This window comes from Pseudorca crassidens, chromosome 16 (genome assembly GCF_039906515.1).
Source record: "Pseudorca crassidens isolate mPseCra1 chromosome 16, mPseCra1.hap1, whole genome shotgun sequence".
In the NCBI taxonomy this organism is placed as follows: domain Eukaryota; kingdom Metazoa; phylum Chordata; class Mammalia; order Artiodactyla; family Delphinidae; genus Pseudorca; species Pseudorca crassidens.
In genome coordinates, this window is record NC_090311.1 from 38,872,024 (window position 1) to 39,016,202 (window position 144,179).

At 38.3% G+C, this 144,179-nt stretch overlaps 1 protein-coding gene across 2 annotated transcripts; it reads right to left on the bottom strand.

Moving 5' to 3' along the window:
* Positions 1–16,529: 16,529 nt before the first annotated feature.
* A1CF (APOBEC1 complementation factor) lies at positions 16,530–92,838 on the bottom strand. Of its 2 annotated transcripts, none has more exons than XM_067710142.1 (12): positions 92,751–92,838; positions 67,223–67,366; positions 50,010–50,144; positions 48,037–48,167; positions 42,896–43,134; positions 36,422–36,586; positions 33,271–33,368; positions 28,564–28,837; positions 26,408–26,589; positions 22,553–22,689; positions 21,688–21,839; positions 16,530–18,667 (listed from the first exon to the last, which is right to left on the bottom strand). In XM_067710142.1, exons 2-12 carry the CDS (start codon positions 67,319–67,321, stop codon positions 18,516–18,518), a joined length of 1,764 nt encoding a protein of 587 aa, XP_067566243.1. In that variant the 5' UTR covers positions 67,322–67,366; positions 92,751–92,838; the 3' UTR covers positions 16,530–18,515. The 2 variants fall into 2 exon arrangements, with proteins under 2 accessions (XP_067566243.1, XP_067566242.1); XM_067710141.1 differs by having other exon boundaries at positions 26,408–26,613.
* Between the last annotated feature and the right edge of the window lie 51,341 nt (positions 92,839–144,179).

A 144,179-nucleotide genomic window follows, 5' to 3' on the forward strand; every position in this document is an offset into this window, starting at 1 on the left:
ATTTATTTTTTAACATCTTTATTGGAGTATAATTGCTTTACAATGGTGTGTTAGTTTCTGCTTTATAACAAGGTGAATCAGTTATACATATACATACATATACATACATATACATATGTTCCCATATCTCTTCCCTCTTGCCTCCCTCCCACCCTCCCTATCCCACCCCTCTAGGTGGTCACAGAGCACCGAGCTGATCTCCCCGTGCTCCGCGGCTGTTTCCCACTAGCTATCTATTTTACATTTGGTAGTGTATATATGTCCATGCCACTCTCTCACTTCGTCCCAGCTTACCCTTCCCCCTCCCTGTGTCCTCAAGTCCATTCTCTAGTAGGTCTGCATCTTTATTCCTGTCCTGCCCCTAGGTTCTTCAGAACCACTTTTTTTTTTTAGATTCCATATATATGTGTTAGCATACGGTATTTGTTTTTCTCTTTCTGACTTGCTTCACTCTGTATAAGAGACTCTGTGTCCATCCACCTCACTACAAATAACTCAATTTTGTTTCTTTTTATGGCTGAGTAATATTCCATTGTATATATGTGCCACATCTTCTTTATCCATTCATCTGTCGATGGACACTTAGGTTGCTTCCATGTCCTGGCTATTGTAAATAGAGCTGCAATGAACCCTGTGGTACATGACTCTTTTTGAATTATGGTTTTCTCTGGGTATATGCCCAGTAGTGGGATTGCTGGGTAATATGGTTGTTCTATTTTTAGTTTTTTAAGGAAACTCCATACTTGAACTGTTTTCTTAACTTCAACTAAGATCAGCTTAATTATCTGCAAAATGGAAATAGCGAGTATCTCATAGAGTGGTTGTAATATATAAATGAAATAATTTAAAACAATTTAGCAAATAATCTCAGTAAAGGAGATGCTCCAGAAATGCTAGTTCCCCTACATTTGATAACAAATGTGGCAAAATCGTGGCTAACTGAAATCTAGCTTTCCAGAAATCTCCTTTAACCACATCCTTTCATCTGCATTTCATAGAAGAAAAGCTGGTATATGTTATAAATATTAGTTTATAAACTTCAAGCCCAACTTTATACATTCTAAGCTTGTGTAATTATCAAGAGAAAGAGGAGAGAGAAAGAGAGAGAGAGAATTTTTGTTTACCATGGAATCTTTAGCACTTAGAACCATCTGGCACATGGTGGGTACTCAGTAATGTTTGTTGAATGAATGAGGACCCAGAAATCCTCAAAGAGCATTATTTGTTAGGAGTTCAATGATGCCGTAAGTCAGCAAAGCAGACAAACTCATTTTACAGAGGTCTTCAATGAAAACTGTAGCAAGTAAAACACTTACTGGAGATTTCTCTGAGTTTCTCTGCAATGCTTAGTTTAATTCAGCAACTTACAAGTATTCAAAACTTCATCAGTATTTCTTGTTTGATTACTACGTGCAAAACAGAGCAAGATATATAGTCCCTTTACTCAAGGAACTCTGATAGAGCATGGGAAGAACGATTGAAATGTCAGGCATAGTTGAGAGAATGAACGAGTATGAACTAAAATTGCAGTTGTGATGCAGTAGAAGAAGGAATTCATTCTCAGTGAGGGGCACAGGGAGTTCTTTGAAGGGGAGATTTTATTGTATTTGAGTCAAACCCTAAAGTGGGAGTTAATTTGTGACAAGTGGGCATGACTAAAATGGTAAAGAAGACTAGAAGGGATGTGAATATGGGGGAGAAATTCCAGGCAGAAGACAAGGCATGGCTGGTAAAGAAGCAGAGAAAACTTTTCCTGGGGATTTTCAAGAGGTACGTCCCAGAGAAGATGCAGTGTGTGAGAAAAGTAAACAGAGAGGATAGGTGATACCTCTTACCAAGATTACTGTAGACTTTATATTTGAATGCCCTTCAAAGTCACTTGGGAAATATAAAGAATGAAATTCCTTATCAGCTCCTTCTTGAATGTGACTCTGCTCAGACTGAACTGAAAGAGACTAGATTTTATCAGGGCAAAACAGGCAAAGGGTATTAAAAATAGTTCTTATCTGGGAATGATGCCCCCATATTTGTAGCCTAAACCAAAGACTAATGGTAGAAGAATTTCTGACCAGACAGGAGATGTCATCTAACTACTCCTATAGACTGCTCTCAAGGGTTTAGAATGTGGCAAACCAAAGCCAGTCTTCAAGATAAGCTATTTAACTGCAGAGAAAATGTTCACTCTCATTATTTTGGAGGTTAAATCTTTCTAAATTAGATTACATATTTTCTTACTCGATTAAACGTAAGACTCTAAGAATAATTTAATTGCTTTAATGACTCAGAGTCATCATTATGGACATCAGTTATTATGCCAGTTTGTATAGAGTGAGACCTTGGGAGCTTAAAATGTGTCAAGACTTTTTGCCCCTGTATTCATGGTACTACCTACACATTCAAGTTTTAAAAAATTATTATTAGTGTTCTTTTCTCTCCTTTCTGCTGCCAACTCTTGGTATGAAGCAGTCTGTAAGTTCATTTCTAATCTTCCAGTGGTCAGAGTGGGGGCTTTTCTCTGAAGTAAAGCAAAGGGTCTTTGTATTTCAGAGGCCCTGGTGGAGGTAAAAGATGTTTCTGTTATGGGCAATTTATAATGGAAAAATTAATTGGTGGATCCTCTGCAAGACTGGGGTTTCAGCCTCAGCCCTTTCCCTAGTTGCTAGTTAACTTTTTGGCATCACTTAACCTTCCCCAGGCTAACTTCCACATTAAAAATAGAAATTTGGAAACATGTTCTCTACAGTCCCAGAATGATGTATGCAGCGTGGATTCAGGAGTCAGACTGTATTTACAGTTTCTTACTTGCAAGCTTGGCAAGTTGCTTGGACAAGTTAGTTCATCTCTATGCCTCCTTCTGTTTCTCATTTTGGTGGATAATAATACTGGTGTCACTGTGGAGTGTGGGTAGGATAAATGGGGAAAGTTCCTCTCACAGTGCCTACAACCCAGGGGAGAATACTTGTTAGTTCCAGTTCCCTTTCTTCAGTTGAAATCTTTTTCAGCAAGATTAAGTGCCTAAGAGGTCAGAATTCCCCAGGCTATTAAAGTCTCTAAGTGTCATTAGCCAAATAAGCCACTGGATGTCACACTTGATCTAAGCTACCACATGTACCTTGTCCAGTGTACTTTGGCTTGGGCAGTCTTGTGTTTTCAGAGCTGGAGTGGACCTTAGTGATCGTTGACTCAGAGTTGGAGCCAGAGTTTGAAAACTGCAGGCCACAGCCAAATTTGTTTTGCACATGTTTTATTTTTTCAGTTTTAATGGAACTTGAATGCACTCAGGTAGACGGTACCCTGTCCTATCCTGTAGAGCCCTACTTGGGACCTTCACTCATTGGGGTTATTCACCTGGTTCCTCAAGGCAATGGAGTGGGGAGCACCTGATCTCATTTTATAGAAGAGGAGACTGACCACCCAGACGCCTTACATGGTTTGACCAATGACATAGTGTAAGTTGGTGGTAAATCTGGGACTAGAACTCAGGCCACTTGACTCCCCCATTGGTGCCTGGCATTGAGCCAGGTACCCTAGAGTTACATCAAGATTATGCACCTTTAGGAAATTTCTACTATGCAGAAGCAAATGAGAGGGATCAGTATCTGACTCTAGCTCTCTCCTCTGTTCAATCACAAGCCTCAGAATATTTTGACTTTCACAGTAGCACTAGATTGGGTGTTTTATCTCATGAATGTTTTTTCTCATGAACTTGGTTGGGGGGTGGGACTGTGTTTGGACATTGGAACATGTTTCCCAAAGCACTTAACAGAGACACATTAGGCTAACAATAAAGTCCACAACCTCTAACAGGAAATCAGTAAGACAAGCCAAGGGTCATGATTTATCCCAGCTCTTATCAGAAAAAACAAGCCAAGAGAGCTCACCCTGAGTACTAATAAGTTATAATGTAACCGTACACAACCACACAGGAGTTTAAATTTTCATAACTACCAGGAGGAGGATATAGGCTAATATTGCTCACACTCTACCCACCACCTTTGGAAAAACCAGGTCAGAGAGGGTAATTATCTCTCCAATTTAGATTTTCCAGGTTGTGTTCTCATTAGAACAGCAGAAAGTTATTTCTGGGTCTGTGTCAGCAGAATTGCAGACCTGTAGGAGCTACCAAGATAAGAGTAAATCAGGTTTCCATTGAAAACATTTGACTGCCTAGGGCACTTGTTCTGAGATCCTGCACGGTTTGGGGAGGGTGTGGTCCCTTCCCAGGGGACTGGAAGTGTGGCGTGTGAAGCATGCCTATCTCTTTAGTTGATAAGGATTTTGAAGCTTCTTAAGGAAGCTCACTGCCGTCTCTTGAAAGTCTATTTTGAAGAACCCTGATGTCAATGATCAAAAATGGCAGCACAGCCTGTTATAAGTGGACCAAATGTTAAAGAGCATCAAATCCAACCATTTTCACATCACACAATCAGGAATGGGGGCCCAGAAGTGATAGAGTACCTATTGATGGGTACACAGCCATTTAGCTGAGCCAATACTTTTGTCCTTTCTTTTTTCTTCTGGCAACACTTTCTTGTACCCAGATCCTCAGAATCCTCGTCCCTTGATTTCTCTAATTACCCTGCTGCTTTTACTATTTCATACCCATTTTTCAATACTGAGGTTTTGTCGACACATAGTAAACTACACATAATAAAATTATACAATTTGATACACGTGGACATGTATATACTCACAAAGCCATCATTGCAGTCTAGAGGATAAACGTATCCATCACGCTCCCAAGTGTCCAACTGCTGCTTGGTAATCCATCCCTCCCACTCCACTCCACCCCACCACGCCCCACTCCGGTCCCCCAGGCAACCAATGATCTGCCTTCTCTCACTGTAGAAGAGTTTGCATATTCTGGAATTTTATATAAATGAATCTCTTTTGTCTGAGTTCTTTCACTTAGCATACTTACTTGGAGCTTCAATCACGTTGTAGCATGTATCAATTGTTCATTCTATTTATCACTGAGCAACATTCCTTGTATGAGTGTACCACAATTTGTTTATCCGTTCATTCATCTGTTGATGGACGTTTGGGCTTTTTCCAGTTGTTGACTGTTACAAATAAAGCCTCTATGAACATTCATGAACAAGTCTTCGTGTACATATTTGGATCAAGACTTAGGAAAAGAATGGCTAGATCATATAATAGGTATGTGTTTAACTTTTTAAAATGCAGCTTTACTGAGTTACATTTGATATATAATACACAGTACATATTTAAATTACACAATTTGATAAGTTTTGACACATTTATATGCCTGTGAAAACATCACCATATTCATAATAGTAAATACATTCATCACTCAGAAATGTTTCCTCAGAATCATTTGCCATCACCCTGCCCTTCTCAGCCTCAAGCCCAGGCAACCACTGTTTTTTCTCACTATAGTTCATGCTTTCTAGTATTTTAGAAAATGGAGTAATACAGTATGTGCTATTTGATGTTTGTTTTCTTTCACCCAGCATAGTTATTTTAAAATTCATCCGTGTAGCAATGTGTCAATACTTCGTTCCCTTTTCTTAATGAGTAGTATTCCATTATGTGGATGGATTTTTGGCTATTACAGATAAAGCTGGTAGAAACAGTCATGTATAAGTTTCTGTATACAAATATGCTTTCATTTATCTTGGGCTAGATCATATAGTACCTGTACATTTAACTTTCTAAGGCACGACCAAACTGTTTTCCACAGTGATTGTATCATTTTACCTTCCCAACAGCAGTGTATAAGAGTTCTAGTTCTGGGCTTCCCTGGTGGCGCAGTGGTTGAGAGTCCGCCTGCCAATGCAGGGGACGCGGGTTCGTGCCTCGGTCCGGGAAGATCCCACATGCCGCGGAGCGGCTGGGCCCGTGAGCCATGGCCACTGAGCCTGCGCGTAAAAAAAAAAGAGTTCTAGTTCTTCCACATCCTTGCCAACACTTGGTATGGTCTGTCTCCTGAAGTTTTGGCTACTCTAATACATTTATAGAGACGTTTTCTAGGGTGTTAATTTTCATTTCCCTTAGGACTAATGATGTTGAACATCTTTTTATGTACTTATTTGCCGCTTCACCAAAGTGTCCATTCATATCTTTTGCCCATTTTTGATTGGGTTGTTTTGTTTTCTTAGTGTTAAGTTTTGAGAGTTCTTTACATAGTCTGGATACATGTCTTTATAAAATACTTGCTTTGCAAAGATTTTCTCCTAGTCTGTGGCTTGTTTCATTCTCTATTGAATGCCAGAAGTTTTACATTTTGATGAAGTTCAATTTATGAGTTTGTTCTCATATAAAACTATGCTTTTGGTATTATAGCTAAATAACCTTTGCCTATCTTAGGGTCACAAGATTTTTCTCTTATTTTTTTCTTCTAGAAGTTTTATTGTTTTAGGTTTTACATTTTATTCTATGATCAATATTGAGTTAGTTGTTATGTAGAGTGTGAGGTATGGATCAAAATTTATTGTTTTACATATAAATATCCATTGTTCCATCACCATTTGTTGAAAAGATTGTCCTTTTTCACTGACTTTGAACTGCTGTCAAAAATCAGTTATATATATGTGTGTATACACATACAACCACACATATATATGTATATATGACTCTCTTTTTGGACTCGGTTTTGCTCCATTGATCTATTTCTCTATTTTGACACCAATACCACAGTGTCTGGGATACTTTAGCTTTATAAAAAATCTAGAACTCAGGTAGTATAAAACCTCAAACTTTGTTCTTTTCAAAGTTGTGTTACCATATTCTATATGTATTTCTATATAAATTTTTGAATCATCTTGTCAGTGTCTAAATAAGTCTGCTAGTCTGCTGGGTTTGGGATTGCATTGAAACTATAGATCAGTTTGGGGAGAATTGACATTTTTAACAGTATTGAATCTTCTGACCCATGAACATGGTGTATCTATCCGTTTATTTAGACTTTCTTTAATTTATCTTTAATTACCTTCTCTAATCTCAGAAGCGTTTTGTAGTTTTCATTGTATAGGCATCACATCTTTTGTCAAATTTAAATCTATGCATTTCACATTTTTTGATGGTGTTGCAAATTGTATTGCCTTTTAAATTTCAATTTTGGATTGTTTGTTGCTAGTGCATAGGAATATAGTTGATTTTTGTATATTGATCTTATATCCTGCAAGCTTGCTAAACTCAATTATTAGTTCTATTAGCTTTTTTGTAGAGTCCTTCACATTTTCTATGTAGGCTATCATGTTGTCTCTGAATAAAGACAGTGTTACTTCTTTCTTTTCAATCTAGATTTTTAAAATTTCTTTTTCTTATTTTATTGTACTGGCAAGAACCTCCAGCACAGTGCTGAATAGAAGTGGTAGAATTGGACACCCAGGTCTTGTATGTTATCTCAGGGAGAAAGCCTAGAGTTTTTCACCATTACTATAATTTTAGATATAGATTTTTTTTTGTAGATGCTCTTCATCAATTTAAGGAAGTTCCCTTTAATTCTTAGTGGGCTGAGAATTGTTATGATTATAAGGTTTTCTTTTAAACTTTCTTTGCCTTATTTATTGGGGTAAAGCTGGCCTCATAGAATAAGCGTGGAAATATCCCTTCCTTTTCAATTTTCTGGAATAATTTGTATAAATTATTGTAAATTAAAATATTGTAAATAGAACTGTTATTATTTCTTCCTTTATGTCTGGTAGAATTCTACAGTGAAGCCATCTGGACATGCAGTTTTCTTTGTGTGCAAGTTTTTATCTACAAGTTCAATTTTTTAAAGCTATTGGACTATTCCAGTTATCTGTTTCTTCTTGATTAAGCTTTGGTAGCTTTTTTGATTCTTACCATGTCAGGCATTATGATGAGTCCTCCTATGTACATGATCTCAATTCTCATAGCAGCCCTATAAGGGAGATGTTACAATTTCTCCCTAATGAATGAGGAAACAGAATCAGGTAGGTTAAGTTATTTTCTCATTCCCAACCATAAGTAGTGGCAGGGCAGACTTCGCTCTGACTGGCTACAAAGCTTGTGCTTTTAGCCACTCTGCAAGGCAGCATGGAGTTAAAAAGAACAATTGGAACTATGCTGAGGTTGACCTCGAATGATGGAGTAGCAGGTCTCAGTCCACAGACACAAGCACTAAAGGAAAAAAAAATCACTTTATTTTTCTATAACTCAACTTGAATTTTGACTGACTCCCGTTTTGTGGGGTGGGTTAAAACAAAAGCTTGCCAAGGCTCATCCTCCCATTCCTGAGATTGTGTTACGATCTTTGGTGTCCTTCATAGTAGTAGGAATGGAGGATCTGGTCCTCATTACTGGGGCACAGAGATACCTTCTGAGAAGGCCAATGTGTCTGTTGCTTTAGCCCCTCTGATTTCCTTTGAGAAGTCCCAGCTTTGCTTGGGGCATCGGTGTGTATTCAAGCCTGCCTGAACTTGTTCTGCAGCCATTCTTTTCTAAGATCTTATTACCTTCTGGTGGGTGCTGCTTGGATGCAGAATCCAAATTCCCTATATTCTTGGCTTTTCAGGCCTCACTATTCTCTCTCTCCCCATCCCCATTCTGTTTTGGAGATGAGGGCACACGTCATTCCTCTTCCTTCTCTATGATACTCTCTCTATACTATGAATCACTATCTCCGACTTTTTCACTTCCTGTAAATTCTTTGAATTGATAAATCTTTCGGAAAACCACTGTCAGAAAGCCTTGCGTGGAATCTCTGGTTGATGTTTGGCCAGATACCTTTACTGAAGCAATGATAGACAGATGGATCTTCTGAGAAAGGGGGATAAAGTGAGAGTAGAATTTAAGTTAATGTCTTCCTTTTCTTTGTCTTTCCCTTCCTCTCTTTCTCTACCCTTCCCTTCCCTTCTTCCTTTCTTCTTTCCTCCATCCTTCACTCTTTCCCTTCATCCATCCCTCCCTTCCTTTCTTCTTTCCACTCAGCCAACATTTTTGAGCACTTCCAATCAGGTATCTCCAACCTCCTTAGCTTTAATCCTCCCTAGTATTGGGCATATGCTCCTGCATACGGACAACAGCAAAGTTATTCATAAATTTAAAAATTGAGTTTATTTCTCTGATTTTGCATAACAGCTTCAATGACTCTCAAATAAGCACATTTGCATTCACTATAACTTTATAACTTTTCACTGTTTCATTAATTATCTACTGTTTCACAACAAATTGTCCTAGAACTTAGCAACTTAACACGTTTTACCTCCTGTGGAACAGGAATCAAGATGCAGTTTAGATGGGTTCTCTGCTTCGGAATCTCTCATAATCTGCCATTAACTCTGTTAGCCTGGACTGCAGTTCTATTGAGGAGGAATCTGCTTCTGAGCCCAGTCATGTGGCTCTTGGCCTGACTTAGTTACTCACAGGCTGTTCCTTACCATATGGCCCTCTCCATAGCACAGCTCACAACGTGGCAGCTGGCTTCATGAGAGTGAACAAGCAAGATGAGCTAGCAAGATCCCAGCAAGATGGAAATCCTAATCTTTTACAACCTTATCTCAGAAGTGATAACCCATATTCTGTCCATTAGAAGTGAGCCACTTGGTCCACACTGAACTCAAGGAGAGGGATTATTTAATGGTGGGAATACCAGGAGGTTTCAGTGGAACCATACGTACCACAACTATACTTTCAATGGGTGACAACACTTTAAGAAATTCTGAGGTAAATCGACAGTTTCTTTTACTTGGTGAAGGGGAGGGAGGCAAGGGTCCTAGGCATCTAGCATGTGCCAAGCCCAGTGCTGAATGATCTCAAGTGCTTACTTATTTAACTCTCACATATTTCCTGTGATGTAGGTGTTTGTGGCAGACTCTGCTAGCTTTCCCTCAATATTCATTCTTCCATAGTAAAATAATTTTTGATGGTTGCCCAGATCAAGACTACATTTCCCATTCTTCTTTTGCAGCTAGGCCTAAGTTCTGGCCAATGGGATGGAAGCCATAGTGTTGTGTGGCAGCTTCCAGTAAATTTCCTTTAGGGAAAGCTAGTACGTGTCTTTTCCTCTTCTTCTTTGTCCTGCCTCTATCCTCCTATGTAGAATGTAGGTGCCATCATTTTAGATCATGAGATTGAGATCATGCAGGTAAAGCAGCAGAAGAGACTCTCTGTTCATGATATTGTGAAACACAATACCAGCATTGTACTGCATTTTGGGACTTTGGGTGAGGAGAAATAAATTGCTATATTATTTAAACCACTGCCATTTTGGACTGTCACTGGCAGCCAAACCTAATCCTAGCTAATTCAGAATTTGGTACCTAGAAGTGGGATGCTACCTGTAACAGAAGGTATTCTGTTAATACCATCAAAATGTGTGGTATTGGCTTAGTGCAGGGTTGGCAAACTTTTTGTAAAGGACCAGATGGCAAAGTCTTTAGTCTTTATATGCCATCTATGGACATTGTCACAAATTCTTCCTTTTTTTCAAAACAACTTTATAAAATGTAAAAAACATCTTAGCTCAGTCCTATAAAAATACTACAACCATCCTTAGCTCAAGGGCCAACAAAACACAGGCAGCTGGATTTGGTCCTCCAGGGATGGTTTACTGACCTCTGCTCCCGTCCATTAAGGGATCAGCAGATACCCCCAGGGTAAATGTTGACTTCACAGCCCACTTGCCTTTCTGGAGTCATGTTTTCTCATTATTTTTTTGTTTCTTAGTATTCCTCTTGTTTTCTTTATTGATTGGAAAATAATGCACTCAATCATTAAAAGTTACATTTGTTCTCAGAAGATGCACCAGAGGGAAATTTTATAAAAGATGTGAATGTAAAGGAGTCACCAAAGGGACACTGCAATTATGGATCCTTAATATTTAGGTATTTACTCAAAAAGAGCAAAACTTTAGTTTTCAGGAAAGAAAAAATGAATCAGCAACACATGTTGATACTTTTAAAAACTTTATAATGGTGCTTGAAAATTCAGTTAAAATCATTTTACCATCCTGGAATTACACTAGTCATCACAATATTGCATTATTTCTCATTTCATGTGATTTATGATTCTACAGTGCCCATTATCTTCCAAACCAATGATTATTTTCCCAATGAATGAATGTTGTAATTTTACTCAGTATATATAGATAGATCACAGAGTTTTATAAAACATTGTACTCAAAGTACAAAAATAAGTGCTTTATGCATACTCTTTAATACTGTTTTTGTTTCTTGGTACCTCAGCTAACTAACTTCACATAAATAATGTCAATAATAACAAAAAGGAAAAGAAGAGATTGTTTAACATCTAGAAACTAGAGATACATTTTGCTGACAGCATGCTTTTCATTAAGAGAAGAGATAATAATATCTGGCTATATTGCAGTCAGAAAAGTAGAAAAAAGAACTCATGAAGAAATAGGGATAAAAATGCCAATAATTACATCACATATTTGAACCAGTGATAATGACAGATTGATTTAATAGACTTATCTGCAGCCTGTGAGCCCAAAAATCCCTTATAAATTATTGTAGAAAATGCCAAGTTTCAAAATAAATTTACATTTGAAAATAGGTATACTTCATTGTAAATCATTTACTGCCAAAAATATAGGTATAGATAAGGCTTTTTATGCAGAGTTTTTAATTTTATAAATACAGGTATATTTAGAAAATAGAAGTTGTTAATAACCAAACTGTTTTCAAGTAAATAAAAAGCATGAGTCCCTGCTCATTAACATCATAAATCAGTATGTGAATTTGTCAACTCCATGTTTTAAAGCTCCTTCTGGGTCTCTAACTAAACTTTTTTCTTCTTTTTACATTTTTGCATAGTCTTTTATATTTCTTCTGGGGAAAATATTTGAAAACTCATTTTACTTAAGTAGCAATAATGATAGATCAAGAGTTACATTCGTCTTTAAAAAGGCTTACTACACGAACCTAGTGTTTGGCAGGGATAGTGGAAACAAGGTTTAGAACAGAGTCGATTTATTTTGGGGATTCTGACTAAGTGACAAAACTTACCAGATGACACACTTAAATACGTGCAATTATGTTCAGTTTTAAAAACTGCAGAATGGATCACTAGACTGTGTACCCCACTGAGGGAAGAAATTTTTTAAAATAGATTTGTGTTCACAGTTTCTGGCATAAGAGTAGGTGCATAGTAAACACAGACTGATCATACATTCTATGAAGAATAGTTTTGTGGGTTAATAGCAATAGAGACTGTAAACTTTGTTTAATTCTCAATATTAGTAAAGAGAATAAAGGAAGAGTGAAAAGGAATTCCTGTTAAAAAGGAAACTATCTGTTAACATTATTTTCCATTAAAAATAATAAATTCTTTATATGGGATTATATGATGATTTGGGGTGAAGGATAGTTGATGAGCAAACATAATGGTGAAGTTAAATAGAAGGGAGTCAGTGTTTGAGCAAATCTGGAAAACACAGAAGGAGGGAAAAAGACATCATGCCTCTTAATATGAAGATTTACACAGGAAGTCCTTTCTGGTTTGAGGTGTAGGTAGCTTGGTTCCAGGAAGAAAGAACCCAGCAAATGCTCTAAGACCCTACTAATGCCCTCTTGACCTTGACAGGCTAAGCACATGCCCCCAAGAGCTATCTTTCATCTTTTCTTCTGCACCATGTGGCCAAGTGGCTGCTAGCTCTGTCAACAAAAGGCAGAACTCAGGACCCAGAGCCCAGGGGCAGTGGGAAGAAAACTAGGACCAGCAAGGGGCAGTAGAGGGTCAGCTAGATGGGGAGTGGATTGAAGAGTGGAGGAGAAGATGTTGCCTTCCTCTGTGTTCACCATGATCCTACCCCAGTCAGAAAGAAGTGGCAGGGCCTTTTAGTTTAAGCTGTGTCTGCTCTAGAGAGGATAAAGCCAATTCTACAACAATAAAAAAAACAAAAAGAGCCATAAAAATGGGGTCACTGGATAATCTGTTGTCTAAACTGAGACAAATTTGAGAGTAAGGGGGACAGTTGTTCATTTTAATTGTTGATTGTTAATATTTATAGTGGGACAACAGACATAAGCCTGCACTGTCCTGGCAAACCAGGATGTATTGTCACTCCAGAGAGATGGTGTTAAACCATGAGTGGGGTGGATGCTCTTCTGTCTTCAAGAAATTCCTGCTGGCAGCTAACTTTCTTTAAAGACCTGTTTCTTGGTATCTCTCCTCCCCTTAGACAAAGTACCATATGTGAAGAGAGAATGGGCTATATTCTTTTTCTTGATTTCCCTCTCAAAATAGGAGAAACGTCCACAAGGGAGAGGTGATGCAGAAGAGTTCTATATTTTATTCCAGGCACTTTTGAATGAATGGAGGCTCTGGTTTCCTAATTACTTTTTACTTCTAGATTGGTTATGAACTTCTCTTCACTATTAGCTAAACTATAAGGTGTTCTTTTATCTTTCCTACAAAACTGAGGGTAACTGGGGATGCATAAAGTCTGCCGTTTCCCATAAATGAGTCTGTGTGTTCAAGGTATACATTGCTGTCCCTATTGAATTTGTTCATTCTATACTCTGTATCAACATTGTAAGAAAAAGCTGGCTTTTAAAATGTTGGACATTTTGGGGGCAACAGAATATTCTGTACCCATTTTTTATTGAGTAAAAAAAAATTTTTTTTAATGTTTTACTCCATAAGTAAAGAGATAGGTATGGAGGTCAGAAAAAAATCTTATTTTCCTAATAGTTTCACTAATTATAGCAGGACTTGCTTTGCTTTGTTCTAACGTTGGCAAACACAAACCTACAGTTTATGGATACTTTACACTTTCTATGAATATGTTCTCATTAAACTGAGAGCATTTTCAAGATGTCACTAGAATGAAGTGAAATTTCAACATCAGATTTGACAATCAATTTGACAAAACCCAGTATATAACCGTTGCCTGTCAGGTAGGAATGTCTGTTGCCTAGTTTCTCTTTCAATAAGTATTTTAAGATTCCTAAATTATGCTATTAGTATTTTCTCTTAAAAGTGTTTATCATAAACTTCACTTATGGTGTCATATTTGAAACTTAGTTTTGTCTTTAGCAGATGTCTCTACAATATATAAAAATATATCTATAAAATATAAAAACCTAATTCTTAACCTAATTCTCTAGGTTAAGTTGTAGCTATGTTTTCACCCCCTGGAAACTTCTATATGAGTGCACGGGGGGAATACATGATCATGGCCTTGTGTGAATATTGGGCACCTTGTTCCCTTTTAGTTGTAAGTTACTTTCAGGAAATCTGGGACAGGGCTGGAGTTGCACAACAATAATAAACTTTATCAAACTTTGTAGCTTTGAATACAAGACAGTTTACTGAAAATCCTAACTTTCTTTATTGACCCTTATTCTGCCAAGGCACCCTGGAAAGTTTCCCTATCCCCATGAATTCAAATTGTGACCCAGCTGCCCAAGAAAGAACGATAAGATAGTCATTTAAAAATATAGCGAAAATTAACATAAATTAAAAATTATATTGAAGCAATATTTCTGAAAAGCTAATCTGTGTGATTGGAAGAATGTTTTTTTAAAAAAACTTTTATGTAAGACTAAAATTTCCTGCATAGCTATTAGCAATACATAGCTATAATTTAATTTCCATCCATCATTGGAAAGTTAAACACCTGTGGTTTGGAAATACGTTCTCATTTGTTAGATATTTTTTGAAATACGTTCTCGTTTGTTAGATATTTTTTGAAGTCAGTGTTTTCGTAACACGAGGTAGCTTTCTAGCAGCATTTTGGGTGCTGTCACCCGAATATCGTGTGGTTTGGCGTGATACCAGGTTTGGGTGGGGATGGATGGGTGTGGATAGTCATCTAGGAAAATTATGTTTTGTGGCAGTTAAAGGCAGTTCTAGCTAAATTAATGGGGTGGGAGAGGAGTATAGCAATTTAAGAAGAGGAAGCATTTTTATAGATAAGAAATTGATATCTAATCTCACTGCTGTTTCATTTCCTCCTAAGTAACATAGGGCTGATTTTAATTCTCATTAAGCTATTAATTACCCAAATTTAGAAACCCAATCCTAATTTACTAGATGTTTCTAATTATTGGTTTGGGTATTTTGTTGTTGTCACTTAGTGGGTTGACTCATTTTAATTTTGTTTCTATGAAGATTTTCTTCTATTAAGCATTAAAGTAAGAAATAGAAAAAGAGATATTGGTACACAAGATATGATAGGTATTAAATAAATGCTAATTGGGCTTCCCTGGTGGCGCAGTGGTTGGGGGTCCGCCTGCCGATGCAGGGGACGCGGGTTCGTGCCCCGGTCCGGGAGGATCCCGCGTGCCGCGGAGCGGCTGGGCCCGTGGGCCATGGCCGCTGGGCCTGCGCGTCCGGAGCCTGTGCTCCGCAACGGGAGAGGCCGCAACGGTGAGAGGCCCGCGTACCGCAAAAAAAAAAAAAAAAAAGTGTTAATTTCTGAAGTTCAAAACTATAAACATAATGCAAAATAAACCTTTGGTTCTACACTTGATTTTTTTAAAAATCCCAATTTTTAAAGTTTCAAACTCATCATAACAGGAGTTGCTCTACATTACTTAATTTGGGCAAAGGCAATGCAAACATATGGCATGGCGAACACATTGATACTTTCTATGATTTATGTTCTAAATGGAATTCTCTAGATTTTACTAGAGTAAAGTAAGATTTCAGCAAAAAATAAAATCACATCTACTCACTTGAATAAAACTAGTTCTCAGGAAGTAAATGTTATGAATACTTGTGACTATTTTCCTTGAGCAAGTAATGAGATGATATTCCAGTGGTAATTTTCTTGATACTTTGCTATTATTGTATATTTATGTCTCTGCTCTTAATCTTTTTAAAAAGTGATTATGATTTCATCTGGAATAATGATTTTTTCTCATAAAATGATTCCTGTATTAACTAATTGTTCATTTTGATTAAATTTAAAACTTCTCTGTATCATACCTTCTTTTTTGCATATACTAGATATGCAGAGTGCCTTTTTATGTTTATTTTCAAAGATTTTAAAGAACATTAAAACTTTTGTTCTTGGAATTTGGAATGCTTCTTTGGGCTGATTAGCAATTTGCCTGCCCCCACTGTAATTACTCTCCTTGAGTATGAAAGCAGATCTGTGGAGGACTGTAAATTTGGACCTAAGAATTGCTTAAGGAGGAATGTTTCACTTTCTCATACTTAGAATTAGTTTGGCCCAGGAGTTAGTTTGAAGCCAGTATGAATTATATTCACATTCATACTTTTCATGAGATGAACATATGTAAAAATATCTGGCTATCTATTTTAACTTAGACAATTTTTCTTGCATTTTTCTATTTAATAAAAGTGAAATAAAAAAGTATTAAAATACCAGCTTACCCTTTCCCCTCCCCATATCCTCAAGTTCATTCTCTAGTAGAGAGAGTGGCATGGCCATATATATACTACCAAATGTAAAATAGATAGCTAGTGGGAAGCAGCCGCATAGCACAGGGAGATCAGCTCTGTGCTTTGTGACCATCTAGAGGGGTGGGAGGGAGGAAGACGCAAGAGGGAAGAGATATGGGGATATATGTATATGTATAACTGATTCACTTTGTTATAAAGCAGAAACTAACACACCATTGTAAAGCAATTATACTCCAATAAAGACGTTAAAAATAAAAAGTATTAAAATAGAGTGGAAATACAAAGAATACAGCAGTTCCCAAACTTAGTTGTACACTTGAATCAGCTAAGATCTTTAAAAACAATCAAACAAACAAACTGATGTCCGGCTCAGATCCCAAGACATTCTGATGTAGCTGGTATGAGGTGTGACCTTGGCATTGGCAGTTTGAAAAGCTCTCCAGGTATTTCTAATGTGCAGTCAAGTCTGGGAAACACTGTCCTCGGAAATATGAAAAGCAAAACAAAGCTGAAAGCATGAGGCCTTTCAGAGTTTCAGCTGTAGCCTTGAGGCCTTTGATATCAGATTGGAGTTAGTAGAACAGAAAGGTTACAAGGACTCTTAATTGTTGTTGGAATTTACCTGATTTCCATTGGAATCTGGCCTGATTTGGGGGTCACAGAATTCCATTCAAGAGTTGACAGATTTTTCTATGCTTTGGTGTTTATGTCTTCCCTTTAGTCTTGCAGAATTTTACAAAAGCCAAGGGAAATGGAAATCTAGTACTGTATGTCTTAAACCACTAATGAGACTGGAGTGGTAGTAATAGGTATTTTGTGTTTGGACTTTGATTATTTCTGTTTTGAACAAAAAGCCATCATTTATAAGTATGGAAAGAAAGCAGTGCCTTCTCCCCAGTTTTTGTAGCACACTCACCTCAGATGTTCTAGGGAAGAGACCCAAAACTCTAGGAGATTTTGATAAATAACACCCTTGCTGAATATCTGAAAAATTGGCTTCTAATAATAATCAGTGATGGATATAAAGTTCTCCTGTGATAACTTCAAAACCAAAGGACTCAGATATGGTAAAGCTGTCTGATACTTATTGAAAGTAAAAGGAAGAGAAGGCGGATTTCTCGTCAGATTTAGTATAAGTGGGTTAGATAGTCCAAGGCTGAACCCAGGTTAATAACTGTCTCTGAATGCTGGATGGTGGGCTGGGTGCTACAAAAACATCATAGAAACGAGAGTAAATCTTCACTCCTCCCTTTGAAATGACTTTTCATCCAATTTGCTGAATAGCAAAAAGTATCATAAATGATATGCTGTAGATTTGATTTATTTTTTTTATGATATTGGAGATGAGCAAAATGAGATTGAGATGAAAATAAATCAATATGGACAAGTCAAAATGTTTAAAATGAGAAAAAGTCATTTCAAGTTGGCATGACTATTATGGTGTGGGCATCCTTAGGAAGCGTAGGAGTTCTAGGGGAAAAAGAGGTGTGGGCTAATGAGTTTAAAAAACGGTGGGCCTGGATTTGTCTTAACAATAGCTGTAACATAGCACATCAATTTCCTAGTCCCCAGGGGCTGCAGGGGATGAGAAGATCCTGACCTATGACAAATTGACTGGATGGAATTTTCAGACTGAAATGATGCTGACTCCATTAAACCTTGGATAATCTCTCACGAAGTCCAGGCTGTGAATATGCCTCATGCAGTGGGCAATGGGAAATGTGCTTTGAAAAGCATCTCCTACTGTCCCTCAGCCTTTTGTGTCTTTGTGTATTACAAAAGCAGCTGTAAGCCAGGGGTTAAGACTCTGGAATTACTTGGCCCCCTTGGTTGTTACTGGTTGTCCAGGTCTGCTTAGCCCCTGAAATCTTGCTGGCTAAAAGATCTCTCTCCACTCTGTCAGGGTTTGTAAACACACTCCCCAGACACTCAGGAACCTTGGAAGAACAACTTTGGGGGGCAACTGCTCTTTAGCTTCCTGTTAGATAAATGGCTCCTTAACATTGGATTTCATTAGAAATAAAGTTCTCATATCATGATTCTACAGTTAGTATCAATGTAAGCTGTACAGTCTCAGGAAAGGCATCACTCTGGGACAAGTATTACGTGTGATCATTAGGGGACCGAGTTAGAGGTGTATTTCTTCTAGATTGAGTTTTGTGTGTTTTATTCTTAAAAGAAAGATGTCTTCAGAAGGTTCCATAGCCATCCCCTTGGGCAGTCACTGCAAAAGTGGGGTAGACCTCATACGTTGCATACGCTGCTAAGTCTTGTCCCAGGGTCACCGCTTGCTTGAGCTGGGCTGCAGACACAGATGCAGCTGCGTTAGGGACAGCATAGCCTGGAGGAGAAGGCAGAGAAAACTTCATGAAAGGGATTCGGATTTGCTTCCTTTTGGCTTACGGTCTTTATGAAAGATGAAAATTTAACGTATTGCTTAAAGCCAAAAGTTAACGTGTACATTTTAAAAGGTGCCCTCAGGGGATGTAATATCTGGACTCATTGATTAGGGAAGAGTCTTCCTCAGAGTGGGGTCGACCATTTATATCAGAATCGTTTCACTCTTAGAAAACTGGCAACATGGGGGATAGACCCCAAGAAACAGAAACTTGACAGAATGCGGAGCTGATTAAAGTTTGATGTCCAGAACTTTTTCAGAGGGTCTCAGAACTTGTAAAGGAGGGGAGGCAGTTGATGGGTTGGCAAGGAGATCGGGGTGGGCCCTGTGGGTCTGGTTCTGCTGCATCCCCACCCTCACCTAAATAGAATATTAAAAACCATTGCCTTTACCCAGGGAGGTTTGTAGGGACTGGGTAGACCAATAGGAGAAGTAGTTAAAGTTTTAGCATATTTCTATATAGCACCATAAAAGCACATACCTAGGGTGTCCACATTTTGGTCTAAATGGATAGGACAAACAATACCTCACCCCACCATCGAGCTGTGTTTGATGTATGCAGAGGTCTTAGTGCTCGTCCTTACTGTCAGAGAACTAAGGGGCTTGAGTGATAAGGACATACTCATGTGCTTTTGTATTGCTATCATGTCTAGCTGATTAATACTTTTGAAGAAAAGAGCATAATAGCTATTATCTAAAAGCAGTATTTCCCTGTTAATGTCTTAGACCCAAATCTGGTTATTTCTGAGATGATCCCCAAATTGTGAAAGAGGATGAGAAAAAGGGAAAAAGTATGCTTAAGCAGCAAATGGGGACCTGATTTTAAAAAAGAAAAGAAAAGAAAGAAAGCGCATTTGGTTTATGTGTTGTGGAAGTCCGCCTAAACCCAGGCACATTGATTTCTTTCTGGTGGCTTCTCAGGAAGTGGTAGTGGGAAGCTGGCTGGACTATTTGTAAAAAATTTGAATCCCCTCCTTGGCTCGTGCACTTTGGGCAGTAATGCTGACTAACGTGCTAGTGAAGTTTGGTACATTTTCCAAGGATATGAGAAATATGTTAACAATTACTTTCATAATTTTGGAAACAGTATTTCTAAAGTAAGTAAGTAAAATATACGTGTATGTGCGTGTGTAGCGTAGGTTTTACCTTTAGGGATTTTGAAAAGCAAATTGAATTTTCTTTTTCAATTTGGCTAATTTCTAAAGTACCAGAGCATTTGTGTTTTAAATAGATTCTTCCCTTGGAGCCTATTATTCTTTACTTGACTCCATAGCAAGTTATAAAAAATCTTCTCAAATTCTTAGGCATTCCCAAGGCAATTCTCATGCTCTAAATAATTTTTTATTTCTTGTAGGAGCAAATAAAAGTGAGGATAAGATAAAATATTTTTGTGCAAAGAGCAAATCCTTTCCAATGTAAAAGCAAACTTTAAAATTCTCCTGGCAGTGGCTCATTTATTTTTATAGTACATTAATTTGGTGTCTTTGGGGTACAGCTTTCTGCAAGACAGGGCCTTAACTTTCTGCAAGAACTGAGAAGCCTGGCACAAGACACCCCGTTTCATGGAAAGCAAGCACGGCGCTGATGGCTGCAGCACAGCCCAGGAGGGACCTGGCCCTCGGCAGTTGTTGCCTTGATAACCTCGAAGGGGTACATCACACATCTTCTCCACGTTCTAAGAGCAAAGCTGGAATTGAGGTCACATTTGTGTGGGAAGCATGATTAGTTTCGGCTTCACTTGCCAGGATGGAGGCCACATTTGCAAGTTTTGAGAAATAAAAGGAAATGAGAGCCAGCTCAGGTGTTATGGATGTGACATATATAGCAGTTCTCATACCTACACAGGACCGATATATGAATTAATCAATTGATAAGAATGTCTTATTTCTAGGTCTAGTCAGAACTCTCTGATTTGGGCTTATGGGAGGAGGTATGCCAACACAATGACAAGTCAGAATGACAGATTTCTTCGAAAGAACCTAAACTTTTATTACCAAGAAAGAATGGAGTTGCTCAAACTAACTGCTGAGGGAAAAATTTCCAAAAGAAATTTCTTGTCTGGTCCTCTTTAATCTGTAGAGGATTCATTTTTAATTAGTAGCATTTGTTGTAGGTACATAATAAATGGGGAAAAGTCTTTTAAATGTGACCCTGAAGGCATGTTGATCTACAGACAGACTTTAAGTAATCAGCATATGCCCCAGACCTAAATTATAGAACAGATAAAATGAGCCTGATTAGCCACTTATTGAAATGGTCTCTTTTTCATTTTCTCCATCTCTCTCTCTCTCTCTCTTTCTCTCTCTCTCTCTCTCTCTCACACACACACACACACACACATACAGTTTTTGTCTTAAAATAATTTTTAAAAATCCGATCTACACGTTTCTTTTAGAAAGCAAAGCAATACAAGTAGAATTGAGTAGAACTGAAGATTAGAATTGGGGAGGGAGTCCATGGATTGCTTAAAAGCTGATTGGCCTTGGCCAAATGACTTAATCTTTCTCTTGGTGGTACTTGGTTTCTTCAGCTGTACAGTGTGCGTGATGATAGAACCTGTCTCTTGTGGTGTCACGAGCATTGCTGAGATAAGTCAGTGCCTGGCACATAGTAAGAGTTCAAATAAACATCATCCACGAATGTAGTAGTAGTAGGATGTAGTAGTTCTAAACTCTCTTACTAAAAGTAAAAACCCAAACAAACTAGACGCAGAGAGATTGATTCATTTAAGGTCACACAGCTGCTTATAGCTGACCTGAGACTAGACCCTCCTCTGCTGCCCAGCTCAATTCTCTTGCCTTGTTAATGGCTCGCTCATCGGGCAAATTCTTTTTGGTCACAGATGGTGTAAATCAGATTTATTGTAGTTGAAGTTCACAGATAACTCTGTGAGTCCATGGTCCCAAAGAGGGTCTCCCAAACACTCTCTGCAGGGTGCCATTTCTGGCATTATTTTTCCATACCTGGAAATGCGGTAGCAGAAGCGGCAGCAGCAGCTGCGGTCTGGGCATCGGCTCCATCGGTGGGGATGCCCAGGGTCTGCAGGGTGTACTCGGCTGCATATGTCTTTGCTTCATCCACATAGGCACTTAGCTTCGGGGGTGTGAAAGGGTGGCTGGAAAGCAAAGTCAGTCAGGGTGTGCATTTTAAACTTATGTAGCTGAGACAGGTGAAAACCTAAGGCGCTGTTCACTTTTTTGATCGGATAATGGAATTTTGCGTGGGGACCTAGCACTCTCTGCTTTTAAAGCTTCCAGATATACATACATGTTGGAGCATTTGTGAATGGACCTAGAACATCGGTGGACGATGACATTCCTGGAGCGTACTTGCAACTCGTTGTAAGTTCTTTCTAATGTATGTGTGAAACAGGATGGTTCCTAAAACATGTAGAAATGCAGGCTCAAGGTAAAATTGAGAAGGTGATAACCACTAATAGAGAGGTTATAGCTTTGGTTCAAAACTTAAATGGCAGGGCATGGTGTTATTAGGTATAAAAGGGCAGTTTCGTATGGTTCAACCCAAATACTACACAGATAAAAGGGTGGGCTATAGTTTTCACTTCTATTACACTTAACATCTGCAGTTTTCCATTGGTTGGTGAGAGTACACAGTCTTCATTGTCTATATGAAATTTAGGGGCTTTGAGTTGCTAGTCTCATGGCTGTCACATATATCCCAAATACACATCTCAACGTTTGCACTGAATGAAAAATGAGTAGGTTGTAGACTTGAATATTTATCTTATTTAGATAGTGATAAAATACACTTAATTCACAAGACTCATTCTAAAATCGAAATGATTAGGAATTTGGAGAAGTTACACACATGACAGGATTCTGGCTGGACAGGGCAGGAATAGTTATTTTGTATAAGAAGAGTTGTCTTTGATCTTGTCCAATGGCAGAGTGCAGCTGATATACAGGTTGTCCCCAGTTATTTTTCTGACAAACTTCTTCTAATATCTACAAGAGCAAAAAAAAAAAAAACAACAAAAAAGTGACTTCCCTTCCAAATATCACATTTGCATTATTTCTCTAACTTTCAGGTTTTTAAACTTGAATCTTCAGAGTTTAAGCAAATATAAGAAGAGATAAAATGCCACATGGTTTAATGACTCATAAAATTTAAGATGAACTCAATTTGAACTCCATTTAAAATGTTGTGTCTATTAATTCAGGAAAATCATTTTCACACCATTTATTCTAATACACTTTTAGTTTAGTCCATTAGCTCTAACTTTTTACCAGTAGTTTAATGTACAATTTGTTTGGTATATTTATTCCGTTTTTTAAAAAATTGATATTCCAGGGCTTCCCTGGTGGCGCAGTGGTTGGGAGTCCGGCTGCCGATGCGGGGGATGCGGGTTCGTGCCCCGGTCTGGTAGGATCCCGCGTGCTGCGGAGCGGCTGGGCCCCTGGGCCGTGGCTCCTGGGCCTGCGCGTCCGGAGCCTGCGCGCCGGGCCACGGCGGTGGGGGGCCCGCGTACCGCAAAAAAAAAAAAAAAAAAAATTGATATTTTAGCACTGTGTAGCTGGATTTACTCATTATTACCCTGAATCCTTCTGTTTATAATGGTTTAGAGAAAATAACCTAAGGATTTATTCCTATTTCATGTCATTTGTCATACGGTTTTAACTTTACATTTTCATAAAAAGAGAGTTAAAAAGTTTAATGGGTTAGTATTTATTGATGAACATTAATAGAGGGGTGTTGAGAGGCTTCCCTGGTGGCGCAGTGGTTGAGAGTTCGCCTGCCGATGCAGAAGACACGGGTTCGTGCCCCGGTCCGGGAAGATCCCACATGCCACGGAGCGGCTGGGCCCGTGAGCCATGGCCGCTGAGCCTGCGCGTCCGGAGCCTGTGCTCCGCAATGGGAGAGGCCACAACAGTGAGAGGCCCGCGTACCGCAAAAAAAAAAAAAAAATAGAGGGGTGTTGATAGTTGCAATGTCTTTGTTTGGCAAAACACCACTTCTGGCTATTTTTATGATCTGATTTTTGGAATCTTCCTTCATGCTTCTTTCTTCTGTCATTACTCCAAACCAAACCTTGCCTGAAGGCACATATTTTCTTCATGCCGAAGCCATTTCTGGTGGCCCACAAGCCCTGATGCTCCCATTGGTCAGCAGATCCAGTAAACTGTGCAAAACAGGGCGTAAGTCCTAAAAAATAACTCTTGGGACAGAACAGTTCCCAGGTTGAGTCTGTGGAATTTCTTATCTCATTTGCTCTAATGCTTATCCAGCTGTAATAGCATGACATTTTCCAGTTTATTGAATTTATAGATTGCTCCTATCTCCTCTATTAACTGTTGCTTCTTAATACTCTTAGTTTTGTAGCATCTCTTGTCATCTACAAACTGTTCTCTAAGGTTTCTGGGCAATAGTCAGTTACTTGAGCGGGCTGATATTCTGCCTGCTCGTTTGTGCCCATTGTGCAAACACATGTAAAGGATTCCAGCTCTAACTTCTGACTCTGCAGGGCAGCCTCCTCTTCTTGTTGGAAGTTCATAACTCCACCATGGAGTTGTCCAGGCTCCATCTATGCTGGTTGGGGGTGGCATGGCCCTTGATTTCTAAGATGCAGCTGCAGAAATTCAGAGACAAATTAATTAAGAAAAACTTTCATTAGTTGATAGAGATAGTTACTCATATGTTACTGTATATATTTTTTTGGTACATTTATTTTATTTATTTATTTATTTTTGCCCACGTTGGGTCTTTGTTGCTGCGCGCGTGCTTTCTCTAGTTGTGGTGAGCGAGAGCTACCCTTTTTTTTTTTTTTTTTTTTGTGGTATGAGGGCCTCTCACTGTTGTGGCCTCTCCCGTTGCGGAGCACAGGCTCCGGACGCACAGGCCCAGAGGCCATGGCTCATGGGCCCAGCCGCTCCGCGGCATGTGGGACCTTCCCGGACTGGGGCACGAACCCGTGTCCCCTGCATCGGCAGGCGGACTCTCAACCACCGCGCCACCAGGGAAGCCCGAGAGCTACTCTTTGAGGTGTGCAGGCTTCTCATTGAGGTGGCTTCTCTTGTTGCGGAGCATGGGCTCTAGGCACGTGGGCTTCAGTAATTGTGGCACGCAGGCTCAGTAGTTGTGGCTCACAGGCTCTAGAGTGCAGGCTCAGTAGTTGTGGCACACAGGCTTAGTTGCTCTGCAGCATGTGGGATCTTCCCGGACCAGGGCTCGAACCCGTGTCCCCTGCATTGGCAGGTGGATTCTTAACCACTGTGCCACCAGTGAAGGCCCCATATATTACTATAAAGCAGGACCAATTTCTAACCTGGATTTAATATAAAACCAGAGATCATTACTCATGCTATGGCAGTTCTTAGAACTATTACACAGAATTTATGACAATGATTATTTTTTATTTTCTAAAAATATTTCTGGGTATCCTAGTACTTTAATTAGGTTGTTTATTTTAGGTTTTAACCCAGGATAGATTGGATTGACTAGCTTTTGTGTTTTCTGAGCAAAGGTCCATCATGGCACTTACGAGATTTTATTGTAATTATTATGTGTCAGGATCCTCTCACTGGATTGCCGTGTGATTTTTGATGGCAAGGGTTGTGTTATATTCACTTTTCCATCCCCAGCACCTAGCACAATACTCGGTGCATAATGCGTGCCCCTCATATGGTTTTTGAACAGACACATGATTACTATTTACCACTCTGATAGGCATCCCTTAAAAAAGAATTGTATGGGGAGGGGTAGCAGAAACTGTAGATGAGCTAATTTGTATGTATAAGAAAGCCATTAATACACCAAAAACAAACAAAAAAACCCAGTCAAGATGAGATTTTAGAAAATCAAGTTTTCTACTTGATTGCAATCATAAGGCTACTCCCACAAATTTGGGGCTTATACCTTTGGGGTGGGAGTTGGGAATTTTCCTTTAGGATATGCCAACTGTCACTCTGAACAACTGGATATTGATTATTCAGCCAAAGTGTCTCTGCAGAGAATCCAGCATGTACTGCATGTCCAGAGGGGACAGTGTAAGGGTTAACACAGATCCTGTTTTGTTTTATTTTTAACCCTGTTGTTCAGTTTCCGTACTGGAACAACTTTTATAACTTTTAACTTTCCGATAATAAAATCATAGCCTCATGCAGAAACATGGAAACTTAGAATTGTGAAGTGAAAGCAAAAAATTTACCTTAATGTTACTGCCCAAATACAGTCATTGTAGATGACTTGATTCGATATGGCTGATGGCATCTTATAGTTAATATGAGTAATGATACACCAGAGATAGCACAGTGTTTTCTCTTAGACACAGAGCTTCCAAGGAAAGATGTTCTAAATGATCTGTTCATTCCCTGTCATGAGTGCTCTTCATTTGCCAACCAGCCTTGCTTCACTTTATTCTCATTTAAGGTATTGGTTGATAATTCTTGGTAGTGCTCAGAATCCTTGCATTTCAGTGGAAGATTACTTAAGATGTCAAATTTCATGATTTTAAAAAAAAGAGTCTAAAATGAAACAATTGTACTCAACACCCACTTTTCTCTCACAGTACATTATGTTGATTGGCCGCTATATCTATTTAATAAAACAAAACAAAACAGCAGCTGAAGTAGGGATCAAGTCAAATCCTTTGACAAATGGTGAATGATGGTCTTTGGCCCAACTTATACAAACTATCCAAGCTATCTCTGGAATAACGTTACCTACCTGTGGAGCAAGTTTAATTCCTTGGGGTTTTAAAGTGACAGGATTCATTGGGGTGAGCTCCATCCCAGGCAAAAGATCATAGAGTTTGTCTTCTCTCTTGTCTCCTTTGACCTGGTATCCTCGACCCAGGCCTGTGTAAGCCAAATAGCCACGGCCGCCCAGTCCTCTCACTCCCGCAGCCCCTACAGGTACATTCATGTAAATTTCTAGGAATGTAAGAAGGCATTAAACCGAATCAAACCACCAGAAAATCACCCTGAATCTTACTGTAATGGAAAAGTTAGCCCAAGTCACATTGATTATTTCCCTGAAGACAGATAGAAAACTCCAGGATTCTAATGTAATGAAACTCAACATAAGATAGGGTTCACCACAGGTGTCCTTTTTTTTTTTTTTTAACTGTCTGTAGAAGAAAGCAATACTATCAAAGCTATGGATAAGTACACGTGCAACTTTAAAGCTTTGGTACAGAGAAATTTTGCAATTTCTCTCTTCAGTTAACCTTTCGTTGACATTTTTCTGTAGACTAATAAATGTTGGGAATGTATTTATTAAAACATCCCAGCATAATATGACCACATGTATTAAAATAAGTCTTGCCTTTTTGTCTTTGATCAGTAAATTAGAAATGAATTCTAGTTTCCCTAATATTCCATTCGTGATGGCCTGCTGGAAAACCAACATTTAGAAAATGTGTTTTAAAACTCACCATTTTCTCTCTTATATTCTATCAATGTGAGGCTTAAATTTCCATTGAGTTTCATTAATAGATTCCTTTTGATTTTTTGTTTTGCCACATTGCTACTTTGATTTCCTATTGGTGGCATAAAGAGATAAAAAATTAAATTGATTACCCTTCATCCATGAATATCATTCATTGATTCCTTTCTTGTTATAAGACAGGTATTTTTTCCCTTGGAGTGAAGTTTGTTTTTTTCCTACATTACAACTGGTTGACAACTTATACTTAATGTAGGGATTGTTTAATGATGTGATTTAGATTATAAATGTACAGTGCTTTAATGACATAATTATCAAACCTATAGACAGATCATCTTGAAGGAAATCCTGAAGATTTCTTTTACATTACAATTTTGGGTGGAGTATTATGAGTATGGAAATTTTAAGGCTGTTGAAGACTAGAGTTCCTAGGATGGTCAATTCAGTTCTCCTGAAAAATAGTAAAACACAGTAAGATAATTGTTTTCACAGTAATCTGGACATGCCCCTTTGCTTCTAGTCAAACCCAAGAATAGAATTAAGTACACAGTTTGCTGTTGAATTGCTCAGACTGGTGTCATATCTGGCAGACAGATCTGAGATTCTGTAGGCATTGGTTCCTAGCAGAACCACTCTGAAGGATCCCATTAGGCAGAGACAAAACAGTTTCTTGAAAATAAAACATGCTTTCCTTATCTTTTACATTTTTTGAAATAACTGAGCTCAGAAAACTGCTTGAACATTTGGAATTCTCACAGGATTCAGCAGGAAAACGTGTTGTTTGGCAGTAAGATTGAGGTCGCGTTTTTTTTGTTTTTTATTTTTCTATTTGGACTTTACTGTTTGTTTCCTGATATCCTGGAGAAGCAAGTTGATTTCCTTAGTAATGTGGCTTTTTAGAAGGCATAGCGCATATTTCTTGGGGGAGATCAGATGAGAGCATCTCATATATCTGTTAAATATATTTATGATGAATTGTGATTTATATATGGATGTGATGGCACTGACTCACCATCCAATACTCATGTGTCTTGATATTTGAGGTAACTGGTTTCCACTGAACCATACTGCTCTCAGTTGGAAGTTTTGTAATGAGTCACATATGACTCCAATATGGTAGTACAGTGATAAGGAAGAAACTAATAATCGTAGACCCGAGTTTTAGTTTGTACACATTTTACGGGCCCATGCAAAGATCACATGTGTACATCAGACTCATTTATACTATGTTCCGACCAAGTTTTTTCAATAACCAGTTGTAATGTGAAAAAAGATTCATATGGAAGGAAAACTATTGATATCATATTTGATTTTCAATAAACAATTTTCCAGTTCTTGTCTCCCAGTGGACCCGTCCAATTTGTCTAAGGCTATTGCAATACAAAGCATTTGAAATCGCAGAGTTTTTTTCTAAGGCAAGAGCTGATTAATGTTACCTCTAACAGAAGGGGCTCTGATAATGGCCCTGTTGCCAAGATGTCCTTTGGTGGCTGGGAAATGAAGGCTGGGAATTGCTGTGTAGGCCTGGGGGGCATAGAAGACAGGAGCTCCAAGGTAGGCTGTGGTGGGATCATAAACATGGCCCAAGGAGTAGGTGTACTCTCCCTGAAGCATGGTGCCCCTTCCACCTGTTCCTCGGGTGTACCTAACATAACTATCCTTGTCCACTGGTTTGGCTAGGGTCACTTCGATGGGGGACCCATCCAGCACCTGTTTTAGACAGCAAGGAAAAAGCAATGTGAAAAGACATGAAGACAGCCAGGTGTGACTGAGCCCTAGTAACACGTCTCCTTCTAAGTGTTAGTCTAGTTGCTGCTGTGTTTACTGACTGTTTCACTTATATGTGTGAATGGAAAATATTGCCTCTCATATCAGTAAACAAAGGACGTTGCAGCCATTGAGCCATCACATTACATACTCCCCCAACGGTGATCCTGAGGAAACTCAGGATGTGAAAACACAGGATACTGGCCCCAGAGCGCTGAGGTGCATATCAAAGGAATGATTTCAATGAGCACAGACTCTTGCATCTTCCTATACATAGAAAGTGCTAAATTCCTTAACTTGAGATATCTGGCTTTCTTTAACTAACAGTAATCTTTTGGTGTTCCAACCACCTGGTCTTTGTTGCAAAAACTCCTACATATCCTGGCTCTTCTCTTCCCTCTTCGGAGCAATCCCTTAGAGCTATCTGAGAGGCTGTCTCCTGGGCTTGAAGTCCTCAGAATATCCACAGAATAAGACGTAATTCTCAACTTTTAGATTGTGCACTTTTTTTCCATTGACATATGTATCTTATCTTTTCATAGGTTCTTGTTTTGTGTGCCAGCTGAGTTTTCCCTGAGTGGTTTGTTGGTAAATTGCATATAATCTATCAACAGGTTTGACAGTGAAAAATTGTCCACTGTCTATTGACATATTAGTTACAAATGTATTAAGTGAATACAGTTACTGAGACAGAGAATTATGTAATATTTATATGTGATATATATTTTTAATTATCTATTTATATAATTATTCTAAGAAATTTTAGGTTAATTATGGATGGAATATAATCTCCAGTACCTAGCACAGTGTAATGAAGATAAAAGGAAACCAATAAAAGATCTTACCAATTGTTAACACCTTGGCATGGGCAGCATATCAGGCCTTTCCAGCTGCCAGCCAGGTACGTGTCTTACTTCTTGGTGCAGTTATGCAATAGGTGAATTTTTACTGGAAGAGAAGTGAGGCTTAAAAGTGGGGCCCTACTTAAGAAAGAGGAATCATTGAGGGTACTGCATTGTCCCCTGTAGGCGCTTCCTTATGAAGCAACCTTTTGATCTGCTGAACAGCTGGGAACTAACAAACAGGGATGGCAGGGCAGTACTGAAGTTTCTCAAGTCAGGCACTACTTAAAACTTGTCCTCAAGAATTGTTGAAGTGTTGTTTTCTGACACATGTTTCTGACATTTTGTAACCAGATCCGGATATTGAAGATAATGGCTGTGTGTGCATCTACAAGTGGGACTTGCTTTTACGTGCTGCTTGCATACACAAAAGATAAAGGTAGCTCTCAACAAATACTTGATAGATGGGTGAATTTCTTATCAAAGGGACAAGGTGTTTTGAGGAAACAGTTGGTGGCTCCTTTCAAATAAGAATGTTGTTTGTTATAAAGAAAAGAAGTGATGTAAAGCGTTCCTGCAAAAACTCCCTTTCACAGCAGCTCATGATTTCATGAGTGATTCAGTGGCTCCTGCATCACTGAAGTCTGCTGGACAAAATTTGTGCTTTATGGTCATCCTGATCATTTTGGTCAGCCTCTTGTTCCTAGTTACATGTATCTACCCTACTTTTTAGTAGCAGGAGTCAGTATCAAATACGTTAGATGGACCACATGGAGAGATAGAATTCAGCTCATACTCAACTCTATTATATTGATGTTGATGTAATTAGAAGAAACAGACTTGGAGTATTAAAGACCTTGGATGTAATTCTTTGTCTTCGGTCCTGTCTTGAGGAAGATAAGATACCCAGATAGGTCTCTGCTTATAGGAACTTCTATATCAAGAGATGTTTTTAATATTTTAACTGCAAAGTCAAATTTCTTACTGTAATAGAGTCTGTTCTGCATTACTCTGCCCCTCTAACCGTGTTTTAAATCCAGTACTGTATTTCACTTATTTGGTTTAGACGTTTCAAGATCTAGGACAATATCTTATTAACCTATATAGCCACAAGCCCAGCAAAATTTCTCTCACGTCATAGACATTCACAAGTATTTACAGAATAAGAGAATAATCACGTGCAAACTTCAATTCATCACCTTTCTTTCCAAATAGTTTTCTCTTCTTGACTCCCCTATCAGCCTTCTTCTGGTCTCCTATATTGAAAACCTATAATGACTCATCTTTATTTCTCACTGCTATATACAATCAGTTGCTTTATCCTTTGAATTCACCCCCCCATAGTCTTGTATAGAGATCTCTCCTACATTCCATTCCCACCCTTATTCAAGCCCTTATTTCTTCCCATTTGAGCGACTATAATAGTTTTTTAACTAGTTCCAATTACATCTCTCACTCTACTCTATGAAACTTCAATTCTTAAGAGGTTAATTTCCCTAAATTGTTAACATGATCATTACTCCACTGCACAAAAAAAACTTCAAAGCCTCACCTTGCCTAATAAATTAAATATAAATATCCATATGTATACTTAAAAACCTTCATAGTTCCTAGGCAAACTTACTTCTGATTTTCCCATACCACATTATAGTTAAATATTATTATAGTATTTAGTATATATATTTATAATTACACTGAATATGTATTTAACTACATAATACATGTATACATTGCTATAAAAATATCTAGCTCTAAATATATTAGCTGCAAAAATTGGAAACAATTTGAATACTTTTCCATTGTGATTATTCCAATGTAATTATTTAGCATTTAATTTATGATGATCCCTTCTCAGTAAGCATCATATGTCCCTCAAGAATGTTTTCAAATTGAGAAACTAATCTACAAACTGTTATCAAAGTAATAACATTGTTTTGATAATAAATATAATCATCAATGAAGAAGAAATAATGTTTTGCTTCATAGATATGCAATTAAATATACATTAATTTTTGCGCTGCAGTTTTCCTTTTGTGTTTTGGAGTCAGTACTTCCCCCACCCCCCACCAGGATTCAAACACTTCTGTAGGCTCATAAGCCCAGGCCCCACTGTTTCTGAAGGGCCTGTGCTGGGAGACCATTTATTCGCCCTCCAGATCCACTTCCCACTGGTCTCCAGCCTCCCAGCTCCGGGAGGGTGTTCTGCATGGCATCCTCTTCAGAGTCCTGGGCTTTCTGGATTTTGATTGGATTTGGCCAATGGAGAGGCCTGGCAGGAGGTTGGAGGGAGAGAAAACAGTGAGTTCAAGCTATTTCTTCTCTTGCCTCCCTCTCTGAGAGGTCGCCTTGGCCTGGACGTGTCCACTGGCCAAAGTTCATTACTTTTCTCAGAGACCTGCTCTTTAGAATCCTGTCTCCTTTAGATTTCCTGTTCCTTCTGTAGCCCCTTGTCCCCTTGGGTTCAGGAGTGGGTGAGCCCCAGTTTCCTGCACTGTCTCTTTTAATTCCCCTACCCCACACTCACATGTTTGTAATTAGTCCCTTTGCCAACTGTCTCCTATTAGGACTGACCGATGCAAGGTCCAGCAGGTGAAACAGCCCTATGCGCATTAGGTTCGTAGCAAAGCAATCTACTTTTACTGTCTCCAATCGTATCTTGCTCTTTCCAAATTCTGTGCCTCTGTCTGAGACTACCTCTCCTTTTCCATGTTTTTTCTTTTGGAATTCTGCCCAACTTTCATGGCTTCTCTTAAATATTATCTTCTCATATCCATGAAGTTTTTCTGATTCTTTATGACCCACTCCTCTTTCCTTTGAACATTCTCACCACTTTTTTTTTTTTTTCTAAACAAAACTTATCTGGCTGGACTTTGCAAAAGTTCTGCATACTTGTCTTAATCTTACAGCTGACTTTTAGCCCTTTGATAAACATCTTTGGTTTGATCCTTTTTGTATCCCAAACATTATTTAGCATGATAAGTGGTCTACAAAAGCCTTTTAATGTTTATTGGAGTAATAAGTAAATATTATATTGGTTTCTATATACAAATCAGAAGTAAGGATATAGTATTTGAGTTTTCCCCAGACCTTACTCTTGGCAAGGGGAAGAGATTCCAAGGCCTCCAGAGTTTGGAAGATCAAACTCTGAGGGCAAAATGATAACCTTAACATCTTTTTAGATTATCAGCCTCCAAAATCCTGCACTACAAAGGTGATAGTTTCTTTGAAATAGAGAAAACTGAATTGGCAAAAACACCTTGGGATAATCCACTCCAACTCTCTCTTTGTAAAGAAATTGAGGGCCAATGATATGCCCAAATCAGCCAAAATTAGAGATAGAATTGGACATATGAGCCACATCTCCATTGTATTTTCCATCACTTCTCTTTTGTTCATCTTAGATGGATTGAGGCAGCCATGTCAGAGATGGAGGAAGGCTGAGTGAGAAGGACTTACAGGACTGTTCCCTTGAATAAAACTTCCACACCAAACTTTGATGGAACCTGTACATATTTTTTCTTTGTCCTACATTACCTTCCCATTTAAAGCTTTCATAGCCTCCACCGCATCTTCTCTGTTAGTGAAGTGCACGAAAGCATAGTCTCGGATTTTCTTTACCCTCTCCACAGCACCTGGAAGCAGATTGAAAGTAGCCCCATTAGCAAACCTGAGATAGCATTGAACATGATATATTTAAGCATTTGGCTTCCAAGAATATTTTATCCTTTTTTTTTGGAGACTCTATTTAAGTAAGGAGGTCATTGAAAATATTTCCTGTGTCCAGGTTTAAAATTCTGCACATTCAACAGAATATTTTTTTCTAATTTTTAAATAATACTTATATTCTGCCTTATTATAATTTGTTGTGGATTTGTGTTTCCATTTCCTAGATTATAAGATCTTTGAGGGTAGGAATGGTATCTTGTTTTGTATATTATATAATATAAAAGATAGTAACTTATACATGGTAAAATATTATTGAGTTGAATTCAATTATTGGTCATATTATAAATATATATTTAGGTAATTACCTTTTAAATTTTATGGCTTTTTCCCCAGAAAAATACCTTGTCTCTTTTGATTTATATAATAAAAAGTGTTAGAGTTAGGAGAGACTTTAGTAATAATTTAATTTTTAATTCATTTTAACTTAATCTATTTATTTTTAACTTAATGATTTGGAATGTAAGGTTCTGATAAGGTATGCAAGATTTATGAGTTCACATAGCTAGGAACTAGAACTCAGATCTCCCATCTGCTTATCTCTTACTCTCTTGATCAAAACAAACAAACAAAAAATAGTTTGTGAAAGAACATCTGAAAACCAAGATAGTTCCTTATGATGCTGTTCATAATATCTAAAAGTTGGAAACAATGTAGATATCTACTAATTCTACCTTGAGGTATCTCTTTTACAGAAGCATTCACACATATGCAAAAAGATCATGCATAGAGGTATTAATTATACGTCAGTTGAAATAGCAAAAATAAAACAATGTCCAATTTCATGAGAGTGATTAAATTTGGTATATTCTTTTTTTTTTTTTTTTTGCGGTATGCGGGCCTCTCACTGTTGTGGCCTCTCTCGTTGCGGAGCACAGGCTCTGGACGCGCAGGCTCAGCGGCCATGGCTTACGGGCCCAGCCGCTCCGCGGCATGTGGGATCTTCCCGGACCGGGGCGCGAACCCGTGTCCCCTGCATCAGCAGGCGGACTCTCAACCACTGCGCCACCAGGGAAGCCCTATTCTTATTAAATAGCACTAAGGAGTCTTTAAAGAGAACAAATAGGCCTGTATATACATGGAAAGATTCAGGGCCTGTTGTTAAATTTAAAAATTTACAAAAAAATAAGTATAATATCATAGCATTTATGTTTTTAAAAATCCCACCTGGCATACATGTGCACATAAATATGAATACACACACACACACAGAAGGAGGACTGGAAGGACAAATATCAGACCATTAGTAGGGGTTACTTCAGGAATGGGGAGAAGAGTTGGGGAGAAGACAGGGGACTTTGATATTTTAATTTATATTCTCCAGTATTCTACAAATATTAACAAGGCTTATTTATATTATTCGTGTAATAAAAAAATAACAAATCAAACTATCCTGTTTTTATGTAGAGGGATTGCTGAATATGTTGATGGTAACGTGTAAAAATAAAGTTCTACTGAGATGGTTGAGCTTTATATTTACATTTTATTATGAAATGTTGCTTACTCAATTTTAAAAATAGAACTTTTGCCTAGAGTGAAGGTAAGATGGAAACTTGTTTAACATTAACCTGTTAGTTTAGCATGTAAATTACCACCTTTTAGTTAATAGTCTCTTGGGTATATCTTGAGAGAACAGGTTTTCTCCTATCTTTAGTTTCCAGAGACAACCTAGGATGGGACCCCATGCCAGGGAGGACCAGAAGAGAGGAGAGAAGTCCTCCTTTTCCCCTCTCCCTGTCAAAGTTCAGTTATCTACCCTCTTAGGTTCAAGGTCACAAAGGCAATTAGGCTTCTACTCTATCATGTGGTTCAATGGCTATAAACTGTCTTCCTTTGCAATAATAGTAGGGTCCTAATGGAAGGATAATTTAAAAATATTGCAGTACTTCTCTCTCACCCCTCAGCATTCAACCCATGACTTCTTATGATAGTGGTTGTACAGAGCAAAATGGTCTGGCTAAGCTGAAAATAAATAAAGGTATTTGAGACCATGAATCATGAGACATGTGATTAACTGAACTTCTAACCTGGTCCCTTTATTCCTTCAGTGTCAAGTGGGGTAATTAGTGTGACTTAACCTTATGGCTTATCTTGGAAATTAAGTAAAATGTGGGCCAATGAGGACCTTTACCTTTCCAGTGTTTGCCCCATTCATCCTCCAGTGCCATCCTCCACCCAGGTTCCACTGTTAGCTCCCAGAGGCATTTTGGTATTGTCTTTACCCTAGATCCTACCTAGTGTTTTGTACACAGGGGCTGTAACCGAGTAGGGCCCTCTGGGGCCCCCAGGCACTGAAACCTAGTGGGACCTGGGCACAGAGGATGAGCAAATATTATCAGCCAATTCACACTCCAACTCCTATCATTCACATTAGTTAGGTGGCACTTCAGATGATAATGGATTTTGATGTTCTCAAATTCTGCTTGTAGATATTGAAATCAGCTTGCATTTTTGAACAGTAATGTCCAGCCACACATGCTTTTGGAAATCTTTTTTTTTTCTTTAACTTTATTTATTTTTGGCCGTGTTGGGTTTTTGTTGCTGTGCGCGGGCTTTCTCTAGTTGCGGCTAGCAGGGGCTACTCTTTGTTGCGGTGCACGGACTTCTCACTGCAGTGGCTTTTCTTGTTGCGGAGCATGGGCTCTAGGCACACGGGCTTCAGTAGTTATGGCATGCGGGCTCAGTAGTTGTGGCTCACAGGCTCTAGAGCACAGGCTCAGTAGTGGTGGTGCGCGGGCTCAGTTGTGGTGTGTGGGCTCAGTAGTTGTGGCACGCAGGCTCAGTAGTTGTGGCGCATGGGTTTAGTTGCTCTGCAGCATGTGGGATATTCCCACGCCAGGGATAGAACCCGTGTCCCCTGCATCGGCAGGCGGACTCCCAACCACTGCGCCACCAGGGAAGCCCAAGCATAAGTGTTTTTAAAGAATGTTTTGAAAAAGTAATGTTGTCTGGTATGTCCTACCTGGTTTAATATTGTTGAATTCTTTCTCAATCATCTCTTCAGAGGTAGACAGCATTAGGTTTCTTACATATAGGATTTTCACGGAAGACATTGTGTCTTCATCAACTTCTACTTCTGGTTCTGCCCAGTCTACTGCAATAGGATGTCCCCATAACTGAATTCTTCCTGTTGAGAAAGATCACAAGTACGATTAATTATGTAGAAATTAGGACATCATCTCAGTTCATACTAATGGACTTTTAAATTGAACCTTGAGGTCTTGATTGAGCAAGAAGACTAATATTAAAAGAGGTGATTATTGATTTTAACAGACATTTCAAATAAGACCTGGCTAGAAGGGAGTTCTGTATGACAAGAGGCTTATTATAATGATAGGGTATAAACGGAACTCGAACGTGGTTTAGGAAAAGAATAGATTTAGGGCTCAGACATAGAGTCTAGCTTCCTGAAGCATTAGAAAGGTCATTAGGAAGTATATCTGCTGCGGTTGGAATCTGAGTGATTAGGTACCACCACTGAGCCGTCCAAAAATGGTGCTTGTGAAGGGTGGGTAGGGCTCAGGTACCCCTAGTTTCTTTTCGGTCGCTTACACTCGGTCAGAGCTCTGATCAAATATATTCCCTCCTAATTCTCGCTTTGTCAGAACATAGACAACTCAGAAATCTGGAGAAAAAGTTATTATTATTTTCCAAATTAAGACAAAGAGCAATGAAGAGTCTATGATGGGAAATTGAACTCATCTTGAAAGGGTAGCTGTTATCCATGACTACATATATATTTATATTCCTATATAACTGCAATTTATTGAGTGTCTTGCACTCCACTGTGTGTTTCCCATATTCTCTCAGTCATAGTAACTCTGTGGGGAGGGGAATGACTTTCCCAATTTTACAAGAAGAGGAAATGAGCTTTTGAGAGGATACCTTACCCAGATCTATTTCACTTCTCCACTGCTCCCTTTTGTTTTTTATTACTCAACCCCTGTACCCCTACACAGTACAGATCCATGTTGAAGTGATGAGAGGAGGGTGAGGGTCAACTCAATTTCTTAATTTGATTGGAAATGTTTAAATATTACACAAGAGGCAAGTATTTTTAATCAAAATGCATCTTTTTATTCCTTAAAAAACAGTCAGTTGGGGCTTCCCTGGTGGCGCAGTGGTTGAGAGTCCACCTGCTGATGCAGGGGACATGGGTTCGTGCCCCGGTCCGGGAAGATCCCACATGCCGCGGAGCGGCTGGGCCCGTGAGCCATGGCCACTGCGCCTGCGTGTCCGGAGCCTGCGCTCCGCAACAGGAGAGGCCACAACAGTGAGAGGCCCGCGTACCGCAAAAAACAAACAAACAAAAAAAACACCAGTCAGTGAAAGCATCTGTGGCATTGACATTCTAAAACTCAAACAAAGGATAGATGCATCCTAATGAGTTAGCGAATCCCAGTGAGTTAGCGGGAGGCTGGCTCCTGCTATCCCAGTTGGCTGGCTACCTTGTTCTGCCTTGTAGCCCAGACAATAGTTTTCTCCATCACTCTTTTCCCCCTCCTTTCCACTCCCCTTCTACATCTCCTTTCCTTTTTATTCCATTCCCTTCCTTTCTATGCTTTACATAGACTTTACTAAGGGTCTTATCCCAAAAACCCTAAGGCTCCCAGGTGACTCTGGTTTCCGTAGCTCAGTGGTTCTCAATCTTGGCCCCATGGTAGAAGAGCTTACGAAAATATGGATTCCACTGTGTGTGCTGGACTCAGGTCCTTTCTACCTGCAAGAATAGACTGTTAAATTTTCAGAATTTTGTGAGTCAATTGATGTCACCTTGGTGGCTTGAAATGAGCCACAGTGGGAGCGTTAACAGTATAGAAATCCAAAAATATTACAAATCAGTGCTTTTGATTTTCCCCTGGGAATCGTCTCATCACTGACCTCTGGACCCTCTTTTCCAATTCTGATTTAAGTGGTCTAGGCCTCAGGATTTTGAAAAGCACCTCAGTTAATTCAGCCAAAATTGAGAACACTGTTCTAGCCCATTGGCTTTTGCCTTTCCAGACTAGGACCACAGTAAGTCATTCACAGGCCTGAAGATGTGGAAAAGGTTAAAGTGGATAGAAGTGAGAGGAGGTGCAGGGAGCAGTGATTTCCATAAACATCCCTGTGAAAGTCAGTGTTGGAAAGTGATTTGTGAACTTGAGCTTTGAAGTCAGACAAGTTCAAATATCAGATTAATGATCCTGGCTAGGAAACAACCTTTCTAAGCATCAGTTTCCTCATCTGTAAAATGGGACTAATAAAAGTACCTGCTTCTCAGGGTTGTTGTGAAGACAAAAGAAGGTGATGCATTAATGCATATATGAGGAATCTAGGAAAATGCTACAGATGAACCTATATGCAAAGCAGAAATAGAGACATAGACGTAGAGCACAAATGTATGGACACAAAACGGGGAAAAGGGGGGTGGGATGAACTGGGAGATTGGGATTGACATATATACACTACTATGTGTAAAATAGATAGCTAATGAGAACCTACTGTACAGCACAGGGAACTCTACTCTGTGCTCTGTGGTGATTTAAATGGGAAGGAAATCCAAAAAGGAGGGGATATATGTATACATATAGCTAATTCACTTTGCTGTACAGCAGAAACTAACACAACATTGTAAAGCAACTATACGGCAATAAAAATTTTTAAAAACCCACCTATTTAAAACTTTAAAAAAAGGGATTTAATTTATCACTTTTAGATGATAATTCAATAATGTACATTCCTCTTGAGTATTTTTGATCTATTTTTTGGGACGTATAGTTTCCTCAGAATATGCGTTCTTTGTGTCCAATGTGAATAGTGTCACTCACTCAGATTAGGTATGATTTTTTTTAGAACTTTGTCATTTAGAAGAAAGCAAATTACATTGTAGACACAATAAATGTTTCCATACTGGGTGGTTCCCCAGGTGTTGCTATTTGCTTCCCATGCAGGTGAGTGGCTAGTGTCATTAGCTGACAGATTTAGCAGTGGATCACAAAATTTGGCTACACAACAGAATTATCTGGAAAACTTAAAATAGCAGTGCTCCAACGCCGCCCCCCAGAGAAGCAGATTCAATTGATTAGAGGTTGATTTGGGCACTGGTATTGTTTAAAAACCTCTTCAGATGATTCAAATCTGTAGCCCACCATGGGCCACCCTTGATTTAGATGATCAGATCTCAAACTTGTGGTCTCAGGGGCAGTTGCATCCTGGGAACTTGTTATAAATGCAAATGATCAGACCCCATACCACACCTACTGAATCAGGAACTCTGGGGTTGGGGGCCCCGGCAATCTATGCCTTAACAAGCCCTCCAGGTGATTCTGATGGAGGTTAAGATTGCAAACCACTGTTGGAACTTTTTTTCAGAGTATCCTTAGAATGCTTTGATAATGCCTGAACTGGATGCATCAACTTTGTTCTACGTACACCTCAGTAAAGATGCAGTGTCAAGAGGGAGCTTCCACTGTTGGAGGAGGTAGGTGGTGGGAGGCAATATACCACTTTAGACCACAATTTTCTCTCTGTCTTCAAGTCTGGATCAATTAAGAAGGAAAAGCTTCTTGTGGTCCTTGCTTATCACGTTTCTTAAAGCTCTCCTTGTCCATTCAAACTGGGGTCTCCAGAGGATTGCCCATTACTGAAATCCTGTGTTGTTGCTTAATCTATGGTGAGGTCATAGGTAGATGTCCAAATGGGTAATAGATTTTACTCTCAGGCTTCAGTAGAAAGGAAGCAGTTTGCTCTGGCTGGCTTACTCACCGCCTCTTGTTAATCTGCTGATGAGGCAGTCTGACTGAACTCCAGCGGACTGAAACTCAACCAGCTGAGGCCAACTTAAAGGGCAACAAGCAAAGTGGGCGGGGCTGCCTCACATCATGATGAGGATGAGAAAATGCCTGGGGAGAGTGAGGCAGCCTATATATTGCTGCGTCCTGGCCAGAGCATTCATAGCGAGAGCTCAGGATCTTGGGTGGAAGCATAACACGGTGCTTGAGAATTCTTGCCACCTAGCTGCTCAGCCTTGCCCGGCCTAGTCAGTTCAACTCAGGTAAAGAGAAGCTCTTTCTGTGGGTCAGTGTGCTGTTTTCTTTGAAGAAGGGAAGCTGACGGGAAGTTTTAATTCCCTAGGAACACTGATTGTCCGGCTGCTGAAAACTCTCTCTCCCATTTTGGACCCTCTTTCACTGCCATCCTCCCCCATCCCCCAAATGACTGTACGTATTTGTTTTTACAGGTAATGAAGGAGGAAAATGATTAATGTGGGGTGGAATAGTGGAAGCTGGTTTCTCAGTGAAGTGGTGGCTAAGCTGGGGCTTTGAATGCCGTGAGTCAGTAGAGACGGGAAGGGGCAGGTCATTCAAGGAGGGGATACAGCCTTCGAAATAAAGGATACAAAAAACGAGCATGGTGTTGTCTAGGCCACTGAGTTTGTCCTGATAGAAAGGAGGGTGTTTATCGTGAAAAAGAAGGTCCAAATTGTTTGAAAAGAACTGGGGCCCCGAGTGAAAGGCCTTGAATGACGAGCTCAGAGGTTTATGCTTTATCTCATATGCAGCAGCAAGTTGGTGAATATTTTTGAACTAATGAGTGAGTGACATCATTCAGCCTCTTAACAAGGAGAGATTGAATTCCTACTATTTGGAAGAACTTGTGGAAAGGATGATATGTTATTTTAGGAATACTACTCTGGTGGTAATGTTTAAGATGGAGTAGGTGGGGGAGGTGGGGGGCTGGGGGCATCAAAGAGAAAGCAGAGCTGGGAGAATACTTAGGAGACCTTGAAAAAAAATAATCCAAGGTTGGGAATATATGTGTTTAGCCTACAGTGATGACCTGAGAACAAGATGGATAGGAGGCACTTTTCGAAGGCAGAATTGTTGATGTTGAAGAGGACAGCAAAATATTAAGTTCAGGTCACTGAGAGGCTAGGTAAGCAGCGTGGGGAGTTCTAGTGATTCTATGCACCTGTGAGTCAGGCGACTTGACCGCTTGGGTAGTGAAGAAGTAGTGAATGGAAGCTTCCCCATTAAAAATATCCACCTCAGATCAAAACATTTTTACTGTCAAAATTTTAAATATTGATTTCATCTTCCCTAGTCTTTGCAAAATTTCTCTTTCCTATGTTTTATAGCAATACTGTTACACATGTATAAAATATATTAATAATATTATATTGAATCTAAAAAATATCCACCTCTCAATAGATTCAGCCATTTTGGGGGATATCTCATATTTTTTCACTTTAAGCTGCCTTCATGAAAATATTATTAAAACATATTCCCCAAGCTCAGAAGCCATCTTTCAATTTTGAAAATTTCTGGAGGGCTACTCCTATTGGTTTTATTTTAAAAAATAAAAATAAATGTAGGTGTTTTTATTGCTGTTTTGCTTTGCTTTAGATTCTGGTGACTTCCACAGTGCTTAAGAGAATCCTTGATTCCAGTGTGTTCAATATGCCATTCTTGACATACTTATCATTTTAATATTCATTTTAATACCTTTGTGTACGTTTGGGAAATATTTTATAACAAGCACGGGACTTTCAATAATTTTTCCTGAGTTGATCTTAGTGGGGCAGTGTCTTGGTGGAGTCTTCTAAACCCAGGAATTTATGGCTGTTGACCAAATAGGACCTACCTCGTGGTTGTAGCATCTAACCAAGGTGTCTTTCTATGGAAAGCTATTATTTCTATTACCTAAAATTAGACAAATTATTAGACACTAGGAAGTTATAATAAAAGTACGTCATTTTGGGCTTCCCTAGTGGCGCAGTGGTTGGGAGTCTGCCTGCCGATGCAGGGGACACAGGTTCCTGCCCCGGTCCGGGAGGATCCCACGTGCCGCGGAGCGGCTGGGCTCGTGGGCCATGGCTGCTGAGCCTGCGCGTCCGGAGCCTGCGCGTCAGGAGCCTGTGCTCCGCAACGGGAGAGGCCGCAGCAGTGAGAGGCCCGCGTACCGCAAAAAAAAAAAGAAAAAAAAAAAAGTACGTCATTTTAATTGTCATTGGGATAATGTATCACTTGCATATTTATTATTTCTACATTATAATGGATAACATATACCCTATTTCTAATAAGCCTGATAACAAAAACTATATACAAAGATAACTGTTGATTGATAAATTTACTTTTAAGGAGATTCTTCAGTTTAAAGATTCAGTATAGGGTTGCTATAACTTCAAGTTCTGGATTTCTCCTGTGCAATATACATTGGATTTAATGCACGAAGTGAATAGTTTTCAGAACCCAATCTGTGAAAACTTCAGGGAACTGAATCAACTGTGAGATAAATAAGAAAGACCGAGAGTTTAAAAAATGTAACATAACCAGAGATAAAGAGCAAAAAAAAACCGAACAACAGGCTTCTGTTTCCTTTGCTAAGGAGCACAGCAGCCTGAGGCAGGCAGGACGGGAGTGGAGAAGTCTCCTCTTTGAGGAGGGGTCCTAACCTGGCAGAAGCTTCCTCCGGGCCATGGCAGCTGCCCGATGATTCTCATACTCCACGAAAGCAAAGCCCCGGTTTTTGGTTTTATCGGCAGCACTTGGGTAGACAATGACATCCACAACTCCTTCGGTGACCTTTTTCATCTCTGATAAGATTTCTTCTCTCTTTTTGGTTTTTGGGATTCCCCCAACAAATAATCGGCAGTTGTCCACGCTGGCACAAACCCCTAACAGACGCCCATTTCTGCGAAAACAGCAGGGATTTTGATTGGGGAGAGTCCTTGCTTGATTAAGGTTTAAGACGGAAAATGAAAATATATATTGAAATTGAAAATATCAGGCCAGGACCTGATATGGCCTGTGGATACGGAACGTTTGGTCGTCTTACTGTTTAAACTGGTTTTGGAAAGTGGTAGCTGCTTTTGAGAAACTGGAAGTTCTGTCAACCTTGGTTCTGCATTTTTAAAGAAAAAAAATAGTTGAAACTGAGTTGCATCTGCTGTCTTTAGAGTATATGTAGATTCACTAGTTATTGTGAATCCTCGACACTCCCTAATACATCGTCAATCCTGAGGTCTTTACACCTGGCTCAATGTACTCTTGTATCCTGCCCTGGAGGTATCTGAGGTTGCAACCCCTGGTGCTCCCTTTTTTTCCAACCAAATAGAGAAGCTATTCTGACATGATCATTATTAAAGATAGTCCCTTATACAGAACAGAGTTTCACATATTATTTGGCCGACACAAGGAGCCCGTGAGATGGGCAGAATAGGTATTGTTTCCATTTTACAGTTGAAGAGCTTGAGACTCCAAGATAATAAGTGACTTGCTTAAGATTTTGTGGATTTTGAGAGTTAAAATTGGCCTCTGGATTCAGTTTAATCCCTGTTTCTTCCACTGTGCAGTGTTGCTTATCAGCCAGTTGGTGGATACCTTCGTTGGCAAGGTGTAGGTTGGTTCAACTTTTCTGGGGGGATGTGGGAAAATGTATCAAAAGTCTTAGGTGTGCGTAACCTTTGGCCAAATAATGCCCCTCTAGGGGAGTGTCCTTAGAAATAAAGATGAGCATTAGCATTTTTGTGTAAGGTTATTCGCTGCTACTATTTACAATAGCTCCCAAATTGGAAATGAGCAAAATAGTGCATCGTGCAGGACTGGTTTAATGTATCTCAGCTGAGGTGACTGACTCTGGGGCTGGACATTTCCTCATTGTATACCGTGGTATGTTTGTCATCCCTGGTTCTTGACCACTAAATGCCAAGTGCCACCTGTTAGGTCATCCAAGAATGCCTCTTCATCTTTTTCTATGTCCCTTAGGGGGACAGTATTGCTCCTGGCTGGGATGCACTGGTATATAAAAGATGAGCGTTCATAACATAGGATGCTCTGTGGTCAATAAACATAGTAACATAGGAGAATAAACATAGTAACGTAGGAGAGTATTTGATGGTTGAAAATACCAGTTCACACTGTGCTGCTGGGTTTAAAAAAAATGTAAAATGAGTACATGAGAAAGCCATTTTGATTAAAACTGTAGAAAATCTAGAAAGACTATAAAAATTCAACATGGTGATTCTCTTTAGGCAATAGGGTAATGAAGGAACGGTTTGAACTTTTATTACTGTTTTTTGGCTGTTTTTGTGTGTTGTGTATTAGGCCATGTGACTTTTGTAATAACTCAGAAGTTATTAAAAATGGGTAAAGTTTGCTTAACGGAAACCACTCATTCCTCCTGAATAAAAAGTGCTCAGCCAGGTGAGTGGGAGATTGCTCTGATTTCTCGGAACTAGTGGCTCTCCGCTGTGTGGCAGGTGTTCTCACCCAGGTTGCACCCTGTCCCAGTTGTCTTCTGTGCTTTGTTGAAGAACTAAGGACCGCATATCCGATATGTAACAGGTCCATCTCCGTTTGTTGAACATTGTCCTAACAATGTGTTTTTTCTGGGGGGAGGGAAGGGTCGATAAAGCGATCTTTCAGGGTTTTTTTTTTTCTTTTTTAACTTAAACCTTTTGTTCCAAGATACTATTTATTTAGAAGTTTATATTTTTGATCATTCGGGGGCCGGTCAGTTACCAGTAGGGGGAGCCTGGAGCCTCCATATCCTGTTTTTAAATCTATGTGATTTGTCAGCAAATCCCAGAAGTGCTTGGAGACGAAAAACTCTCTCTCAAAAGCTGAGGGCATGACTTTAATGTCTCCAGAAGCCAGGCACTTAGACGGTGCTCAGTGGATATTTGATGACGAGGAGGATATGACACCTGTGGGTCTTTTCCGGCTAAGAACCTTATCTATTCCCTCAGAGACAGTGGCTAAAAACAAACCAAAGGTTTGTAACAAGAAGAGGTAACAAACAAACCTCTTCTCTACAAGAAAGGTTCTCTCTCTGACAACATCCAAGGCAGAGTGGAAGTAGGTGAGGTTGGCCCTGGGGTGTCTATTCTGCTATTTCACATTCCATTTATCCTACTCATTAAAATCCAAAGTCACTCTGTGCCTTCACCTTGCTTCTGGCATCCAACCTGAACTTTAACTGGAATTTTGGCCACCAACTTTCTCTTTCCAAATGCTTTGTCATATTTTTCCTCTTCCTTTTCTGCACCCTCCTGCCATCATCATAACCATCAGCAAACATTTATAGAGCATCTGATATGTGTCAGGCACTGAGCTTTACCTGCATTATCTCTTTTATTTTTCCTAATCCCCTCCATGAGGTAGGTATATTTTTGTCTCTATTTTATAGATGAAGACATTGAAATTCACAGAGAGGATACTGTTACTTTTTAATGGCTTGTGTTCATTGTTCATACCCCATGTATTTTCAGAAAGTCTTGACAGGCTCCAGTGTGTAACAATGTAGGTTCAGCGAACTTTGTTGATTCCCTACAGAAACAATTCTACATCCATCTCAACTTAAAAGCTATTTTGAGAATAACCTTTGCTATTAAGATGTTTAGTTTCTATGAAAGACCAAGGAATGGAGAATCTTCTAATTCCTGAAAACATCACTAATATATCTTAATATAGCTTTTTATAGCCCTTTCTAAAATAACAGTATATATTATTTCATATGATGGATGCTCGGAATAACTCTGTGTGATCAGGTGATAATATAAAACGGATGCTGAAAGAGGTCAAAGGATTTGTCCAAAGGAACCTGGGCTAGACCTCTGGTCTCCTGATTCTCATACCAAAAAATTTTCCATATATCAGAGCTCTTTTGGATCCATGGTGGCATGTGTGGAAGGGGAGCCTCCTTTATGTTTTTTCCAAGAATCTGTTCCGGAATCCAATCCTGGTACTGAATGACTAGGCTACTAGTAGTTGCCAAGTCCAATCAATCTTTTCATGGCTAAGGGGCTTAAGAAAAATGACCCGGTAGTTGACTGACTACAGAATTACAAGGATAATGCAGGACTTATTTTGAACCTATAGGAAATGAGAGAAAACTAATGACAGGAAATCTACTCTCTGTATTCATTTAATTTAAGATTCCCTCAGTTTTAAAGTGCATCTCTATTACAGGAAGAAAATATAGGTGAAAGACTGCATCTCAGAATTAATGAATGTGCTAATATGTAAGAGTTCTATCACTTATTGACGTATTACTATGTTCCAAACACTAAGCTAAACATATTGAAATCTTGATAACATCCCCATAATCAACCTATGAAATAAGTATTATTATTCCCACTTTATAGATGAGGAAATTGAGGCTCAGAGAGGTCGTCACTTTTTGACACTCAGCTGAGGCCCATCTGACCCCAAGCTATTGCTTTTTCATCTAACACACTAATCTTTCTTCCATGTGGCCCTGGGCTTCCTTAAGAAAGGATTTATGGCAGTTCCCTCTGGTTTAGATTTTAGAACGTAGATAATTTCATGTATTGTCAATTTATAAAAACCAGTTATTGATTGTATAGGGTCAGTTATGTCCTGGAACCCTGTGCTAATCCCATGGTTTCAAATATTGCCTATATTTGGCTGACCCCCAAATTTACGTTCCAATCGTGACCATTCTCCTGACTCCAATATCATACAATCACCTCCTCAGCAACCCCCCTGGGACGTCTAATGTGCATCTCAAATGTAAATTGTCCCAAACAGAGCTCTTCATGTTTTCCTGTTATTCTCCCAGGCTTTTCCATCTATGACACTATCACATCCGCACATACTTGGACCAAAATCCTAATTTTCCTCCCTAAATTATAAATCCACTCACACTCTAAATCCAATATTTAGCCAGTCTTGTCTATTCAACCTCCAAAATATATCACACATCTGACTTTTTACCACCTTTACCACTAACCCCTTATGCAAGCACCACCGTCTCCCATCTAGTTCTAGACACAGCAGCGGCCTTTGAACTGCCTTCCCTCTTTCAGTCCTTACCCTGCTACAGTCCATTCTTCACTTAGTAGTCAGAGGAATGGAATGTTGTAAAAACATGAATCTAATTAAAACCTCCTGTAATTTCCCCCTTTTTTTTTTTAGAATAAAATCCGAATTCTTAATGATGAAATACGACTCCCCAACTGTATTGCCTTCAACCCTCCTCTCTTTACTCTGTTCCGAAGCCTGGCTTGCTTTCTGTGCCTTTAACACATCATGCTTATTCTCATTTTGAGACCTTTGCACTTGCTGTTCTTTCCCTGAAAGGATTTTCCTCCAGGTCTGACCGTCATGGCAGATTCTTTTCATTCAAGTCTCAGATCAAATTTTACTTTCCGGAAGAGTATTTTCTTAAATACATCAAGTTACAGTAGCAACCTCCTCATACAACTTTACCCGATTTCCTGGTTTTTATGTTTTCAAACTCTTTTAAATAATCTTATACATCCGATTGCTCACTATGAGAGTAGGAAAGTGTACCTTGATACTTCTAATATTTTCAACAGTGTCCAGCACATATTTTTGAAATGGATAAATGAATTTTGCTTCTTTGAACATTTCACAGAACTTAGTCTGGCACCTTACATAGTGGTGGTTAAATAAACATTTCATTAAGTTGATTTCCAAGAAAAAGAACTAACCTTTTATTTCTGATTTTGGCTATATTTTGCATATACTATGTTAGATAAACTTGATGGAAGAACAGATAAAGGTACATTGTCTGATTCACTTTTAATCTAGGAAAGATGGGTCTTACCTAATTTCATAATTATTAAGTTGTTTGATTGCATTCTTGGCTTCTTGTTTATTTGAGAATGTTACAAATGCATATCCTCTATTGTTGCCATTAAAATCCATCATCATTCTCATTTCATAAATTTTACCAATCTACAAGTAATAAGAGAGAATTCATATTTATACATTGTACTTCCAAATGAAAACACACACACATGCATACACAACATTTTCTGAAGTCTCTGCCATGTTTGGCATTTGCATCCCATGTGTAATAGTTTGCATGTTTTCATGCTGGGTTGAGATCTGTTATCTGACTCATGGGCAAAGTCAGGATAAATAAAGAAAACATGTACAAGTGGCATTTCAGCCGGAGTTGCCAGAATGTATATTTTTGGCAGAGCAAGTGACCTTTCATCACACAATTATCTGGGGATTTATACGATATCTTAGGGACCAGAAAACACATTTGTCATCAGAAGTACAATTTCTTGATAGATTTGTCCTTGCCCTTTACATTGGCCTCTGAGGCCTCCATAGTTTTTATCTTTACTTGGTCATACTCACCAGTGATGTTTAAAACCAAAACCAAGAACACTCATTTGGAGCCTTGTGAAACTGACTTCTTAGCTATCTTTTCCACCTACCATGATATAAAGGTGAACATAGAAGGTGTGTTTCAGAGGATGGTCCTGGGAGCCCTGTTTTCTCCATCTGTAGGCTGAAGGTAAATGCTAGTCTTAACACAACTGATCCAGGGCCAGCACCTCCATGGTAGCAGTGTACTCACTCTATCCCTCTCACTGTAACTCCTCTGCTTTGCTTATATACTATTCCCTCCTGCTACCCCAACTGTTCTCTATAATCCAGACACAGCAATTCATTATTGCTGGCTGCTGTAAGACGGGTGGCCCACACAGACGTGAGGGACACGCGTGGGGAGAAGAGGCATCATTAAGCTACTTCTATTACGTCAGTGGTGTCTGACCCACAGGTCAGCCCCACGCCACCCCACGGTACTCAGTGATGGACGCCTATTTTTTTCTGGGCTCATTAGGAAAGAGTTCAAGCATGTTTCATCTCTGCATTTCAAGTGTTTCTTGGTGCTCATTTTCATGTTCAGTATATAAGATTCTTATAGGATTAAGTCCTTGTAATTTATGCACGTGCCAAGTGACGTTGTTTGTATAAAATTAAGAGTAGTTCTGAAACTGAGCTGAACTACACACACACACACACACACACACACACACACACACACACACACACACACACACACACACACACACACACACACACACACACACACCTGATTTTGGCATTTAGGAAAAGAAATAGCTAACCTCTCATTAAATTTTCTAGGAATTTTAAACACCACGTGGTAAATTATCAAAAATGTTAATTTTGTATTTTTGTTTTACCTTTGGGTTTAGTAGCAAAACATCATTTGGAATTCAAACTGAGGAAATTTATTCCTTAATTATATAGCGACTTTGAAAAACCATGTTATTAATCTTGTTGATTGCATTCAAATTTGTAGAAGGAAATTTCATTCTGGATCAATACGTATGGGGACACGGCTGAGCCATGACATACATATTTTTTAATGTGAAAATCTTATACTTTAAAACCATATTAACATTTCAAAGTTGAAGCAATATCTTCTTTTAGACAGGTTGTTGTGTTATTCTAGATTGATAGACCTGTTGAGTTTGCAGTAAGATGGCTTTGCTAGTGGAGATAGGGGATTGAAATATAGATTAAAAAGTCATCAGCAATGGTAGTTTCAGCTGTCAGTAACAGGACAGCTGAGTCAAGGCAGTGATAATTAGGGGCCAATCACTAACAGCTGGGAAGGTTTTAACTTTGTCCATGATTGAGGAATGGTAATTGGAAAAGAAACCATCACTGACCAAGAAGAATGAGAGTGAAAGCAAGGTGAAGAGAGTAGTATTTTTTCCTTGAAAGATTTAAAAAAAAAATCTTTAGACTCACTTTTTCACATAATGGTATAAGTTCATCTTCAAAAAGGTCTCGGGGAAGTTTTCCAATAAAAATTTCACAGCCCCTTTCTGGGGGTGCAGCATCCCAACCAGGCGGGGGACCACCATATTTTCTTTGTCCATTTTCCTGCAAATCCCATGTGGATTTTAGGAGGGAGAGAAGAAAACAATAGAATCTTTAGTTTGAGTTCCTCAACTATTTTCAAAATCATTTCTCAATAAGGAAGATACTTATTGACAAGTAATAGTAGTGGACTGGTCAGAGGATAAAAATGGACGTCTCTTTTGTATGAATTTTTTAAAAAATATTTATTTATTTGGCTGTGCCGGGGCTTAGTTGTGGCACATGGGATCTTTAGTTGCGAACTCTTAGTTGTGGCATGCATGTGAGGTCTAGTTCCCTGACCGGGGATTGAACCCAGGCCCCCTGCATTGGGAGTGCGGACGCAGTCTTATCCCCTGGACCACCAGGGAAGTCCCTTTTTTGTGTGAATTTCAACACCGTGCTCTTGCTTCAGCGACTTGCTCCAGATAAGCACTGTGAAAACTTATAAAGTGCTGGACAAATATAAAGGGTTATTTTTTTGGTTTGTTATTATTTTGCCATTCAGACTCACCAATGCCTGATCGTCAAAGGATATGATTATAATTTGAATCTGGGGTTCTGATTTAATATTGAAGTCTACGAGGTTCTGGACCTGAACTACTTGGCTCCATGACCCACTAGCTGTGGGGCATTGGGCAAATTGCTTTACTTCCCCAAACCTCAGTGTTTCTCATATATTAAGTGGAGGTACTATCAGCTTTTGATTAAAGGAGATAATGTATCAAATATGCATGGCACAGGTCTCGGCATGTGATGTATATTCAATGCCTCCCTGGATTGAGGCTGTTTCATGCACTGAGCATGGCAACGTAGGCCCCTAAATAGAGACATCTTGAAGGTTAACATTTGAAAGAGTGGACTGGCTAATTTTGGGGGTAACCAGTGAGGGACTTGTCTTCAAAGCTGACAAGATGGTGAAAGGTGTTTACTAATGTTGCATCTCTGTGGAGAACAATGCAGTTCTCAGTCCAAATACTGTAGCATTAGCTTCTATATATATTTTTTCCTTTGTTCTAAAAAATCCTTGGTAAATTCAATGTCCTTTTGGGGGAGGAGTAGCACTGATGCTTGTCTGCCCTGCTGTCTGTATTTTTCTGAAGGTTAATGACCTAAACATAACTTCAGGGGCCCCAAAGTAAAAGATAGGCCTAATCCACCATTATTGAGCTGAAATAATTCATTTGCTGGAGAAGAATAAATTTACTTTCCACTTAGGTATAGCCAAAGCTCTTTGTTATACTTTAAGTGATTTTTGGAGAAAGGAAAACATAAAAGACCAAATATCAGTATTATTGCTAACTTCTACAATTACTACTTTAAAAAACTTTTATACTGTAAAATGATGGATAAAACCTAGTAATGTATAAAGTAAAAAGAAAAATTCCCCAACGCATCACCCTACCCATCTGTAGAAATAGTTACTGTTAAGTTTATCTGCCTTTCCAAATATTTTTCTATGTATATTTTCAAAAGACATGTTAGTTATTTAAAGACATTGTTTTTCACGATAGTTGTTTGTCAAAAAAAAAATGAAAGTAAAGCAGCTTCTAGTTTCACTGTTAAATCTTTATATATACTAACTTGAGACTTTCTCGGTTATTTTATAAGTGGTAGTACAAAGGCTTTTTGGATCACAGTATTTAAGTATTTAAATGATGTCTGTTATTGCAATCATTTAAAAAATTCCTACTAATTTAATCATGTTGCCTTAAGTTAAAAAGATGTCATATGGGTGTTCTACATTGCCTTGATTACTTTTTGCTTCAAGCAAGTAGGTGCTTTTCATTTTACTAAACGTTGAAATGTTTGCCTCAAGAGTTCTTGTATTTTTTCTTCCCCTATATTCTTGCAGGATTATCCAGTAGAAAAAGTGTCAGTGAAAAATCTGAGAAATAAAATGTTTTATACTTACAGGAAACAAAACAAAACAAAACGTAAGAATTCAATGAGCATATCTCAACCAAGAATTTCCTAAAAAAAGAATCATATTTTCAGAGACATATTTAAAGTTTTCTTACTTAACAAATACCTGTATAACACTTAGTATATGACAGCACTATTCTAATTCTCAGTATCATGGGTTAAGGGCTATTACTATCCGGACCTCACAGAAGACAGTTAAGCCCACAGAGATTAAGTAATTTGCCAAGATCATGTGGCTGGGGAGTGGAAAGGTCAGGATTTGAAGCCAGGCAGTCTCATTTCAAAGGCCATCAGCTTAATCCCTACTACATTTTGCTTTGTTATGTGGTAGTCTAATCACTTATAACAGATTCACACATTTAAGTACTTATTTATGAAAAAATTATCATGCCACTGAATTGAAAATTCTCTGCTGCATTTAAAATCCTTTCCAATTTCCAATCGTTTTACTACACAAATTTTAGGGAAGAACATATCTCATACCTATTGCTTACAGAGAGGTGTATTTCTATTGCCATACTACAATCTACTTCCTTGGGTCGACTGTCACCATTTGGTTTATGCTGTTCCCTCTGAGGCCATTTCTGTATTTCTTAAATGTCTGGAGATATACTATTCAATGGATTATTGGAATAAATTTAGTATAAACTTGGCAGTATTTTTACTATTCATGCTGAGGAAATCAAACTTTCATCGCATCATAGTGAAATGGTTATTCCAGAATTTCTCATTTGACAAGCTCTGTCTGATAGCTTGAAAATAAATAGGCAACCAGCAGATTGACCTTTAGAATTTTCCCCTCAACTTTCTTGCTATAATTGTTAAAAAAAAAGTCACAAACTATTTTGTGCATGTCACGTATATAGGAGAATTCATCTGCTTATAAGCCAAAATGATTGGGTAGGAGAGATGATTAATTCTGTTGTTTCTGTAAACAATTGAAATAAATTCACCAAGAGTATTTTGGGGGATCACCAAGAGTCTGACTGGTGAAGTTCAAGCACTGGGGGAGATTTGCCCTATGAGCCACCCACTGGGCTGGGAATGCACCAGTGGTGGAGGTCCAGGCCACTTTAAGACAGGCGCTGGGCATTAGTCATGGGGTTGAAATAGCTGTCCGTTACTCGGAAAGGACAGTTGGGAGCTGGATTGCTGGTATTTTAGGCAGTATTTTTATAGTTGAGGAGTTTAAAATAGATAAAGCCTAGTTATAGCTGCTCTTTCCTCTCCTGGCTGATGTCCTTCTTGTGAGATGAATTCCTCCGGCAGCACAAATGTATTAGTCATTCAGAGAGAGAAAATATAGGTTTTTGTTTTCCATGAATGTTTGTTCATTGAACTCTGGGATCTTTTATTTTTCCAAAGACTTGGAAACCATTTATTCTCTCAAATCACACATAAATAGGTGAAGACCTTCAACTGTGTAAATTTAAAAATTAAAGACCTCATTCTAACTATAAATCCAGTGGCTTTAATTTAAATACTGGATACTGAGCCTAGCCAGTAAGTATTTGGAAGTCCCTTCTGTTGCAGATATTTTAAACCTTTCATGAAGGAACCATAGAGTCTTTAAGAAATTTTATATGCCATCTTCTTGACCTTGGATAAAACCACCCAACCTTTAGTAAATGATTCTAAGCAATAAATCTTAGCGTGAAGGACAAGTGGATGGAGTTAATTTGGGCCACCTGGCATCTGATCTTTTAATACATCTGGGAAATCTGGGCAAAACTGCCTTTTTCCTATAGCAGTTAAAAATAGCAGATACTTGCTTTTCTAGTGTCCCTTGCAACTAGGGCAGTAATGGTTATAATAAATTGCGTTCTGGTGCAGAAATTTTCAACGTGCTAACATTAGTGTTGAATCCTCCTTGGATACATTTTCTTATCATTCCAGGTTTGTGGTGTGGTTTTGGGTTTCATTCCTAAAAGCTTACTCTTTAAAAAATTTTTAAATTTTAATTTAATTTATTATTAAAGTATAGTTGATTTACAATGTTGCATTAGTTTCAGGCGTACAGCAAAGTGATTCAGGTACACATATACATATCTTTTTTTTTTCCCTAAAAGCTTACTGTTGAATCTAGTTCTCTAAATTCAAAATTTCTGTAACCCAGCATCCTTTTAATAAACTCCTTTTCTGCTTAATCAGCCAGAATTTACCTCTAATACTTGCACATGATAGTAACAGCAGCAAAAAACAACAGCTAAAACAGCGGCTAACTCTGAGTCAAGCAATGTGCCAAGTGCTTCCCAGGTATTAATTCATTTAATCTTCTCAACAAACCTATGAGCCTGATACTACTATTACTTTCGTTTTGTAGGTGAGAAATCCAAAGACATAAAAGCAGTAAGTGGCAAAGACAAAATCTGAATCCTGAGTCCATGCTTGTAGTTATAACATTTTTCTCTGTTTTTTTATATTAACCCAATATGCTCATTTTACAGATAAGGAAACTGAGTCCAGAGATGTTATGTGACTTCCTTAAAGTTACACTGGTTAAATTTGTTGCAGAAAACACTAGACTAAATGTCCTCTGATTCTCAATCTGGTGAACTTGGCAAATATACTGTTCAAAAGTCGTGATGACTTTTCTTCTCAGGCTTAGCAGCCTCACAATTTTGTATGTTGTGTGTCACACCTACTTTCTTGTTCAACTTCATCAAACATGGACACCAGATGATTGGTTGTCTCCCATAAATGAACCGATTCATAAACTCAAAGAATATTAATTAATGAACCCTCATTCAGTTTATTTTTCTGAGTAGTAATTTCAATTCCTTTAATGGTTCTTTGGAAATTTTATATTCCAAATCTGTAATCATCTTTGTGGTTCCCTTTGGTCCTTTGTTTTTTCTTGCCAAGAGGGAAGAAATTGTGTATGTTTCCTTATTCAACTGCTTTCAGCTGTTCTCCTACCCATTTTCCAATTGACTATGTTTGTATCTATTTCTGCTCCTGATCGCTCAGGTGCTGGACAATCTCCCCATGCTTGGTGACATTTCTGACGTTCACAAGCATGCCAGTCACCACCGCCATACCAAGAACAATGGTTCCATGGCTAAACTCCTGTGGTCTCTTCTCACAGCTGATGCCAATGCATTGAGAACAGCTTTCTGGACTGTGTCTATTGCAGTTCATAAATTAATAGCATATTTTCCTGGTTGTTGATTTGAAAGGTTGAATAAAGGTCTTTACAAGGCATTATTTTTATTACCTTTCACCTGTGTACCAACTATATATCTCAATATGTGATAGGGTTCAAGGCAAATCTAAGGGGCCTTAAATAAGATGTACCAAAAGAATCCTCTTAGATGTGATTTTAACTTTGGTCTGCTAATGCTGTTATTGTTGTTGAGGACCACAGACGGTGCTATAGGGAATGTTTATTTTGTTAATTCTGTATGAAAGATAATGATCTGTTTTGTGTATTGTTTGTTTACCTGCACATCTTAAGACCAGTGACTGCATATTGGTAAAATCTATTTTAGGCTAAGAATTTTTCGAAGGCAGAATTTATTTAACTTATATTCTGTGGAAGTTGGCATTACCATTATTAGCTATTTTTTAAAATCTTTGCATTCATACACAATATGAATGTCAGATATTTTCTTTAAAATAGAAAGAGCAATGATAATTGTGGTGTAAAGACTGAATAAATGGGATGTTTGAATTTGTAGAAATGTGGTACTATAGTTAGTAACAAAGAGGCAAAGTTAGGGCAGGAGCATAACACATGAATATAGATTTAACTTTATCATACAGCCCAGAGTTTCTCAAAATATTTTATGTGAGGTAATATTAGGTGGTTTATAGACCAATGCTTTATTTTAATAGTTATGCATTTATTTTATTGTACATCAGGAAAATATATTTATCACATAAAACCTTTTCCACTTACATAAAAGTCTACTTTTAACACTAAACTCAGTATTTCTATTCAAGTTATTTAATGAATTCTAAATAAATATTATTTTTGGCTGTATGTGTTTATGGCAAAAATCACAAAGATGCAAATAGATTTTGGCTTTTTAAAATTTATCTTTGTTTCAGTCTTCAAAAAGCTTCCACATTTGATTTTTTAAAAATGTATGGTATGGTTTGTTCATAAAAACAGCTATCAGCAAATTATGAATCATGTTCCTGTATCACTTTGGAAGACTGACTGTTGAAAGCCTATTGCCTAGGAAAATAGTCCTAATTTCATTTCAAGTTGCTAGTTGTCTTATGGAGGCAGAACTAACTTGTTATCAGATGATGCCTTTAATAATATCATCTTCTAATATTTTCCCTTTATGGATTATGTGTGACAACCACCCTTGAGGAATTCAGTATCTCAGTTGTTGAAGTATTTAAGAGCAAACAGGCTTTTAAAAATAACTTGCATTTTGTAAAGCTCATTATGTGTTTTTGGCCAATTCATGGGTATATTAAATCCAAGAATATCCTTACACAAAATTAGAAATCAGAAAATTTATTTTTTTGGAGTGTGTATGTGTGTTTCTACATAAGAGAACAAGTAAAATGCCAATTAACTTCTAAGACCCTCTGTTCACATTTGCCATGAGTTTCACTAATGATGGACTGCACAGCATATATTATCTTGAGACCAGGCTTTGCTGTGTTCATGCTCACTTTTGGCTCTGGGCAGTTGCCTTGTCTTACTGCTGCAATCTCCAGGAACCTATAAATTCCATCTACAAAATAACTAGGTGAAATCTTTGGTGATTCCTTTATCCATTTGGGGCGTTTATCTTTTTGCAATGTGTAATTTATTCAATAGGCCCATGCAGCTTTTTATTATAGATACAATTTGCCTTTCTGAATTGACTAATAGTAGAGATCTGACTAAATGACATAAAGATATCCCCATGCAAATAAGGACATTTGGCCTTATGCAGATAATGAACATTTGGTTTGGGTTAATTGCTCTTCTATCCTTTCCTAGTTCAACATATGCCAAGGAGAATTCCATCAAATGCACTTGTCTTTTAGCATGTGAGAAATTTTATACAGTAATTAATCTCCTTATCACACCCCCATGAATTTTTACAAGCTGAGGGTCTCAGCAAGACACTAAATTTCTCCTGACTTGAAATTCTTCATTTAAAAGGGAATAGGGTTAACTAGGTGATTGCAGAGGTCTTGGGAGGGTATTAGGATGGTTGTGAAAGGGAGGCTGACTTTCACCATATTAAAATGTGGAAAAATGTTCATAGGATGTTTTCTGAGTTAGTCAATAGGACCCTTAAAGGAAATGTAGGGATTTTTAAAACCAATGTGTCTCCATTGCATATCCCCTTGACACCTGGTCCATTAATTACTTAATGACTTTCTTTGCATTGATTCACTTTCTTAAACTTACACAAAAAAGAAAATACCGTTCTCATAAGTGGAGTATCATTTCCCACAAATGGAAGGTCACTATAAAAGAAACTGCAAAAGAAGGAAACCATGATCAAGTTCTAGCTGGACATCGTTGTCTATTAAAAGTTCTGAGCCCTAAAAAAAAAAAAAAAAAAAAAAAAAAAGTTCTGAGCCCTAGTTCTGCTGTTTAAAAAGATTAGCAGAGGGAGAGGATATGGGGATATATGTATACATATAACTGATTCACTTTGTTATACAGCAGAAACTAACACAACATTGTAAAGCAATTATACTCCAATAAAGATGTTACAAAATAACAACAACAAAAAAAAAGATTAACAGGGGCTGGAGAGGTGTTTAAGACATACCTTCAATGACTTCCCTCATCAGAAAGCGTAAAATAGAATTGAAAGTGGAATCATTCTCTCATGATGAAATTCAAGGTTATTGAATCCTCTGTAGGATTCAAGGTACGGTTCGGCTCTCTACCCTGCATCTCTGAAACAATGTTAAAAAAAGGATCACAGCTACTGAAGTCCTACCCAAATTCATGATTGCATGTTTCTGTGATCTCATTTTTTCTCCTTAGCCTACGTTAGAGAGCTCTCTTCGCGTGTCATAATAACATTTTAGTTGCTGAAGATGAAGAGCCACTTATTTTTGATTGCTGATTGGTATTAACAGGTAACAATTTAAAAAATCCTGAAGTTGTCTGCAAACAAAGTCTAAAGTTCAAAACAGCCATCGGTGCTTCTGTGTATTTGAGTCATGAAATTTACACCAGTTTTTAAGCTGATAAAATGGAAACCCTTATGTGCTTCTAGTTTAAGGGAAAACACTATAATCCATATTTTGCAAAGATTTTGAACCTTATATTGAAGACCTCATATATAACCAACTTTCTATTAGGCTATTGGAGGAGAAATTCATTGCTGTTTGAAAATAGCTCCTGGAATGCCTTTCTATTTCGTGGGATGCTGAAGTTCCCATCACATGTCAGGTACACACACTCTCCACAAAAGGATTCACAGAGCTGCTGCTTCATTTGGAGTCTTCCACACCAGCCTGTGGCATTGCTGGCTAGTAGAAGCAAGGCTTCTAAGGTGCTTGATAATTAAGTTAGCCTGTGGGTGGCTGGAGTGATAAGCTTAGGGAAACACGTGCCTGTGATGATCTACTGGTCCCACCCTGTTCTCATGCTTAGTGCCACCTATTTAAGGAATTAGGACATTCACCAAGTGCATGAACGATAAGTCCTTGGCTAGTGGGGACAGGAACAGTTGGTGAGAACAGGCAATAGAAGAAAAAGTAGGACCCAGGAACTATATTTTACCATGAAGTCAAATTCCTTTTTCTGTCCCTAGGATTTTTGTGTGGTGGTTGGAAAAGAATGTCAATGCCACAGTGTTCCTCCATCTGCTTCTCACTGAGCTAGTCTAGTCGAAGCCATTTGTAAACTCTGGGATCCTAAGTTACTTATTTTTTATTGCATTATTTGTAGGAAAAATTGTAATTTGAAAAATACCCAAGGAAATTTACTAAAGTACATTATACTAAACCAGAGAGATAGGGGAGTTAACTTAGTTTGAGGCACACTTAGCAGAGGAATGGTCTCCTAATCAGATCTAGTGCCATGCTTTGTACCTTATTTCTGATACATATCTATTGAGGAACTGAATAAATTAGAATTAAAATATGCAGTTGCCGTGAAACTCCAAATAAGAGAACACACCTAGAAAGCACTGTTTGAGAAATGGGAATTAAAGTCTGTATTTTATTCTAGTTTGAGGAAATTGTTCCCAGGAACAGATTGATGACTGATTAAAAAAAGGAAGAGAAGGATGAAGCCCACTGATTTCTCATTTATCTGCTGTAATCTTACTGGATCTTTGAAATTAAGACACACTAATATCTTCACCGCTGAAAAGTGTTGTGCATTTTACAAATATTTTGGTGAATCAGTATCACCCAAGTGGTCCCCTCTGCCAAGGATGCTGTTTTGTCCTTGGCTCCTTGCAATGTTTGTTTGCTCTCATCTTCTAAGTCTCAGCTTCAATGTCATCTTGTCTGAAGAAGGCCTCCTGCCATTGTCATTTAACCTGATTTATGACATTCATAGCACTCAACATGATATGTCATTATTTTATTTCTTGTTTATTTTCTGTTTCCCCATGAGTAATTTTCATGAAGGCAGGCACCGTGTCTCTCTTTGTGGAATCAATAAGTGAATGAATGAGGGTTTAGACTTCATTTGGTGGGTAGGACAAGGAGGGGTGCTCCTACTTCCTTTAAGGAATCTTAAATGCTCATCTATGTTATAGGAAGTTTTCTTCAAAAACTGTGAATTAGGCATAGAGAACAGACTTGTGGTTTCCAAGGGGGAGAGGGAGCGGGTGGGGGATGGATTGGGAGTTTGGGATTAGCAGATGCAAACTATTATATATAGAATGGATAAACAACAAGGTTGTACTGTATAGCACAGGGAACTATATTCAATATCCTGTGATAAACCATAACCATAATGGAAAAGAATATAAAAAAGAATATATGTGTGTGTATATATATGTATAACTGAACCACTTTGCTGTACACCAGAAATTAACACAACATGGTAAATTAACTGTACTTCAATTTTTTAAAAAAACCTGTGAATTAACTTATAGCAGAGTACTAGATTAAGGATAAGAGTTGGGAGTCAGCAAACTTTCTCTATAAAACGCCAGATAGTTGATATTTTAGGATTAAAAAAAACCCCGACTTTTTTTTTTCTTTTTGCGGTACGCGGGCCTCTCACTGTTGTGGCCTCTCCCGTTGCGGAGCACGGGCTCCAGACGCGCAGGCTTAGCGGCCATGGCTCACGGGCGCAGCCGCTCCGCGACATGTGGGATCTTCCCGGACCAGGGCACGAACCCGTGTCCCCTGCATCGGCAGGCGGACTCTCAACCACTGCACCACCAGGGAAGCCCAAAGCCCCCGACCTTTTGAAATTGTGAGAATCACTCATAGCCTTCAATCACTACAAAAACAGGCTGTGGCCACATTTGAGTCGTGGGTCAGTTTGCTGACCTCTGGCTTATGTCTCTACTGAATTGTATAACTCTGGGGCTTGTCTTCCAATGTAAAATGGAAAGGGTTGGATTATACCAGTATTAAATATACATGTAGTAAACATATAAAGAATTAGAAATAATAGCCTAATGAACCCAAGCACCTATCATCCAGCTTCAATAATGAAATTTTCCTCATGAAATTTTCCCAACTTTTCTATTCCTAACCGAATGCTGCTTATAAATTTTTTCTACTTCATGAGATTTTTTTCCTTGACATAAAAATAATCCATATTCATTATAGAAAGTTTGGAACATAACACAAGGAAGAAAAAACTACTCTCATCAGAGATTACATTTCATTATCTCCCAATATTTGTGTGTGTGAATAATTTCTTAAAATATGATCTGTAAACTGATATATACAGTTTTGCATTCTAATTTTTAACATTAAAATTTGGACATTTCTGCATGTCTTTGAAATCACAGTTTTACATGACTATATAATTTGGAAATATAAGGGTGACATATTTTATATGACCAGTAATATTTTATTGGACACTTAGGATATGTCCAATATTTTTAAACAAATTCCACTATGATGAGCATCCTTATGTCTAAATATTTGTCCTCATTCCTTAGGTCAAAGACTATGGTCAGTTTTAAGGCTCTAAACAGAAAGGTAACACCCACAGCTGTATTGCTCACTTAATGCAATCTTATAGTGTCCTTTTAAATTCTGGGTAAATTCATTTTTATTTCAACTACTTGCTATGCATTTTAGGTCAGCTGCTACACCTTATACTTCTATAATGCCAAGGACCAACACTAACACATTGTGTTCAATAATAGGGACTAAGGAAACAAAACAGACAAACAAGAACAAAAAAACTTTGAGGACAACCACTGGATTAAGCAAGCAATGGGACTGACATACCACGTAAATATTTGTTGTAATAATTTTTAGAATGTAGATTATCAGGGCTTCCCTGGTGGCACAGTGGTTGAGAGTCCGCCTGCCGATGCAGGGGACACGGGTTCGTGCCCCAGTCCGGGAAGATCCCACATGCCGCGGAGCGGCTGGGCCCATGAGCCATGGCTGCTGAGCTTGCGTGTCTGGAGCCTGTGCTCCGCAACGGGAGAGGCCACAACAGTGAGAGGCCCGCGTACCGCAAAAAAAAAAAAAAAAAGAAAGATAATAGATTATCAGTAGGGTAATTGGACAGTGTTAATACACACCATATTTTAAATCACTTAAAAATAGTATATAAGTATCTTGAGTCTTCTTTAAAAAAATATTCAGACTACTTGAGGGTGATCTTTATTAGCTATATATTTAGCTTTCCTTGTAGTAGAATTAAAACTGATGTAAACTGACTCCACATTGGGTGGAAAGTTTTCTGAAAATGTTCATCTATGAAAATGTATTTTTCTAGATCTAAGGAGAAAATTCCAGCAGAAAGAAGCATCGCGTGTCACAGAGTTGATGACCCACGCTAGTAACGCGTTCTGGAGGGAAGGTTCATCATAATGTGATTTTTTTTTTCCTTTGACTCTCAAAGACATGTATAGTAGTTTTAGAAAATCTGGGAAGTACGGTTAAGAGTGAAAAAGTGAGGGAAAAAAAGCCCCACACATATTTCATTGCCTGGAGAAAAAGTCTGTTTACCAGCTGACATAGTGGCACACATCCAAAATCTTTTTGTGTGGCATAATGCAACTAAGTTGAAAGTTTAACTTGTCAATATTACACAATTTTTATCAATAATATTTATTGAACCTGTATATGCAGAGTATTGCATTAATGTTCTTTTATTCTTTAAAGAACTTTGATAAAAATTTTAGCCATGAATTCTAAAGATATCCAATTGTTATTAAAAAGATATCGCAAAGCATATTTTCAAGCCCTCACAAGCACGTTTTATTGCATCAGTTTGTATATAAAAGACTGGCTCATGTTATTAAGTAACCTGCAAAATTCTATTTTTGACCACTGTATTTGTCCTGCTAGTGATAAGAGAGCACAAATTAGTCACCCTCTCTTTTTCGAATTCTTCTTTTGCAAGTATTCAGCATTCAATATCAGAGACTGCAAAGAAGAGCAGAAGCAAATCCTTCAATCCCTAATTTAGCAAATACCATAACATTTAAAAATATCATTTTATAGGTATGCTCCCTGAATTGTATTAATATATTTACCTTCATTTGTGTACAGAGAATTTTAAAAAAGTAAACCCGATGTTCTTTTTTTTTTTGATGACGATACTAATGTTTTCTCTAATCCAGAGTAGGAAGACTGAAGTATTGAGAAGGCTAAAGGCTTTTCCCTAAATGGCAGAGTTTGAAGCTATGTCTCAATACATGCTGGTTTCCTCTTCCAATTAGACAAGTTTGCTGACCAGTAACTAGATTGAGCAGATGCTAGAATCACAAAATCTTGACTAAGAGTGGGGTAGGTCCTAGCCAACCTTCTGGGAAATTAAGGCTGAGAGCAGTTAAGGGACTTGAGTTTGGGATTAACATATACACACTACTATATATAAAATAAGTAAACAACAAGGACCTACTGTATAGCACAGGGAACTATACTCAATATATTGTAATAACCTACAATGGAAAATACTATGAAAAATAATATATATATATATCACTGAATTACTTTGCTGTACATCTGAAACTAACACAACCTTGTAAATCACCTATACGTCAATTTTAAAAAAAGAATTAAAATATAGATCATACTTGCGTGTGGTAGGTACTGGGTTGAATAGCAGGTCTCTGATTTGAAGTCTTAGGTGATTTTCTACACTTTGCAGCCAAAATCAGAAGGTATTTTCCAAATCATTCAAAGTGGTTGACCCAAGTCATGTATATATTTACATCTTGATTAGAGGCTTTAGATCTAGATAGCTAGGTTTCAGAATTTTAGGTTTCTACATTACTAGAAAATTTCTGTTCCAGTAGTCATTCTGCTAACAAATAATTACTTAAAGTGAATCATGTTACAAAGTTTAAGCTCAACAAAATATTTTTAGCACGCTCTGCCATGCTAATCTCTCAAACTGCAGTCTTAAAGATAACATTATAACAGCTCTTAGTTCTGTAAATCTTGCCAGAAATTTTGGCCAATTGCAGTGGAATTAAGATGGCCTATAAATCTTGGGCAAGCTACCTAACTCCTTGAGCCTTGTTTTCCTTGTCTGGAAACTGGAGATGATCATAGTAACTACCTCGTAGTGTTGTTATTAGTATTAAATGAGTTAATACTCATTTAATACTAATATTAAATTACTAAATTTAAATTAGTGTTTAAATTATTTAATACTAAATTAAATAGACACAAAGCAGTTAGAATATAAATGTCCAGTAAATGTTTACTATTTTGTAATTGTTATTAACTTGTGATCTAAAACCTCTATTAATATTTTCTGAATGTAATTGAATATATAAGATCAACATAATAGGCAGTTTGGCCATATATTTTTAGGGGTATTATATTTGAAAACATTTAAAATGATAAAAGTAAAATAGCCTTATTGTTTTTTTCCTTTTTAATGCAAATGTTCGTAAATTATTAGGTTTATGAAAAGATCTCCATTGCTGTTTGAGTCTCTTTTAAAAATGTATTGTTATTTGCAAGCTTTTTACATTGTTCTAATATGTTAAAATTTTCTGTTCTGCAGAATTTTCTGAATGATCACTTAATGACTGTTTACGTTTCATTTGTAACAGGATTTTAAGATGGAATGGGATTATTTTGGCCTCTGGTTTGGATACGAAACTGCCACTGGACCACAAGCAGGACAAGGAGGTAGGGAGAAACTGTTTAACTGTTTGACATTCTTTTTTTTTTTTTTTTTTCCGGTACGCGGGCCTCTCACTGTTGTGGCCTCTCCCCTTGCGGAGCACAGGCTCTGGACGTGCAGGCTCAGTGGCCATGGCTCACGGGCCCAGCCGCTCCGCGGCTTGTGGGATCTTCCCCGACCGGGGCATGAACCCGCGTCCCCTGCATCGGCAGGCAGACTCTCAACCACTGCGCCACCAGGGAAGCCCTGTTTGACGTTCTTAACTGAACATCCCCTACCCCTCCTCATCCCTGAATTTAGAAAATAATATTGAAGAGTTTGAAAGGAAGTTTTGGAGTTGACTCAAAGATATTTGGAGCCCACTGCTGGTGTGTTGTGAATCCTAGTTCCCCCTAAGTGGGAGGAATTTTGAGGTGCTTCTCAGCTAACCTAAAGCAGGGGAGAGGAGTAGGAAACCACTCAGAACTTGCTATGTATTCCCTGCTGTTGGGAACACACGAAGCTGCTGGGTCTAACTCAGTCCTAAAGTATCTAATGGCAAACAATGGGCTGGCCTCCTGCGTTGATGGTGGTGAGAAGGAGAGCTCGTTGCTTTGTGTCACGTGCACTTGCAGGTTTTACTGGGTCAGAATGTGTGTTTCCAGGGGACTAGAGTTTGGCCAAATGTAGGAATCAGGGGTCATTTTCCATCTTCTCCAAGAGGGATGCTTGGGGTGTCGAAAAGAGCTCTGCCAAAGGAGACTGAGGCCCAGGGAAGGAGCCTCTAGCTAGAGCAGAGTGTAGCCAGTTGAGAGACCCCTGGCAATGGATTTAAGGAGGTCTTTGATGACCCTACAGAGTATCCCAGGAGGTTTACACACCTGCTGGGCCCAGAGCCCAATGCCAAAATCAGTCAAGTAGAAACTTTCCTGTCCCCTCTCCTTTGCTTTCACCCCTTTCCTCTGCTCCAGCTGAGTCAGGAATTCTAGTTAGGAAACTGGTGTCGGAAACTATACTTCTGAAAGCATAAAGGAGAAAAAATAGAAATTGCCCTCCACCCTGACATGCCTGGAAAAGGGAAATGGCTTTCACTTGGAATAAAGTTAAGTTTTTATTCTACTGGACAAGACATATTCATTATTTAGTGGAGGATCTTTTATTAGCTGAAAGTTACCAGAAAAGTCATGAGACTTTCCCTGAATTTCATCTGGGGGGAATGAAAGAACCAGTGCCCAGAATAAAATTAAATGTACAGTTTATATTGTTTTAGGATTATTTCTCATAAAGTTCTGTTTGTTGAGTATACTTATATATTCATAGTTAATAATTTCCTTTTGTACATTAGGTTTATGATATTGAGATATTAGAAATAGCGTCACACTAGAAAGGCTTATATGTTTTCATCATTATATTTCAGATCATTAAAGGTTTGTTTCCAGAGGGGAATATACTTATGTATGAATATTGACAAATTGGTTTTCAAAAGGGTTTAAGTGCTTTCCACTACCACTATCTTTGCATGAGTGTTTCAGATACAAAGCAGTTAAAAAGATAAACTGATATAAAACATTTTTGATTTTATAACATTTATGAAACTGCTGATTACAAAAGCTAAAAACATTTTTTCAACTAACTGTACCTGAGCAAATGTAAAAAATTATTATTCTAAGTGTATCTGTTTTATAGACTGTAAACTCTATAGAATTTCCTCTGTGGATTATGAAATACCCCTTTATGTGGGAAAAGACTGCATAAAAATTTTCAATCAGGCATTAATTTTGAAGCACATTAAATTTGGAAATGAAGACATTTAAAAGTTTAGTAATGATCCTAAAATAGACTTTTATTAAGTATTAAAAACTAATAATACATTAGTATCTCCCTTGACTGAAATGAAATTTTAGAAGCCTTCTGTGAAATAATACTGAAATCTTAAAAAAGTCTAAATAAATACTCTTCATTAGGATGAAAAATTAGAAATAACTTTGAGCATTATATTATCTCTAACAAAGTGTGCCATGACTTATAAAATTATTGCAAAATGTACTACATTTAGTTTTCAACTGATCTGACAAAGGAACATGTAATAAAGGACACTATTGTATATGTTATTATTACCTACTTATGACTTTCGTATTCATAATAGCACAAAGATTTGGTTAAGTTGGGAAAGTATGTGATAAAATATAATAGCTGAGCAGTAAAATACTTTGTCTTACTGTAAAAAGAACAACATTAAAAAAAAGCAACATTATTTCTTCAAGTAAGATAATTAACTTATATGTCTAAAACTAGTTTGTTTTTCAATATATCATAAGCTGTCTAACAGAGGTTATCATAAAGACAATAATAATGTGCAGACAATTCATAACAACCAGTGATAATGAATAGATAGTTTTAGGATAGTTTTTCTTCTTTCTTTTTCAAAAATGCTGAACATGGAGAGAAATTATTATATATCCTAAACAGATTGGATAGGTGTTATGAGAAAACATCCTGGAATAGCTAGGTTGACCAGATGGTCAGTTCTTGGATCCTTCATCTAGAAGTTGTTTTACATCTGCTGTCAAAAATTTCTCTAGAAACTAAGGCAAGTTCCTGGATAGTTTGTTTTCTTCTGGTTCTTGAAGCACCAGCTGGGTTCTCGTTCACTGACAAGCTCTGGGTGGTGAATTCTAGCTGCCTTTTCTTATACTAAACTGGCCTTTCAAAACTGTGATAGTCTTTATGACTGTTAACACTAGTTCTGCTTCCAAATGGCAAGGCAAAATTGAGTTGATAACCCAGAGTAGAAAGAACATCACCTGGAAGATCACCTACAAAACTGAAATGATCCAACTTCCTTCCCCCCGGAAAGGAATGTCCAACTAAAGAGTTATACGACTGACCAATCACATTTTGCATGTTAGGATCGCTAATATTCCCACCACTCTGAATTCAGTGGTGAGTTTCAGCAGATGGCACAAGAAGTTCCTACCTGGACCAAGCTATATCCTGTGCGCTGGACCAGTGCGCGGAGGGCTGCTTCCTTCTGGGTGCCGCTCAATCCATCCCCGGATTTGTGATTTGATTCCATTGAGAGTGATTATCAGCAAAAAATCAGGTTAATTAGCGTTGCTCACTGAAACCAAATTTAAGATAAATTAAATAAATTACTATTACCAAGTCCAAACTTGTCCTTTTCATGAAGGATCTTTAGGAAACATTCTCTATAAATTACTCATTAAGGTTAGAGCAACTAACAGACACCCACAAACCAGGGCAGTTAAATATCCTCATTAAAAAATTTTTTTTAAAATGTTCAATTATAGTTGAAATTTAGCAGTCAACACTGAATAATGTCCTTTTTCCACTTAGAATGCAGACCAGTAGTTCTCAGTCCAATTATCTCAGAATGTCACCAAATGCTCAAAAACAAATTCATTCTTGCCAATTAAAAGTATGAGGAATGGTCCTTGCAGATGTGGGAAGAAAGCACAGTTACTAAATCAAATTGACGAGAATGTGGTATGAAGATCCTGGAAGTTTTAGCTTCATTTATCTATTCTGTCTGTTACCTGAGACATTTATCTACTTATTCTTCAAAGATAAATTTCTAGATCAGAGTGTGCTGGTATCAGATGTACAGAAGTCATCATGCAAACTACTCTGTAATAAAAATGTCACATGGGTTTTAACAAAATAAGAACAATGGATCCTTTTGAATGGCGTTGGAAGGGCCTACTGACGCCTGGATCGTATATCACATAGACCACTCAGAAAAGGACATGAAGCCCTTTGTAAAATCTAAGAAATTAGGAAAATTTACATATGCCCATGTTGATCTATGTAGATGTGAATATGAAACTTCAGCATTTCATTATCTATACTTTCTATCAGGGAACATGGTTTGAACCCCATTCCAAATCTGATGGTTGTTCAAATTCACAGGTTCCCAGCACAAGGACTTGTCCATGGTGAAGGTCCCAGGCTATGATGGTGCGAGCCCCTGGAGGCTCTCATGTACAGAGGGGAGTGCATTGACCCACTGGATTAGAGTGGGAGTGACTCAGTGAAGGTTCCGTGCTGGGATTTCTCTCTGCTTGTTGTACTCTGCCAACCAAGACAAAGGAAGCTCTTTTTACACTGATTTGAATCACATGCAAATATAATGTATTTCACTATAGGCCCTTTAAGAACTTTTCTGTTCTATGCATTGGGATTTCCCATACCACTTTGATTTTCATTTAAAGGTTCAGGGTAAAGGTACCATTAATAATACAAGGAATGGGTAAACAATTGGGTGACAAAAGTGAAGCCGAGATAATCTGAGTAAAATGCAACTTCAAAGTATTCTATTATGAAAGTAATAGAATAATATAGGGGAAACTAACACAACATTGTAAAGCAATTATACTCAATTAAAAATAAAGTTCCCAAACAGTAGACAAGCATCATCTAGAAAGTACTATTTTCAATATAATTTAGAAAACCAAATTTAAAAAAAAACTAGATTCCAGCGAGAATATTCATTAGCTGTTACAGGGATAAAACAATTTCATGTTCTGTATATAAGCATGGCCATTGTTGCCCTAGACTTTTCTCATAATTCTTGCTCGCTTCTGACCCAGATCAATTCAGTTTTCAATCATTCATTCTCTCAAGAAGTATTTAGTTAGTGCTGTCTATATGGCAGCTTCACTCCCTGCCCAGCTTTAGGGCATTGTGTTTTATGGACAGCTGGCTAACTCAGTTAATACACCGGTCCGTATTGTCTGTTACTTTGCAAAAGGCAGTGTTTTGTTTGTTTGTTTGTTTTAATCTTTTTATCTTGACTAAGACAAATTGGAAAGTATTTTCTGATAATGGTGGTTTGATATATATATGTAGCAGTTCAGATTGGACGTGTAGCTTTAGTGACACATTTATACTGTAAGTACTCTTTCTATGGATACTACAAGGTAGGCATAAAATGAGACCTATATTCAGTTTTTAATCCTAAACTGCTGGTGAGTACAGTCATAGAAATCTCTATGAAACAATACAATCCTCTTAAAAGATAAAACTACAAAAGGCGTTTTGTGCCACTTGCAGCAGCATGGGTGGACCTAGAGATTACCATACTAAGTGAAGTAAGCCAGCCAGAGAAAGACAAATATGATGTTGTTTATATGTGGAATCTAAAAAAAAAAAAAGATGCAAATGAATTTATATACAAAACAGCAATAGACCCACAGACATAGGAAACAAACTTATGGTTACCAAAGGGTAAAGAAGAGGGAGGGATGAATTAGGAGTTCGGGATTAACATATACACATTATTACATATAAAATAGATAACAAGCAAGGACCTACTGTATAGCACAGGGAACTATACTCAGTATTTTGTAATAACCTATAAGGGAAAAGAATCTGCATAAGAATATATATATTCAGTTTTGTATATATATATATGTATATATATGTGTGTATGTATGTGTGTATATATATATATATATATGAATCACTTCACTGTGATGTACACCTGAAACTAACACTAAGTTATAAATCAACTATACTTCAATAAAAAATATAAATTAAAAAAAGGAATTTTGAAGATTTACAAAGAAAAACTAGCCTTTAAGACTAGTTCTAACTCGTGCACTTTTCTCAAATGTTACTAAAATTGCCTTTTCATCAGGATACTCTCAAATGCTCCCACAGTGCTGGATTTAACCTGTAAGAGCAGTGAGGCCATGGATGGACTGGGGTCTGATGAGGTTAGTCTTGCATGTCTTAACAGAGGTTGGAAGGCAAAGCCTGTCGTCTTCTAGCCAAGTTGTAGGTTTGCTCTTTGCTGAACTTCATCTTCTCCATCAAGAGATAGGAATTCATGGTGAGACAAGTTTTATTTGTAAAACCTGCCTTTAGTTTTGGTTAATTATTAATAAAGGTGATTAAAAATACTTTGACATCAGAATGGTCTTTTGATCACACATAGGTTCACTCTGACATTATTGAGAAAATCTGTATAATATCTCAACATAGAATCAAGTCATTGGAAATCAGGACATAGAAACAAAATTCAGAATTTGCCTTAAGAGACACTTGATCTTCAATGTTTGTTTCTCAAAAACAACCCCCTCTTTCAACATTGACTTAATCTAAGGAGTGAACTCGAATCCAAGATAAATATTTTCTTAAGCAAGTCAAACTTCTGTTTAAAAATTTGGTCAAATTTGAAAGAAACGTTTTGCAATACATTTTCTAATTTAACACCTTGCAGATTCTTCAGATCTGAGCTACTGCATTTTGAAGAGTAGTTACCAGTGTAATTTATTGAGGCAATAGAATTCAAAACCTATATATAGCAGGCATTAAGACCATTGGAGCTAAAGGAAAGCACTCATAAACATGTATTACTTATTCATTCAAAACTTGTTTACTGGGTACCCACCATCATCCAAGAATTTTTGAGACACTGGGAATCAGAGAGCAAAACAAACCCCTCTCTCCGCAAAATCTCATGGAGTTTTATAGTGGTTGTGAGAGACAGTAAACAAGATAAATGAGCAAAATATACACTGTGCTTATGTTAATTTCTGAGGAGAAAAAAATAATGGAAGAGCAACATGAAGTATATGTGTTGGGAGGAGGATGGAATTTTAGATAGTGTGGTCCTGATACAGTGAATTTGGAAAGGAACCTGGGCGAAATGAGGGATGTATTTGGGGGAGAGCATTCCAAGAAGTTGGAGGGCCCTGAGGTGGGAGCTTGTCGATGAAACAGTGGCCTATGTGGAGAGGATGGAGCTGAGTGAATGAGAGAATGGGAACTGGGGTCAGGGAGATAATGGCGGACCAGGTCATGAAGGATCTTGTAGGTCACGGTAAGGACCTTGGCTTTTGCCCTGAGATGTGAAGATTTTACTTATGTTTAACAGACTCACTCTAACCATCGAGAAAACACTGAAGGGAGTCAGGCAGCGTTGGGGCTAAGGTGAGGCAAGGGAGGTCAGACAATCACTCTGATCCTGTTTTTATTTAAATTTTGCCATTTTGTTCATCATGGATTTTTTTCCATCGATTTTTATTTTTTTTAATTGCATTAAAATATCATTTGTCGGGCTTCCCTGGTGGCGCAGTGGTTGAGAGTCCGCCTGCCGATGCAGGGGACACAGGTTCGTGCCCCGGTCCGGGAGGATCCCACATGCCGCAGAGCGGCTAGGCCTGTGAGCCATGGCCTCTGAGCCTGCACGTCTGGAGCCTGTGCTCCGCAACGGGAGAGGCCGCAACAGTGAAAGGCCCGCGTACCGCAAAAAAAAAAAAAAAAAAAAAAAAAAATCATTTGTCTTAATTACTGAGTTTTTTGATGGCTCTTACATTTTGCATTTGAGGCAGTGCCTCACTTGCCTTGCTCTGGTTAGAGGGGTCGAGGGGAGAAGCAGGGAGACCAGTTAGAAACACTGCGACATCCGGGTACGAGAGAATAGTGGCTTGGATTAGAGTGGTGATAGTGAGGGTGCTGAAAAGTGATCGAATCTTGGAATAGATTTTACAGATGAGTTGGATGCATCGTGAGAGAGAAAAACGAGGAGTTGAGGTTGACTTCGTTTCTTGGCCTGGGCAACTAGAGGAATGGAGTTGCCAGTTTCCTGAGATGAGGAATAACGAGTCTGTGGAAGAAGAGCAGGAGCTCAGGTGGAGGCACATTGATCTCGAGATGCCCATTAGGCAGCCACGGGAAGAGATTCAGTGCACAGTTAGATATCTGAGTCAGGATGTTACGGGAGATTTACAGACAGGAGATATCGATTTGGCAGCTCTCTGTGTAGAGATGATGATTAAGCTGTGAAATTGGTTGAAATCAGTAGGGACGGAGTATAGAAAATAGGTCCTACTTTGGGGTACTCTAACTTTTGGAGGTTGGAGAGACAAGGAGGAATCAGCAAAGGGGAATGAGATGAAGCAGCCGGGTAGGTAGGAGGTAAACCAAACGAGAGAGGTGGATTGGAAGCCAAGAAAAAAGAAAGGATTTTGAGATCAAGTGCGTGGTCAGGTGTGCCAAGACCTGCTAAGTCAAGGAAGATAAAGCCTGAATAGGGATGCGGACCCTAGAGCTAGACCTCCTGAGTTCAAATCCTCATTCTGCCTCTTACTCTGCGCCCTGGAAAAGTTCCTTAACCTCTTGGTAACTCAATATCTTTAACTGAGGAAGCAGTAACATTTCTCTGGGGGTATTGTATTACATGAGTAAATACGTTGGAAGGGCTTTGGACGAATTCCTGGAATGTAGTGAGTGCTAGACTATTGTTAGGCATAGATAAGTAAAATATAAAAGCAGAAAGGGAGAGGCAATCACCCCAACTTCTCAGATCGTGCAGTAAGAAATTCCAGAGGTTCATGGAAGAGCACGGTTATCTAGATGAGAATGGATGAGGGAAGAAAGGGGCAAAGAAATGGAAGTTGGATGGAGAAAGAATACAGGCAATATTATAGGAAAGAATCATGGACTCCTCTCCCCCCAGGATCAGTTTGCTCATTTGTGAATTGGGGTAACAGGCAGGCTGTGACATTGCTGTTGTGAAGATGAAATGAGAACATACTTGTCAAGTGTTTAGTTAGGTCCAGCATACAGCAAGTACTCCCACCTGACTTACTGCTAATCACTCATGTTGGAGGGGAGGAATAGCAAAGAGATTGTAGAAAGGACCTGCTGGACATGACAGCACTTCCTTCTGTAATTTCCTTCCCTTCTCCTCCTTCCTTATTCATTCTGAAAATGAGTGAGGGAGGAGCTAATAATGCAAAAAATGAGAGGTCTCTTCCAGCTCTGCCAGCTTCCACTAATCTGCCCTCAGTGTCTCCCATCCTCTTTTTTCTCAGCAAAGTAATACTTTGTTCAAATGTGTACTCGCCACCAAACCTGCTGTATAAAAATGCTCCCCTCTTTTGTTCCTCTGCTTCCATTCAGTGGAAACTGAGTCTCAGTTTCCTATCATTTAAAATTTAGGATAATATTAGTTCCTATTTCATAGGGTTGTTTTTAAGGATTAAGTATTTTGAATGTATTCTTACTTAAAGTGGATCCTGACGATTACTAACTGCCCAGGAAGTGTTAGCTGTTTTATTATTTAATTATTATTATTCTAATTAATCTCTAATTCCAAGGGGTAGAATTGCAAAACCACTTGCTGGAAGGATAAAGTCTCAAGTTCTTAGCATGATACCTCATCTCTTCAGGACTAGCTCCCAGACTCCCCTTCCAGTGTCATTCACATACCCTGCCACTGGGAAGTCCCGTGTTTTCTTATACTTCTGGGCTCTCTGCTTCAAATGCCCTTTCCTCCTCTTCTCTTCCCTTCTCTTACCTACCATTCTCTTCTCACATTGGTCTCACTACATTGACCCTGTTGATCCTGCCAGACTTGATTGAAATATTATCTGCTCTGTGATGCTTCCTTTGATCCTATTTAGGGGTAATGTTAGGTGCCACTTCCTTAATGCTCTCAAGAAAGCTTGTACATCCCTCGGTTGTTGCAGATGGTACTATAATTATTATAGTTTAGTTATTACCTAACTAAACTGTGAATGTCCTGCATGTACGGACTATGTTGTACTCATCTTTACCCAAGAGTTTTAGCCTGACATTATGCTAAGTGCTCAGTAAATACTTATGGAACAAACCAGAGATTTTGGATCCGCATTTTATAAATGATAGTGACTTGCACTGGATCAGAAGTAAAATTAGTCTGCAGCTCATTTCCTAACACTTATTATTATGCTTGTTCCAGTCGCTTCCTGAAAGTTCTATCCTAGAATGAATTTGCTCTGTGTGAGAAATTGATTTGCATGGTTTCTCTGCATTTTTGAATGTGTCATTGTATTTGGGAGGGTAAGACTAAAATTGTGAGTGCAAAGTGATTCAAAAATAGTCGATGTTTGGATTCACTTTTCTTCTCAATGCCTTTCTGGTTTAGTATTTGCAATGTTAGTGCCTATTTGATGAAGATTAAAAGAACCTAGAAGTTATTGGGGGTTCAAGATTTCTGCCTTCCTTAAGTCTCAGATGGATTGGAGTGAACTGCTCACCTCATCACTTGGCTGATACTGATCAGTAGCAATTTCCAGAGTTCACTGTTGGGCAAGATCAGAGCTGCTGTTCCTGACCCTTGACCCTGATGTCCTCCAGTGCCAGTGTGTCCCGGCTCAGGGAAGGTGGCAGGGAACAAAATAAGAAGGAAGCTGGAGGAGAGCAGCAGGTAGGGTGGTAGATTATGACTTTTCCAAATCTAGAGCTGTCAGGAAGATACTGTATGCTGCTCTTAAATTATAACCCTAATCTATAAAGAAGAAAAGCATACATAAAAATTGGGCTCCCATAGAGAAGCAAGTTGTGGAAGGAAAAATATGATAATATGAGAGAATTTTGGGTGATATTTGTTTTCTAGGTTTGCCTGAAGTTATGGCAAAGTGGGAAGATCTTAATGCCCTGGTGGAACATAAGTTGGCAGCTAGGGAAACAGAGAAAGTGGAAAACAAGTTTTTTGTTTGTTTGCTTTTAAAGTCTCTCAAAATAGTAAATTGGGCAAGACGTGAGACAAAGGTAAGAGAAGTGCACGATGGAAAAGCACACTTAAAGAGTGAAGAAAGGATGACTTAGAAAAGCAAAAGCTGAAATGGTAGCTGTGAATGATAGGCAGAGAAGAACAAAAAGGAGATGAAGGATAAAGGCAGAGAACTAAAGTTAGAAGGTTTCTTGGTAAAAAACTAAATGAAGTAATTATCCTTAACTTTAACAAAAAGGTCAATAAATGTTTAATATCTTAAAATGTTTAATATATTACAGGCATACAATGCCAGCCATTGTACTAACAATTTAGAGTTAGGAAATGGAGTAGTTTTGTTAATATCATTTCTATCTTATTTGGTTTTTTTCCAAAGAGGACCGATAAGGAAATTGAATGGGAAGTAAGCCTATTTCTGACTTGGTAAACAGAGGAGAGGTGTCCTTTGTGATTGCGGAGGGCCTGTACTAGCAATGTGCCGGGTGCATTTCAAATTGATGGTAGCTTCACTTGCCTTTGGGACCTCTCCAAACCCAATCCAGTCTTTCCCCAGTGTCTTATTGTATACGGATGTTGCATGATGTAGGCTGGACATAACTCTTAAAGCAACATGCAAGTTGTACAAGTGATTTTATCATGAATTTCAGCCTTCTAGTATCTCCTGGGAATTTTACACCGAAGGAGTTCCAAATTGTGTCGAAATGGTTTGTGAAGGATTTATGACCAAAGTTTACACATTTGCCTAATGAGGCTAAGTAAAAATTACTTTGTGTTACTTGATAAAAAATGTAAATTAGCTCTAATATTCTCTTTGGAAAAATGTTTACAATCAGTCTTAAGATCATTTTGGAAGTGAATTAATGTTATAGCTGTTTATTTGGCCATGAATCATGAACCATAGCAAAATTAATAGAGAATATGCATCCATAAAATTCCAAAGCGTAACCATAAAAACATCTCACAAAGTCTTAATATGTGGCATCTTAATTTTTAAAAAGCAATGGATATCAGCAAAAAAATCAAATTAACCAGAATCCCTTCTATGTTATTCAGGCATTAGTAATGAATCATGCATTAAGTTGGGCCTGGTCAATTTGAGCTTAGACAAGCCTTAAAATAAAGAAAAATAAAGTTTTTCATAGTAGATATATTAATGTTACTGGTAATTATTGACGAAATCCTCTTTCTAGAGTAGGTTTCACATTTTTAGAGAAGGACAAGCTTGCATTTAAATTTCAGTTCTACCACCATGATTTTCACTATTCTGAGACACTGTTTCCTATTTTAAGAAAAGAATAGGAACACAATAATAGGATACTTAAATGTTTTTCTTTCCTTTTTTTTTTTTTCTAAACAAAGGATTAAATAAATCAGATAATGGATATGAGAGCATCTAACAAAGTGCTTGACATACAGAAGATACTCAGTAAACATTCCTTCTTTTTTCCTTATCTGCTGCTTTGGTTGACTTTTTAACCACCATCTGTGGCTCTCTGAGTGGTTATTCTCCTTTCTAGAAACTGTCCGGGGTGAAGAAAAGTGCAGTTTTGAATGTATTATCTTGATTTCTTTCATATTGTTTTAATAATCCAGTTATTTCATTTGTTTTCGTTTCTCAGTAGGAAAAATCTTTAAAGTCCTCTGTGTGTGTGTGTGTGTGTGTGTGTGTGTGTGTGTGTGTGGTGTCTCATAGAGCATGTTAATTTTGTAATAAAAATTAGACACAATCTAAATATCCAATGATGAAATATATTAATAAGCAGTGGTACTGTACAGCTAATAAAACTGATGTTCTAGTAGAACATGTTATTTAAGCAGATATTTGTAAAATGTAATCAAGTAAAAAAAGGCAGATTACAAAACAATGTATAGTCTGATTTCATTTGTGTTAAGTTTTATATTCATCAGAGTGATTATAAAAGGCTAACTCGTTCTATCTTCTTTGTGCATTAAAAAATTATTTTTATCATTCTTGCTAGTTTTAGCTGTCTATAATATGCAGCTCTTACTCTAATTTTTAAAAGTTAAATTATATTAACAAATGAATGTCAGTGTAAGCAAGTCATCAAAAACTATGAGATGTGGTCAAGATTAAATTCTTAGGAAACTGTTTCTCTTCAGCATTTTTCTAATAAGCGATAATCATTTGACTAAGGAGGCTAGGAAAAAGGAAAAGAGACTAAAAGAAATCAGAAGGAATTAAAGATAAAAGTAAAAAAACACAAAAATCTGTAGACTTGATAAATACATGTAAGAGCTGATTGAAGAGATGGGTAAATTAGCACACCTCTGGCAATCTTGACAAGGTAAAAAGAAGAAAACCTATTTTAAAAACAAAGGGAAAATGAATATAACCACAGATCAAGAGACTTTTAAAGACTGTGTTTTTATCAATAAATTGAAAAATTAGATGCAGTAACCAATTACCTAGAAAACTGTGAATTTTCAAAATTGCTTCAAGGGTAAGTCAAAAATTTGCATATACCAATAACTGTAAACTGTATTGAAAAAATTCATTGTATTCCTCCCAAATAACACATGGTCCAAATGGCTTTATTAGGCAAGTTTTATAAACTTTAAGTTTTCTTAAATGAGTTTTACAGACTCATTTAAGAAATATATTTTTTATTATAGAAAGCTTTTGAAGCATAGAATAATAACAGAAAACTTATGAAATTATTGACAAAGTTAGCATATCTCTGATACAAAGCCAGACAAATATATCACAAAACAGAAGACTACAGATCAGTATCACAAATATAGATATGAACTGCATACAGCAAAATATCAAAAGACAAATATACAATAAACACGATGGGTTTACTACAAGACTACAAAGATTATTCAACATCAGGGATTCTATTAGTTTAATTCACTTCATTGATGAAGAAGAAAAACACATCATCATCCCAGTAAATGTAAATTCAACACCCACTAGTGGCTTAAAAAAAGAAACTCTTAGTAAGTTAGTAATAGAATAGTAATTCTTAAATTGATACAGTATCTATCAGAGACATGTAGCAAACATCACACTAAATAGTGAAACACTGCAATCATTCATTCTCAGTCAAAAGAAGTAAATCAACTATATAAAACTATTAGAACTAATAAAAGAATACTACGAGGACAGTTATAAAAATGTTCCGTATTTAAGCAGAAAAAAATGAAATGAGAATCTGAACAATATAAACAAAATATATAAAATAACAAACAATGTGAAATATCCAAAATCTATATGAAGAAAATGATAATATTCTACTGCAGGATCTAAAAGCCTGGGTAAATAGAGGTCTTATTATTATAAAGATTAATTCTCCCAAAATTATTAATCTAGTGCAATACCAATTTAATTTCCAATTAAATTATTTTGAAATTTGACAAACTGGTTCTAAAGTTCATCTGGCAGGAAAAACGGCAATACATATCACAACATGCATTGAAAGTATAGAGTTATTTGGAACTAGCCTAATCAAAAGTTAAAATTAAAACAGGCAATGGTGATCATTTGGTAATATATAGAAAGAGGGAATTACTATGTTGTGTACATGGAATTAACATAGTGTTGTAGATGAATTATACTTCAATAAAAATAAATACAATAGGCACAGGAATAGACAAATAGATTAATGGAATGGTAAAAAGTCTAGACCCATAGTTGTGTTTATATCGGAACTGCCAATAGGTGCGATCATAGGGAGATCATAGACAATTTGAGAAGAAACATAAAGTTGGCATACCATCTCACAACACATACCAAACTCCTAAGTGACTTAAAGAAATAACCTTTCAACAACATTGTATAACTGCTAGAAGAAAATATGGGAGGACATTTTTATAATCTTGTAATGCAGAAAGTCTTCCTAACCAAGCACACCAAAAGCCAGGATTGAAAAGACTAACAGATGTGACTACATAAAAATTACAAACATCTGTAATGACAACATAAAGTTAAAAGGAAGCCACAGACTAGAAGAAAATGATTGCTACTTACGTAATATACAGAGAATTAATATCTGCAATATACAAAGAGTACTTTAAAATCAATAGTAAAGGGGCTCAGAAGTCAGTGGACAAAGAGCAAACGACATGAGCAGTAAATTCACAGAAAAAAATAGTTTATAAACTTATTTAAATATGGTCATTTAGTGGTCAGAAAAAACAAAGGAAAACCAAGATACTTGGTTTTGCCTATTATGGGGCAATATTAGAACAGATTTCAAATAATACGAACAATAAACATAGCTGACATTAACTGAACGAATACTATTGACTATGTTCTAAAAACTTAAAATGTAATTCATTTAATCCTTATAAAAACTTAATGGGGTAGGTATTTTCATTCCTCTGATATAGGTAATAAACCAAGTTAGAGAAGTTAATGAGCCCAAGGTTACTTAGGTAATAAGTGGCACAAACGTGATTTGAATCTAAGTAGCTGTCTACCTGTCTCTAAGTAGCTGTCTACCTGTTTCTTACTCCCTTCCATTCTTTAATCCTGTACTTTGTTCTCTTTCCTGCTCCTTTGGTGACACCCCTGGGTAAAGAAGTTGCTGATTCTATCTGGAAGGTACACCATGTTTTTAAGACAAGTTATTAACAGTTGTAGAGAAGCAATGCTGACAGACAAACTTTCTAAATGCTATTTTTTCAAAGATGTAAAAAGCTGATATTTTGATTACTGTTTGTTGATGTTTAACTCCATATACCATCTTACTTGGAGTCATTCCAAGTCCTAAATAGAGTAACTTAAAACAGCACATCCTAAGATACTGGGGAAATTGTACCACAGTAAAAATATCTATAGACAAAAATAAAACTATACCAGAGAAGAAAATACTATTGGGGCTACCAACTTAGAATTTTTCAGAGAAAAAGAACAAGCAGAGGTATAATAGACAAATGATTGGATTGCAATATTTATACATTTCTTTGTGTATATACATGTGTATATAATTGCACCTGTACTAAATCAGGGCATTATGAACATTCAGGGGATGAGAAGACATGTCTTCCCAACATTTTTAAAAAAATAATTAAAAATCAGGAGTCACACACAATCTCTTTTGAAAAGAAAAAGTTACCCAAACTCTTGGGAAAGTTAAGCACATTCATCTGGTCCACAGATCATCATTACTGCAAAACAATCCTGACATCTGGAAATCCTTCTTGTTTTGTTTGAGAAAAAAGTGATTTCAAATGGTCAGAAGTTTTTATTTTCATTTAGAAAATCTGTTTAAAAATGCATAATTTATGGTCCAGTGGAACACCTCCTGCTCTTTAACATATTCTCATTAAGTAGATATTACAGAGGTGTATTTTATTGGCTTCAAAAGAGATTTCACCATTTATTTGCTTCAAATGCCCTTTAAATATCAACAAAGAGCCTTTAAATCCCTGGAATTTAGCTTGAAACTATAAATTACACAAGGAAAGACAGGAGAGGAAGTGTTAACCTATGCATGTCTTGTCAAAATAGGACTTCAAGATTTAACTGCAGGTGTTTCTAAATTTTAGCAGAAACTATGGAGAAAGAACAGACTCCCTACCTGGCTTCATGTTATAATCACCCATACTTGGGCATCACCCTTACCACCCCTAGAGGGATTCTCATTCAACTGGTCTGGAGTGGAGCCCAGGAAATTGTATGGTTTAAAACCTCCTCAGGTGATAATACGCAGCTGAGGTTAGAACTTCTGAACCTATGCATGTTAAAAATCAGTCTATGCATGTTAAATGTCAAACCAAATGAAATATGGAGAGTAATTTATTCCTCCTGCCAAATAGTTGGGACAGACACATCTTAAAAAATTACTAAAAAAAAGAAAAAGTCTATAAAAGAAAGAGACTAGATTACAGGAGAAAGAATAATTCAAAATTGTCTCTAATAATTGTCCTGTCTACTTTTCATCACTTAATGAATAAATGTTTTCATAATTGCCAGTATTTACAAATAATGCCCTTGAAATACCAAAAAAAATCACATTCTTCCTAGATTCTTGCCTAAGTGATTCATATTCAACTCCATTTCCATGAGGACCAACCGGTAAGGTATTCATATTACCACTGTATGCATGAAACTCTATGTCGTGGCTCTATATATGGAGAGGAAGCAAAAGCTGTGAGGTGGAGAAAGGATAGAGAGTAGAAAGTAAGGATGGCTTTTAGAAGAGAGAGGAGCAGATGTAGGAAGTAGTTGAGTCAAGTTAACAGTGAAGCACCTTAGCAGATCCATGAATACCTACAGCTGAGGTCCTTATAGCCTCTTTATCCAGAACAACCTCCAGCACAGGCTCCTCATGCAGTCTGGATCTTGACATTTTCCTGCTCCTGTACATATGTATCCTTACTTGTTGCTCTTCTTACTCCTATCCTCATCCTCCACCCTCTCTTCCATTACTAGACTTAACTCAGTCAAAGTAGAATGAAACTTCACTGCTTACTACCCCTAGTTACTGCCTACCCCTGCGAGATCAGTCTCCCTAAAATGTCCCTTCTAATATTCTTCATTGGTCTCATAATTAACTATAAAGAAACAGTCCAACCCCTTAGCCTGACATCCAGTATCCACCATGATCTGGTCCTAAGTCTACTTTTCTGACTATCTCTCAATCCAAGTCTAGAGCTATTCTGCGCTCAAGCCCGTCAGGTCTCCCAGATACACCAGTTACTTCTTACTTCTTAGGTTCCTTTGTTCTTGTTTCCCATTTTCCATGTGTCTAGAGTCCCCATCCTTATTTTCACACTCTCCCTGGCTGAGATGAATTTATGCCTGCACCATCAGGTTGTGTGTGGTTGTACATATGTAGGAATGCACAAGCACACGTGTGGCTATGAATGTGTATATATACATAAGGGTGAATAAACTCCTGGTGGCCAGTGTTGACAGCACAACATCACACAAGTTTTCTTTTGTAGCTGGTTCTGACACCACCACTCCCTTACAAATCCTCCAGCTTCTGCTCAACTTGGATATCAGAAACTCTGAACCAGAGATCCTCATAAGTGACCTGTACTTGACAACATTGAATATTGAGAGACGAATAGCAGTTTTTTAATCCAAAAAAGATTTTGGAAAATTTTAACAGCAGATGGGAAATGTGCATGTGTTGGATGAAGGAGGGGGTAATGGAGAAGGAATGGACATCCTTAAGACCAGACAACGTGAGGTGCTTTCTATTCCCTTAAGGTTATACTGTGATGGTTAATTTTACGTATCAACTTGACTGGGTCACAGAGTGCCCAGACATTTGGCCAAGCATTATTCTGGGTGTGTCTTTGAGGGTATTTCTGAATGATATGAATATTTGAATTGCTAGACTGAGTAAAGCAGATTGCTCTTCCTAATGTGGGTGGGCCTCACCTAATCAACTGAAGGTCTGAATAGAATAAAAAGGCTAAATAAGAGAGAACACCCAGTTTATTACAAAAAAAAAAAAAAGGGAGAACTCTGCCCTGCCTGAGTGCTTGAGCTAGGACATCAGTCTCTTCCTGCATTCAGAGTTGAACTGAAACATTGGCTTTTCTTGGGAAGCCTTCTAGCTTTCAGACAGGAACTACACGTTGGCTCTCCTGGGTCTCCAGATGCCAACTGCAGATCTTGGGACTTGTCAGCCTCCATAATCGGATGAGCCAATTCCTTATAATAAACCTCTTTATCTATTGATAGATAAATAGATTTATATGTATCTTACAGATACAAGAACAAAGACAACACTAAAACCATGTAGGTACATGTATTAGCCAGTTAGGATTCCAATTGGAATATTGGTTCTGTTTATCTGGAGAACCCTGGCTAATACGTATACATACCTGGTTTTGGTGTTGTCATTGTTCTAGTACATGTAAGAACAGGGTACAGATGGCTATTGTGTTATCTTCTCTCAATAATAATGCCCAACTCTGACCCCATGACTGACTTTCTTAAAGATCCCTGGGAAAGAAAACTGGCAGAGTTTAGAAATTCTAGAATCACATAACCTAACGAGAAGAGTAGAATTTCTTTGCATGTATGTTGAATTTCTAAGTTGACTTACAAATTGGTATGGTGGTAATCACAGCATACAATGTAGATATCCTTCAGCTTAAAAGCAGATGTTTATCCAATAGTCCTGGGACCAATTATTTGTGTGGCTGATTACAGAGATCTGATGAGCTGGTGAGGTCTGGTGTTACCATGTCTCTTTTTATTCTCATTGAGATTGTCCTTTTGAACTTAGTTCCTGCATCTGGTTTCCTCAGACCAATTTGGAAAACTTAAGTTGAAAACTCAATGTTCACCAAGGCTGCCAATCACTGACTAATGGAAGACATTCAATCCTGGAGTGAAGCTTACAAATTCCAACGATCTAAAGCTCTGTAGTACAATGGCCCTGAGGCAATCTGACTCTTTCAATAAAGGACAGCCTTACGGTTTCCCTTAAAAAAAAAAAAAAAGATTATATGGATATTCTATAAGTAGGTCACTGAGTAAGGGTGACTTGCCATCTGATATACCTTGATAAGAGATGTAGCAAATGGCTCTGCTCGGTGTTTTCTTTTTTTAAAAACTGTACTGTTGTGTTTTTTTTTTTTTGACTGTGTTGGGTTTTCGTTGCTACACACAGGCTTTCTCTAGATGCGACGAGCAGGGGCTACTCTTCGTTGCGGTGCACGTGCTTCTCATTGCGGTGCGCGTGCTTCTTATTGCGGTGGCTTCTCTTGTTGCGCAGCACGGGCTCTAGGCATGCAGGCTTCAGTGGTTGTGGCCTGGGGGCTCAGTAGTTGGTGCTCGCGGGCTCTGAAGCGCAGGCTCAGTAGTCGTGGTGCATGGGCTCTGTTGCTCCGCGGCATGTGGGATCTTCCCGGACCAGGTACGAACACGTGTCCCCTCCACTGGCAGGAGGCTTCTTGACCACTGCACCACCAGGGAAGTCCCTTGGTGTTTTATGAATTGCCTGCAATTGTAATTCTCACAGAGAGGCAGGTGACAGTTTCCTGTAGTAAGAATTTCAGGGCTCTGACTTGCTCACAGTTGTATCTCACCGGGATGAGTAGCACAGGGCTCTGGCCATGTGTTCTTCATGCCCTCTACTTAGCTAGTCAAACCCAGGCTGACCAATTGCAGCATCCATCCCTCATCCCCGATCGTAGACTGCCCTCCAAAGATTCAGCCTTCTGAAAGAAATCCAGATCCTCTTCTCCCTGCTCTTTGTCAACAACCCCCAATTCTGCCCTGGTCTCACATCTAGTCTTCCCCAGCCCTCCCAGCGTTACAACCATATGGCTGCTCCCAACCTGATGCGCTTAGAAAAAGTGAAAGATTAAAGGCCAGATTGTGCGAAGCTTGATGAATGAATAATTTGAAGTGTTTGTTTCCACGATTCAGTATTTTTTTCCACTGAAAAGCCAGAAACTTCCAAGACTAAGTGTCAGAAAACAAAGGGAGGAGGCAAGAAAAACAGTCTGTACCTCCTGAAACATCTATGAAATTTACTCATACAAATTCCCGGCAGTCTGACCACACATACAACTACTTAGATTTATAGTTCTACATCTCAAAATTGGACAATTTGCTTCAAGGACAAGAGTCAGCTAGACAGAACATTTGAAGATGAAAGAAAAGATCCTAGTGTATGTCAATGATTAAATTGTGTCAGTGCAGTATTTTTCGGTTGCAAAAATAAAATCAGCTCAAATGTATATATAAACAAAATAATACATTTCAATCACAGTGAAAAGAAAAGATTATATAAATTCTGATTTTATGCTAACTTACATGCGTTGGTATAAACTGCCCTTATTAAATCCTTGCCTCCTTATTTCTAGTCAGCCACTGAGTTCTGATACTTTGCTTTCTTTCGAATTCCCACTGCCATTAATTATCATCTCTGCAGCCATCATTTAATACTTAGATCATCGCTGTAATTCAGCCTCTAGTCTTTTCTAACTCTAATGTCATCTGTACAACACTGGTTGATTTTCTTAAATATCCATTTTATATTACTCTTCAACTAAAAGAATTCCAATGGCCTCATATAACTCTATGAACTAATGTCAATTTTTCTATCTTATTACCAAACTTCTCCAATGTTGTACTTCATATTAATTTCCAGTGTATACATTCCCTCTACTCAGGCCAGTTTGAAGGATGACTAGGAGTTAGGAGAAGGGAGAAGAAAGGGACTCTAGGGGACAGAGGTGTAAGTGAAAATAATATGGATGGTTGAGAAGCTAAGTATGATTAGCATGTTGAATTCAAGTTGGGAGGGGGTTTCTCGAGGGAGGGAGCAAGAGTGACAGAAGATAAAGCTGGTAAGGTAGGCAAGAATTAATATTGACATGATAGAGTGTTCGCGCTGTATTATGAAGTCACTGGGAACAGCATGGAAGAATTCTAGGACCCTGTGTACTTTAGAAAGATAACTTGTGAGTTTTGTTGAGAGCAGCTTAAAGGCAGAAAGATTAGTTTCGAGACAGATGGAAAAGAAAAAGGAGGACAGAACATCCTACATTCATTCCTCATTCATTCATTGAGGAATGAAGGTAGGATAAAGAGAGGGAGGGCCATAAACTCACCAAGGACATACACTCATGTTCTTAGCCCTTAGCCTCTTGTTAGTTGGCACTTCATACGTATTTGCTAAGCAGAATGGACATTTTATATCCTCTGACTACTCTAGACTTTGTCCTCTTTTTCCTAATTTTCTAGTTTCACCACAGGATATTAGAATACACAATATTTTGCACTGTGTTTTTCATTATTGGTTCACAAGTCTAAGGGTGTCATAGTCAATAATGAACAAAAAACCATGGAATCACGAAGTCATACTGACTTAGGTTCAAATATTGAGTTCCATCCTTTAAGAACTTTGCAAACTTGGGTTAAGTTATTTATAACTGGCTTCCAGTTTCTTCATTTCAAAATTGGAGATAATGATGCCTGCCTTATAGGGTTGTTATAGTGATTCAAAGTGATTGGATAAGTGCACAGCACGGAGCTTGGTACATGACACTTACTAATGTTTTTCTTTATCTCTTCTTCTACCTCTTCGCCTTCTGTCCCCAATTAGGTGGCTATTTTATTCAATAAAGAGTACTGTGCCTTTGAATACTTTGATTTTTTTTTTTTTTTTTTTTTTTGTCGTAACAGTGAAAATAACAGAGCCTGAGAAGTTTGTGCTCTGGGGTGATTTCAGACCAGATTTCTAGTCTGCTTCTCTTGCTAATTACCCAGGTTCCTTTAAATCACTCTATACTGACTTAATTAGGGGGCCCTGCCTATGATAGAGAACATCTCTGCCTTGGGAAAACTGCAACAGAGTCGGGGAGAAATTGTTCCCAATTTGCACAGCAAGCCAGTCGTGGGGATAGTTAATTTCTAAGCCACTGACTTCCAGGCTAAAATACATTTTCTACATGTTGACCTCATAGCCTCTCTCTCTTCTAACCATTTTCCTCCAGTAAAGCATTGTGAAATCAACACAGAAGTGAGACGAGAATTACAGCTGCAGTAGCTGAGGTTTATGCACACTTACTTGATATTGTTCTAAGATCTTCACGTGTAATTTCTGATCTAATCTCAAAGCAACCTTGATTTTACAGCAGAGGAAATAGGCACAGAGAAGTTACCTTGCTGAAGGTCACATGGCTAGTAAGTGGTGAAACTAGGATTTGAGCCCAGGCATTGTGGGTCCAGAGCCTCTGCTCTAACATTGCATTCATCTCCCTCTTGGCCATTCCAGCACCATGAATCAGCTTTGTTTCATTGGAATTTGGGGAATACTTTGAAATACTGAATTATTATTATTGGAAGTAATAACCTGAATTATTATTATCATAGTAAATATTTGATCTTATGGCTTATTTTGAAAGGCAAATAAGAATAAGAGTTTCTAGACATTGTAATTTTTTCTCTTATCTTTATTACCCTCTGGGACCACATAATGGCATTCCCTGATTGATTCCAATTTAAGTAATGCAGTTGTATTAAGTAACTGTTATGAAATGAGAGAGACACGTGGAGGAATTAGTACCTGGTAAGTGTGATGCTCAAACGACTTTAATAATAAATCAAAATTATTTAATAAGTAAATTCTTTCCCAAAAATCAGACAAACACCTGCCATTCAAATACCTTCTATTATCCTTTGGTTACCCCTGACACTTTCACCCTGGGCCATCTCTCCTCTACGTCTTCTCTTCCCCACCATCAAAACTTACCTATCCTAAGTACCATTTCCATAAGGCTTTATGAGACTAGTGAATATGCTAGGTGATTTTAGGCTACAGTGTTCCTGCATGTCAACACCTCAAAGCGCCCTGATCACTCCCACTCTGTATTCCAACTAATTTGTATTTTAAAAAGGAACTTCTGGAAACATACTCTTTTTATCCTAAATGAAGAACTCTATTGAGGCTGGTGGAGCTGCTATTTGGGTGCATCTGGGTTTCAATTTAAAGTTCCAAATTAGGTCAGTTTAAATATGGGATTCCCTTAGCATTCAGAGACCTAGCAACCCAATTATCCTTTCCCTGGGGAGAAGGGTGTGTCCTCCAGGTGGGAGGTGCTATGTCCTTTTCAGACACTAACAGAATTCGAGTGTAAGGCAGCCAAGTCATTCAGGACAATTACTTCGTATTTTCAGAGGTGACGCCACTGTGTTCCTGGCCTGTGCCTGCGCATATCTCCTCTGTGACCTGGGCCTGGCAGTCTCTCTGTTCACAAGAGAGGTCTCCTTTAACTGCGTCTCGGACTGTGTCAGTCCCTGAATCCGAACATAACAGGGAGAGTGGCACTCAGAGTGAAGGGAATATTTCCTCATAATCGTGGAGGTCCTATTAATCTCTGTCTCAGAGTTTGCATAGAGAATCAGGATGAATTAGAAATGCTGTCCTGTGGGAGATGGTATAATGGAAAGGGCCTGCCTGAGGGGTGGAGTCCTGCACATGGGTTCTTCCCCTGATAAAGTGTCTTTTATCCTTGGGGCACTCATATAGCTTTTTCTCTGTCAAAGGACTTCAACGTTTCCTTTTAACTCCAAGACTCAGCGCTTCTCAGTGTTCCATTTCTACTCTGTTTGCAGGGTCTATGTGCCAGACTCCTGGAGTTCACTCTTGTTTCTACCACTGATTAACGGTGTGATCTTGGGCAATTTTTTTCATGTCTCTGAGATGTCACCTCTTTACAGGAAAAATGGAATTGCACCAGTACCGATTCCAGGAGATTCCAGAGGATTAAATGAGTTAATCTATGTGTCTGGCATATGGCAGGAGCTATATAAGGATATAAGAGCTATTATTAATATCATTGTTATCATCATCATAGAGTGTCCATTGGCTGGTGAGGCAGCGTTAGGGCTGAATTGTGAGGCAGCGTTAGGGCTCTTCAGGAAAGAGGATTGGAAAGAGGGTTCCTAAGGGGGGCATTTGTATGTGCCAACAGAGTTTTCTCCTCCATGGTATCAGATTCTGATTTTTGACTTGCACTGCAAGTAAGCACAGGTTTTAGGCTAAGCCAATTCATGCAGAAGGCCCCAGCTGAGCACGAAATATAAACCTAATAGACGAGCTGGATAGAAGGATACTACAGATGGGTTAATAGAAGTGAAAATCAATTGCGTTTATACCTAATACCCTGCCAGTGCTCTGTCAGTTTTTTAGGAGATGTTATAGAATCTTCCCTTCTTTGCTTCCTTCACTATCTTAGTTACAGCATCTGCACTGGTTTAAATCTTTTGAGGGTTGTTTTCTTCTGGGACCTGCATGGGACTTGTTCTCCTCTCAGCTTCCATCTGGATCCTTATGTCCTTTCCTCACAGTTTCATCAAACCTCTTAATTCATCAACAAATCAGTTAACGCCCAGGACAGTAGTTGAAGGCTCCCTACGTAGTCTGCACTATTGCTACATACATGGAGCTAAGCTTATAAACTCTAGGTGAGAGCATCGTTCAGTGATGAATAATGACAATTACCTTGAAGAAACTAGGATTACTAAATTGACTATGAAGAACTTTGGCATTAAAGAAACCTAAATTCTTCTGTATAAAATGCTTTGTAAACTAGAATATTCTATAGAAATAAGGTATCATGGTAGTTAATTTTGCTATGTAAATCTAGTGTTAAGTCCACTGGGCATCCCAAAACAATGGTCATTTTTTAACTGCTAGAGGAAGAGAAGACATTGGTATGTCCTTGAAGGAGGCATTTTGATAGAATTGCAAACCGGTTTGCTTGCTTAGTCATTCTGTCTGGCCAAATTGTCATATGCTAATTCTCTTTAGCCATATTACTGACTGGGGCAGAACCCTGTACATAACCTTGCAAACTAGAGAGAGTTATCCTAATCCTTATTATTACTTTCCTCTTAATATTAGCACGAACTGAGTCCTATTGGAATAAGCAAATCTGGAAAATGTTTTCTGTATGATCAGTAATACCTACATATATAAAGTTCCACGTATATATCCGAATAAGGAAAAAACAAGCTTAGTGTATATCTTTAAGAGAAAATCAAATCTGAGAGCTTAAGATACCAGTATATTTTAGTCAAGACAACTTTTTTTTTTTTTTTTTTTTTTTTTTTGCGGTACGCAGGCCTCTCACTGCTGTGGCCTCTCCCGTTGCGGAGCACAGGCTCCGGACGCGCAGGCTCAGCGGCCATGGCTCACGGACCCAGCCCCTCCGCGGCCTGTAGGAACTTCCCGGACCAGGGCATGAACCCGTGTCCCCTGCATCGGCAGGCGGACTCTCAACCACTGCGCCACCAGGGAAGCCCAAGACAACTATTTTTACAAAGAGAAATATTTTAATTTTTCATTTGGATCCATCAAAAATATTCATCACAAAATTCTAATTTATTAAAATAAAAATTTGAAATAGTTCTTAATGCTGATAACCTAGTTGGGTTAGGTTTGATGGAATAAAGAGATAAACCAGCTTTTCTGATCGAATCAGCAGTAAATATTTGTTAATTACTGCCTGGATTTTACTTTATCAGGCCAAGGAGCAGATGGGATTTAGATTTCTAATACAGAATGTCACTGTAGTCATGCTGCTCCTTTTCTAGATGCTTTCCCTGGGGGAGTTTGGACTGTTACGACTGCACTTTAGAAGAGCCTGGTTACTGTTTCCATGAATAAGATAAAATGGTGTTTATCCTCTGTGGATCAATACCATCTTGTTTGAACTTACTGAGTCATTTAGAGACACATAAGGTAATGAAAACCATTGTGCAATAGTACCCAGCGTACTACCCATACTGCCCAGGTTTCTGTAGGATGACAGTATTTTAAAAGATAGTTATTGAAACAGATTTTTAATATCAACTGGCTGTGTGATGAAATGAACACACACTGTGACAGGGTGTCCTGTGGGTTTCAGTGAAAAAATTCTTTTTTTTTAGAATAAAAGAGAATGATAAGTTGTCTTATTTTCTGAATAAATGGAATGGGGTTTCACTTTGTGACTCATCAAAAAACTTCATTGTTTACATACAGCTTTTTATTTAAATGATAGTAGCATTGTTTTGACAAAGAGGAGCTAATAGGTAAGTTTGGAAAGTTTTAGGAGACTTTTCTGGAGGTCTTTACCAACAGGGAAACGGAAAGGGAAGAGAGTTTTGCTGAATTCCTCCTGTGTACCAGGGACTGTGCTTAACTATTTTGCTTTATCATCTCATTTAATCTTTACTAAATTCTGCAGGACAGATTTTGCCCCCATTTTACCTTTGAGGAATCCGAGATTTAGGGAAGCTGAATATCATGCCCAGGGTCACAAACCTAGGGAGTTTGTGAACAAGCAGTCCAACCCAGCTCTGTCAGGAGAAAAGTCCAGTGTTCTGTCTATAATTAATTTGGAAAGTCTCTAAGATAGGCATGGTCCTGTCTGACGAAAGATGGTTAGACTCTCAGGTACCTAAGAGGTTTTCAATCGTGATGATTTCAATAGTGACGGTTTCAGTCAATTCCGGTTGTTATGAAGGCTGGACACGGGTTATAAAAGTGATTTGTTCTGTCTTAGTCTGTAGTCTGAGGAATACCATTTCTGAGAGATGTTAATAAATGTTACTGAAAGAAGATGTTCTGTTGTAAATTAAGCCTAGGAAACAGAACGTTGCCTGCTCTCCTAGGTATTCAAGATGAATGAATGTATTTACACACAGTAAACCTCCAGGCATTGTGAGGACGGTCTCATGGTTCTATGCTTGGGCTCTGGAGTCAGACCACTTGGCTGGGGAACTTGGCTCCGCCACCTCCTAACTGGGTGATGTTCAGCCCATTAGGTAACTTACTTGTGCCTCAGCTTTCTTGTTTTGAAAAATGTTATGATAGTATCTACCTTATATGACTCTTCTAAGAATAACTTGAGATAAACGCATGGAAAGCGCTTAGAAGTGCACTTGGCAATATGTGTCATAAACGTCTGTTATTATTATTATTCAAAATACTCATGTAGTAACAAGACCTGCTTTAACTTGTCCAACCACCATTTCCTCAACTTACTGGACAATAGAATCCCTCTTTCTGAGCCACATATATTAATGTCCACTGAATACAGTGTAGGAAATGCTATATTTGAAAAGACACAAAAGCAACTTTGTATTAGCCCAATTGGAAATAATAACCAAATATTCAGTGTTTTCATATCCACTATGTCATTTTATGTTTGCCCATAACAACTAATTTCTTTTTTCTTGACAACTATCTTTCTCCTTCCCTTACACTTGATAAATAATAAATTGTACTTATAAATAGTAAAATATGAGAACTGTCTCAAATGGGCAGTATCAATACTATTCCAGAAAATATTGCCCTTAAAAATGAACCTGTAAGTCATTATCTGTTACCTGTATTTAGCAGGGGAAGGCCTCAGTGCTTTGACAAGTTAGTGATTTCACTTTTGTTTCCAGACCTATTATGCTCCTACTGTATGCATCTCAGCACATATTAATAAAAAAGAACGTTTCAGACCAGACCACCACATCTTTGATGATCTTAAACTGTATACAACTAGAGTTAAATTTGCCAATGCACGTTTTGCAGAACACTAATCCTGCACAATGCACAAATGATGGTGTGTTAGTCATCTTCTTGGAGGTACACAATACATATCTAAGAAGTCCCATGGTAAAGAAACTTGTTTGGGAACCCATTCTCCTTGGAACTTACTTTGGTAATCATAGAACAAAACTATCACAATCAGAGTATTTAAGAGATTTCTGGGAGGAATGGGATATTCCTGGTAAGTGCCCTGATTGATTTCTTTTTTTTAGGTAAAATACCATTATAGTCTGATTGTGAATCATCTTGTTGGAGTGAACAAAATGATCATGTGAAATATATCCACCGCAGCACAGTTGCCCAAACCATCCTGAAAGGAAAAGATCTAATAATTAGCCATCTCAAGGTTGAGATTTAATATACTCAAACCAATCATTGTTCATGACTCTGTGTGTGTGTGTGTGTGTGTGTGTGTGTGTTTTCGGTGGTGGTGCAGGATAAAGGAGGAGAGGAAAGAAGATAATTGAATATGTGAAGTCTAAAGTATGGTAGAAATTATGACCTATACAGAGAACTCAGAATCTGTCAGTGATGTTAATACTATTTCTCTTCTTAATTATACTTTTACGCTTCCTGGGATCTGAGGACCAGGACAGTCAGTCAACCACAACTCTCCCAGCTGTCCGGCTATTGCTAAATACATTTCTCAGAAACGTTAGCCTTACTCTTATACCCAAAGTGATAAATCTCCATTTTTTTTAACCCTCAGACATTGATTAAATCAAGGAGCAAAAACAGCTGCCGTCTCATTTTGACATTACACGATCATTCTAATTTTCTTTTGTTTTCAGGTGGCTTCATTAGTATAAAAACAGACTAGAAAAATCTCTGAATTCAGCTCTATAGTGGAAGAGGGTAAAAACTGTTTTCACTGCATTCCCACTGATCCACACCGCACAGTTTCACACAGTTGAAATAGAAAAAGCAAAACACATGGACAATACCTGAGTGATTTCAGAGATCCCCACCCGGAAAAGGTTTCCTTGATTATGGCGAATTCAACGTGTCACTCTGGGTATGCTCTAATCATCATATCAAACTCCAAAGGTTCAGTGGCTTTAGGTTTGGTTTACAATTCCTGGGAGTTAAACTTTAACTCACCCTGTCTCTTGCATCCATGCAGCCCTTTGACCAGATAATTGGGTCACTACAACCCAAGCAGAATCTACAAAACTACTGTTGTCATTTGTTTACCATATTAAAATGAATTTTGCATTAAGAATCATTAATGTGAATATTATCTTGATGCCGTTTTAAGTGATATATATTTTAAAAAGTAGAACTCACTGCAATTTGGGTAACTAAGCTTTTCTTTCTATCGGCTCCCTTGTTTTCTGCTATGCCAAAATGATATTAACCCTATGGTAATTTAGGAGAATGTTTCCTTTTTTTCCCCTCCACACTTCCTATGTCAGTGTATTACATGGAATAAAGTGTGGAGTTTTAGGTCAAGTATGTAGATAAATGCAGGCTTACCAAAATAAAATACAAAAAGCATTTATGTAACCAAATAAATAGGGTCAGATCAGGTTGGGGAAAGCACGCTTCTTTTTATACAGGCTGCTCATTCAGATTTTAAGAGGGAGCCGTCATAATCAGCCATGTACTGAGGTCATATGAGAGCCAAAGCTATTGTTCATTACTAGTTCATTTCTTGCAGAATAGGAAAATGTTATTTCCAAAGATATAAACTCTACGTTCTCAGTTCTCTGAGAAGAGCTCCAGTCTATAGAGGAAATTTCTAAGGGTCATAAACCCACTTAAAAAAAAAAAACTAAAACTCTCCTAATTTTGAGCAAATTGTAAGGATTTATAAACTACAGGTCCCCGCGCTAAAATTAAAGGGCACACTTGGCTTCAGTTCTAATAAGAGGAGTCTGATTTTCTAGGAACCAACTATTAACAGAAGTACTTGTTCATTCTGTGCTTTTGTTTGTTTGGTTTTACAAACAATCGTTCCATAATATGGACATAGAGGAAGATAAGTCGACTGCGCACATCTGGGAAAATAAAGTATACTGTCAGAATGCTAGTTCTGTCCACAGTTTTCAGTTCTCAAACACAAGGAAGCCTTGATTTTCCTAAGCTTTTTCCAAAGCAAGGCCTGACAAGGTTTAACAAAAACACTCCCAGAACAATTGTTTTGCCCTGAAATTTTGCCCCTGGAGTGAGACCTGAGGGAAGCATCATGCCCCTCCCAGCTAGACAGCTCTCTGAGGGACGCATCCCTCTACAACCTCCTTGGGAGTGGACCCCCCTCACCAAGCAGTTTTATTGGTTTTCCTAGTGAAAGCTCAGTCTGGGCTCGTTTGGTTCCCCAATGTGTGGGGAATTCTTTCCTTGAGTTCATCTGGTCTTGCAGAGAACTGTTGATATTGTAAGACTGTCAGTCTTGGGAAGATTATTGTTGGTTGTTTGGTATGGTAGATGCCTGGATGGCGAGTAGTAGAGATGAAGCAAAAAAAGCCAGGGTTTTGAGGGTATCTAGTGGAACAGCAAAATACGATGGTAAAAGAAGGCATTATGTTAACTGGCTATTTAAAAATATATCGGTTTCCTATTTGAGCTGTCCTGACTTTATCAGGGCAGGATTATAATCACGTTAAACCAAAATGTTTGGAAATAAGTTAAAATAGCCCTTAGATCTGACAATTCAGGTAAGACAATTCATATATTATTCATAAGAGCCAAAGGCAATAATGGATTTGGTGGTATTGTTAAGATATTGCTGGAAAGTTTTTTTCCTTTTTATTTTCTAAGCCATATTTGTTGCAGTGATAGGGATGTGCTGATCAGCAATAAAAAGAAAAATAGTGGATCAGCCTCTCTCTTTCCTAAGGTTACTTACTTAGGGAGGCAATCTGTGGCCTTGGGACAAAGAGAAACCAAATGATCAGAATGAGATCAAGTTCATGACCTTGATCTCATCAGTCTAATCAAGGGAAATAATTGTACCTAGAATGGCAAGGCTTGCTTTTACTTCGTAAATATAGACCTAGGTTAGTCCTCTTGGGGCCTCATTATCCTAGGAGAGACAAAGCAATAATCAAATAAACTGTTAATACAGTGTAAACAAGGAAACAAATTCGGTTTAAACAGTGGTTGGTAAATATTGTTTCATTTGTTTATTCTTCAGTTACCTGAGGACTTACTATCTGCTAAGTGTAGATGGGTAATTATTTAAAATGAGAGTTGAATTTATAAGTAGGGTGTAAAATCAATATACTGGGTCATATCCAACATACTAAAACTAGAATAGAATAGAAAATATCAAGCGAATTGCTTCTAGAAAGGGTATATAGTATTCCTGAAACTTTTGTTTCAGTTACATGTATGTGCATGTGTGTACTGGTTATGATGTAAATTTTATTTTATTGTGGAGCACAATTTTAAATGCTCACAAAATATTGTTAGTCTTTAGGTGTTCCATGGTTAACCAACCAGATACAGGGTATATGCGTTAAGCCAGTTCCCCCCCCCCCCACCAGTGACTAACTTAGTTATAAGTATTATGAGGGAGAAGTACAGGATGCTAAGCAGGGCATGAAACACAGGGACCTACAATTATACTTCAAAAACAAACAAACTCATAGAAAGAGAGAACAGATTTGTGTTATTAGTGGTGGGGGTGGGTAAATTGGAGGAAGGCAGTCAAAAGGTACAGACTTCCAGTTACATATAAGTACTAGGGATGGAATGTACAACATGATAAATATAATTAACACTGCTGTAATATATGAAAGTCGTTAAGCGAGTGAATCCTGAGTTGTCATCGCGAGAAAATTTTCTATTTAATTTTGTATCTATATGAGATGATGAATATTCACTGATATCACTTATTGTGATAATCATGTTAAAAAAAAAGAAACAAACAGAAACAACAACAATACAGGAACCTAACCTAGTGTGGGACTGTGTGGGAGTAAGGAAAGGCTTCCAGAACACCAGATATTTAAACTGAGACCTGAGAGATGTGTGAGTGGGAGGGTGGGCATTCGAGTAGGTAGAAATAGCACATGTGGACGCCCTGAGTTTGAATGAGTTTGAACTGGTAGAAAGCCAGTTGTGAGCGGCAAGAGGGAGAAAGTGGCAGAAAGTGGCCCCTAGAGGGCCATGTACGTGGTGATACAGAATTCCAACATTATCCTGGGGCACCATGGGTAGTCACTGAAGGGTTCTAAGAAGGTGAGTCACATGATCTATTTGTGTATATTTTGGGTGTAGAGTTGAGAATAAATTGTCATGAGATGACATTGTCTGCCCCTCTCCTTATTTTAAAAATTGAGGTATAATTGATATATATTAGTTTATCTTTTTTAAGATCAAAATATGCTTGTTTTAGAATTATTTTATTCATGTATATGTTCAAATAAGAGTTAGTGGTTTGGATTTGAGGGAGGCAAAGCATCTAACAGACTAGATGGTGGTGAAGATTAGGGTGGTGGCATTGGAGTGAGAAAGAATAGAATTTGGAGGAAGAGGTTTGCAAAGTGGATCATAGTAGCTGCTCATTAAATGGGAGCTCTCATCAGTCATGTTCTCTTTGGCTTGTGGATTTTAACTAATCTTGCTTTTAATATTGGGCTGACTTTGCCACCTAACAGAGCTGGTATACTTAGGCAAAATTCATTGATAGTTGCTGGCTCAGGTAAAATGAAAGCTTTAAAAAACTTAAACTATAATTTAAAGGCAAAGGTTACCAAGTGTAAGAAGCTTCCTTCCCAGCCATGATCCTTCCTCTCCTATATCAATAAAAGATTTCTTCAGTGTTTTCAATTTCTTAGGAATTCAAAATTCATTTTGGATGTTTGATGGGTGGGTGGGTGTGTGTTACTTCCCTAGAAGAGAGCATTCTAGATAATGAAAGGGCCATGTTGGACACGTTACCTAGGGCACAAGCCTAATTCTTTTTCCGTCTCTATTATGGAGAAAGAGCTTTGAGCCTGGAGCTGGTACCTGAGGAATCCAGGGCTAATGCTATCACTCAAGAGCTGCTTGACCCTGAGCAAATTTCTGCCCCTTGTCTGAGTCTGTGTTCCTGCCTTTAATGAGGCAAACCTCTACCTGCCTTATCTACCTCACTGATTATTGAGACGGTCAAAGTATATGTGAAAATGATTTGAAAATAGTAGAGTACCATAGAGTACAGAGTAGAATGATTGCAGAGCAAATGAAATCTACATCCTCAAGGCTACGTCAGTGCAACTTCTTGTTTTAATTTAACTGTGAAATAAGGTCTTCTAGGATTTTAAGCCTGCTCTTTTAGATTCATAACATTTCAACCTTAAAGCCTGTTGCTATTCTTAATGCCTGCTAGACTTTGGAAGAAAGCAGAGTTTGATTCAGTGGGTTAGAATCCATCTGTTCTTTAATGCCACATCCCAGGATTTTCGACTTTTGACAAGTTATTGGTTTTGTAACTAGAGCCATCTAGTGTTGAACTGATTAAAACACACACACACATACACGCACACACCCACACACACCTACCCACCCCTCTCTTTGCTTTGTGCTTTAGGAAATTGCATTTGGTTCTCCTGACATACTTGAACAGTATTTTCCATATCACATAATTGTAGGATTAAATGGGTACTTGAGAATTTATCTAAAGTGTAGGCTAAATCTAAAAATCATAGCAGCAAGTGGGAGGCTACCCTGACCCTGTCCTTTAAACGTGAATTGAGTATCTCCCACTTTTGAATCCTTGCTCCTTTCCATAGTCATTCCTGTGTTGAAATGAATGTTCTTGAAATTATAGTTTACAAAGATCATATTGCTTTTTTAAAGCAATATTATTTAGTTCAACCCCAAAGCAAAAGCAAATATGGATTTTTGGGTAAAAGAACAGTTTTAGAACAAGAAAGCCAGTTGGTAATCTGGTGTTTTCCTTTATTGATATTAGAAAATACTGATCATTGGGTTTTGGGGGTTTTTTTTTTGATCATTGGGTTTTTAATGTGCCTAATGTGCTTTGCTCTATTTTCTTTACTATAAAGAAAATAATTGTCACAGAAAAATTGCTTCTAAGCTCTTAGATCACTTCTTGAGAGGAATTTATTATATAATCTCTCTCCTAATGATCATGACATTACCTATTTCCTTGAGTTAATTTTACTAAGTTTTGACAAAAAAGATCTTCTCTTCAAAAAGTAGGAGACATCCTGGAGGATGCAAAGTTAAAACGCACATACATGTGTGTATGTGCACACAACACATACACACAAACACACACACGTCCCAGACAAGATAATTATGGCATATTAATAATATTTTTTCCTTCTTTCATCAAATGTACCACTCCTTATCACCAGTTGATACACTAAATTCTTCAGGTTCACAAAGCATCTGAGAAGTAATATATGGCAACTTGGGCAGCATCTTGAATTTTTTTCCAGTAAAACTAGATCTGGCCAATTTAGCAAATCTAGGTTTTCCACATCCAAGTAGAAAAACATTTATCAATGAACCCAAAAGGACATTTTTTTCTGATTTTCTTAAATACTAGAATAACATTGGGGTTAAAAATAACAAAAATGGAATGATAAAATGCTAATTATTTGCATTAATACATTTTCAAATGGTGAAAGAAAGCTGAAATTAATGGCGAGCTGGTTAGGAAGAGAACATTAACTTTTCAAACATAACTGAAGCTGCTGATCAATGGGCCTAATTGCTAATTTGTGTTCATTGTGGTTTATACAAAATGGAAACTTACATTTCAAATGCACTTTGTAGTTTCCAAAACACTTCTAATGTGTCTTCTCAAGAACCATATCAGATTAGGAGGCGGTAGAGTGAAATGTTTAATAGCATGGGTTTTGCAGTCCAGTTGCTTGGGTTGTCATCTCCATTAATCACAGTAGCTACCTACCCTCAGGCAAGTCTTCTAACCTCTCAGAGCCTCTGTTTTCACATCTGGTAATAGGGATCATGGTAAAACCTACCTCAGAGTTCCTATGAGACGCAAAGGAGAGAAGGCATGGAAAGAGCTTAGTCCAAAGCCAAATTCATAGCATATATTTACCTATTAATTTTATATTAGTTTTAAAAGGAGCCTTAAGGATTAACCATCCTCCTTCCATGATACCAGTGAACAGACAACTGTGATTCCGTGTGGTCTCAAATGTACTGCTCTGAAAACTGGTGTTTCCTGTCAGATGGTCCGAGGTCATCCGCGTGGTCTGGTGAACACCATGCATTTACAATGTGGAGTAAACAGTGTACTTGTGCTTTGAGAATCGTAGATCACTGTAGGAATTAAGATCTTATATGTATGTATGTTTTATCTTCATAGCAACTCTGGGGAACGATTAAGGCAGGAGGGCAATTTCCTCTGTTTTGAAGAAGAAAAGATGGGATAATAAGAGGTTAAATGTTTTGTGCAAAGTGGTGTTATACCAGGAAACAGTGCAGGGGTGGAGCAAAGCATACAGGCTTTTGCCGTTTACTCACTGAGTGGCCTTAGAAAGTTTCCTAATGTCTTTGAACATTAATTTTTTCTCATTTGTAAAATAGGATTGGTAATCTCTAATTTATAATATTTTGTTAGAATTAAATGAGCTTTGTGTTTGTACTATGGCTGGCACATGGTAAATTCCTGTCTCAGCTCCGGGTCTCGTTCTACCACACCCTAATCCATCCAGATTAGTGTTCTTACCCTGGTTCTCCCACTAACAAATCGGTGTTTTTATTTAGACTGCTTGAGAAGACTTCTGCTTCCTGAATCTAAGTCTTTCATCACTTCTATAAAATTCTTGATCATCGTTTCTTCAAATGTTGCCCCTGAACCCATTCTCTCTAATCTTTCTCTTTATAACTATGATTAGATATATTTTGGTAATTTCTTCAAATACACCTTTCAGTTCATTAATTTCCTTCTCAACACTGTGTAATCTTATGTTTTATTCATCTTAATGTATCCACTGAGTTTTTAAACTTCGCCAAACACATATATACATATGTACGTGTGTATGTATATATATATGCACATATACATATGTATATGTGCATATATATATCTTAGAAGTTCTATTTGTTTTTTTAACAGAGCTGTGCATTATTATTTTTCTTTTTTTTCAGTTCCATCTTTTATTTTGTGAATCATGATAAACACATTCATTTATAGTCTGTATATGATTACAGGTCTATCTATGAAGCAATTCATGTCCAGTTCTTTTTGTTGTTTTTGTTAACTCTCTTTTAAGATGTCTTATGTCCTTGTAGTTTTGTCATTTTTAGATTGTTATATATAGTATATAAGTTATTTAATAGAGAGGTTATATTTCATATGTGCTTTTATATGTAGGAATTCTGGACCGCCTGAGTTTGCCAACGGGGTTGTATCCCTCCAGAGAGGTTTTGCATTTGCTTCCTCTGGGGGACACTTTTCTAAATTAATGTTTTAGCTTGGTATTTATGATACTATGCAATACATATATACACACACAGACACACACGCATATACAGACACAAATCATCTGTGTGTGTCTGTGTGTGTACCTTAAAACCTGCGTAAGGATATATTAGGTTATAAACATTAGAGAAATTTTATCTCATTTAGATCTAAGATTGAGACAAATTCCATTTTAATTTTCCTTTGCCGGTGGGCAAATATCTTCCAGGCTACATTTCGTTTTGGATGGCGTGGTTACATTCAAGAGTCCTGGCTTTATGAAGGGACTCAGTACCAATGCTGATACTATGCTTATTTCAGGTCCAAGGTTCCCACCTGGTTGCAAGGATCCACTCCACTTGGCTACTAATAATCAGGTTCTGCCAATTTTTTGTTTTCTTACTGTTTTTATGCATTTATATCAGTGTGTTATATTCTATCCACATTTCTAGGTCTTTTAGTGGAAATTACCTGTATCTGAATTAGGTTTGGATTCATATAATAGGAAACCCAAAATAGCAGTGATTTAAAGAAGATAGAAGTTTATTTCTTATGTAAAATAAGTCCAAAGGAGGCAGTGCAAGCTGGCAGGGTAGCTATAAGATTTTCTCAGGGACCTGGGTTTCTTCCAGCCCTCAGCTATGTCGTGACCCTCATCTTCACACACCTGGATCCTGATTAAGCTGGTCATCACACTTTTTTCCCAAAGGAACATTATTTATTTATTTATTGGCTGCGTTGAGTCTTCGTTGCTGTGCGCGGGCTTTCTCTAGTTGCAGCGAGCAGGAGCTACTCTTCGTTGTGGTGCACGGGCTTCTCATTGCGGTGGCTTCTCTTGTTGCGGAGCACGGGCTCCAGGCGCACGGGCTTCAGTAGTTGTGGCACGCAGGCTCAGTAGTTGTGGTGCACGGGCTTAGTTGCTCCGCGGCATGTGGGATCTTCCCGGAACAGGGCTCAAACCCGTGTCCCCTGTGTTGGCAGGCGGATTCTTAACCACTGTGCCACCAGGGAAGTCCCAAGAGGGTCATCACTTCTAAAATCCAGAATGCAGCGTACAGAAAGGGGTTTAGAAGTCGTACCTCCTCTCTTTAGGGAAATTCTCCCCAAAATCCCACTCAACACTTCTGCTTGTATCTTACTGGCGAAAATTTGGTCAAATGGCCTCATCTGGATCCTAGTTGGAGGAATTATTCTTTCAAGCCCATCCCAAATAAGAACAGTGTTCTTTTACTATGTAGGCAGAACTGAGGTGAGCAACTAGTCTTTTCCGTCACAAGAAGTTTTTCAAGAAGTCTAGTCTATAGGATTGCACCTAAAGGAACAACGTTCATTGAACATTTGGATCATGCTTGATGTGGGACTTACTGGAGCCAGCAGGCATGGTATCTGTTCTCATGGGGCTTTTGTCTAGAGGGGTATATTGTCATATAACTTAATAGCTGTGGAGACAATTTCATGTCTCTGAATCTGTTTCCTCACTTGAAAATTTACATCCAATTAGGAGCTTTTGTGGTGATTAATTTTATGTGTCAACGTGGCTAGGGTATAGTACCCAGATATTTGGTGAAACATTATTTTAGATGTTTCTGTGGAGGTATTCTTTAGATGAGATTAACATTCAAATCAGTAGACTTTGAATAAAGCAGATTACCCTCCATAGTGTGGGTAAGCCTAATTTAATCAGTTGGAGCTTTAAGAGAAAAAGACCTTCCCCAAGGTAGATGGAATTCTGTCAGCAGACTGCCTTTGGGTTTGAAATGCAACTGTTCCCTGTGTCTCCAGCCTGCTAGCCTACCCTGCAGATTTTGGACTTGCCAAACTTCCAGGACTGAATTACATAAGCCAATACCTTAAATTCTGTCTGTCTCTCTGTGGACACACACACACACACACACACACACACACACACAGCCACTTGCCAGAGGCAGGCTACTATAAAACCTACGGTAGGAATTTGATAATTATCAAAAAGGGATGATAAAATTAGAAATGAACAATCAAGGTCTATAAGCATTTGAGGAAAGGCAGATCTGTGATACATAAGCAACAAATTCAGAACATAGCATGTCCAAGAATTATTATCTTCAGATATTTGATAGGAATTAACATTTATTAAAAAAAAAAGAATAGGCTACTATAAAAAAGAAATCTTGGGCAACTAAGAATGCTCACTTCAGTATTATTGGAATTTCAACAATAAGAATATATTTAGGTATTATTTTGAATACTAATTATTTTAAAAGTGAAATCTGTATACTACTGTTGTAAAGAGTATGCTAAATTGGTCGGTAAGGAGATGCTTAGCAAAACTGAATTTGACATATTGGAATGTAGTTGGGTCAAGAAAAGAGAAGCCTGGGAGGGTTCACTTTAAATTTTGTTCCCATCTTAGGAATGGCAGTTACTCTGTAAAGCAGGCTTTGAAGAGGGGTGTTGCCTTCACCAGCTGGTTTATCATCCACACCCTTTAAGCACTGACTTCCCTTCTTTTTCTGTCATTGAGGAAAGAAGTGACCTCTACAAGGCTGGCAGAAGGTTGAGTGTAGAGTGTAGAACATCAAGACCTAGGATAACAGCTCCCAAACTTGAAATCCAACTTTAAAGCTTTGTTCTAAGTTAGAGTTAGGAGGTCAGTTCTGGAATTCACTGGCTGGCATGGCTGAGTAGTAATGCCTGGTGAGATGGTGCGGTGATGAAGCTTTCAGGCTCTCAAGCTTGATTTCCTGCTTATGTACATTGTAGCTCCCCCACTCACTACCTGTGAAATCTTGGTAAAATTATTTAAATTCTTGGTGCTTAGTTTCCTTCCATTTAAAATGAGGTATTTGGGGGATTACTCACTATAGTTATGTAAAGTGCTTAACCCATTGTCAGGCATACTCTAAGGATGCAGTGGATGTTAGCTATAGGTTATTGAAGTAGAACATGAGTTCCAATGATATCATGAGTTCGCCATCCAGAAAGATTTCCTAATAAAGGAGAAAGGTAAGAGTTCCTTTATATTGTTATTTGACAGAAATATGAGAGAAAGTAGAAGGGCCCACAGTATATTCAGTTTGCGTCAAAGCATAATTAAAATGCATGCTTGGTGTTCAGGGTAGCACTATTTATGCCTGAATCCTGGGGTGAGAGAATTGGAGAGGAAGGTATAAAACGCATCCCAGGTTGTGTTTGCTTTGGCCAGCTCCAATATTTCTGGATTTTGTTGCTGGCAATATTTTGACCTGGCCACACAAATTACTTCTACCCCATTAACTTCACACAGCGGAGAACCGCTGAAAAGAGACCAACCAAACTTTACAACCTCAGCCAGTTCTGTTCACTCAGTTGGAAAATGAGTTCCATGTTAATGGCATTTATTGTGATCCCTTTGCTGCAAAAGGGACATTCAACCAAAACACCAATTAAAGGCACATTTAATTCAGCAAGACCTACTTTGCTGAGGTCCTTTGAGTTCAAACATCTGACTGCTGACTTTACGCCAAGGAGTTTTGTTTTTTGTTCTTTTTTAATTTTTAGTATGGAAGTAGATGGACATTTTCACCATTTTGTGAAATTTCTGCATCCCCATATAACTGTGACTAGGACAGGCCTTTAAAAATGTTTCATCTCATTAGGGTAGTTATTTTGGGTTGTACAGAAAAAACAGAGCCAGAAAGATTTCAGTTTAATGAGTCTGAGCTCTGGCAGGTCTGGCCACATACTTTCTGAGCCTTAGTTTCCTCATCTGTAAAATGGGAGTTGTCACACTTCAGAAGTGCTGTGAAGAGTAAGTGAGATTGGTTCTGTTTAAAAAGCTTGTTACGTGCTGAGCACACAAGCATCTGAGACATGTTAGTTTCCTTCTTAGGTTGATGGAGTAATGGCAGCATCTTGACTTCTTGGGTGAAACAATCACACTTAGGGATCTTATCCCCTCTCCCAGGCAAAGGCCCTTGGGTAGCCTAACTCAAATCAGTGACTCCAATAGAGTAGATTTCTAATAGGAAGCAGAGATCTTTTTTTTTTTTTTAATTAAACCAGAAAAGTTTATCAGAATAAAAAATTAGCTACTGTTTAATGAGTCCAAACCCAGCTCTTCCAATACTGCCTCAAGGAAACTGTTATATACACACGTGTAAATCCAGAAGTTGGAAATCAAATCTAGCAATCGCCTGCTCTATTAGTTCCATATGCTTCTGTTTAGGAACACTTTTTAAAGTTTGTGAAAACATGTTTATTAAAGTTTAGAACAGTACATTCTAGATTTTTAAAATAACTATTTTTTAAATAAACTTTATTTTTAGAACAGTTTTAAATTTACAGAAAAATTGTGAAGACAGTGCTTAGTTCCCATATACCCAGCATCCAGCTTTCCCTATTATTAACATCATATAATAGTACCGTACATGTGCTACAACTAATAAACCAATATGGACACAGTATTTCTAACTAAACTACATGCTTTATTCAGATTTCCTTAAATTTTACCTAATATCCTCCCTCTGTCACAGGTTCTCATCCAAGATATACTGCATTGAACCATCATGCCTCCTTAAGTGCTTCTTGGCAGTGACAGTTTCACAGACTTCCCTTGTTTTTGGTGACCTTGACAGTCTTGAGGCATACTGATCAAGTGAGTTGTAGGACATTCCTTAGTTGGGTTTTCTCTGTGTTTTTGTCATGATGAGACTGGAGTTATAGATTTGGGGAAGAGCACAGAGGTAAAGTGCTGTTTTAATCATATCATATCAAGGGTACATACTATCAACATGACTTAGGACTGTTGATGTTGACCTTGAACCCCTGGCTGAAGCAGTGTTTGTCAGCTTTCTCTGCTGCAAAGTTACCCTTTATTTTCCCCTTTCCATACTGTACTCTTCGGCAGAGACTCACTGTGCACAGGCCCCACTGAAGGAATAGGGAGCTGCGTCCCCCCTCCTTCAGAGTATAGGACCTACATAATCTCTGGAATTCTTCTGCACGGGAGATCTGGCAGTTCTCCCCTGTTTGCTTGCTTTTTTGCTTGCTTGTTTGCTTGCTTATTTATCAGTGTGGAACCATGGATATTTATTTTACCCTTTGGGTTGTAATCTAACAGTACTTTCTTCTCTTGCTCAAACTGTTCCAACTTTGGCCATTGGGCTATCTTTCAGTTAGCTGCTGTGTCCAGGTACACCTTTCACAGTTGTAACTTTACACATACTTTTATGATTTGTTGATTTAATGCAGTTTCCTCACAAAATTATAAACTTTATGAGGGCAAGGTATATGTCTTATTGAGTTTGTTTGCCACTGTGTCCTTGGTGTTTAGAAGTTGACTGGAATGTAGTAAGTGCTCAATGAATATTGAATGGCTAAATACAGGAACGAATGAGTAAATGAATGTGTCAGACACTGTCTGAGGCACATTACATACATCATTTGTAAACTTCAAAATAATTCTGAAAAGGAGGCATTACTATCCCCTGTTTTATGGATGGAAGAACTAAACTCAGAGAAGTAACTTGACCAGAGTCACACAGCAGTAGGCAAGAACTTGAACCCCAGGTTGCCTGACTTGATGCACATGGGCAGCCCTGAATATTGCAATTGAGACATATGTTAAAGATCATCAAAAGTCTAATTATAAGGTTATATGTGTATATAATCACCACTCTCACTATTTCTCTCCTTCTCTCTCTTTATCCGTACTTACATACAACCAGCTATCATCTATTGTTGTAAATGGAACCAAAAATAGTGAGTATAAGTCCCAAAAAATTTAAAATTTTACTAGTCCTTTACTCAATGCATAAATTATGCATCTTCCAACCTTTTCTCGCATATCCTGGTTTGTAGGAGGAATTCCAAAATTTGAGTAAGCTGTTTATTTAAATCACTGTAGGTTACTCCAGTATACTGGTGAGAGTTAAATAAAGCATCCTTCTGCTCTTCATGGAAAGGCTCAGAAGGGACCCCTGGTTTTATTTTACCCCCTTATAAATTAGTGACAATGGGCAGTCAGTGGAAAGCAAATAGTCTTAGGGGATGGAAAGACCAGGTTTGACTCATGGCTCTGCCGTTTCCCAGCGGGAGACCTCAGGCAAGTTCCCTAAAACTTTCAAGCCTCAGTTTTCTCCTTTATAAAATGGTGGTGTTCAAAGTGCCCACTTCCTAAGTGAAGATGAAATGGGGCATTTGTGTATTAAGGGCATAACACAGTGCCTGTAATATACAAAGAACTCAATACATAGTAGCTGCTGTTTTTATTTTTGTTATCATTGTTATTCCCTTCTCTGGAGTTTAAAACATATTAGAGTTGTTTTTTTTAAGTGTTTTAATGGAGGACTGATACGGAATATAGGGAGACTCAAGCTGAGTGAACCCATAAACTACACGTGACCAGTTTTGGAAAATGCTTAGTTTCAAGATGAGACTCTATTTTTCTGGCCAAAATATTAACTTGAATACATTTACTCTTAAATTATGATCTAATTTATAAAGATAGCTCCTGGCTCTGTTCAACTGCCTCATACTCTTTGATAAACATGCTCCACATATTTTTTTAATGACCCACAGACTATCACTTACTCCACTTACTTAGGAATATTGTCATCCTCTAAACCAATGGTAGCAAATCCCCCTCTGTATCATGACAAATAATGTTTCATTCCATTTGATCATATTGGGTGTGCTGGACAATGAATTATAATGTAGATATTAATACCTATTGCCCTGAAGTTTCCATGCCCTTTAAGAATTGCTTTCTAATACTGTGTAAAGTTTCACCAATGACTCACCATTCAACCCATAAATCACTGTTGCCTTACAGAATCCTTCAGCACAGACCCTGTTGTTGGCCCACCTCTCCAGTTGTTTTTCATGATTCTAAAGGAGCAGTTCACAGTCAGCGATAGTGGGAGGTCCGGTGGCCTCTCAGCGGGCATGGTCTCATGTCAATGGTTAGAGGATACTGCAGCAATAAGGACATTTACTGGCATGTATACTGGTATTTAGTGATTCTAAGATGCACAATTTCCATATTTTAAATCTCAATGTGTCTTACAGTCACTGTTGGCCAGACAGTGGATATAATGTTGTCATTGCCTCCATGTGCGTATCAATATTAGAAGAATAGGTGTTACTGGGTGGAAAGGCGGTCCTGAAGATAGTAGTGGACCATTCTCGTGGGGGGGAAAGAAAATAAAAGCATTGTCGGTATCCTTAATGGCATAGAAAAGGTTGGGATATATGGAATCCGAGGAGAGCCAGATTGAGTGTGAAGAAGTTTTGAGATGACCTTAAATTTGTTTTGCGTGCATCCCTTATTATTATGTATGAAAAGGAGGTATAATTCCAGTCTCTGCCTGAATAAGTCTAAAAGAGCTATTTCAGTAACAAAGTTAAAAAAAAAAACAAAACCTTAAGTGTAAGAAAGCATTATGTTTCAGGGACAGAGCTTTTTCTTAGTGGTGCCTATAATAATGGCATGTCTTACAATGGATGGCGTATTAAATTTGATAAAATATGGCAGCTGGATGCCCTCAGGTAGCACAGGCTTTAGTTTTCTCCTAGAGCTTCTGGATCCATATTTCAGCCAACACTCTTGGTTTAATGTGTCAGCCCCTCATAGTTAATTTGGTTCAGGCCTTACAAGCTCACATAGCAAAATCTAGAGGATGAGAAAGATCTTCATGAGCTCATTCTTCAGTTAACCTCTGTAGGGAAAAGCTGTCCATTTCATGGCTTAAGTCTTGTTTTCTAAGCCAATTATTGGCAAAGGGGAATTTCGTTCTCATGATTAAGATTAACCAGGGTTCAATCTGAAAACCACATGGGCTGGAACACTAAGTGGAAAGGTGAAGAGAATGTTGAGAGGCAGCCGCACAGGGTCCACCACAGCGCTTTTCTTTCTCTTTGTTTTACACTGCGTCAAGGCAGTTTTTGTTTTCAAGGCGTACTTTTAAAGTTTAATTCTATTGTTGAAACCAAAATCTTTTCCCATTACCTGATTCAATAAGCATCAAATTTTTGTGAGTACTTATACAAAATAAAATCTATTTGCAGTTTTCATATTTAAATATGGGCAAAGTTGTAAAATACTTTCTTGGAACAAACGTGTACAATATTTCACAGTTATCTGTTAGAATATTCTAGTACTTGAATATTTCTATTATATCACAAACGTTATCAACATTTCAGAGAATCAAGGTTGAATGAGGGTATTTTAGCATAGTACTATCAAAATTGAATGCTGCTCTTTGGGAGATTATTTGCCTAAAGTTGACTAGAATCACCCAAGTGTCTTTATAACCTGGGCAAGAGAACAGTTGTCATCTTCTGGATCTCAGAGAAGAGATGGGATCTCTTCTATATTCCCTAGGTGTGTGTTTTAATTTACTATCTGCTCTACCTCTAGGAAAGGATTTAAGGGCACACTACTGGTGATTTGTAGTTACAGAGAAGCAGGTTTCTTTCCTTCTTTTCCTTTTTCTTTTTTTAGATAAGATGATGGACAAGATGGTCAGTTTCTTTATCCAGTGGAGGGGCAGTTGGACCTTCTGGGTTTGGGGTAAAAGGTTAGATTGTTTTTCTCCCCTCTGTGGTATGAGAAGCAGAGGGTGGGTAAATACATTGGCGGTGGAGCCAGGATCAGAGCTTGAGAAATGCATCCAAACTTAACAGGGCAAGAAAACATGCAAATTGGAACAGAATGGTCAGAAATCCTGGAAAAATAAATGCAAAGTTCTCATAGGTGACCAAAAATGAATCCCACCTGGGCTTTCAATGAAGCCATGTTAGTGGCGTAGTTAAGACAGTAGGCTCTGGTTTAGGTTAAATTCAGCTCTGCCATTTACTAGCTACATGACTCAACTAATTGTGTAACCGTCAAAATCAATTTCCTTGTCTGTAAAATAAGAATAATAATAGTACCTACCTCATTCTCCTTATACTGTGTTTATTTCTTTCTTAACCTATCCTGGTCATTACCTATTTCATTTCATTTGTTGGTTGTATTTATTATCTTTCTTTCTGAAGATAAACTCCGTGGCTGTAGGAACTTTGTTTGACTCATTCACTGCTGAATTTCAATTACCTTGCACAGTGACAATATAAGAAAATAAGGAGGTGATTTCAGCAATAATGTCTTTGAATAGACAAGAGGGGATAGAGTCAAGGAGACAAACTGAAAAGGCTGGAAGGAAGAGGAGGATAGCTCAGTGCTTCTCCAACTTTGAAGTGCATACAAATCTCTTAGGGATCTTGGTAAAAGTGCAGATTGTAATTCAGTAGGGCTAGGGTGAGACCTGAGATTCTGAATATACAACAAGCTCCCAGGTGATGTCAAGGTGATGCTGCTGGGACCATACTTTAAGTAGCAAGGTCTAGAGGGATTATTGAGTCAGACACTGTACGAATGGGAATAGGGAACTGTGTTTTTAATAACTCTCCAGGTGATTATGACACATTTCAAAGTTGGAAAACTACTGGGCTTAATGAAAGAGGAAAAGAGATTTTAGAAAGCATGGAGGGACAGCTGAGTTGGAATCAAGTGAATATCTAATGACAGAGGCGAGGATTAATGTATGATAATGCTTAAGTGGACTTCTGGGATCCTCTAATGTAAGTTTTTATTATATTAAAAAATGGTGGCTTCAGCACTGATTTCAACATTGCTAAAGTTCATATTGCTTAAAATGAGAAATTACACATCCCATCCAATTTAGTGCCTACGTATTCTGGTTACCTTAACTTGAATGCCTCTGAACTTATTGGCAAACACTTCAGACAAATTGAAGAGTTTTCTAATACCTGGTGCTGTTTTGTAAAGAACCAACTATGTCTAACAAATGAAATTTGCCTCTTAGGTAAAGCAATGGACCCCGTATTGAAAATAATGAGAAAGAAGTAGCCAGCTTGTGTTTCAGCTTCAATAAGCTTTTGATTCTTTTTCATAGTTACAAATTAAATTTGTTTGCAAGGCTATATTTAGACTGCAATATCAGTGGCTTAATAGCAGTATTAAAAAAGGGAAGAGAACTTATTAGGTAATATTTTATAGGCCTTTGGCCTTAGGCCACTGCTATGTACTATTTTACATGACTTTAATGATGGAAAGGAAAGCATAGTCTTTAAATCTGCCAAGTTGACAGAGCTGGTATCTCATGGATAGAATCTAAAATCAAATTGTATGGAAGGTGATGCAGAAGTGGTTTATTATTCACTCAGTAAGTATTTTATTGTCTGATTATTATGTCCCTCATGTCTGAAAAGGACTTCCAGCAGAGTCAACAGATGTTTGAATGCCTGCTGTGTGGAGCAGCTATGCCAGGCTCTGAGCAGAATAGAGATAGAGGACTTGACTTAGAGTCAATAGAGATAGAGTGCCGACTTCAAGGTACTTACAGCCTGAAGAAGATGATAAGACAAGTACCTGAATAACTAAAGCAAGATACCAAAGGATGCATCCTACCAGAGGTGTCAGTAGAATCCCCCGGGAATTGAAGGAGGTAGTGAGAGTGTCTTTCAACATGGATTATAGACTTGATTTTAGAATTCAGCAACATTATTCAAAATGTAAAATACACATGCACTTTGACTCTGCTGTCATAGGAAATTTATACTACATCCAGGTGCTGACCCAGGTTTTGTGGATCTTGAAGCATATATATTATAATTTTGTGGTTCTCTGGTTAGGAGGAAAAATACACCAAAAGACCCATGAAAGTGAGAGACTCTGAAACTTGGGCTTCAGTAGCTTCACCGTGAATCTGTCTCTGTGTAGTTTAGCATCATTTTTAGTAGCAAAAGGCTGGGCTAATCAAATTGTTCATTAGCAGAGTACTGGTTAAATAAATTATGAGATATATATATATATATATATATACTTTTTTTTTTTTTTTTTTTTTTTTTTTGCGGTACACAGGCCTCTCACTGCTGTGGCCTCTCCCATTGCGGAGCACAGGCTCCAGACGGGCAGCCTCAGCGGCCATGGCTCACGGGCCCAGCTGCTCCACGGCATGTGGGATCTTCCCGGACCGGGGCACGAACCTGTGTCCCCTGCATCGGCAGGTGGACTCTCAACCACTGCACCACCAGGGAAGCCCTATGATATATTTTTAATGAAATATTATACAGCCGCTAAAAAGCATGTGGGAGGTCTATCCCTATGTACCAATATAGAACAATCTCTAAGACATGATTAGACGACAAGAGCCAAGTGCAGAACAGTGTGTATAGTGTGCTACTATTTATTTTAAAAGGCGGGGACATGTATATATGGGGATATGCTTATAGATGCATTGAATAGCTCTGACACTCGCAGCATTGTTGCCTCTGGGAAGGGGTACAGGGTGGGAGTCAATGGTGAAAGGAAATGTAATTTATTTCCTCATACCCTTTTGCACTGTTTGAATATTTACTATGTGCATTTACAAGATTACAAAAATAATGTTAAAAAGCAGCCACAACAACCAAAGAAAAGGAGAGAATTTGAGACAGTCCTTGGAAGAAAACAGCATGAAGATATGTTTGGCTGTTGCACAGGGTGAAGTTGGCTCCCAGTGTTGAAGAAGCTCTTCCATGGAGGCGTTGGGGAGCCAGCGAGCAGAGGACTTACCTGACAGCAGCTGTGCTTTGCAATTACTCATCTGGCCACACTGGCCTGATGGGTCAGTGTGATGCGTTGAAGTCAGTAGGCTGGTTCTGAGCCTGTTACGGTGGACCTCCAGGAAAGATACAACAAGGATCCGGGTGGTGTTTTGCAAGCGAGAGCAGAGGCAAAAAGATGGTAGTGGGAGAGAGATTGGAAGACGGACCACAGAGTCAGGGAATGCTTTAGGTATGGAAGGAAGTGATATAGAAAAGGGCCGCAGGAGACCCTGAAGAAATAGGCTTCATCTGATTAGGAAAAGTAGTGCCCAGTAGTGTGTTCTAAGTTGTTTTTCCTTTGGTGTTTGGTGATATATGTAAACTGTCTGAGAAAACTATTTGTTTGGGAAGGTTCCCGTTGCCATCAGCCTTCCTTCCTTTTCTCCTCAGTGCCTTGGGGAAGGACAGGCCTTCCCAAGGACCCTGGCTTTGGTGGTTTTTCAGAGGTTATTTTCAGTCCTTATCTTCTGAAAATATGGAGAGAAGCATAAACTCATCGGACCACAAAGAAATGAAGACTCGTTCATTGTGCATCTTGTGTAAGAGATAGCAAGTGTGGATAGGGTGAGCGGTCCACAGAGCAGGTGTGTCCCAGAGCTCTGGGGTACCTTTTCTCACAAGCTAAATAAATGGTCACATTCAAGGTCTGATTTTTCTGGTCAACAGGAAAGGTTCCCTGCTAATCTGCACGTAATCCTGCCTCCCTGAGGATGTTCACATTCCTTTAATTGAAGACAAAGATTTTTGTTCCTCAGAGATCAGGATAAAAAGCAGATCCATACTGGTCATGATAACTCAAGACCCTCACTTCACGCTGGGATGTGAAGGGTGCACTTTCCGGAGAATATGTTTCCATAGAGGAGGCCATGAGTGACTGGGTGAAGAGGGGTGTAATTTGAGTGGATTGCAGCTTAAAGAGTGCAGAAAATATAGACAAAGTCATTAATGATGACTTTTCTGACTTTGTAAGCCTGCCTACCTCAGGTCAGGAATAGCACACACGAGAGTGGGGTGATCTTGGCTTCGCTTTGGGTAAAGGGTTTCCCAGAATGGGGTATAGGACCACTTGAAATAGAATCACCTGGGACTCTTGTGAAAAACCAGATTCCTGGGATCCACCCAAGTCCCAGTTAATAATAAACTCAGGAGGGGGTTGAGGAGGAGTGGCTTGGGAATCTGCATTTTAGGAGCTCCCTGGTGATTCTTCTGCCCACAGAAGTTTGGGAATCATTGCCCTAGTAGTTTAGGATTTCTCTCCTCTTCTGTCCCTCCAAGTATCTTTCCATCCCTAACCTTTCTTTCTGCTCTTAAGCCATGTCATTCTGGGTTGGCTGCCCGTCTTCTCTGCTCCTACCACACGAGGGTTTACCTCCATCAGAACACTGATCACACTCTCGTAAATAAGTTTACTTGCATTAGAATGTGCATTCTTTGGGTCCAGGAGCTGTGTATTTTATTTTTACGTATCCTGTTCTAGAATTCTAGGCTAGGAACACCTCACCAAAGAGCTTCTCAATCACAGGGGTTTGGGATGGTGAGATTGTTCTCAATATCAGTGCAGAGCTATGGCTTTCAAAAGTGTTGAATGGAGTCAGGTCGGTTCAATGATTTTCTGATTTCCCTGTAGCCTTTTGTGTCCTCAGCAAGAATCTGGTGGTAGCATGTGTATGAGCTCATTCATGGAGATGCATTTTGTCTTCTTTGCTTGGATCTCTCCCCAGGTTGCTTTACTCCCACACTATTAGGCTCTTACCTACCTCTAACAATAACTATAGGCACGGGCTACTATTTGCAGAATTCAGATATGAGACACAGAACTGGCTAAACCCAAGTTTCATACATAAATAACACCAGAGCGCTGGGCTTACAGTACCTGCCTATACCAGAGATGTGAAAACAGGTCAGTGACAAATTTAGGTCCTGATCTAATCTAGTAGTCTGGAAGGCAGCCAGCAAGTCAGGACAGCTCAGATAGCAGGCAGCATCCTTCCCCCTTCCTCACATTCTGCTCATAGGCTGTTAGCCTCCACGCCTCAGCAAGAGCTGCTAAGTTCTTGAGTAGTTTACAAAGCACTTTAAAATTAATTCAAATCAGGCCGTAGGTGGTTATGATGCAAGTTGTTGAACCAGTGTCAAACAGTGCCCTGGCATCATTTCTGGGATTAATTTCCCTCACGTGTAAAGAAATTATACTCCAATAAAGATGTTAAAAAAAGAATCAATTGGTTTTCTTCATAGCCAGAGATTTTATGGGGTGGAAAAACGAGGATCTGAAATAAGGAAGCCTTTGAAGTGTCCCTAGCATTTGGAAGTGCTCAGAACCCGTGAAAGGCCAGCTTCCCACACAATACACATCTCTGGAGCCTGGACAAAGAGGATGGCCTGGCACTGAGGCCCACATGGTGGGTTTAGGCTCTCCCTCTGAGCACCCCCCAGGCTTAGGTGAAGCTGATTTTCTTCTTGCCCCAAACCTCCCTCAGGGCTTCAAGCCCACTCCCATCCTGCTCTACTGCTCACTCAGAGTTCTGTCTTCGCCTGTGGATAGGACGGGGCTTCAACTTATTACTTTTTTTTAATTTTTATTTCTTTTGCGGTACGCGGGCCTCTCACTGTTGTGGCCTCTCTCGCTGCGGAGCACAGGCTCCAGACACGCAGGCTCAGCGGCCATGGCTCACGGGCCCAGCCGCTCCACGGCATGTGGGATCCTCCCAGACCGGGGCACGAACCTGTGTCCCCTGCATCAGCAGGCGGACTCTCAACCACTGCACCACCAAGGAAGCCCTCAACTTATTATTAAACATCTTTCAATCTGCTGGATGAGCACACCCAAGTCCATGAAACCATAACTCAGGTTCGATTTGTGTCTTTTATCTCACATGGGATCCACTGGTGGAGGGGAGTGTGTGAGGGACTCTGTTACTCTCATCCACTTGTCCTCCAACCTCGGCGATTGTGGGCCACTTATGACTCCCACTCCACAGTTAATTACTCTTCTCAAGGTCCTGGGGGAAAGTTCTTCCTTCCTTCACATGCTTTTAAATTTCGGCCTCTCGTCTCCCTCTCTTGGGACCTTCCTCCTGGGGCTTCTTTTCTGGTGTTGGTTATCAATCATGCAGTTCCACCTCTTCCATCAGGTGGACCACGGTGGAGAGCAGTACTGGGGAAGATGTTCAGAACACGCAGTTGTAACACTGCCATTATGGTCAGACTTGCACTCTGCTGTGATGCTCAACCTCTCAGAGTGCTTTTTTGTGGCATATTCTTTCTTTCCTTTGAGTCACATTACCAAACGTCCCTTTTACCAAACATATGAATCTGCCTCCTTGGCTATCCCTTCATAAGTAAGATAATCATATTCTCTGGGTCTCATTATTGGGAAGTTATATCTGAGAAGTGTGAGTATTTTTATAGAGACAATAGAATAAGGTAATTGAAGAAAGGACTATTTGGATTGGAAGTTTTGAGATATGTGGTTGAGTCAGTATATTCAAGGGCTATGGTATCAGATTTTCCTTTGACCATCAAACATACTATTCAGAGTCTCATTCCTCATTCAAGTCCCTGATAGTAACAGGTTACCTCATTCATGTTCAGTGAATGAACGTAATTTGCTCATCTTAATGATTTACCCATGCAGAGTAATCTATTTTCATTTTGGGAAAGACTTTAACTTAAAGGGGAACTATCAGAATTGAATGACACGTTGTTGAAGATTTCAGTTGAACCTGGAATTTTATCTCAGTTTTGGCTCTTATCAGCTATCTTACTTTGAAAACCTCATCTAACTGATCCTCAGTTCTCTTGGGCTTGAAGTAACTGGAGATAGTAAGAGTTATGCCCCATGCTTTAAATGTGTGCGATCTAGTACTTATCAAAATATGTTATGCAAAAGAATCACCTGAAGAATTTGTTAAGACTCAAGGTTTCTGGTCCCCACGCCCAGGAGAGGTTCTAATTGGTAGGTTTGGGGTAGGCTTGAGAATTGACATTTTGGAAAGACCTCAGGTGATGTTGCTGAAAGTGCACCACATTTTGAATAGCAATGGCATCATCTCAAGTTAGCAACTGTCAAACCTGCCTGTGGAACAGGGAACGTGTACTTGTCTAAGTTACGGATTCTTATACTCTGTCTTTGGAGAATGTGATTCTGTAATCCTGGGAGGGACCTGGGAATCTTTGTTTTTAATAAAACCCCCAGGAAATCCTTTGTTCTTGTTTATAACCTCCATAACACTGTTTTGTTTTTCACTAATTTTAGACTTATAGAAATGTTACCAAAATTGTACAGAGAGTTCCCATATACCACTTATCCAGCTTCTCCTGTTAACAGTTTACATAATTTTAATATAATTACCAAAACTGGGAAATGAACATGGGTTCAATGCTATTAACTACCCACCATTCAGGAAATTCTGACACAACCAGTCCGTAGCAAGCTGAATAATGGCCACTGAAGATGTTCGCATGCTAATCCTGAGAACCTCGGAATGTTACCTTATATGGCAAAATGGACTTTGTAGATGTGACTAAGTTAGGGATCATGAGGTGGGGAGATTGTCCTTGATTATTTGGATGGATCTGATGTAATCACAAGCGTCCTTATTATCATAAGGGACACAGGCAAAAAAATCAGAACTAGAAAAGAAGGCAATGTGCTGATGGAAACAGGGAGAAAAGGTCTTTTGATGCAGGGCCATAAGTCAAGGAACAAAGGCAGCCTCTGGAAACCAGGAAAGGCTAGGAAATGGATTCTCCCGTAGAGATTCCAGAATGATCCAGCTTGCCCCAGTACCTTGATGTTAGCCCTGTAAGGCTCATTTTGGATTTCTGGCCTCCAGAACTGTTAGAAGAAATTTGTATTGTTTTAAGCCACTAAGTTTGTACTGTGTTGTTTGGTACACTTTCCTGTTTTGAGTTAGGGTTTTTCAAAACACTCTTTCCTTTTGGATTCATCTTATCTTTTGGATCTCTAATTTGTTTTCCTTTTCATTCTTTATTTTCATCTGAACTTTTGATTTCTCTTTAACTCTTATCTATTTGAATCTTGTATTTTACTCTATTATAATTTAACCATCCTGATTCCCGTTTTCTTTTTTCTTGTATGTGTGTGTCTAGTTGAGAGCAAGGAGTACAAGATGAGATGGGGGGGTTCTGTGTCCTCCAGGTGCTTCTGGCAAGAACCACTTTTAGTCCATTTCCATACCTGCAAGGCACAATCTGTTGCATGTTATAGATGCCTTGTCTGTGTTTGTGGGATAAGTATGCAAAAATTAACAAGGAACTCCTTGTCAAACTCCCTCAGATGGCAACTTTGCAAATATGTGTCTTGGCTGGGTAGAGGTCATTTCTTTTTTTTTAATTGAAGTAATAGTTGATTTACAATGTTGTGTTAATTTCTGCTGTACAGCAAAGTGATTCAGTTATACATATATATACTGTTTATTATATTCTTTTCCATTATGATTTATCATAGGATATTGAATATAATTCCCTGTGCTATGTAGTAGGACCTTGTTGTTTATCCATCCTATATATATAATAGTTTGCATCTGCTAACCCCAAACTCCCACTCCATCCCTCCTCCACTTTCTCTCCCCCTTGGCAACCACAAGTCTCTTCTCTATGTCTGTGAGTCTGTTTCTGTTTCGTAGATAAGTTCATTTGTGTCATATTTTAGATTCTACATATAAGTGATATCATATGGCATTTGTCTTCTCTTTCTTACTTACTTCACTTAGTATGATAATCTTTAGGTCCAACCATGTTGCTGCAAATGGCATTATTTCGTTCTTTTTTTATGGGTGAGTAGTATTCCACATCTTCTTTATCCATTCGTCCGTCAATGGACATTTAGGTTTTTTTCCATGTCTTGGCTATTGTGAATAGTGCTGCTATGAACATAAGGGTGTATATATATATATATATATATATATTTTTTTTTTTTTTTTTGCAGTACGCGGGCCTCTCACCGCTGTGGCCTCTCCTGTTGCGGAGCACAGGCTCCGGACATGCAGGCTCAGCGCCATGGCTCACGGGCCCAGCCGCTCCATGGCATGTGGGGTCTTCCCGGACCGGGGCACGAACCCGTGTCCCCTGCATCAGCAGGCGGACTCTCAACCACTGTGCCACCAGGGAAGCCCACATATATCTTTTTGAATTACAGTTTTGTCTGAATATAGGCCCAGGAGTGGGATTGCTGGATCATATGGAAGCTCTATTTTTAGTTTTTTGAGGAACCTCCATACTGTTTTCCATCGTGGCTGCACCAATTCACATTCCCACCAGCAGTGTAGGAGGGTTCCTTTTTCTCCACACCCTCTCCAGCATTTACTGTTTGTAGATTTTTTGATGATGGCCATTCTGACCAGTGTGAGGTGATACCTCATTGTGGTTTTGATTTGCATTTCTCTAATGATTAGTGATGTTGAGCATCCTTTCATGTGTTTGTTGGCCATCTGTATATCTTCTTTGGAGAAATGTCTATTTAGGTCTTCTGCCCATTTTTTGATTGGGTTGTTTGTTTTTTTTTAATATTGAGCTGCATGAGCTGTTTATATATTTTGGAGATTAATCCTGTGTCTGTTGATTCGTTTGCAAATATTTTCTCCCATTCTGTAGGTTTTCTTTTTGTTTTGTTCATGGTTTCCTTTGCTGTGCAAAAGCTTGTAAGTTTGATTAGGTCCCTTTTGTTTATTTTTGCTTCTATTTCTACTGCCTTGGGAGACTGTAGAGGTCATTTCTTTTAGTCAGTTTACTTACTGAACATCTGCTGTGTCCCAGACATTAAACTGGGCCTCAGCAGCACAGTGCAAAAGAGATGGGATAGCCCAGCGATTTCAGGTTTGGTCTCAAAGCTTGATTCTGCCATTAACTGATAACAGGATAAAAATCACCTGTTTTCTTTTTAATGATAATATTTTTGCTCATTTTATTTTTTTACCAACAACATTAACCTCCAATTAACTCCTTATCTGTGTTTTGATATAGCTCTCATTTATGTTTTCCTTCAAGTTTATTTATTTTAATTTTTAACTTGTTTTTTTCATTGTAGCAGGAAGCTTGGTCTTTGAGGGATAGGGGAATAATTCCACCATCCATGGAAAGTTTGTCGGCCTCTTTCTCTCTAGCCAGTTCTGCAGGGGTCACACTTAATAAAAGTCATATTCTACTCAATATTGGTTCTCAAACACACATACCTCACTAAGAATATTCAGAAACACTTTTGAAGGAAAATCACAGCTCTCCCTGAAAGATGACAGTAAGAAATGAGACTGTTTGCTGATATCATATGTGACCACTTGTTCTAAAGTCTTTGGGGAAGGGAACTTCCTGTTCGCAGGAAGGGGAGCAGCAGAGGTGCTCAGGGCTGCTCAGGGAAGTCTGTCTCACTTCCCTTGGTGCCTTCCAAGACTGATATCCCTCTCTTGAGTAAGGCCAGAAGGTACTGTAACGTTCCAGCTGTTCTTCAGATGCTCCAGCTGTTCTTCCAAATTTTATTTTCACAAGTTTGTATGAAATCTAGACTTTTGAAGACACATTTTTCACATTCAAGATGTTGACTGTATCAGTCAGATTTCTTGGTTGTAGTAAACAAAAACAAGCTCTGGTTAACCAAAACCAGAAAACTGTTTCAAATATATTGGGCATAGCTCCCAGTAGCTTTTGCAGAACCAGTGTCAAAACACAGGCAGGACCAAGTGAGATCAGGGCATCAGGAATTTTCATCCAAGACACACCATAGAAACAGTCTGGTTGAGGAGTCACCCTTGGTGATCCCTTCCCTGCCCTGTCTCTGCCAAGGACTCGTCAATAACTTTAGAACTGCCTTGGCATCCCTCATCTCCATTCCCCAAAATTCAAAATGCTGTGTAGAAGCCCTCAATTGGCCAAGCCTTAGCCAGCTTCTCTTATTCTGGCTGCCAGGGATAGGAAGAGAGCAAATCTCCCTTGACTTTCATAGTGGGAGACAGATTGCTAAAATAGGAAGGGTGTTCAAATGATGGGCAGTCAAAATATTACACATGACGCTACAGAGGCACACACAAAAGCAGTGGGAGATATTTGGGGTAAGTTCATATCTTCTTCTCTTCAAGCCACATCATATCAGCAGTTCTTCACTCTCACTGTAAGTCTGTCTTATTGGAGTATCTCTTTTTGAAGTCTCTTTACTATTGGTCCTTAAAGATTTGCAGTTATTCTTTTTATCAAGGGGACAACTTTCCTTCTTTCTCTCTGTCTCTCTTTTTTCTTATTGACTCATAAATTTTTAAAGCTGGAAGCGGTCTTAGGACCCCTTAGAATGACATCTGTTCAATAAGGATGATTCTGGCTAAAAGTAATGGAATATCCCCCCAAATGGCTTATAGAATGAGAAATTGTTTAATGAATTCTAATGTTGGTAATTCAGCAGCTCAAAAGTGACAGGGGAGCCCTCAGAGTCTATATAATCCTCTTACCTTCCATGTCATGGTTGTATGATAGCTACCACCGCTCCAAGCACAAAAGCTTCCAAAGGCATGTAGGAGGGAAATTTATTTTCAATAGTAAGGAAAACCTTTCCCAGGATACCCCAGGCAGAATAATCACTTTCCACTGGCTGAGACTGATTATGTGCCTGTGTCCTAGATACATAGGAAAATGGAGAAGTGAGATGATCTTTTTAGCTTTATAGTGGGAGATAAGTTCCACTAGCAAGGAAGGAGGGGAGAGAATGATGTCTGGAAACCAACACTGTTTGCTTTAGCATCTAACTCAGCACTTGACTTTGGAGGAAACTGAGCCCCAGCGGGAGTTAAACAATTTGTCCAAAGTCACAAGATTAGTCAAGACAGATCCAATAATAGACCCAGGGAAATAAATTGAGTACTCCTTTTAATCTGTTTACTATTCCTCTGCTATTCAAATACTCCTATTCATCAGATAGTTGTATCTGAAGGACAAAAAATAATATTTACTTTGCAAATTTTCCACGTCATCAAATACATCATTATTAAATGAGGTTTGCAATGTAACCATAGGATGGTTGCATTTCTGGAATGATGGGGCATTTTATATCAGGGTAGAGGATTTTATTTTCTGTCTTCCTTGCCATAGTTTCTTAGACCCCTGTGTACTTTGTGCAAATGGACAGTTTGCCATCTGTAGTAAAGTTTGTTTTCCCTCAGCAGTTGAGATTAGGGTTAACATACTGGGAGAATGGAGAAAGAAAGGCAAAGGGAGGTAGAAATTTAAAGAGACCAGGTAGGTATAAAAGAGAAACCAGATTCTATTGTTTCAGAGCCATTCCATTCCTGTGAGTTGAAAAGAGGGCGATGTAGAACCCCCTTCATTCCTCTCTGGATCTATTGTAAAGGGCATTTATGAACATCCCATTCTTCTTGCCCACTTGTCTCTATGGTACTCAATATTACAGTCAGAGTGTGCTGTGGCAGATGGAGAAAATTTGAGCACCCTCTTATCATGATTGCTGTAGAAGTGGGCAATCATGGTCACTAGATAGATGATCCATGTGGATTTTGCCTTGTTTCAATACTAAGTAGGTTCTGAAGGTTGAGGGCTTAAAGTGAAGGATAATGAAAGAGATGTGGGAGGCTAGCAAACAAATGTGAAATGGATTTGAATCAAGAAAAGCTATAATAATCGGAAAGCAAGAAGAGAGGAAGGGCTGAACATACTATAAAACAACCTACAGATATTTCAAGGTAGAAATACAGAGGTTGAGTCCGCTAAAGATGTTTCATCTCTTGCCCCTATCCACAGATTTTAAAACATTCTTCCCCATCCAAATGCCACTTAGACAGCCCTACATACTTTGGTACCTTGATACATCCTGGGCCCAGATAATTGGGCCGTGAGTAAGCACCTTATCCAATATCTGCCTATGCACTGGTTAGACAGCAAATTTTTTATAGCTTGGCTTGAAGAGATGAGCTGGACCACTCAAACTCTGACTCATATCCTCTCCTTGTTTCCCTCCTTCATATTTGAACCGAGGAACTAAGACTGGTACTAGTTGGTGATGCGCAGAAGGGCTGAAACTTTATGACATAGAGTTGGAACTGCTGGTCACATTGAGCCATGTGCAAGGTGAAGTAGAAGAAGCTGATTGAGAAAGGAAATGGACCAAACTCAGAGGAACAGAAGTTAGAAATCATGTAGTTCCTAGTTTCTAGTAAAATTCTACCAAATGCCCATCTTTTCTTCACCCTCTGTTCTAGGCCCATGAAATGCCTGTATTCTTATCATCAGTCCTACTTTGTATCTATGCTAGTGCATTTCTGCTTCTTGCAGGCAAAATAAATGGAAGACAGTAGGTTGCCCATAGCCTGAAGCCTTCATTGTTGAAGGCTTCATGTCTTGAGCTAAACTTTATCCTTTCCAAGTGTTCTCTTTAAGAAGTGTTATTCCTTGAAAGGCAACACGCATATATCATTGTATATCTTCTATTTTAGTAGATTCTGTCTATTGGGGAAGGTGAATTGTAGGCAAAGGTAAAGAGAGGGAAAGGAGAACTTAGTCATAGATTTACTCACATGAATGTGAATTATTTTTCAAGCGACACTGTAGAGCAGAGGTTTTGAAGAGGGCAAAGCCCTGAAAGGAGGGTTGAGGGATTCCAGAAACAAATAATGATGAATTCTAAGGAGGGGCACTGATCAGGACAAGTGAGATTTAAGACTGAGCTCTTGTCTTGAAAATAGGGGTGGGGTCAACATTTTACTCTTAGATCCTAGCAAAGTGTGTGGCCTCTAGCAAACATTCAAAAGTTCAAAATACTAGTTGATGATAGAGAAAATAATAGAATGGACATAGTTATCCCTGATGCATCACAAGAGTTCCCCGGAAGACTTTTAAATGAACGATGACCCCAGGAACTGTCTCGTGTTTTCTCCTCCTCTTCATAATCGGCAAAGTTTAAATAGCAAAGGAAATCTTTATAAAATTTTAAGCCATAGGTCAGGGACTTTCTACTTGAAAAGCTTTCCTTTACCCATTGAAGTAGGCTGATATTAAACAAGATTTTGCTGTTCATTCCCACTTTTTCTACCTTTAGTTTATAGAGAGGATAAGGTGGCCCCTCAAAATAAAAGATTAATCTGGATCGTCCTGCAAATGGCATAGTAATTATTAAAAATTTTTTTAGAGCTTTGGTATTCTTTGCTTTTAAAAACCTTTGATCTAGGCTTATAAAAGACAGCAACAAGTCTTAGTAGTATTATTAGCTCCTCAGTGCAATCTCATGTTCTAAAGTTACGATTCTAAAATTACTAGTATAGAATTTAAGACACTGATCAGATTTTAGGTCATCTCTCCCTCCCTGATTTAGAATTCTTTCTCTAAGAAATATTAGCACAGACTTCTGTAAGAGATAAGACAGTTTTGGCTGGACTTCAGGTATGAGTATGTTAAAAAAAACAACAAGCATGAGCACAACTTTCTATAAAAATAAGGTTTATGTTTATCCAAAGATCAGTCTCACTTACGTCTGTTTATTCAATCAAGAGCCATCCATTTTAGGAATGTTGACTCAAAACTACACAAAGAAATAAGCAAATAAAAGAAAGCTATATTTCAGCCAAACCAAGTTGATTAGCAACAATCTACCCGTAATTGCACACACTTGGGTGTGATAGACTATTAAAAATATATCTTGGCAACCAAAAGAAAAAATATTTTACTAAATGATAGAATTTTATTTTCAAGAGGGCTTTCAACTTCAAAAGCTTTTCTGGGTTGGGGGTGGCAGATGGACGTAGGCAAGGGAAGCATGTCATTGAAGAAGATTAAATGAATAAAAGGAAAGTCTTGAAATCCTCCAATGTTATAGACCCACAAGCTAATGGGCTTCCAATGACTTTTCCCTGATTCTAAATTCTTGGTGATCCAGGGAGCCCAGGCGTTTTTAGGCTACAGACTCTATGGTCCCAGAAGAGACAGAGTTGGTGAGGTATTTCAAGGCCAATGAAGAGATGTGAGATGAGAGGGTACCAACATCAGAGGCACAGACTACTTCAAAGGCTAGAGTCGTGATGTGAGCAACCTAGATGAGCTTGTTTAAGTGCATCCTTTGTGGAAAGGATGGTGGAAAAACAGAGTAGTTGACTGTGGCCAGCTCCTTTCCCTTCTACCTTTAGGGATAGAAGAAGAATGGAAGGCATAGGTATTAGGCTGAATCACATTAGGACTGGGGCTATCTTAGCTAAGCTATAAAGAAATCTTAAGGTCTTTTGGAATGATCATATCACTAGCTTAATTTAATGTGATCATTCCTCTAACCAATAAAACAATTCAGTTTGTTTCTGGCTCAGCCACTTGGGAATTTCCCACCATGAGTACCCATTGGTCAGGTAGCAGCAAACCTGCCAAGCTTGAGTGATGTCCATGCTTAAGAAAAAATCTCTTTAGCCATTCGTCTTCAAGAACCAATTGTTTCATCTCTGATGATTTGGCTGTGAGTCTGATTTCAGGCTGTGATTTTAGATTAAACGAACTCTCTACACATCTATGAAGCTGCTCTTTGGCATCCTTTGTTTATGCTTTCTATTTCTTCTCCGGGACTTTAAGTCATAGAAAAAAAATTGAAACGCAGTTTTATTAAGATAAAGATGACCTTATGGATACTTTATTGAGAAATATTTGCACTTTTAAGGAATGTACAGGGACAGAGAGGTCTAGTTGAATAAATGATAGGATTTCAATGTTTGGGTATGTTGATGAATTCATGACACATAACCTAGTAGTTAGTCTGATAACTTGTGAAGCCTCACTTTACAGTGCTTTTGGTATCCCTAGAAAAGTGATACCTTGAGGGGGAAAGGAAATTTGTTGAATACATACTAAGTTCTATCCCACTATTCAGAGGATTTATACAATTTATCTCAATTATTCCTTATGACAACTCTTAGAGGAGGTGATAATTATGCTCACTTTAGGGATGAAGAAAATTAGGGTCCAGGGAAGTTAAGCAACTTGCTAAAGGTAACATAGCCTGGAAGTGGAAGAGCTGGGAATTGAACTGAGCACTGTTTTGTTTCTTCATTCATCTATTCATTCACTCACTCACTGACTTACTGTGTGCCAGAAACCAAGGATATAGCAGTATTTGAGGAGACAAGGCTTTGCTCTCATGGACTTTATGTTCTAGTGAGGGGGGCAGACAATATCAGCAACAACTTAAGTTCAAACTGAAATCTTTCTGACACTCTGCTTTTTCCACGCTACCCAGAATAGTGGCTTATTTTGTTAGACCCAGAGAATATGTGTATGTACGTGTCATAGATGATATACACAAACCTATATGTATAAGTAAAGAAATACATGCTATATATAAAATATAAGCAGAGTAACAGGAAAGAGAGTGACTGGGTTGGGGCAGAGGTACTGTTTTAGATAGGATGGGAGGAAAGTTTTTCTCTTCTCAAAAGTAGCAATTGAGTTGAGACCTCACTGAAGATCTATGCAAAGGTTTGAGGTTAGAGCATTCCAGGCAGAAGGAACAGCTTGTGCAAAGGCCCATAAAGAGTCATGTGCTTAGTGTGTTCAAGTACAAAGTGCTAAAACAGAGTGATCCAGGGGGAAAAGTGGTTGGAGTTGAAGTTGGAGAAAGAGAGGCAGGGGCTAGAGTACACAGGGCTTTCTAAACTACCATAAGGAGTTTGAATTTTATTCTGAGTATGATGGGGAATCAAGAATGTTTGAAGCAGAGGGTGACAGAGTCTGATTTCTGGTTTCAAAAGCTTATACACTGGCTGTTTTGTGAGGAGTTGACTTTAGGAAGACAAGAGGAAGCAGGGGGACGAGGTAAGGGGTAACTGCTGTAAAATTGAGAGAGGATAGTCATGTGAACTAGATTGGTACTGGGGAAGTGGTGAGATTCGTGATAGATTAATATTCCAGGAAGGGGAGAGCTCTCTCAGCCACTCTGGGCCTTTTCTTTTTGTCTTTCTGAAACTCATGTTCCTCTATCCTCAGACCTCATGGGAGAGACCAAAGCAGGTAGGGACTTGGATGAGAATGTCCTTATCCTTTGTGAATGTGAAGCAACTCAGGACTCAGGAAGACCCTGATACTCTCACAAATTGTTGCCTTTTATCCCACATCAGGTATCACTGTACCCTTGACTCCAGGTGTTCCAGGATAACACTTTTTTTTTTTTTTTTTCTTTTTTGCGGTACGCGGGCCTCTCACTGTTGTGGCCTCTCCCATTGCGGAGCACAGGCTCCGGACGCGCAGGCTCAGCGGCCATGGCTCACAGGCCCAGCCGCTCTGCGACATGTGGGATCTTCCCGGACCGGGGCACGAACCCGTGTCCCCTGCATCGGCAGGCAGACTCTCAACCACTGCGCCACCAGGGAAGCCCAGGGATAACACTTTTTAAAACATTTTAGTTTTTGTAGCTTTAGTTTCCAAACCTGTTTCCAACCTGGGACATCTAAGCTTTTGTCTGCACTGTGATTTCAAAACAGACCAGGATAGCACCTAGATTAGAACTTTCCCGCCACCAGGGAATCTGAGCTAGTCATTGCTGACCTGAGAGTGAAATGTGCTCATTAACAAAGAAAATTGGAAACTAGGCACCACTTTTCCATTAGTGCTTTGCTTTCTGAAGCATTAATGGATAGATCTTGCTACTGCTCCAGAAACTATTAATAATTCTCCCTACGGTGCACAAACACGATACTACTGACCCACCCTCAGCAGAGTGTGAGAGTTAAAAACTTTTTTAATTGTTTGGACAGTGCTGGTGATGGATATTATATTAATCAAAGTTATTTTAGTTCTGAATAACAGAAACTGACCTCCACTAATTTAAACCAAAACAATAAATAAAACAGGCAATTTTTTATACAAGTTTATTTGGGGTTAATAAAATGATAGAGTTGCAGCTGGTCCTCGTGGACCACTGAAATCAGAAATCTGGAAACCATTGGAAGCCCTGGCCATTTTCTTTTCCTTTTCTCATCCCAGCTTTTCCCTGCACATCTGCCCAGTTCTCAGCAATGGGACCAAGCTAAGTGGATCAGGCTTCTTGGGAAGCAGACCTTTGTCTGTGGCCACATCACTGTCAGCCTTTTCCTCAATGAGCAGTCAGCAGTTAGTATGACCAACTGTCCTGGTTTGCAGGAATTATCCTGGTTTTAATGCTGAAAGCCCTGCGTCCTGGATAACTGGGGAAGCTGGTCCCCCTACATGCGGCAGTATCACATGTGGAAAGAGGATGGATGTGGATATTGGGTATACAGGTTCTAGTTCAAAGGAATTGGAACCAGGAAAGACCCAAATTAGGTCTAAATAAGAACTTCACAGTTGGTCTGTTAGGCTTGCCTAGTTTGAATTCAACCAGCTCTTACAAAGATAATTTAACCACTTATGTTAGAAACATGTAGACACAAACTACATCTTCCAGGAAGCACCTACTGGGGATATATTTTCACCATTACTGTCACCTCCACTGCAACAAATATAGTGACCCACCAAACGAGAGAGAGTTCATTTTCTTTCTTTTTTTTTAAATTGAAGTATGGCTGATTTACAATGTTGTGTTAGTTTCAGGTGTACAGCAAAGCACACACACACACACACACACACACACACAAACTTTTTCAGATTATTTTCCCTTTTGGTTATTTCAAGATATTGAGTATAGTTCCCTGTGCTATACAGTAGGTCCTTGTTGGTTATCTATTTTATGTATAGTAGTGTATATATGTTAATCCCAAACTCCTTAATTATCCCTCTCCCACCCCTTTCCCCTTTGGTAACTGTAAGTTTGTTTTCTATGTCTGTGGGTCTATTTCTGTTTTGTAAACAAGTTCACTTGTATCTTTTTTTTTTTTTTTTAGATTCCACACATACGTGATCTCATATGATACTTGTCTTTGTCTGACTTACTTCACTTAGTATGATTCTAGGTGCATCCATGTTGCTGCAAATAACATTATTTCATTCTTTTTCATGGCTGAGTAACATTCCATTGTGTGTGTGTATATCACGTCTTTATCCATTCATCTGTCTATGGACATTTAGGTTGCTTCCATGTCTTGGCTATTATAAATAGTGCTGCAGTGAACATTGGGGTGCATGTATCTTTTCAAATTAGAGTTTTCTCCAGATATATGCCCAAGAGTGGGATTGCTGGCTCATATGGTAACTCTATTTTTAGCTTTTTAAGGAACCTCCATACTGTTCTCCATAGTGGCTGCACCAATTTACATTCCCACCAGCAGTGTAGGAGGGTTCCCTTTTCTCCACACCCTCTCTAGCATTTATTACTTGTAGACTTTTTAATGATGGCCATTCTGACTGGTATAAGGTAGAGAGAGTTCATTTTAGGCCAAGACAATTAAACAGTTATGGCTGGGTTTTTTTGTTTGCTTTGGTTGGGTTTTGGGTTTTGTTTTCTAGTTTTAACAATGGCAAATCTACCCCAAGTACTATTTGATTTTGCCTTAGTTTCTTTCTATTCAGATGTAGCAGAAAGATTAAACCCTGAACTGGGATTAGAGATTCCTCATCCTTTTTCTACCTTCATAACCTTAGGCCAGTTAACCTGCTATTAGCAGCTTCAGTTACTTTATTGTCAAATGGGTAAGGTGATTGCTACTTTCTCTCGAGATGGAAGATGAGGCCATATGGCTCTTGATCTCTGATTCCCTGTATGATTATAGAAAATAATTATATAGCAATCCCTCTATGATTTCCTAAAGGCACAGGAAATCTTCCCGTGCTTACTGTCTTAAGGCTCCCTATCTTTTTATTCTTTGCATTATAAGTTAAAATTCTGTGAGCTTTCCCAGCCCATAGATCCAGAAATCATTTAATTTTATGTGACCCACAATTATAAGGACTGTGGAGGTATTAGCTCTCTCACCTGTTTCCTGCCTTCACTTGTACAATGTCAGGAAATGCTCTGAAAGCAAAACCTTCCATTAATCATACCTTTCTTTCAGGTTTTCCTCTACCCCGTCATTCTAAATGCACAGCTCCAGCAGCAATGTATATATATATATATATATATATATATATTTTTTTTTTTTTTTGCGGTACGCGGGCCTCTCACTGCTGTGGCCTCTCCCTTTGCGGAGCACAGGCTCCGGACGCGCAGGCTCAGCGGCCACGGCTCACGGGCCCAGCCGCTCCGCAGCATGTGGGATCTTCCTGGACCGGGGCACGAACCCGTGTCCCCTGCATCGGCAGGCGGACTCTCAACCACTGCGCCACCAGGGAAGCCCTGCAATGTATATTTTAAGATTAAATATGGTTTTAAAACTGAGATTTAAAATGGCTCTCCACAAAGAAGTTGAATATTTAATCAGTGTTTAATATTTAGCAATATTTAATCCTTTTTTCAGCATTATTGAGATATAATTGACGAATAAAATTTGTTGTATATTTAAAGGGCACAAAGTGATAATTTGATATACATGTATTTTGTGAAAAGACTCCCACCATTGAATTAATGAACACATCCATCACCTTACATATTTACCTTTGTGTGTGTGTGTGTGTGTGTGTGTGTGTGTGTGTGTGTGAGTGTGAGAGAGAGAGAGAGAGAGAGAGAATACTTAAATTCTACTCTCTTAGGAAGTTTCAGTTGTATAATACAGTATTATCAACTACAGTTACCATGTTATATTAGATCCTCAGACCTTATTCATCTTATAGCTGAAAGTTCGTACATTTTTATTAACCTCTCCTTACTTCCCCAACCACCATTCTACTCTCTTTCTATGATTTTGATTTATTCTTTTTTTAGATTCCACATATAAACGATACCATGCAGCCATGCAGTGTTTGTCTCTCTCTGTCTGTTATATTATACCTAGCATAATGCTCTAGAGGTTCATCCACGTTCTTACAAATGGCAGGATTTCCTTCTTTTTTAAGGCTGAATAATATTCCATCATATATACTTAATATATAATATGTATATGTTTAATACTTCTTAATCCAGTGTCATGGAGAGTATAAAATTAATGTTTTAAAGTATTGAAACAATTTTTGTCACAAATTTTTCAAAACCATTTAAATTCACTTACAGTCTGTAACCTATTTTTAGGTTATTGCATTCCTTTTAAGTAACAGTAATATCTGTACTTTCCTCCTAACATTTCCGTTTAGGTTCTTTTTTCATGCTGACATTAAATGCCCAAGGAGATCCCTAGGTTTTAAACAGCCAGTCGATTCCTGACATGCCACATGCCATACATGATTTGAGCACTTCTTGATTTGGGTTGTTTTCACTATCTGGAAATGATAAATTACATATTATAGACTCTACAGGTTGAGTCTGTTAAACTGTTAACAGTTTAATTAATGTTCAGTTAACAGTTAATTAATGTTCACCCTTGTCACCCAATAATAATTTAAGTTTTCTTACATATTTAAGAGATCATTTAAAGGAATAAAGAATATCTGACTTCTCCTAAAGGAGTGCCCAAATGGTTGAAACGCCAGTTTTAAAAAATAGTTTCTTAACATGGTGGCAATTTACCCTTGAGGTGGAATGATTTGAAATAGGTTTCACAGAAAGGAGGCCAACTTTATGGGATGGATCAAACTCACTATACGTTTATCGCATGAAAGAAAAACAAAAGAGTTTATAAAGCCGATTTCCCAGTACAAGCTATTATATTTAGGAGCAAATTATCTTTTGGTTTTTAGAAACTTCCCACATGAAATAATGAAGTTTTGACTGCACAGTCAAGATTCTACATTAAACTGTAACACCTGATCTTTCTGAAAGCATTAGAATTGTCCACAGAGTTTCCCATTGATTTGTGCGTTCTGTTTGACACCACTGATTTTACTTATTTTTGATAAATTTTGAGATAAATGGCCTCGTTTACTCTCTCAGGTGTGGTGCTGATCACCATTAAAATGTATCGCCTGTTATTGGCGACGGCTTAAGTCATATGTGACATTGCTGTAAAGTTAATCAGATAATGTGCAGACACTCTTCTGAACACTGTATGTATAATCTCATGTCAATCCTCACAGAATCCTAGGAAGTAGGTACTGTTAGACCTGTGTCATCAGTGAAGAATCTGATACACAGAGAGATTTATCTAAAACTATCCCAGCCTAAATAACTCAGGGGAGGGGGTGATGCAGCTGCCTGGCTAACTTGGGAATCCACGCCTTTCATTACCCCACCATGGTTCCTTCCTATGGGCAAGGCAATCCCCAGACAGCCTGCTGGTTTCCACTATCCATCGGTCTGTCACCATACCAACCACTGCCTTTCCCTGAAAAGCCACAAATGCCTACTTTTTTAAACTAAAAATCTAAAAACAAAACAAACTCCAACTCATCAGAGGGAAAAAACTGTAAAAGCTTAGAGTTGGGTAGCCAAAGTGCTCTTGTTGTCTCTTCATGATTAAAGCCTGTCTCTCATATTTGTAACATCATTCAGGCTCCTTTTCATGACATTTTCATCCAATTCAATATGTATCTACTTATCATGGTATCTAGGAAAGCCATGGCTTTCTCAACTTTAAATTCCAGATTCCTTACACAAAGCAAACAGCCCTTCCCTGCCATCAAACAAAAGCAGTAAGAGTTGTATCAACCACTTAGACAAAATTGAAAAACCTAAGAAAACTGTTTTGCTCCACATTCAAGTCCCAAATCATAGCTTCTTGTTTGAGATATAATAAGCTCACTGTGTAGGAAGAAAGAAATTTAGTATTTCTGCTGAACTCAATCCATTGTACAAATATAATACGTTTCCATTACTCACAACATCTTGAAAGGATTCAGTTGAATTTGATGGCAAGAATGTCTTAAAACTAGGCAGGTAATAATTACTGTTATTTATGCTCAGTTGGCTTTTGTAAAGGTGTTTATTTTTTCTGAGTTGTCATTTAATACTCAGGCTGTCCCAGTCTTGACATTCATGACCATAATAAAACATGAGAAAGCGAATTTAGAAATGTACCATGAGAGGGAAACAAAACTAAGCCCTCTTCAAAACTCTACAAAAAGACTGTATTAGACTGGAGTTAGAAGAAGGACAAGATTCAACACCTAAGTTGCAGAAAACGTAACACTAAGTGGCATAGAATTGTAAAGAATGTTCTTTGTTCATCAGAGCCCATTTTGCTAAGGTAGAAGGCTCTGGCTAGAAAAAAAAGGAACTGAAAACACTTGAATAACATTAGCATCATTCCAAGTCAGCTTTAGTGTATGAAGCATTAGAGTTTATTGATTGTGCAGCTGAAACTTTTCTTGCAATTGACGACATTGTGTTCCATACTAAGGAAACAAGAAATAACAGCTAAAATGATTTGAGTCACACTATTCTTGGTCCGTTTTCTTTGCACAATGCTCACGAATACTATAAAATGCATAGAAGTGTCAATTACATGGAGGTGGGAGACCAGAAGGTTGAGGGGGGTGAGGGTCCTACTCCCTGAGATGATTGCAGTGCCTAACAGGAAGAAAAAAAGACTCCCCTTGTCTCCTGGCCAGGACTCAGTCCATGAAAAACCATGGACTCTTTGTTTACTATAGCCCCCCAGCCCCCCAACTTTTTTCTCCCTCTATAAGAGTGCTCTCCTTCCCTTGCTGTGCAGGGACTTGCACGTGGCTCGCCATGGTTGCAGGCCCCCAAGTTGCAATTATCTGCTGATCCCAAGTAAACCCATCTTTGCTGGAGAAATATCTGGCAGTCTATTTTGTTTTGTTTTGGTTTTTGTTCCTGGCAGTCTATTTCAGGTCAACAGTAGTCAACTTTGCAGTTCTGCTATGAAGACTATTTCAAACTCTTTAAAAGCAAGGATCTGTAAGGGCTCATGGCTTCACGATCACAACACATCCTTGAAATTTTTGTAATATTCTAGTGATTTAAGCCTAAGTAAACTGCAGATCCTGTAAAAGGAACAAGTTCATGGCTAGAAGAAACCACAGAAATCATTTAATTCAACCTTTCATTTTACAAAGGAGAAAAAGATAAACTGGAACTGTGACTGTTAAGATGATGTGGTTGTCCTGAAGCCAGGGAGAAGGCAGCGGCCGAGCCGTATGTGGAGCCTGGGGCCTCTGACTCTCAGAATAAAGACCAGGATCTTTAACCTGGCCTTACGAGCTCAGCCCTCATTGCCTCTCATCAAAGGCTCCCCTCACTTCACTCTGGCTCTCCTACTATTTGATGTTTATTCAATTAATATCCATCATTCTCCCCACCTTCCCCTCCACCCTGAGGACTGTAAGGGCATGGCCTGTGAATATTTCTCATCTCCATTCTACCCGTGGCGTAGTGCCTGGTACACAGAACATACTCAACTGTATTGTTGAATGAATGAATACTGTAGATGGGTATATTATTTTCATTGGGGCAGGTTTGGTGAGGCTGGGGTTTATAGATTAAGCTGTAGTTACTATGAGGATGCAGAAAGAACTCTTTACTGATTTTTGCTTAGAGAACAAACTTTGTCTATTTCTTGGTTCAACCCAAAGTCCCTGCTGACTGCCACTTTGGACCCTGTGACATCTGGTTTCATCACAAATTGGATCTTCCTCCAGTGCTTTGGCAAGGACGCAAATAACTAAGCAATGTAGGCACAGAAGGGCCAATACAATAGACTAGAAAGCTGGAAAAGGCACCTCAACACTCCTAGTCAAACAGTCTATTTTACAGAAGAGGAAGTAAGCCTTGCTTGGTCACTCTGGCGGGGTTGGGGTATGGGGAGGGGCATGAAAAATAATTTTCCCTTTACCCTTTTAGGCTCTTGACTGAGACTTCCCTGTAATAAAAGGCAGATTAAGAGGAGAAAAACAGAAGTTAAATAACATGTGTACGTCCTATATACGTGGAAGGTACCCAGGAAAACTGAGTAACTCCCTGAAATGACCTAAGCCACCTCCTTAAATACCATCTTCAGCTAAAGATAGAAGATGTTGATGGGAAGAGGAATGGCCAGTTATGGGGAGGTTACCAGGAAAGGCAGAGTAAACAAGCATACGTTGTCATGGAGATCTAAGTCTCTGTCTTCTCCATTGATAAGATTTACTAGATATTTTGTCATCTTCTTCTTCCTGGTACAGAGAGGGAGACACACTACAAACGGAGATTTCCCTTATAAATGTAAATGTCTCTTACTTTATTTGGTTTTCAGAGCTTTTCCTATGTCTGCCAGTTCTTAAAAATAACCAGCTCAAAATTATCCTTATGCCAAAGAGACATATTTTGGGGTGGCATGTTCTGTTCCCCTTCAACTCAATGCATTAAAATATTCAGAAAACTGGAGTGGGACGGGAGGTCTACTGTTATTCCAATATTTGGTTATCAGAAAGCTATAAACATGAGGGCATTCCCATATTCTTCGGACTCATCTTGTCCTGCCTCAGTCTGAGGGATGTAGGTTTGATAAAGTACAGCTATTTACCCAGTTTTTACCATCTTCCATTCCGAGGATTGTGAGGGAACCTGGTTGTCTATGTACCTGGCAGTGTTAGGGGCTTTCTTTAGGGAATCCTGTGAGACTTGGATAGCTCCACCATCTCATCTTGTCCTGGGACCTTGCCATGCCCTTTGCTCATGACAGTTGCTGAAACTCTGACAGATTGAATCACCCATGATTACTCCACTTGCCAAAGAGCTTCTGATAGTTCATATATTATTGTTTCTTCCTTCTTTCATTGGACATTGTGGATATTTGCAAATTTTATTTTTAGAAGCTTTGATATAGCATTTTAAATGTCTGCATACTATTCTATTGCAAAAATGGTTCTTAACCAATCATCTATTTTTGGTCATTTAGGTTGTTTTCAATTTATCACTATTATATATTGCGAGATGAGTTTCTTGTATTTTTTCTTTAAGATAAATGCCCAGAAATCAAATTATCAGTCACGGGGTAGTGTTAAAAAACAACAACAAAAAAACAAAGAAAGAAAAGAAAGAACAGGTATGAAAGTGGAGTCACTTGCTCCCAGAACAACAAACTTAAGACTGAACTGTAGTTTCAACCCCTCTCAGGAGTCGAATTTTAAGCCAGTCAGTCTGGAATGTCCGGATCAACAATAGTGAAGTAATCTGCTTGATGAGACCCCTGCTGCCCCTCCCCCAAATAAAGGCGACCTTGACTGAAACAATCTTTTTTTTCTTTTGCTAACTTTCTTATCCCATCCAGCTTCTGTATGGATGGGATAAGAAAGTTAGTAGCAAAAGAGAAATATGAACAGGTGTTCCTTGGCGCACCTCTCTCTTTACTAGATGAGATGCTGCCCAATTCATGAGTCATACAATAGAACCAACTAGAACTTCAAATTTATTCAGTTGAATTTTGTTTTTTAACAGCAGGAAAAATTCAAAGTACTTGGTACCTGATCTCAAACTGGAAAAATCTTGCTTAGTTAAGAAAGTCACACTAGTCTATAAGTTCCCTGTTAGCAGAGACTTTATCTTTTCAGATGATTGTTTCATAACACCTATTATAGTTTCTTAACACTTAAAACAGCCTTGCATATAGGTACTCAGTAAATATTTTTTACTGGTGTATGGCTCTACTTAGAGTTGTATTAAGGTATTCCCAATGACCCTGGAGCCAAGCTACCAACAGAAAATCAACTTCTTTGAGTACTAATTTGTTATCAATAACACAGAAGAAAATAAATCTGCTATTCACGTTTTTTGTTTGTCTTCTATACTTAGAGCAAAAGTAAGTAGACTCTGGGTATATCTTCAAATAGAATCTTTGGTTTTGTAACTTTTTAAAGAAACTGGTTGATTCTGAACTTCTGTAGGTGATGGTGGTGATGGTAGTAAAGGTAGGTGTGTGTGGTGGTGTGGGCGAGATGAGGTTAAGGGCAGAGATTCACTCTCCCCCTTCACCAGTTTAAATATTTAACTACCTTGGCTCTTGGGTATTGTTTTGTGATTTCTTCAATTACAACCTAATGAAAATGACATAGCTGCAAGTTTGCAATTTAAACTTTGACCTAACTCTACACTCACAGCAAATCTCAGTGTCCTTTTTAAAAGGTGTTCTTGTTTTCCTCAAATTGCCTATAGAATTGTGAATTGGAATACTTAAAATCTTTTTGAGTTGCCAGCTTTTCTTAAGACATCACCGTTCTTAACACTAGATGGCATGGTAGAGTTATTATACCATTCTTGGAAAGTGAAGTCCTCTCCAAATCAGAAATTTTCAGGTTTGAGAAACCTGAGGTGGCGGGCTATAGCTTGGATACAGGAACAAGTGTGAATTACCTCTGGGCTCTTAAATGCTTTTAACTGACTGTGTATTATGCCTCTTTTTCAACTTTATTATAAAAGTAATAATGCTTATTTTAAAACATAAGTAATATAGAAAGGATTAAAAGTGGAAATCACTATCTCATTACTCAGATATATCCACTGTTAACTTTTTGGTAAATCTTGAGATCTTTAAATGCAGACGTAAGCATTTCTAGAGGATAGATATGATATATGAAAAATGCTATTTTATAATATGCATTTTACAGAATAAACCACAGGCACCTGTTGTGTCACTAAATATACATCAACATAAAGAAAAGATATGGTTACAGAGGTTTCCATAGAGTAGATTTACCGTATTTATTTAGTTAACCAATCTATTGTAACTTTAGGTTGTTTATAGAATTTTTACTGGTGTAAACAATGCTGAAATTAGGATCTTTAGTCTCAAAAAAATTTTTTTTTTACATTTTTCCTATTATTTTCTCAGATTTAATGTCTAGGTGAAATGATATATGTCTTTAAAATTTTGACATACATATTATTGAACCAATCCATTTCCATTACTACCAAGAGTGCTTCAGGCTCATTTTCCCAACATTTATGCCAACAGGGGGTTTTCTTATTCTTTTAAGTGTTTTTCAGGGTAAGAGGTGCAAAATTATACCCCATTGTTTTACTTTGCAGACTGAAAAAAATTACTAGTGAGAGTATACATCTTTTTTTCATTTTTTTGACATTTATCTTTCTTCCTTTTAAATCACATACTTCTGTGATCAGCTGACGACTCCTTTGGGAACTTGTCTTTTTGAATAGTTTTATTTTCTTTAAGACAATTATTTTAAAGTTTTTATTTAGTACTGGAGTATAGTTGATTAACAATGTTGCGTTAGTTTCAAGGTTACAGCAAAGTGATTCAGTTATACATATGCATGTATCTATTCTTTTTCAAATTCTTTTCCCATTTTGGTTATCACAGAGAATTGAGCAGAATTCCCTGTGTTATACAGTACGTCCTTGTCGGTTATCTATTTCAAGTATAGCAGTGTGTACATGTCAATTCCAAACTCCCGATCTATCCCTCCTCCCCACCCTTCCCCTTGGTAACCATAAGTTCATTCTCTAAGTCAGTGATTCTGTTTATGTTTTGTAAATAAGTGCATTTGTATCATTTTTTAAAATTCCACATATAAGCAATATCATATGATATTTGTCTTTCTCTGTCTGACTTCACTTAGTATGATAATCTCCAGGTCCATCCATGTTACTGCAAATGGCATTATTTCATTCTTTTTAATGGCTGAGTAATATTCCATTGTACATATGTACCACATCTTCTTTATCTATTCATCTGTCAATGGACATTTAGGTTGCTTCCATACCCTGGCTATTGTAAACAGCACTGTAAAGAACACTGGTGTGCGTGTATCGTTTCAAACCATGTTTTTCTCTGGATATATGCCCAGGAATGGGATTGCCGGATCATATGGTAGCTCTATTTTTAGATTCTTAAGGAACCTCCATACTGTTCTCGATAGTGGCTGTACCAATTTACATTCCCACCAACAGTGCAAGAGGGTTCCCTTTTCTCCACACCCTCTCCAGAATTTGTTTGTAGACTTTCTGATGATGGCCATTCTGACTGGTATAAGGTGATATCTCATTGTAGTTTTGATTTGCATTTCTCTAATAATTAGTGATGTTGAGCATCTTTTCATGTGCCTGTTGGCCATGTGTATGTCTTCTTTGGAGAAATGTCTATTTAGGTCTTCCACCCATCTTTTAGTTGGGTTGGTTTTTTGTTATTGAGCTGCATGACCTGTTTGTATATTTTGGAGATTAATCCCTTGTTGGACAGTTCATTTGCAAATATTTTCTCCCATTCCATAGGTTGTCTTTTCATTTTGTTTACAGTTTTTCTTTGCTGTGCAAAAGCTTTTAAGTCCCATTTGTTTATTTTTGTTTTTATTTCCATTACTATGGGAAATGGATCAAAAAAGATATTGCTGCAATTTATGTCAGAGTGTTCTGCCTATGTTTTCCTCTAAGAGTTTTATGGTGTCCAGTTAAGACAATTGTTTTAGAGCAAAACTGAGAGGGAGTTATTGAGATTTCCTATCCATTCCCTACTCCCATGTGTGTACTCTCCCCCATTATCAGTAACCCATGTAGAGCTGTACGTTTGTTACAACTGATGAACCAACAGATATCTGTTGCAGTTTTTTTACACTATCAATGAAATATCAGAAAGATAAAGTTAAAGAAAAATCCTGTTTAAAATTGAATCCAAAAAAATCTAGGAGTAAACTTAACCAAGGAGGTGAAAGACCTATACTCTGAAAATTATAAAACATAGATGAGGAAATTTAAGGTGATTCAAAGAAATGGAAAGGTATCCCATGTTCTTGAATTGGAAGAATTAATATTGTTTAGACTGACAACTTAACCAACTCAAACGAAGTTTTTAAAACTTGAACAGAATTGGCCTAACATTTAAATTTAGTCAAGGAGGAAGTTGTTGTAAATTAAGATGGTTATCACTGGAAAGATACTATAGGTTAAGGATATTATATTATGGAAGCAAAGGTAATTAGAAAAGCAAAGCACAGATCATAAATAGTACCTACTGGAAAATTTTGCTTCTAACTTTATGGGTTCAGCTGGAAATAGGAGAAAACACATTTAAGCAGAAGGACTATAGTAAGCGAACGTAGTCTAGCTTTATACCTACATATTCTAATTAAAGATTTGTGCTGTTGGTGGTGTTGGGGTTTCTGATGTAGTATTGTGTGCATATTTATGTTGTTGTTTTTAGCCCATATATTTCACATTTACTAATTTAAAAAATGTTCCTAGCTAATATGAATATTAGAGTCTGGAGGGGAAACATAAAAAAAATAATAATCACATCTCTATCCTTTTGAAGGACAGAAATATGGGCCTATGAGAGTCTATAGCAGAGGATCCTGACATAGATGGGGATCAGAAAATGTAGAGTTCTGAAGAATGGGTAGGAGTTATACAGATGACCAGGCAGTATAGAGCTTTCCATGTAAAGGATCAGCCCATTGAAAAAGAACTTGTCCCAGTGAAGGATCCTAGCATATGCAAGGGTCAGAAATGAGGCTAATGTGGCTCGAACAAAGTAACTGTGTAAAATGAAGGTGGTGAGGTAGAGGGGGCCTAGACTAGATACGCAGGACCACATTAAAAATGCTGTTCTCAATTCCAGGAGCAATAGGAAATCACTGGGAGTTTTCAATTTCAGGATGACATGGTAAGAGTTGCTTTTTGTAAAGTTCACCGTAACTGCAGTGTCAGGGGTGCATCAAAAAGGGGCTAGAGTAGATGAAGGGGACCGATGTGCAGATTCCTGCAGTGGTTCAGGAGATTGATGATGGTAGCATGAACTAGGGTGGTGGCTTTGAAGAGCCTGAAAGGGAATGGCTTTAAGAGATGTTGAGGAAGTGAGATTAACAGAACAGAGGGATAGATTGAAAGTGGATTTGAGGCAGAAGCATATGTCAAACATGACTCTTAAGCTAATGGCTTTAGCAGCAGAATGGATAGTGGTGGATACTGGAAGAAAGGGTATACGGGAAGACATACGGATTTGAAGCAGAAGAACATAAGTCAAGAACAAATTGCAAATGAGAAGTCTTTCAGACATAAAAGTGGAAATATCAGCTTAACAATTAGATATCTGGTCTGGAGCTCAAAGGAGAGACCTAGGTAAGAGATACATTTTAAAACTGTTGGCATATGTGTATGAACTGAAGTCATGGGCGTGGTAGAGATTATATAAGGAGAAAAATATTGGGGAAAAATGAAAAAGGCCTAAGGCTCAGCCTCAAGGAAATCCAACATTTATTGCCTAGACAGAGAACACAATCTTGGAAAAGAACCTGAAGACAGCCAGAGAGGTGGGAGGACATCTAGGAGAGTGTGGTGTCCCAGCACCATGGGTAACCACATTCTACTTGCTATAATTCCAGTACCATGGCCATGGCTATTGGGCAAGGGGTAGGCTTTTGACCTAAAGACAACTGGCCTGCAGACTAACCAGAAGCCTATTACGTTTTCTGACACAAATACCCTTCCCTCTATTGGATGGTGGGTTAATGAACAAAATGGATTCTCTACACTGGAGATACCAGATGCCAGATGCACATAAAAAAGTGAGTGTTTGGAAGGAAGGGCAGAAGGCAGTGACTTAGAAAGAAGCAGAGGCAGAGGGTAGTTTCACATCACAGCAGAGAAGGAAGCAAGGAGCTCCTGTTGCCCAGGGGGAGGAGACAACCCAGTGTCTAGAGTTATGTTGGATTCTAAACCAGCTTTCAATTTCTTAATATTTCCTTCTATGTGAAGCCAATCTGTGTGACTATAAATTTTTGTAAGTTCACGGCATGTGATCAGTCTCATCATCCTTATTTCCACATGTATCTTATATATAAAAAAAAGTACTACAGCTTAAGTCTGTTCCTTGCAACTTAAACTGCCCATGCTCTCCCTTTCTGCAGGACCTTATTATTATCTCATTCTTGTTTTCACATGAATTTCATCCCTTCAGCCTCTACCAGCCTCACTCTGATTATGTCCATATGTAGCCTGTGGATTCTTTTATGTACAAACTGCAGCAAAACTCATAAACCATGACCCACTAGTCCAGATTTGGAGTAGTTTGGCATTTAAAGAAACATGGTCTCAACAGGAATTTTCATCTTGTCTCTTTAATGGAGCACAAGCAATTTGTCTACACCCACTCTTATCAAAAGCTCCTTTTCTAACACCCCGACACTCCACAGAGGGTCTCACTCTCCTACCTTAACCAACAGTAGCAGCACCAAGAGATAAGCAGAGAGTGAGCTTTAGCTAGGGTAAGTGAATGTCCATAGCTTTGCATCTGTTCCCTCCTCATAATCATTAATAGTGCCCCTTACCACTGTCAAAAGTACTTCCATTTAAACAGAATCAAACTGATCAAGCTTGGGCCCCTCAGAGACCATGACTTTCATCTCATTCATTTGTCCCGTTCTGGAATAATTGGGTCAATAATGGGCTTTCAGTTGATCAGTTCATAACAATATTGTGACACAAGCCTGTTAACCTGGTTATGAAGCATCAATTCAAGAAATTGATGTCATAATTAGAAAGTATGTCACCAGTAACAAAATGCACTTTTTCTTTTTTCCTTTGAGTCTTTAAAAACCCAAATGAATTGGATATAAATACTTCTCCTTTAAAAAGTATTAGAAACCTTCTCAAGTGCTTAGCGTAACAGGGTCTACTTACCAAGATTTAGCCTCCCTAAAATAGTTCTGACCTAAAGTCATCCATTTAGTTTTCTTGTGTATTTTTCAAAATATTCTTTTATATCAAAAGTGAAAAAAAGGCTCATATTTGTAGGTCTCTTAAACGCTATGTACATTGTTTAAAAAAATATTCTTATCTCCCTTTCTTGAGGTGCATTAACTCATTAACCATTTGACACGGTCTTCTAGATGTGGATTCCCATTCCTTATAGCAATTGATGCCTTCTGTTTTCTTTGTAATAAAAGTTAGGAGTACTGGACTCTAATCTCAAACCTCTTGAGTTTGAGTCCCACCACTGCCACTAATAATTCTGTGACTTTGGAAGCTTATTCAATATCTTTAAGCCTTAGGTTTTTTTCCTCTGTAAAATGGAGAAAATAATAGTTCTTATCCTGTATGATTCTTGTGTGAATTCAACAATAACTTGCATGTAAAGCACACTCCCTTGTGTAACAACTAAATAAATCTCAGGAATTCTTGTTACTGTGATTGTAGAACAGGAACAGATTATCAAATGTGAGAATCAGTATCATCCCAAGCACTTCTGATGATGATTCTTTCATCATTTAATGTAAAGCGAATCAGATTTTTTAAATTTAAGGTGCCTATAGTGGGGAAAAAATAGCAAAATGTCTTATCCCACTGATGGCATAAAATTCAGACTCAAAGTCTGTCTGAAAGTAAAATTTTGCATCCAGGTTAAAACAATGAGTCCTTTTAGACATACAGCTTTCTGGACGTGTGCCGTCTGTGGAGTTGGCCCATTATAGGCAGATGGTTTTATTGTCAGATTGCAGTGATTAAGTAATAAGGGAAGTCTTATTGTAAAATATCAGTCTTAACTTTGCAGTTAGTCAGTCCTTAGAGACTGTAGTTGTCATAAAACATCTGAATGGAAAAGTTGTATCAGAGGAAAACATGAGCAACTTTTTCATAAAAGTTGACTCCATCCTCTGTCTGCCTCCCTAAATTGCTTTGTTATAGAGCAATGGCTCAAAGGGACTTCGCATCAGCTGCTGTCATTTTTTGTTTCTTCACTAGTAGAAGAAAAAAAGAAAATGCAAAGAAGGCAAGCCTATGGCCATGGAAAACCCATTAAAAAATAGCTGAAGTTTAGCATAACAATCATTTTTCTTCTGAAACCCTTTGTAGTAACTTATTTACTCTCTTTCAATTAAAAACACTTCCCTACATTATACGTCCAAACCATTTAAAACGAGTGGTTGACTTCAAAGGAATATTTAGAGCTTTATTTTGTCCACACACTTTTTCCCTCTGATAGTGACATAATTGACATACTTCTTCTTATCACAGATGATGCCATTTGGAAGGCCTCCACAATGAGTATAGAGTGGCCTGTACAGTTTGCATGTGATTGATTTCTATAAATGGTACCACTTAATTACACTCTTCTTTCGCACAGGCCTTTGCTGGAGAACTTTTCTGTATAACAGGTTATCTGTTTCTCAGCTACAGCTGGCTGGGAATTCGGGAAAGGGCATGGTTAGCGAGGAGGAAGGAATGGACCCCTCATCCTTAGGTATATGGAGACTAACGCTTTTACTCCTGCCTCTTGGCCGTATTCTTGACCTAGGGACCTCTATCCAGTCTCTCTTCATATAGCTCTCATTTTGTGTGCTGTGGAAGGGAAGGGTAGGTAGCTTCATGTGAAAAAACCAAAGTCATGCTGGCATTGATGAAAGTGGGGGCCGACTCACACGTCAGTATGTTCACCAGAAGTCTCCATGATGAAGAATGTGAGCTTTGGAGTCAGATCTGAATTTAAAGCCCAAATTACCTTACAAACTAGATGTATGACATTGGACAAACCATATAACCCAAGGTCATGAAACTAGTAAGGTTTGGAATTAAGATTAAATCCCACATTGAATTATAGCATTTATGAGATTGAAGAATTCATATTAAATACATGCGTCTGCCTACCATAGGCAGATCAGACACCACAGATAATTTAAAGGGTGTCTGAAAGGCACACAGAAAAAATCATGGAGCCTAAATGTTCTATTAGTTTCATTACTTATAAAATTAAGATATCTAAATATCTTAGTGATAACTGCATTTTGTGTGTGATATGTGTCTATTTCTCTGTATATATTGTAGCTTGTTAAAGACTTTTCTCCTTTCCGTTAGTTCTCATTTACTCTTTGACCCACTATAATTTGGCTTCTTTGTTAAATTGAAATAATTGTTGAATTACAATATTGTATTAGTTTCAGGTGTACAGCAAAGTGATTCAGTATTTTATATATGTATAAATGTACTTTTTCAGATTATTTTTCCATTACAAGTTATTATAAGATATTGAATATAGTTTCCTGTGCTTATAGTAAATCCTTGTTGCCTTTCTATTTTAAACATATTAGTTTGAATCTATAATCCCATACTCCTAATTTATCAGTCCCCACCCTCCCTTTCCCTTTTGGTAACCATAAGTTTTTTTTCCTATGTCTGTGAGTCTGTTTCTGTTTTGTATATAGATTCATTGTATTTTTCTTTTTTAGATTTCACATATAAGTGATACCATATAATATTAGTCTTTCTCTCTTTGACTTTCCTCATTTAGTATGATATTCTCTAGGTTCATCCATGTTGCTGCAAATGACAATATTTCATTCTTTTTTATAGCTGAGTAATTATTCCATATATATGTATGTGTATATACATACACATCTTCTTAAACCAACCGTCTGTTAATGGACACTTGGGTCGTTGGGTTTTTATTACAGAGTATCATGTCATCTGCAAATCATGACAGTTTTACACTTGCCTTCCAATTTGGATAACTTTTATTTCTTTTTCTTGTCTGACTTCTGTGAGTAGGACTTGCAGTAC

Excerpts from the sequence above, each read along its gene's own strand:
- A1CF (XM_067710141.1), bottom strand. The coding sequence starts at position 67,321 with ATGGAATCAAATCACAAATCCGGGGATGGATTGAGCGGCACCCAGAAG. Across the intron at positions 33,369-36,421 it reads ATTCAACAATATTAAACCAG|GTGCTGTGGAGAGGGTAAAG; the intron begins GTAGGACATACC and ends ATCTGCTTCCAG. Across the intron at positions 22,690-26,407 it reads GAATTAAACTTGCTCCACAG|ATATTAGAAGAAGTTTGTCA; the intron begins GTAGGTAACGTT and ends TTGCTCTTGTAG.